Source organism: Pongo abelii, chromosome 3 (assembly GCF_028885655.2).
Source record: "Pongo abelii isolate AG06213 chromosome 3, NHGRI_mPonAbe1-v2.0_pri, whole genome shotgun sequence".
In the NCBI taxonomy this organism is placed as follows: Eukaryota; Metazoa; Chordata; class Mammalia; order Primates; family Hominidae; genus Pongo; species Pongo abelii.
In genome coordinates this window covers 48,428,076-48,572,254 of record NC_071988.2, presented here as the reverse complement: position 1 = coordinate 48,572,254, position 144,179 = coordinate 48,428,076, and the positions used below count along the sequence as shown (strand labels likewise).

The 144,179-nt window shown below is 40.2% G+C and overlaps 1 protein-coding gene, 1 long non-coding RNA gene and 1 pseudogene across 2 annotated transcripts; 2 read left to right on the top strand and 1 right to left on the bottom strand.

The window, feature by feature from the left end:
• Positions 1 to 36,517: 36,517 nt before the first annotated feature.
• Positions 36,518 to 122,815, bottom strand: CWH43 (cell wall biogenesis 43 C-terminal homolog). Its single transcript, XM_024246325.2, has 15 exons — positions 122,629 to 122,815; positions 119,738 to 119,858; positions 119,223 to 119,377; positions 116,482 to 116,683; positions 112,752 to 112,840; positions 107,328 to 107,585; positions 104,002 to 104,127; positions 92,492 to 92,571; positions 81,093 to 81,198; positions 78,861 to 78,996; positions 77,103 to 77,252; positions 71,635 to 71,779; positions 64,855 to 64,916; positions 57,059 to 57,214; positions 36,518 to 36,781 (listed from the first exon to the last, which is right to left on the bottom strand). Exons 1-15 carry the CDS (start codon positions 122,780 to 122,782, stop codon positions 36,703 to 36,705), a joined length of 2,019 nt encoding a protein of 672 aa, XP_024102093.2. The 5' UTR covers positions 122,783 to 122,815; the 3' UTR covers positions 36,518 to 36,702.
• Positions 92,651 to 93,892, top strand: LOC103890408 (triosephosphate isomerase-like; annotated as a pseudogene).
• On the top strand, positions 106,554 to 132,957 carry LOC129058967 (uncharacterized). Its single transcript, XR_008524486.1, has 6 exons — positions 106,554 to 110,353; positions 112,064 to 112,216; positions 112,737 to 113,066; positions 114,779 to 114,848; positions 119,030 to 119,180; positions 132,359 to 132,957. It is a non-coding gene; the product is annotated as an uncharacterized LOC129058967 (long non-coding RNA).
• The last annotated feature ends 11,222 nt before the right edge of the window (positions 132,958 to 144,179 follow it).

Genomic DNA, 144,179 nt, shown 5'->3' with positions numbered 1-144,179 from the left:
AGTCGAATGCACACATCACAAAGAAGTTTCTGAGAACGCCTCTGTCTGGTTTTTATGTGAAGATGTTCCCTTTTACACCATAGGCCTGAAATCATTCCAAATATCCACTTGCAGATCCTACAAAAGGAGTGTTTCAAAACTGCTCTATGAAAAGGAAGGTTCAACTCTGTGAGTTGAATACCGAATACCCACATCATAAAGAACTTTGTGAGAATGCTTCCGTCTAGTTTTTATGTGAAGATATTGCCATTTCCGACGAAGGCCTTAAAGAGCTCCACATATCCACTAACAGATCCTACAAAAGCAGTGTTTCAAAACTGCTCTATCAAAAAAAGGTTCAACTCCGTTTGTTGAAAGCACACATCACAAAGTAGTTTCTGAGAATGCTTCTGTCTAGTTTATATGTGAAGATATACTTGTTTCAAACTAAGGCCTCAAAGAGCTCCAAATATCCACTAGCAGATTCTTCAAAAGTTATGTTTCAAAACTGCTCTATCAAAAGAATGTTCAACTCTGTTAGTTGAATACACACATCACAAAAATGTTTCTGAGAATGCTTCTCTGTAGTTTTTATTAGAAAATATTTCCTTTTACACAACAGGCCTCAAATTGTTCCAAATATCCACTTGCAGATTCTACAAAAATAGTGTTTCAAATCTGCTCTATCAAAAGGAAGGTTCAACTCTGTGAGTTGTATTCAGAAATCACAAGGCAGTTTCTGAGAATGCTTCTGTCTAGTTTTTATGTGAAGACATACCCGTTTCCAATGAAGGCCTCAAAGAGCTCCAGATTTACCCTAGCAGATTCTAGAAAAAAAAGTTTCAAAACTACTCTATCAAAACAAAAGTTCAACGCTTTTAGTTGAATGCACACACCTCAAAGAAGTTTCTGAGAATGCTTCTGTCTAGTTTTCATGTGAAGATATTTCCTTTTACAACATACGCCTCAAATCATTCCAAACATCCACTTGCAGATATTACAAAAAGAGTGTTTCAAAGCTACTCTATCAAAAGAAAGGTTCAAATCCGTGAGTTGAATACACACATCATAAATAACTTTGTGAGAATGCTTCTGTCTAGTTTTTATGTGAAGATATTCCCGTTTCCAAAGAAGGCTTCAATGAGATTCACATATCCATTACCAGAATCTAGAAAAGGAGTGTTTCAAAACTGCCCTATTAAAAGGAAGGTTCAACTCTGTGAGTTGAGTGCACACATCACAAAGAAGTTTCTGAGAATACTTCTGTCTAGTTTTTATGTGAAGATGTTTTCTTTTACACCATAGGCCTCAAATCATTCAAAATATCCAATTGCCGATTATAGAAGAGAGTGTTTCAAAACTGCTCTAACTAAAGGAAGGTACAATTCTGTTAGTTGAAGGTACACATCTCAAAGAAGTTGCTGGAAATGCTTCTGTCTAGTTTTTATGTGAAGATATTACTTTTTCCAGTGAAGGTTCCAAAGCGAACAAAATGAACACTTACAGCTTCTACAAAAAGAGTGTTTCAGAACTGCTCTATCAAAAGAAAGGCTCAACTCTGTGAGTTGAATGAACACATCACAAAGCAGTTTCTAAGAATGTTTCTATCTACTTTTTATTTGAAGATATTCCGAATTCCAACGAAGGCCTCAAAGAGCTCCAAATATCCTCTAGCAGATTCTACAAAAGTAGTGTTTCAAAACTGCTGTATCAAAAGAAAGGTTCAACTCTGTTAGCTGAATGCACACATCACAAAGAAGTTTCAGAGAATGCTTCTTTCTAGTTTTTATGTGAAGATAGTTCCTTTTCCACCATATGCTTCAAATCGCTCAAAATATCCACTTGCAGATTCCACAAAAAGACTGTTTCAAAACTGCTCTATCAAAAGAAAGGTTCAATTCTGTGGGCCCAATGCACACATAACAAAGTAATTTCTAAGAATGCTTCTGTCTAGTTCCCATTTGCAACGAAGGCATCAAAGAGCTCCACAAATCCACTAGCACATTCTACAAAAGGAGGGTTTCAAAATTGCTTTATCAAAAGAAAGTTTCAAATCTGTTAGTTGAATACACACATCACAAACAAGTTTTTCAGAATGCTTCCGTCTAGTTTTTATGTGAAGATATTTCCTTTTACACCATAGGCCTCAGAATTGTTCCAATTATCCACTTGCAGATTCTACAAAAAGACTGTTTCAAAACTCCTCTATCAAAAGTACGGTTCAACTCTGTGAGTTGAATGCACACATCACAAGGCCGTTTCTGAGAAAGCTTCTGTCTAGTTTTTATGTGAAGATATACCCGTTTCCAACGAAGGCCTCCAAGAGCGCCAAATATGCCCTAGCAGATACTTCAAAAGGAGTGTTTCAAAACTGCTCTATCAAAAGGAAGGTTCAACACTCTGAGTTGAATGCACACATCACAGAGAACTTCCTGAGAATTCTTCTATCTAGTTTTGATGTGAAGATATTCCCTTTTACACCATAGGCCTCAAATCGTTTCAAATACCCACTTGCAGATTCTGCAAAAAAAGGATTTCAAAACTGCTTGTCAAAAGGAAGGTTCAAATCTGTGAGTTGAATACACACATCATAAAGAACTTTGTGAGAATGCTCCTGTCTATTTTTATGTGAAGACATTCCCGTTTGCAACGAAGGCCTTAAAGAGCTCCAAATATCCACTAGCAGATTCTACAAAAGGAGTGTTTCAAAACTGCTCTATCAAAAGAACGTTCAACTCTGTTAGTTGAATTCTCAAATCACAAAGAAGATTCTGAGAATGCTTCTGTCTAGTTTTTATGTGAAGATATTTCCTTTTCCATCATAACCCTCAAATCATTGCAAATATCCACTTGCAATTTTTACAAAAAGTGTTGCAAAACTGCTCTACCAAAAGGAAGGTTCAACTCTGTGAGCTGAATGCACGCACCGCAAAGAACTTTCTGAGAGTACTTCAGTCTAGCTTTTATGTGAAGCTATACCCGTTTCCAATGAAGGTTTCAAAGAGCTCCATATATCCATTAGCAGATTCTACAAAAGGAGTGTTTCAAAATTGCTCTATCAAAAGAAGGGTTCAAGTCTGTTAGTTGAATGCACACATCACAAAGTAGATTCTGAGAACGCTTCTGTCTAGTTTTTATGTGAGGATATTTCTTTTACACCATAGGTTTCAAATCGCTCCAAATATCCACTTGCAGATTCTACAGAGTGTTTGAAAACTTCTTTATCAAAAGGAAGGTTCAAATCTGTGAGCTGAATACACACATCATTACGACATTTGTGAGAATGCTTCTGTCTAGTTTTTATGTGAAGATATTTCGTTTTCGAACATAGGCCTCAAAGCTCTCTAAATGAACACTTGCAGATTCTACAAAAAGAGTGTTTCAAAACTGCTCTATTAAAGGAAAGGTTCAACTCTGTGAGTTGAAGGCACACATCAGAAGGCAGTTTCTGAGAATGCTTCTGTCTAGTTTTTGTGGGAAGATATTCCCATTTCCAAAGAAGGCCCCAAAAAGCTCCATATATATACTAGCAGATTCTACAAAAGGAATGTTTCAAAACTGGTCAATCAAACTAAAATTTCAACTCTGTTAGTTGAATGCACATATCACAAAGTAGTTTCTGATAATGCTTCTGTGTAATTTTTATGTGAAGATAGTTCCTTTTCCACCATAGGCCTCAAAACGCTCCAAATATCCACTTCCAGATTCCACAAAAAGACTGTTTCAAAACTGCTCTATAAAAAGAAAGTTGCAAGTCTGTGACTTCAATGCATACATAACAATGTACTTTCTAAGAATGCTTCTGTCTAGTTTTAATGTGAAGATATTCCCGTTTCCAACGAAGGCCTCAAAGAGCTCCAAATATCCACTAGCAGATTCTACAAAAGGAGTGTTTCAAAACTGCTCTATCAAAAGAAAGGGTCAACTGTCTTAGTTGAATGCACACATCACAAAGAAGTTTCTGAGAATGCTTCTGTCTAGCTTTTATGTGAAGATATTCCCTTTTACACCATAGGCCTCAAGTCTTTCCAAACATCCACACGCAGATCCACAAAAAGAGTGTTTCAAAACTGCTCTATCAAAAGGAAGGTTCAAACACATGAGTTGAATACACACATCATAAAAGACTTTCTGAGAATGCTTCTGTCTAGTATTCATGTGAAGATATTCCCGTTTCCAGTGAAGGCCTCAAAGGGATCCAAATATCCACTAGCAGGTTCTAGAAAAGGAATGTTTCAAAACTGCTCTATCAATGGAAAGGTTCAACTCTGTTAGTTGAATACACACCTCACAAAGAAGTTTCTAAGAATGCTTCTGTCTAGTTTTTATGTGAAGATAGTTCCTTTACCACCATAGGCCTCAAAGCACTCCAAATATCCACTTGCAGATTCCACAAAAATACTGTTTCAAAACTGCTCTATCCAAAGGAAGTTTCAACTCTGTGAGTTCAATTCACACATAACAAGGTAATTTCTGAGAAAGCTTCTGTCTAGTTTTTATGTGAAGATAGTTCCTTTTCCACCATAGGCCTCAAATTGTTGCAAATATCCACTTGCAGTTTCTACAAAAAGAGTGTTTCAAAACTTCTCTATCAAAAGGAAGGTTCAACCCTGTGAGCTGAATTCACACATAACAAAGAACGTTCTGAGAATGCTTCTGTCTAGTGTTTATGTGAAGATATTCCCGTTTCCATCAAAGGCCTCAAAGAGCTCCACATATCCACTAGCAGAGTCTACAAAAACGAGTGTTTCAAAACTGGTCTATCAAAAGAAAGGTTCAACTCTGTTAGTTGAATGCACACATCATAAAGAAGTTTCTGAGAATGTTTCTGTCTAGTTTTTATTTGAAGATATTTCCTTTTCCACCATAGGCCTCAAATCGTTGCAAATAACGACTTGCAGACTCTACAAAAAGAGTGTTTGAAAATTGCTCTATAAAAAGTAAAGTTCAACTAGATGAGTTGAATGCACACAGCACAAAGAAGTTTCTGAGTATGCTTCTATCTAGTTTTTATGTGAAGATATTTCCTTTTCCAATATAGGCCTCAAATCTTTGCAAATATCCACTTGCAGTCTTTACAAAAAGAGTTTTTCAAAACTGCTCTATCAAAAGAAAGGTTCAACTCTGAGAGGTGAGTGCACACATCACAAAGAACTTTGTGAGAATGCTTCTGTCTAGTTTTTATGTGAAGATATTCCCGTTTCCAAAGAAGGCGTCAAAGAGCTCCAAATATCCACTAGCAGATTCTACAAAAGGAGTGTTTCAAAACTGCTCTATCAGAAGAAAGGTTCAACTCTGATAGTTGAATGCTCACATCACAGAGAAGTTTCTGAGAATGCTTCTGTCTAGTTTTTATGTGAAGATATTTCCTTTTCCAGCATCAGCCTCAAAGAGCTCCAAATGAAAACCTACAGATTCCTAAAAAAGAGTGTTTCAAAACTGCTCTATCAAAAGAAATGTTCAACTGTTTGAGTTGAATGCATGCATCAAAAGGCAGTTTCTTAGAATGCTTCTGTCTACTTTTTATGAGAAGATGTTCCCGTTTCCAATGAAGGCCTCAAAGAGCTCCAAATATCCACTAGCAGATTCTACAAAAGGAGTTTTGCAAAACTGCTCTATTAAAAGAAAGGTTCATCTCTGTTAGTTGAATGCACACATCACAAAGAAGTTTCTGAGAATGCTTCTGCCTAGTTTTTATGTGAAGATAGTTCCTTCTCCATCATAGGATTCAAATCGCTCCAAAAATACACTTGCCGATTCCACAAAAAGACTGTTTCAAAACTGTTTTATCAAAAGAAAGGTTCAACTCTGTTAGTTGAATGCACACATCACAAAGAAGTTTCTCAGAATTCTTCTGACTAGATTTTATGTGAAGATGTATCCTTTTCCGCCGTAGGCACCAAGTCGCTCCAAATATCCACTTGCAGATTCCACAAAAAAACTGTGTCAAAACCGCTCTGTCCAAAGGAAGGTTCAACTCTGTGAGTTCAATGCACACATAACAAACAACTTTCTGAGAATGCTTCTGTCTAATTTTAATGTGTAGATATTCCCGTTTCTAATGAAGGACTCAAAGAGCTTCAAATATCCACTAGCAGTTTCTACAAAAGGAGTGTTTCAAAACTGCTCTATGAAAAGAAATGTTCAACTCTGTTAGTTGAATGCACACATCACAGAGAAGTTTCTGAGGCTGCTTCTGTCTCGTTTTTATGGGAAGATATTTCCTTTTCCTTCATATGCCTCAAAGCGCTACTAATCAACACATGCAGATTCTACAAAAAGAGTGTTTCAAAACTGTTCTATCAAAAGAAAGGTTCATCTTTGTGAGTTGAATGCACATATCGAAAAGAACTTTCTGAGAAAGTTTCTGTCTAGTTTTTATGTGAAGATATTCCCGTTTCCAATGAAGGCCTCAAAGAGCTCCAAATATCCACTAGCAGATTCTTAAAAAGGTGTGTTTCAAACCTGCTCTATCAAAATAAAGGTTCAACTCTATTAATTGAATGCACACATCACAAAGAAGTTTCTGAGAATGCCTCTGTCTGGTTGTTATGTGAAGACATTTACTTTTCCACAATAGGCCTCAAATCGCTCCAATTACCCATTTGCAGATTCCTCAAAAGACTGATTCAAAACTCCTCTATCAAAAGGAATTATCAAGTCTCTGATTTCAATGCACCCATAGCAAAGTACTTTCTGAGAATGCTTCTGTCTAGTTTTTTTGTGAAGATATTCCCGTTTACAATGAAGGCCTCAAAGAGTTCCAAATATCCAATAGCAGATTCTTCAACGGAGTGTTTCAAAACTGCTCTATCAAAAGAAAGGTTCAACTCTGTTAGTTAAATGCACACATCACAAAGAAGTTTCTGAGAATGCTTCTGTCTAGTTTTTATGTGAAGATATTTCCTTTTCCACCATAGACCTCAAATCTTTGCAAATATCCACTTACAGATTCTACAAAAAGAGTGTTTCAAAACTGCTCTATCAAAAGGAAGTTTCAAATCTGTGAGTTGAATACACACATCATAAAGAACCTTGTGAAAATGCTTCTGTCTAGTTTTTATGTTAAGATAATTTCTTTTCCAGTGGAGGCCTCAAAGCGCTCCAAATGAACACTTGCAAATTCTACAAAAGGAGTGTCTCAAAACTGCTCTATCAAAAGAAAGGTTCAACTCTGTTATTTGAATGCACACATCACAAAGAAGTTTCTGAGAATGCTTCTTTCTAGTTTTTATGTGAAGATATTTACTTTTCCACCATAGGCATCAAATCACTCCAAATATCCACTTCAAGATTCCACAAAGAGTCTGTTTCAAAACAGCTCTATCAAAAGGAAGTTTCAACTCTGTGAGTTCAATGCACACATTAAAAAGTACTTTCTAAGAATTCTTCTGTCTGGTTTTTATGTGAAGATATTCCCGTTTCCAACGAAGGCCTAAAAGCTCCAGATATCCATTAGCAGATTCTAAAAAAGGAATGTTTCAAAACTGCTTTTGAAACAGGAAGGTTCAAAACCTTCCTTTTGAAAAGGAAGGTTCAACTCCGCTAGTTGAATGCATACATCACAAAGAAGTTTCTGAGAATACTTCTGTCTAGTGTTTATGTGAAGATATTTCTTTGACACCATATTCCTCAAATCGTTCCAAATATCCACTTGCAGATTCCACAAAAAGAGACTTTCAAAACTTCTCTCTCAAAAGAATGGTTCAAATCTGTGAGTTAAATACACACATCATAAAGAATTTTCTGAGAATGCTTCTGTCTAGTATTCATGTGAAGATATTCCCGTTTCCAATGAAGGCCTCAAAGAGCACCACATATTCAACAGGAAATTCTACAAAAGGAGTGTTTCAAGACTGCTCTATCAAATGAAAGGTTCAACTCTGTTACTTGAATGCACACATCACAAAGAAGTTTCTGAGAATGCTTCTGTCTAATTTTTATGTGAAGATATTTCCTTATCCATTGTAGGCCTCAAAGCGGTCCAAATGAACACATGCAGATTCTACAAAAAGAGTGTTTTAAAAATGCTCTATTAAAAGAAAGATTCAAATCTGTGAGTTGAATTCACACATCACAAGGCACTTTCTGAGAATGCTTCTGTCTAGTTTTTATGGGAAGATATTCCCGTTTCCATCGAAGACTTCAAAGAGCCCCAAATATCCACTAGCATACTCTACAAATGGAGTGTTTCAAAACTGCTCTATCAAAAGAAAATTTCAACTCTGTTTGTTGAATGCACATATCACAGAGATGTTTCTGAGAATGCTTCTGTCTAGTTTTTATGTGAAGATATTCCAGTTTAAACATAGGCCTCAAAGAGCTCCAAATATCCACTAGCAGATTCTTCAACAGAGTGTTTCAAAACTGCTCTACCAAAAGAAAGGTTCAACTCTGTTAGTTTCATGGACACATCACAAAGAATTTTCTGTGAATGCTTCTGTCTAGTTTTTATGTGAAGATATTTCCTTTTCCACCATAGGCCTCAAAGCGCTGCAAATAAACAGTTGCAGATTCTACAAAAAGATTTTTTCAAAACTGCTAAAGCAAATGAAATGTTCAACCCTGTTAGTTGAATGCACACATCAAAAAGAAGTTCCTGAGAATGCTTCTGTTTTTTTTTTTTTTTTTTTCAAGATATTACCTTTTCTGTCATAGGAATCAATTCGCTCCAAAAATACACTTGCAGATACTTCAAACAGACTGTTTCGAAAGTGGTCTTTCAAAACGAAGGTTCAACTCCGCGAGTTGAATGCCGACATCAAGGAAATTTTCTGAGAATGCTTCTGTCTAGTTTTTATGTGAAGATACTTCCTTTTCCGCCATAGGCCTCAAAGCAATCCAAATGAACACTTGCAGATTCTACAAAAAAAGTGTTTGAAAACTGCTCTATCAAAAGAAACTTAAACTCTGTTTGTTGAATGTACACATCATAAGGAAGTTTCTGAGAATGCTTCTGTCTAGTTTTTATGTGAAGATATTTCCTTTTCCACCATAGGCCTAAAAGCACCCCAAATGTCGAACTGCAGATTCTACACAAAGAAAGTTACAAAATTGCCATATCAAAAGACAGGTGAAACTCTGTGAGTTGAAAGCACACAGCACAAAGAAGTTTCTGAGAATTCTTCTGCTAGTTTTTATGTGAAGATACTCCCGTTTCCAACGAAGTCCTCAAAGAGCTCCGAATATCTGCTAGCAGATCCTACTAAAGGAGTGTTTCAAAATTGCTCTATCAAAAAAAAGTTCAACTCTGTTAGCTGAATGCACACATCACAAAGTAGTTTCTGAGAATGCTACTGTCTAGTTTTTTTGTGAAGATATTTCCCTTTCTACCATAAGCTTCAAAGCACTCCAAATATACACTTGCAGATTCTACACAAAGAGTTTTTCAAAACTGCTGTATTAAAGGAAAGGTTCAACTCTGTTAGTTGAATGTAAACATCACAAAGAAATGTCTGAGCATTCTTCTGTCTAGTATTAATTAAGCATATTTCCTTTTCCTTCATAGGCCTCAAAGCGCTCCAAATATCCACTTGCAGATTCTACAAAAAGAGTGTTTCAAAAGTGCTCTGTCAAAGGAAATGTTCAACTCTGTGAGTTCAATGCACCTGTCACAAAGGAGTTTCAGAGAATGCTTCTGTCTAATTTTTCGGTGAACGTATTTCATTTTCCACCATAGGCCTCAAAGGGCTCCAAATATACACTGCAGATTCAACAAAAACAGTGTTTCAAAACTGCTCAATAAAAAGAATGGTTCAACACTGTGACTTGAATGCACACATCACAAAGAAGTTTCTGAGAATGCTTCTGTCTAGTTTATATGTGAAGATATTTTCTTTTCCACCATGGCCTTAAAGTGTTCCAAATATCCACTTGCATTATCTATAAAAAGATTGTTTCAAAATGACTCTATCAAAAGAAAGGTTCAACTATGTTAGTTAAATGGCACACATCACAAAGTTGTTTCTGAGAATGCTTCTGTCTATTTTTTATATGAAGACATTTCCTTTTCCACCATAGGCCTCAAAGCGCTCCAAATATCCACAGGCAGATTCTGCAAAAGGAGTGTTTCAAAACTGCTCAATCAAAATACGTTTCAACTCTATGACTTGAATGCACACCTAACAAAGTAGTTTCTGAGAATGGTTCTGTCTAGTTTTTATGTGAAGATATTTCCTTTTCCACCATAGGCCTCAAAGCACTCCAAATATCCACTTACAGATTCTACAAAAAGAGTGTTTGAAAACTGCTCTATCAAAAGAAAAGTTCAAATCTGTGAGTTCAATGCACACGTTACAAAGAAGATTCTGAGAATGCTTCTGTCTAGTTTTTATAAGAAGTTATTTCCTTTTCCACCGTAGGCCTCAAAGCGCTCCAAATATCCACTTGCAGATTCTACACAAAGAGTGTTTCAAAACTGTTCAATGAATAGAATGGTTCAACTCTGTGAGTTAAATGCACACATCTCAAAGAGGTTTCTGAGAATGCTTCAATCTAGTTTTTATGTGAAGATATTTCCTTTGCCCCCATAGGCCTCAAAGCGCTCCCAATATCCACTTGGAGATTCTACAAAAAGTTTGTTTCAAAACTGCTCTATCAAAAGAAAATTTCAACTCTGTTAGTTGAATGGACACATCACAAAGTAGTTTCTGAGAATGCTTCTGTCTAATTTTTATGTGAAGATATTTTGTTTTCCACCATATGCCTCAAAGAGCTCCAAATATCCCCTGGCAGATTCTATAAAAAGAGTGTTTCAAAACTACTCTGTCAAAGAAAATTTCAACAGTGTGAGGTGAATTCACACATCACAAAGAAGTTTCTGAGAATAATTCTGTCTAGTTTTTATGTGAAGATATTTCCTTTTCCACCATAGGCCTCCAAGTGCTCCAAATATCCACTTGCAGATTCTACAAAGGATTGTTTCAAAACTACTCTGTCAAAAGAAAGGTTCAACTCTGTGAGGTGAATTCACACATCACAAAGATGTTTCTGAGAATTCTTCTGTATAGTTTCTAAGTGAAGACATTTCCCTTTCCACTATAGGCTTCAAAGCACTCCAAATATACACTTACAAATTCGACAAATGGAGTTTTTCAAAACTGCTCAATCAAAAGAAAGTTTCAACTCTCTGAGTTGAATGCACACATGAGGAATAAGTTTCTCAGAATGCTTCTGTTTAGTTTTTATGTGCAGATACTACCTTTTCCACCCTACGCCTCAAAGTGCTCCAAATATCCACTTTCAGATTCTACAAAAAGAGTGTTTCAATTCTGCTCAATCAAAAGAAAATTTGAACTCTGTGAGTTGAATGCACTCATCACAATGAAATTTCTGAGAATGCTTCTGTCTAGTTTTTATGTGAAGATATTTCCTTTTCCACCATAGGCCTCAAAGCTCTCCAAATATCCACTTGCAGATCTTACAATTAGAGTGTTTCAAAACTGCTCTATCAAACGAAATATTCAACTCTGTGAATTGAATGCACACATCTCAAAGAAGTTTATAAGAATGCTTCTCTTTAGTTTTTAAAAAGAGTGTTTCAAAACTTTTCTATCAAAAGAAAGATTCAACTCCTTGATTTGAATGCACACATCACAAAAATGTTTCTGAGAATGCTTCTGTCTAGTTTTTATGTGAATATATTTCCTTTTCCACCGTAGGCCTCAGAGCCCTCCAAATATCCACTTGCAGATTCTACAAAAAGAGTGTTTCAAAACTGCTCAATGAAAAGAGAGTTTCAACTCTGTGAGTTGAATGCACACATCACAAAGAAGTTTCTGAGAATGCTTCAGTCTTGTTTTTATGTGAAGATATTTCCTTTTCCACCATAGGCCTCAGTGTGCTGCCAATATCCACTTGCAGATTCTACAAAAAGTGTGTTTCAAAACTGCTCTATCAAAAGAAAGGTTCAACTCTTTTAGTTGAATGGACACATCACAAGGATGTTTCTGAGAATGCTTCTGTCTAATTTTTACGTGAAGATATTTTGTTTTCCACCATATGCCTCAAAGGGCTCCAAATATCCACTGGCAGATCCTTTAAAAAGAGTGTTTCAAAACTACTCTGTCAAAAGAAAGTTTCAACTGTGTGAGGTGAATTTACACATCACAAAGAAGTTTCTGAGAATGCGTCTGTCTAGTTTTTATGTGAAGTTATTTCCTTTTCCACCTTAGGCCTCAAAGCGCTCCAAATATCCACTTACAGATTTGACAGAAGGAGTTTTTCAAAACTGTTCAATCAAAAGAAAGGTTCAACTCTGTGAGTATAATGGACACATCACAAAGAAGTTTATGAGAATGATTCTGTGGAGTTTTTATGTGTTGATATCCCCTTTATCACCACAGGCTTCAAAGTGCTCCAAATATCCACTTACAGACTCTACAAAAAGTGTGGTTCAAAACTGCTCTATCAAAAGAAAGGTTCAAACCTGTGAGTTGAATGCACATATCACAAGTAACTTTCGGAGAATCCTTCTGTCTAGTTTTCATTTGAAGATATTTCCTTTTCCAGCATAGGCCTCAAAGCAACTCAAATATCCTCTTGCAGATTCTACAAATATAGTGTTTCAAAACTGCTGTATAAAAAGAGTTTCAACTCTGTCAGTTGAATGCATACACCACAAAGAATTTTCTGAGAATGCTTCTGTCGAGTTTTTATGTAAAGATATTTCCTTTTCCACCATAGGCCTCAAAGCGCATCAGATATCCACTTGCAGATCCCACAAAAATAGTATTTCAAAACTGCTCTATCAAATGAAAGATTAAACTCTGGAGTTGAATGCACACAACACAAAGGAGTTTATGAGAATGCTTCTCTCTAGTTTTAAAGAAGAATGTTTCAAAACCATTCTATCAAAAGAAAGATTCAACTCCTTGAGTTGAGTGCACACATCACAAAAAAGTTTCTGTGAATGCTTCTGTCTAGTTTTTATGTGAAGATATTTCCTTTTCCAATATAGGCCCCAAAGGGCTCCAAATATACACTTGCAGATTTTACAAAAGGAGGGCTTCAAAACTGCTCAATGAAAAGAAAAATTCAAGTCTCTGAGTTGAATGCTCACGTCACGATGAAGTTTCTGAGAATGCTGCTGTCTAGTTTTTATATGAAGTTATTTCCTTTTCCACCCTAGGCCTCAAAGTGTTCCAAATATCTCTTTGCAGATCCTACAAAAAGATTGTTTCAAAACTGCTCTATCAAAACAAAGATTCAACTCTCTGAGTTGAATGCACAATCACAAAGATGTTTCTGAGAATGCTTCTGTCTAGTTTTTAAGTGAAGATATTTCCTTTTCCACCATAGGCCTTAAAGCACTCCAAATATCAACTTGCAGATTCTACAAAAAGAGTGTTTCAAAACTGCTCAATCAAAAGAACGGTTCAACTCTGTGAGTTCAATGCACTGTTCTCAAAGAAGTTTCTGAGAAGGCTTCTGTCTAGTTTTTATGTGAAGATATTTCCTTTTCCATCAAATGCCTCAAAGCTCTCCAAATATCCAGTGACAGATTGAACAAGAAGAGTGTTTCAAAACTGTTCAATCAAAATAAAATTTCAACACTGTGTCTCGAATACACATATCACAAAGAAGTTTCTGAGAATCCTTCTGTCTATTTTTTATGTGAAGATATTTCCTTTTCCATCATAGGTCTCAAAGCGTTCCAAATATCCACTTGCAGATTCTACAAAAAGTGTGTTTCAAAACTGTTCAATCCCAAGAAATGTTGAACTAAGAGGGTTAAATGCACACATCACAAATAAGTTTCTGTGAATGCTTCTGCCTTGTTTTTAATGTGAAGATATTTCCTTTTCCACCATAGGCCTAAAAGCGCTCCAAATATCCATTTTCAGATTCTTCAAAAAGAGTGTTTCAAAATTGCTCTATCAAAAGAAAGGTTCAATTCTGTGAATTGAATGCACATCTCACAAAGAAGTTTCTGAGAATGCTTTTGTCTCGTTTTTATGTGAAGATATTTCCTTTTGCACCATATGTCTGAAAGCCCTCCAAATATCCACTTGCAGATTCTACAAAAAGAGTTTTTCAAAACTGCTCTGTCAAAAGAAAGGTTCAATTCTGTGATTTGAACGAACACATCACAAATAATTTTCTGAGAATGCTTCTGTATAGTTTCTGTATGAGGATATTTCCTTTTCCACCATAGACCTTATAGGGCTACAAATATCTAATTTCTTTTTGTACGAAAGGATTGTTTCAAAACTGCTCTATCAAAACAAAGGTTCAACTCTGTGATTTGAATGCTCACATCACAAAGAACTTTCTGAGAATGTTTCTGTCCAGTTTTTATGTGAAGATATTTCCTTTTCCACCATAGGTCTCAAAGTGCTCGAAATATCCACTTGTAGATTCTACAAAAAGAGTGTATAAAATCTGCTCTATCAAAAGAAACTTTCAACTCTGTGAGTCATATGCACGCATCACAAAGAGGTTTCTGAAAACGCTTCAGTCTAATTTTTTTGTGAAGTTATTTCCTTTTCCAGCATAGGCTCCAAAGTGCTCCAAATATCCACTTGCGTATTCCACAATAAGAGTCTTTCTAATCTGCTCTATCAAAAGAAAGTTTCAACTCTGTGAGTTGAATGCACACATCACAAAGAAGTTTCTGAGAATGTTTCTGTCTAGTTTTTAGGAGAAGATATTTCCTTTTCCACCGTAGGCATCAAAGAACTCCAAATATCCGCTTTCAGATATTACAAAAAGAGTGTTTCCAAATGCTCTCCCAAAAGAAAAGTTCAACTCTGTGAGTTTAGTGCACACGGCACAAATAATTTTCTGAGAATGCTTCTGTCTAGTTGTTTTGTGAAGAAATTTCCTTTTCCACCATAGGCCTCAAAGCACTCCAGATATCCACTTGTAGATACTACAAAAATAGTGTTTCAAAACTGCTCTATCAAAGGAAAGGCTCAACTGTGTGAGTTAAATACACACATCACAAAGTAGTTTCTGAGAATGCTTCTGTCTAGTTTCTGTGTGAGGATACTTCCTATTCAACCACAGGCTTCAAAGCACTCGAAATATCCACTTTCAGATTCAAAAAAAAGAGTGTTTCAAAACTGCTGAATCAAAAGAATGGTTCAACTCTGTGAGATGAATGCACACATCACAAAGAATTTTCTCAGAATGCTTCTGTCTAGTTTTATATGAAGATATTTCCTTTCAGCTATAGGCCTCAAAGCACTCCAAATATGCATTTGCAGATACTACAAAAAGAGTGTTTCCATATTGCTTAATCAAAAGAGAGTTTCAACACAGTGAATTGAATGCACACCTCACAAAGTAGTTTCTGAGAATGCTTCAGTCTAATTTTTATGTGAAGATATTTCCTTTTCCAGGAGAGTCTGCAATCCCTCCAAATATGCACTTGAAGATTCTACAAACAGACTGTTTCAAAACAGCTCAATGAGAAGAAAGGTTCACCTCTGTGAGTGGAATGCACCCATCACAAACTAGTTTCTGAGAATGCTTCTGTCTAGTTTTTATGTGAAGATATTTCCTTTTCCACTAAAGACTGCAATCGCACCAAATATCCACTTGCAGATTCTACAAAAAGATTGTTTCAAAACTGCCCAATCAAAAGAAAGTTTCAACTCTGTGAGATGAATGCACATCACAAAGAAGTTTCTGAGAATGCTTCTGTCTATTTTTTATGTGAAGATATTTCCTTTTCAGCTATCAGCCTCAAATCGCTCCAAATATCCATTTGCAGATGCTACCAAAAGAGTGTTTCCAAACTGCTCAATCTACGGAAAAGTTCAACTCTTTGAGTTGAATGCACACATCACAAAACAGTTTCTGAGAATGCTTCCATCTAGTTTTTATTTGAAGATACTTCCTTTTTCACCATAGGCCTCAAAGCGTAACAAATATCCTCTTGCAGATTCTACACAAAGAGTGTTTCAGAACTGCTCAATCAAAAGAAATGTTCAAGTCTGTTAGATGAATGCAGACATCACAAAGTAGTTTCTCCGAGTGCTTATGTCTAGTTTTTATGTGAAGATATTTCCTTTTCAGCTGTAGGCCACGAAGTGCTCCAAATATCCATTTGCTGATACTACAAAAAGTGTGTTTCCAAACTCCTCCATCAAAAGAAAGGTTCAACTCTGTGAGCTGAATGCACACATCACAAAGAACTTTATGAGAATTCTTCTGTCTAATTTTTATGTGAAGATGTTTCCTTTTCCAACAAAGGCCTCAAAGCGTTCCAAATATCCATTTCAGCTTCTACAAAATAATTTTTCAAAACTGCTCAATCAAAAGAAATATTCAACTCTGTGAGATGAATGCACACATCTCAAAGTGGCTTCTCAGAATGCTTCTGTCTAGTTTTTATGTGAAGATATATCCTCTTCCACCATAGGCTTCAAAGCTCTCCAAATATCCTTTTCAGATTCTTCAGAAAGGGTGATTAAAAACTGCTCAATCAAATGAAGGGTTCAACTCTGTGAGATGAATGCACACATCCCAAAGAAGTTTCTCAGAATGCTTCTGTGTAGTTTTTATTAGAAGATATTTCCTTTCCCAACGTAGGCTACCAAGGCCTCAAATATCCACTTGCATACTCTACTATAAGACAGGTTCAAAACTACAAAATAATCAGCTCATATTATACTGACAGGATCAAATTCACACAAAACAATTTTAACTTTAAATGTGAATGGACTAAATGCTCCAATTAAAAGAAACAACCAGGCAAATTGTATAAAGGGTCAAGACCCATCAGTATGCTGGATTCAGGAAACCCATCTCAAGTTGAGAGACACACATAGGCTCAAAGTAAAAGAATGGAGGAAGATCTACCAAGCACATCAAAACAAAAAAAGGCAGGGGATGCAATCCTAGTCTCTGATAGAGCAGAATCTAAACCAACAAAGATCAAAAGCGACAAAGAAGGCCATTACATAATGGTAAAGGGATCAATTCAACAAGAAGAGCTAACTATCCTACATACACATGCTCCCAATACAGGAGCATCCAGATTCATAAAGCAAGTCCTGAGTGACCTACGAAGAGACTTAGACTCCCACACAACAATGGGAGACTTTAACACCCCACTATCAACATTAGACAGATCAATGAGACAGAAATTAATAAGGATACCCAGGAATTGAACTCAGCTCTACACCAAGTGGACCTAATAGACATCTACAGAACTCTCCACCCCAAATCAACAGAATATACATTTTTTTCAGCACCACACCACACCTATTCCAAAATTGACCACATAGTTGGAAGTAAAGCTCTCCTCAGCAAATGTAAAAGATCTGAAATTATAACAAACTGTCTCTCAGACCACAGTGCAAACAAACTAGTACTCAGGATTAAGAAGCTCACTCAAAACCGCTCAACTACATGGAAACTGAACAACCTGCGCCTGAATGACTAATGGGTATGTAATGAAATGAAGGCAGAAATAAAGATGTTCTTTGAAACCAGTGAGAACAAAGACACAACACACCAGATCCCTGGGACACATTCAAAGCAGTGTATAGAGGGAAATTTATAGCACTAAATGCCCATAAGAGAAAGCAGGAAAGATCCAAAATTGACACCCTAACATCACAATTAAAAGAACTAGAAAAACAAGAGCAAACACATTCAAAACTAGCAGAAGGCAAGAAATAACTAAAATCAGAGCAGAACTGAAGGAAATAGTGACACAAAAAAGGCTTCAAAAAATTAATGAATCCAGGAGCTGGTTTTATGAAAGGATCAACAAAATTGATAGACTGCTAGCAAGACTAATAAAGAAGAAAAGAGAGAAGAATCAAATAGCTGCAATAAAAAATGATAGAGGGGATATCACCACCCATCCCACAGAAATACAAACTAGCATCAGAGAATAATATAAACACCTCTATGGAAATAAACTAGAAAAACTAGAAGAAATAGATAAATTCCTCGACACATACACCCCCACAAGACTAAACCAGGAAGAAGTTGAATCTCTGAATAGACCAATAACAGGCTCTGAAATTGTGGCAATAATCAATATGTTACCAACCAAAAAGAGTCCAGGACCAGATGCATTCACAGCCGAATTCTACCAGAGGTAAAAGGGAGAACTAGTACCATTCCTTCTGAAACTATTTCAATCAATAGAAAAAGAGGGAATCCTCCCTGCCTCATTTTATGAGGGCAGCGTCATCCTGATACCAAAGATACCAAAGCCGGGCAGAGACACAACCAAAAAAGAGAATTTTAGACCAATATCCTTGATGAACATTGATGCAAAAATATTCAATAAAATACTGGCAAACCAAATCCAGCAGCACATCAAAAAGCTTATCCACCATGATCAAGTGGGCTTCAGGCCTGGGACGCAAGGCTGGTTCAGTATACACAAATCAATAAATGTAATCCAGCATATAAACAGAATCAAAGACAAAAACCACATGATTATGTCAACAGATGCAGAAAAGGCCTTTGACAAAATTCAACAACCCTTCATGCTAAAAACTTTCAATAAATTAGGTATCGATGGGATGTATCTCAAAATAATAAGAGATTTCCATGTGCTTCTGCATAGTTTTAAAGTGAAGATATTTCCTTTTCCACAATAGGCCTCAAAGCTCTCCAAATATCCACTTGCAGATTCTACAAAAAGAGTCTTTCCAAACTGCTCAATCAAAAGAAAAATTCAACTCTGTGATATGAATGCACACATCACAAAGAAGTTTCTTAGAATGCTTCTATGTGGTTTCTATGTGAAGATATTTCCTTTTCCTACATAGGCCTCAAAGCACTCCAAATATCCACTTGCAGATTCTACAAAAAGAGTGTTTCAAAACTGCTCTATTAAAAGGAAGGTTCAAGTCTGTGAGTTGAATGCACACATCACAAAGAAGTTTCTCAGAGTGCTTCTGTGTAGTTTTTATGTGAAGATATTTGCTATACCACAATAGGACAAAAAGCACGCCAAATGTCCACTTGCAGATTCTACAAAAAGAGAGATTCAAAACTGCTCAATCAAAAGATAGGTTCAACTTTGTGAATTGAATGCATACATCACAAAGAAGTTTCTCAGAATGCTTCTGTGTAATTTTTATGTAAAGATATTTCCTTTTCCACAATAGGCCTCAAAGCCCTCCAAATATCCAATTGCAGATTCTACAAAAAGAGTATTTCAAAACTGCTCAAAGAAAATTTCAACACTGTGTGATGAATACACTCATCGCAAAGAAGTTTACCATAATGCTTCTGTGTAGTTTGCATGTGAAGATATTTCCTTTTCCTCCATAGGCATCAAAAGGCTCCATATATCTACTTCCAGATTCTAGAAAAAGGGAGTTTCAAAATTGCAAAATCAGTAGATATGTTCAAATCAGTGAGTTGAATGCACACATCAGAAGCATGTTTCTCAGAATGCTTCTGTGTAGTTTTTATGTGAAGATATTTTCTTTTCCACAATAAGCCTCAAAGCCCTCCAAATATCCACTGGCAGATTCTACAAAAAGAGTGTTTCAAAACTGCTCAATCAAAAAAGTTTCAACCCTGTGTGATGAATAAACTCATCACAAAGAAGTTTCTCATAATGCTTCTGTGTAGTTTTTATGTGAAGATACTTCCTTTTCCACAATAGGCCTCAAAGCCCTCCAAATATCCACTTCCAGATTCTACAAACAGAGGGTTTTAAAACTTCTCAATGAAAAGAAAAGTTAAACTGAGATGAATACACACAACACAAAGAAGTTTCTCAGAATGCTTCTGTGCAATTTTTAGGTGAAGATGTTTCCTTTTCCACGATAGGCCTTAAAGCCCTCCAAATATCCACTTGCAGATTCTACAAAAAGAGTGTTTCAAAACTGCTCAATCAAAAGAAAGTTTCAGGAGGAGCCAAGATGGCCGAATAGGAACAGCGCCCGTCCACAGCTCCCAGCGCGAGCGACGCAGAAGACGGGTGATTTCTGCATTTCCATCTGAGGTACCATGTTCATCTCACTAGGGAGTGCCACACAGTGGGCGCAGGTCAGAGGGTGAGTGCACCGAGCGCCAGCCGAAGCAGGGGCAAGGCATTGCCTCACTCGGGAAGAGCAAGGGGTCAAGAAGTTCCCTTTCCAGGGGTGACAGACAGCACCTGGAAAATCGGGCCACTCCCACCTGAATACTGTGCTTTTCTGACGGGCTTAGGAAACGGTGCCCCAGAAGAGTATAGCCCGCACCTGGCTCAGAGGGTCCTACGCCCACGGAGTCTTGCTGATTGCTAGTACAGCAGTCTGAGATCAAACAGCAAGTCCACAGCGAGGCTGCGGGAGGGACGCCCGCCATTGCCCAGGCTCGCTTAGGTAAACAAAGCAGCCTGGAAACTTGAACTGGGTGGAGCCCACCACAGCTCAAGGAGGCCTGCCTGCCTCTGTAGGCTCCACCTCTGGGGGCAGGGCACAGACAAACAAAAAGACAGCAGTAACCTCTGCAGACTTAAATGTCCCTGTCTGACAGCTTTGAGGAGAGCAGTGGTTCTCCCAGGACGCAACTGGAGATCTGAGAACGGGCTGACTGCCTCCTCAAGTGGGTCCCTGATGCCTGACCCCCGAGTAGCCTAACTGGGAGGCACCCCCCAGCAGGGGCAGACTGACACCTCACACTCCAACAGACCTGCAGCTGAGGGTCCTGTCTGTTAGAAGGAAAACTAACAGAAAGGACATCCACACCAAAAACCTATCTGTACATCACCATCATCAAAGACCAAAAGTAGATAAAACCACAAAGATGGGGAAAAAACAGAGCAGAAAAACTGGAAACTCTAAAAAGCAGAGTACCTCTCCTCCTCCAAAGGAATGCAGTTCCTCACCAGCAACGGAACAAAGCTGGACGGAGAATGACTTTGATCAGCTGAGAGAAGAAGGCTTCAGACGATCAAATTACTCCGAGCTATCAGAGGATATTCAAACCAAAGGCAAAGAAGTAGAAAACTTTGAAAAAAATTTAGAAGAATGTATAACTAGAATAACCAATACACAGAAGTGCTTAAAGGAGCTGATGGAGCTGAAAATCAAGGCTCGAGAACTACGTTAAGAATGCAGAAGCCTCAGGAGCCGATGCGATCAAATGGAAGAAAGGGTATCAGCCCTGGAAGACGAAATGAATGAAATGAAGCGAGAAGGGAAGTTTAGAGAAAAAAAGAATAAAAAGAAACAAGCAAAGCCTCCAAGAAATGTGGGACTATGTGAAAAGACCAAATCTACGTCTGATTGGTGTACCTGAAAGTGACGGGGAGAATGGAAACAAGTTGGAAAACACTCTGCAGGATATTATCCAGGAGAACTTCCCCAATCTAGCAAGGCAGGCCAACATTCAGATTCAGGAAATACAGAGAACGCCACAAAGATACTCCTCGAGAAGAGCAACTCCAAGACACATAATTGTCGGATTCACCAAAGTTGAAATGAAGGAAAAAATGTTAAGGGCAGCCAGAGAGAAAGGTCGGGTTACCATCAAAGGGAAGCCCATCAGACTAACAGCGGATCTCTTGGCAGAAACCCTACAAGCCAGAAGAGAGTGGGGGCCAATATTCAACATTCTTAAAGAAAAGAATTTTCAACCCAGAATTTCATATCCCGCCAAACTAAGCTTCATAAGTGAAGGAGAAATAAAATACTTTACAGACAAGCAAATGCTGAGAGATTTTGTCACCACCAGGCCTGCCCTAAAAGAGCTCCTGAAGGAAGCACTAAACATGGAAACGCACAACCGGTATCAGCCACTGCAAAATCATACCGAAATGTAAAGACCATTGAGACTAGGAAGAGACTGCATCAACTAACGAGCAAAATAAACAGCTAACATCATAATGGCAGGATCAGATGCACACATAACAATATTAACTTTAAATGTAAATGGACTAAATGCTCCAATTAAAAGACACAGACTGGCAAATTGGATAAAGACTCAAGACCCATTAGTGTGCTGTATTCAGGAAACCCATCTCACATGCAGAGACACACATAGGCTCAAAATAAAAGGATGGAGGAAGATCTACCAAGCAAATGGAAAACAAAAAAAGGCAGGGGTTGCAATCCTAGTCTCTGATAAAGCAGACTTTAAACCAACAAAGATCAAAAGAGACAAAGAAGGCCATTACATAATGGTAAAGGGATTAATTCAACAAGAAGAGCTAACTATCCTAAATATATATGCACCCAATACAGGAGCACCCAGATTCATAAAGCAAGTCCTGAGTGACCTACAAAGAGACTTAGACTCCCACACATTAATAATGGGAGACTTTAATACCCCACTGTCAACATTAGACAGATCAATGAAACAGAAAGTCAAAAAGGATACCCAGGAATTGAACTCAGCTCTGCACCAAGCGGACCTAATAGACATCTACAGAACTCTCCACCCCAAATCAACAGAATATACATTTTTTTCAGCACACCACTCCTATTCCAAAATTGACCACATACTTGGAAGTAAAGCTCTCCTCAATAAATGTAAAAGAACAGAAATTATAACAAACTATCTCTCAGATCACAGTGCAATCAAGCTAGAACTCAGGATTAAGAATCTCACTCAAAACCACTCAACTATGTGGAAACAGAACAACCTGCTCCTGAATGACTACTGCGTACATAACGAAATGAAGGCAGAAATAAAGATGTTCTTTGAAACCAACGAGAACAAAGACACAACATACCAGAATCTCTGGGATGCATTCAAAGCCGTGTGTAGAGGGAAATTTATAGCACTAAATGCCCACAAGAGAAAGCAGGAAAGATCCAAAATTGACACTCTAACATCACAATTAAAAGAACTAGAAAAGCAAGAGCAAACACATTCAAAAGCTAGCAGAAGGCAAGAAATAACTAAAATCAGAGCAGAACTGAAGGAAATAGAGACACAAAAAACCCTTCAAAAAATAAATGAATCCAGGAGCTGGTTTTTTGAAAGGATCAACAAAATTGATAGACTGCTAGCAAGATTAATAAAGAAAAAAAGAGAGAAGAATCAAATAGATGCAATAAAAAATGATAAAGGGGATATCACCACCGATCCCACAGAAATACAAACTACCATCAGAGAATATTACAAACACCTCTACACAAATAAACTAGAAAATCTAGAAGAAATGGATAAATTCATCAACACATACACCCTCCCAAGACTAAAACAGGAAGAAGTTGAATCTCTGAATAGACCAATAACAGGAGCTGAAATTGTGGCAATAATCAATAGCTTACCAACAAAAAAAGTCCCGGACCAGATGGGTTCACAGCCGAATTCTACCAGAGGTACAAGGAGGAGCTGGTACCATTCCTTCTGAAACTATTCCAATCAATAGAAAAAGAGGGAATCCTCCCTAACTCATTTTATGAGGCCAGCATCATCCTGATACCAAAGCCTGGCAGAGACACAACAAAAAAAGAGAATTTTAGACCAATATCCTTGATGAACATTGATGCAAAAATCCTCAATAAAATACTGGCAAACAGAATCCAGAAGCACATCAAACAGCTTATCCACCATGATCAAGTGGGCTTCATCCCTGGGATGCAAGGCTAGTTCAATATACGCAAATCAATAAATGTAATCCAGCATATAAACAGAACCAAAGACAAAAACCACATGATTATCTCAATAGATGCAGAAAAGGCCTTTGACAAAATTCAACAACCCTTCATGCTAAAAACTCTCAATAAATTAGGTATTGATGGGACATATCTCAAAATAATAAGAGCTATCTATGACAAACCCACAGCCAATATCATACTGAATGGGCAAAAACTGGAAGCATTCCCTTTGAAAACTGGTACAAGACAGGGATGCCCTCTCTCACCACTTCTATTCAACATAGTGTTGGAAGTTCTGGCCAGGGCAATTAGGCAGGAGAGGAAATCAAGGGTATTCAATTAGGAAAAGAGGAAGTCAAATTGTCCCTGTTTGCAGATGACATGATAGTATATCTAGAAAACCCCATTGTCTCAGCCCAAAATCTCCTTAAGCTGATAAGCAACTTCAGCAAAGTCTCAGGATACAAAATCAATGTACAAAAATCACAACATTATTATACATCAATAACAGACACACAGAGAGCAAGATCATGAGTGAACTCCCATTCACAATTGCTTCAAAGAGAATAAAATACCAAGGAATCCAACTTACAAGGGATGTGAAGGACCTCTTCAAGGAGAACTACAAACCACTGCTCAAGGAAATAAAAGAGCATACAAACAAATGGAAGAACATTCCATGCTCATGGGTAGGAAGAATCAATATCATGAAAATGGCCTTCCTTCCCAAGGTAATTTAAAGATTCAATGCCATCCCCATCAAGCTACCAATGACTTTCTTCACAGAATTGGAAAAAACTACTTTCAAGTTCATATGGAATCAAAAAAGAGCCTGCATCACCAAGTCAATCCTAAGCCAAAAGAACAAAGCTGGAGGCATCACACTACCTGACTTCAAACTATACTACAAGGCTACAGTAACCAAAACAACATGGTACTGGTACCAAAACAGAGATATAGATCAATGGAACAGAACAGAGCCCTCAGAAATAATGCCACATATCTACAAATATCTGATCTTTGACAAACCTGAGAAAAACAAGAAATGGGGAAAGGATTCCCTATTTAACAAACGGTGCTGGGAAAACTGCCTAGCCATATGTAGAAAGCTGAAACTGGATCCCTTCTTTACACCTTATACAAAAATCAATTCAAGATGGATTAAAGACTTAAATGTTAGACCTAAAACCATAAAAACCCTAGAAGAAAACCTAGGCATTACCATTCAGGACATAGGCATGGGCAAGGACTTCATGTCTAAAACACCAAAAGCAATGGCAACAAAAGCCAAAATTGACAAATGGGATCTAATTAAACTAAAGAGCTCTGCACAGCAAAGGAAACTTCCATCAGAGTGAACAGGCAACCTACAAAATGGGAGAAAATTTTCGCAACCTACTCATCTGACAAAGGGCTAATATCCAGAATCTACAATGAACTCAAACAAAATTACAAGAAATAAACAAACAACCCCATCAAAAAGTGGGTGAAGGACATGAACAGACACTTCTCAAAGGAAGACATTTATGCAGCCAAAAAACACATGAAAAAATGCTCACCATCACTGGCCATCAGAGAAATGTAAATCAAAACCACAATGAGATACCATCTCACACCAGTTAGAATGGCAATCATTAAAAAGTCAGGAAACAACAGGTGCTGGAGAGAATGTGCAGAAATAGGAATACTTTTACACTGTTGGGGGGACTGTAAACCAGTTCATCCCTTGTGGAAGTCAGTGTGGCGATTCCTCAGGGATCTAGAACTAGAAATTCCATTCGACCCAGCCATCCCATTACTGGGTATATACCCAAAGGACTATAAATCATGCTGCTATAAAGACACATGCACACTTATGTTTATTGCGGCATTATTCACAATAGCAAAGACTTGGAACCAAGCCAAATGTCCAACAATGATAGACTGGATTAAGAAAATGTGGCACATATACACCATGGAATACTATGCAGCCATAAAAAATGATGAGTTCATGTCCTTTGTAGGGACATGGATGAAATTGGAAATCATCATTCTCAGTAAACTATTGCAAGAACAAAAAACCAAACACCGCATATTCTCACTCATAGGTGGGAATTGAAAAATGAGAACACATGGACACAGGAAGGGGAACATCACACTTCGGGGACTGTTGTGGGGTGGGGGAAGGGGGGAGGGATAGCATTGCGAGATATACCTAATACTGGATGACGAGTTAGTGGGTGCAGCGCACAAGCATGGCACATGTATACATATGTAACTTACCTGCACATTGCGCACATGTAGCATAAAACCTAAAGTATAATAATAATAATAATAATAATAAAATAATTTGAAAACTTAAAAAAAAAAAGAGAGAGAGACCACATCTCCACTGAAAAAAAAAAGAAAAAAAAAGAAGCCAGGCCTGGTGGTGCATGCCTGCAGTACCCGTTACTTGGGAAGCTGAGGTGGGCGGATCACTTGAGTTCGGGAACTCCAGGCTGCAGTTAGCCAAGATCGCACCACTGCACTGCAGCCTGGGCCGTGGGAATGAGACCCTGCTTCAAAAATAAATAAATAAATAAATAAATAAATAAATAAATAAATAACTAAATAAATAAAAAAGAAGTTGAAAACTTTGAAAAAAATTGAGAAGAATGTAAAACTAGAATAACCAATACAGAGAAGTGCTTAAAAGAGCTTATGGAGCTGAAAACCAAGGCTTGAGAACTACGTGAAGAATGCAGAAGCCTCAGGAGCCAATGCGATCAACTAGAAGAAAGGGTATCAGTGATGGAAGATGAAATGAATGAAATGAAGCGAGAAGTGAAGTTTAGAGAAAAAAAGAATAAAAAGAAACCAACAAAGCCTCCAAGAAACATGGGACTATGTGAAAAGACCAAATGTACGTCTGACTGGTGTACCTGAAAGTGATGGGGAGAATGGAACCAAGTTGGAAAACACTCTGCAGGATATTATCCAGGAGAACTTCCCCAATCTAGCAAGACAGGTCAACATTCAGATTCAGGAAATACAGAGAATGCCACAAAGATACTCCTCGAGAAGAGCAACTCCAAGACACATAATTGTCAGATTCACCAAAGTTGAAATGAAGGAAAAAATGTTAAGGGCAGCCAGAGAGAAAGGTCGGGTTACCATCAAAGGGAAGCCCATCAGACTAACAGCGGATCTCTCAGCAGAAACTCTACAATCCAGAAGAGAGTGGGGGCCAATATTCAACATGCTTAAAGAAAAGAATTTTCAACCCATAATTTCATATCCAGCCAAACTAAACTTCATAAGTGAAGGAAAAATAAAATACTTTACAGACAAGCAAATGCTGAGAGATTTTGTCACCACCAGGCCTGCCCTAAAACAGCTCCTGAAGGAAGCACTAAACATGGAAAGGAACAACCAGTACAAGCCACTGCAAAATCATGCCAAAATGTAAAGACCATCGAGACTAGGAAGAGACTGCATCAGCTAACGAGCAAAATAACCAGCTAACATCATAATGACAGGATCAAATTCACACATAACAATATTAACTTTAAATGGAAATGGACTAAATGCTCCAATTAAAAGACACAGACTGGCAAATTGGATAAAGACTCAACACCCATCAGTGTGCTGTATTCAGGAAACCCATCTCACATGCAGAGACACACATAAGCTCAAAATAAAAGGTTGGAGGAAGATGTACCAAGCAAATGGAAAGCAAAAAAAGGCAGGGGTTGCAATCCTAGTCTCAGAAATAACAGACTTTAAACCAACAAAGATCGAAAGAGACAAAGAAGGCCATTACATAATGGTGAAGGGATCAAATCAACAAGAAGAGCTAACTATCCTAAATATATATGCACCCAAAACAGGAGCACCCAGATTCATAAAGCAAGTCCTGAGTGACCTACAAAGAGACTTAGACTCCCACACATTAATAATGGGAGGCTTTAACACCCAACTGTCAACATTAGACAGATCAACGAGACAGAAAGTCGACAAGGATACCTAGGATTGAACTCAGCTCTGCACAAAGTGGACTTAATAGACATCTACAGAACTCTCCACCCCAAATCAACAGAATATACATTTTTTTCAGCACCACACCACACCTATTCCAAAATTGACCACATACTTGCAAGTAAAGCTCTCCTCAGCAAATGTAAAAGAACACAAATTATAACAAACTATCTCTCATATCACAGTGCAATCAAACTAGAACTCAGGATTAAGAAACTCACTCAAAACCGCTCAATTACATGGAGACTGAACAACCTGCTCCTGAATGACTACTGGGTACATAATGAAATGAAGGCAGAAATAAAGATGTTCTTTGAAACCAACAAGAACAAAGACACAACATACCAGAATCTCTGGGATGTATTCAAAGCACTGTGTAGAGGGAAATTTATAGCACTAAATGCCCACAAGAGAAAGCAGGAAAGATCCAAAATTGACACCCTAACATCACAATTAAAAGAACTAGAAAAGCAAGAGCAAACACCTTCAAAAGCTAGCAGAAGGCAAGAAATAACTAAAATCAGAGCAGAACTGAAGGAAATAGAGACACACAAAAACCCTTCAAAAAATTAATGAATCCAGGAGCTGGCTTTTTGAAAGGATCAACAAAATGGATACACTGCTAGCAACACTAATAAAGAAAAAAAGAGAGAAGAATCAAACAGATGCAATAAAAAATGACAAAGGGGATATCACCACTGATCCCACAGAAATACAAACTACCATCAGAGAATACTACAAACACCTCTACACAAATAAACTAGAAAATCTAGAAGAAATGGATAAATTCCTCAACACATACATGTTCCCAAGACTAAACCAGGAAGAAGTCGAATCTCTCAATAGACCAATAACAGGAGCTGAAATTGTGGCAATAATCAATAGCTTACCAACCAAAAAGAGTCCAGGACCAGATGGATTCACAGCCGAATTCTACCAGAGGTACAAGGAGGAACTGGTACCATTCCTTCTGAAACTATTCCAATCAATAGAAAAAGAGGGAATCCTGCCTAACTCATTTTATGAGGCCAGCATCATCCTGATACCAAAGCCTGGCAGAGACACAACAAAAAAAGAGAATTTTAGACCAATATCCTTGATGAACATTGATGCAAAAATCTTCAATAAAATACTGGCAAACCAAATCCAGCAGCACATCAAAAAGCTTATCCACCATGATCAAGTGGGCTTCATCCCTGTGATGCAAGGCTGCTTCAATATACACAAATCAATAAATGTAATTCAGCATATAAACAGAACCAAAGACAAAAACCAGATGATTATCTCAATAGATGCAGAAAAGGCCTTTGACAAAATTCAACAACCCTTCATGCTAAAAACTCTCAATAAATTAGGTATTGATGGGACGTATCTCAAAATAATGAAAGCTATCTATGACAAACCCACAGCCAATATCATACTGAATGGGCAAAAACTGGAAGCATTCCCTTTGAAAACTGGCACAAGACAGGGATGCCCTCTCTCACCACTTCTATTCAACATAGTGTTGGAAGTTCTGGTCAGGGCAATTAGGCAGGAGAAGGAAATAATGGGTATTCAATTAGGAAAAGATGAAGTCAAATTGTCCCTGTTTGCAGACGACATGATTGTATATCTAGAAAACCCCATCGTCTCAGCCCAAAATCTCCTTAAGCTGATAAGCAACTTCAGCAAAGTCTCAGGATACAAAATCAATGTACAAAAATCACAAGCATTCTTATACACCAATAACAGACAAACAGAGAGCCAAATGATGGGTGAACTCCCATTTACAATTGCTACAAAGACAATAAAATACCTAGGAATCCAACTTACAAGGGATGTGAAGGACCTCTTCAAGGAGAACTATAAACCACTGCTCAACAAAATAAAAGAGGACACAAACAAATGGAAGTAAATTCCATGATCATGGATAGGAAGAATCAATAACGTGAAAATGGCCATACTGCCCAAGGTAATTTATAGATTCAATGCCATCCCCATCAAGCTACCAATGACTTTCTTCACAGAATTGGAAAAAACTACTTTAAAGTTCATATGGAGCCAAAAAAGAGCCCGCATGGCCAAGTTAATCCTAAGCCAAAGGAACAAAGCTGGAGGCTTCATGCTACCTGACTTCAAACTATACTACAATGCTACAGTAACCAAAAGAGCATGGTACTGGGACCAAAACAGAGATATAGATCAGTGGAAGAGAACAGAGCCCTCAGAAATAACGCCACATATCTACAACTATCTGATCTTTGACAAACCTGAGAAAAACAAGCAATGGGGAAAGGATTCCCTATTTAATAAATGGTGCTGGGAAAACTGGCTAGCCATATGTAGAAAGTTGAAACTGGATCCCTTCCTTACACCTTATACAAAAATTAACTCAAGATGGATTAAAGACTTAAACGTTAGACCTAAAACCATAAAAACCCTAGAAGAAAACCTAGGCATTACCATTCGGGACATAGGCATAGGCAAGGTCTTCATGTCTAAAACATCAAAAGCAATGGCAACAAAAGCCAAAATTGACAAATGGGATCTAATTAAACTAAAGAGCTTCTGCACAGCAAAAGAAACTACCATCAGAGTGAAAAGGCAACCTACAAAATGGGAGAAAATTTTCGCAACCTACTCATCTGACAAAGGGCTAATATCCAGAATCTACAATGAACTCAAACAAATTTACAAGAAAAAAACAAACAACCCCATCAAATAGTGGGTGAAGGACATGAACAGACACTTCTCAAAAGAAGACATTTATGCAGCCAAAAAACACATGAAAAAATCCTCACCATCACTGACCATCAGAGAAATGCAAATCAAAACCACAATGAGATACCATCTTACACCAGTTAGAATGGCAATCATTAAAAAATCAGGAAACAACAGGTGCTGGAGAGGATGTGGAGAAATAGGAACATTTTTACACTGTTGATGGGACTGTAAACTATTTCAACACTTGTGGAAGTCAGTGTGGTGATTCCTCAGGGATCTAGAACTAGAAATTCCATTTGACCCAGCCATCCCATTACTGGGTATATACCCAAAGGACTATAAATCATGCTGCTATAAAGACACATGCACACGTATGTTTATTGCGGCATTATTCACAACAGCAAAGACTTGGAACCAAGCCAAATGTCCAACAATGTTAGACTGGATTAAGAAAATGTGGCACTTATACACCACGGAATACTATGCAGCCATAAAAAATGATGAGTTCATGTCCTTTGTAGGGACATGGATGAAACTGGAAATCATCATTCTCAGTAAACTATCGCAAGAACAAAAAACCAAACACCGCATATTCTCACTCATAGGTGGGAATTGAATAATGAGAACACATGGACACAGGAAGGGGAACATCACACTCTGGGGACTGTTGTGGGGTCGGGGGAGGGAGGAGGGATAGCACTGGGAGATATACCTAATGCTAGATTACGAGTTAGTGGGTGCAGCGCACCAGCATGGCACATGTATACATGTGTAACTAACCTGCACATTGTGCACATGTACCCTAAAACTTAAAGTATAATAATAATAAATAAATAAATAAATAAAAATGAAATAAAAATTTTAAAAAAGAAAAATAATGAATAGATGTTCCCCTTCCTGTGTCCGTGTGTTCTCATTGTTCAATTCCCACCTATGAGTGAGAACATGTGGTGTTTGGTTTTTTGTCCTTGCGATAGTTTGCCAAGAATGATGGTTTCTGTTGTGGGGTGGGGGGAGGGGTGAGGGATAGCTTTAGGAGATATACCTAATGCTCAATGACGAGTTAATGAGTGCAGCACACCAACATGGCACATATATACATATGTAACAAATCCTGCACGTTGTGCACATGTACCCTAAAACTTAAAGTATAATAATAATAAAAAATAATAATGAAAAGAGATTAAGTTTCATCAAATGCTTTTTAAATATATCATTACATATATTGTTGATATGGAGAATTACATTGATTTTCAAATGTTAAACCTACCTTCCATTCCTAGAATAAATTTAACTTGATCGTAATATAGTGCCTTTTCATATAGTGCTGGATTTGACTTGCTAATATTTTGTTTAGCAATTTTATGTCCATGTATATGATAGAGATTGGCCTATAATTTTCTTTTCATTTAATAATCTTTTCAGTTTTGATATTGTACTAGTCTGGGTTCTCCAGAGAAGCAGAATCGTGTGTGTGTGTGTGTGTGTGTGTGTGTGTGTAGATAGAGACAGAGGCAGAAAGACAGAAAAGACTACAAGAGAGAGCTGTATGATAAAGAACTGACTTGTGCATTTATGGAAGCTGAGAAATGCCATGATCTGCAGTCAGCAAGCTGGACCCTAAAGAGAACTGGCACTATAGTTCCAGTCTGATCTGAAGCTGTGAAAACCAGAAGAGCCAACGGTGTAAGTTCCAGCCAGAATCCAAATCTGAAGGCAGGAGAAGACTGAAGTTCCAGCTCAAAACCAGGCAGGCAGAAAGAGTGAATTCTCCCTTACCCTGCCTTTTTGTTCCATTCAGGCCTACAATGGATTGGATGAGGCCTCTCCACATTAGGGAAAGCAATCTGCTTTACTCAGTCTACCAATTCAAATGTTAATTTCATCCATAAACACCCACTCAGGCACACCCAGGATAATATATAACCAAATATCTGGGCACCTTGTGGTCCAGTCAAATTGACAATAAAATCAACCACCACAGTTACCAAAGTTATGGTGATTTCATGCAAGTTGGAAAGTATTCCTTTTTTTTATTCTTTGTAAAAAGTCTATAAGATTGGTGTTACTTCTTCTATACATAGTTGTTAAAATTCACCGGTAATCTATCTGGGTGTAGAGTTTTTGCTGTGGGAAGTTTTATCAATCAGGATTTAATCAGAGAAAGAGGACTAGAATATATATAAGGATTCATTACGGAGACTTGACTTTACAAATCTGTGGTTGCTGATTAAGTCACCTATAAGGCTATTGTCTTGAGAGTTAATATTAGAGTGTGAAATCTGCAAGGCAGGCCGTGGAGAAAGGAAGATGGATGTAAAGTTGGGGAGAGCAAGAACAAGCTGGAAGACACAGGAATGAGCTGGAGCACATGAGAGTAGACTGGAACTGATGTCAATTTTTCTTGCCTCTGACCTTGATGCATGGCTCAGAAGTTCTGTTTTATGTTTGGTTGTTTAATTATTAATTTTATTTCTTTAGTAAGTTTTCTATTTCTTCTTGTATCTGTTGTGGTAAACTTTATTTTTTGAGACATTAATTGGTATAAAATTGTTAATAATGTCCTCTTATTTTCTTTATAATGTTTGTAAGATCTATAGTTGTGTCTACTTTTTCATTCCTGATGTTGGCCAGTTTTGTCTTCTTTCTTTCCTTTTTCTTCTGATCAGTCCTACCAAAGAGTTCAATTTTATTAGTTTTTTCAAAATAGTCAATCTTTGGTTTTGTCACTTTTATCTGTTGTAGTTGTTTGTTTTCCATTTCATTAATTTCTGGTCTTATCCTTTTTTCCTGTATTCTACTCTCTTTTGGGTTTAATTTTCTTTTCCCTTTTCAGCTTCTCTTGATGGGTACCTATGTAACTGACTTTTAGGCTTTCTTCTTTTCCAGTTCAGGCATTTAAGTCTACATATTTTCCTCTAAACACAAAACTATATCAAATAACTTTTGATATGCCATATTTTCATGACTATTTAGTTCAAAATATTTTCTAACTTCCATTATGGTCTCTTTTTGACCCATGGATTACCTAGAAGTTTATTATTATATTTCCAATATTTGGGACTTTCCCATTATCTTTTTGTTATTTGTTTCTAGTTTACTCTTATCACCATCAGAAAATATAATCCTGTATGAAGTCAATATTTTGACATTTGTTGAGCCTTGCTTTTTGGCTTAGCATATGGTCTGTTTTGGTAAATGTTCTGCAGGCACTTGAAAATAATGAATAACTTGAAGTTCCTTGGAGCACTGTTCTACATATGTCAATTCGATTAATTGTGTTATTCAAGCTTTCTCCTTGTTTTATCATTTACTGAGAGAGGTGTATCGAAACCTCCCACTTAGATAAGCCTTGGACATAGAAGTTAAGATCCCAAGAGCCTGATGAGTAAGCAGGAGGCTAAAACATAAAGATAGTTAATCTGATTTGTATTAGAAATTAGTAGAAATTTGGGGGAGATATGAACAACTACAGAAGAAAATAGGATATTGCCAAACTACATGATGTGGAGAAAAGATGTGCAAAGCAAGGGAATATCTAATTACCTCATTTGAATATGTTTTGAGTTTCTACAGTGTAAACCCTTCTCTATCTTCCCAAACATTCAGTAAAAGATGCTACCCACTAAGACACATAGTAAGAGTTTTTTATTTGTTTCTTTTGAGGAAGTCAAGAAAACAACCAAACTCTCTGCTTGGCATAGAACAGAGGCAGCTCCTGCTGTCTGTGTGTGGATCTGTCTCCCCAGGCACTAACAGTGTGTTTTAAATGCATATCTGCTTGCATTTACCTTGCACAGTAACATGATTCCGGTGTCAGAAATGCAGTGAGACCATGTATAAATTGAAATATGACAGTAGAAGGAGATCAGTGAGAGAGATGCCTATAAGTATGTGAGTCTTGTCTCCTTCACTTCCCACAATTCACAGAAATCTTGGGAAGACACTGTCTTCTGGAAGGAGTGGAATGCGGGTTCTGGCTGTCTTACCTAGAGCTTAAAGGTAGAGAGACCCCAGTTGGCACATGGGTTATATAACCCTGCAGTATTGTTGTCAGGAGATAACATTGGTAAAGCATCTAGCTCAATAAAGGGTAAATAATCAGTAGTTGCTGTTCCATCTGTCTTTGTTTTTTCCCATCTCCCATACTTTTGTTTAGGGTAATGTCTTTTTCAGTTAAGTGATGCCTCCCACCACTGCCACAGGCCTAGTACAGTATAATGGACAAAACGGACACTGAATAAATATGTTTGTTGTTGCCAGATTCCCAAAGTTTTTCAAATATAAGTAAGTTTAAGGACTGTGTTACTTATGTATTGATACAAAACAAAGTACCCCATTACATAGTGGCTTAAAACAACAAACAGTTATTATCTGTCAAGATTTGGGACCAGTTAAGCTAGGCGCTTAGGGCTCAGGATCTCTCATAAAGTTGTAGCCAACATGGGGTTGAAGTTATCTGTAGTTTTTCTGGGGCTGGAGTTTCCAAATCTAAGGTGACTCACTCTCATGGCTATTGGCACAAGGCCTCAGTTCTTCACCACATTTCCAAGGGGTGGCTCATGACACAGCAGCTGGCTTCTCTCAGAAGCAGACAGTGAGATTAAGACAAAAGCCCCAGTATTGTTTATAACCCAGACTTGGAGTCACATACCATCTCTTTCACTTTATTCTCTTCATTAGAAGTAAGTCACTAAGTCTAGCCTATACTAAAAGAGAAGTGAGTGAGGTTCCACCTTTTGAAGAAACTGCAGGATCATTCATGGAATCATCTTTAAAACTACTATAGGAATTCAGTGTTTTGCATATGGCAATGTGTTCAGTATATGATATCGTTTGGAGTTTGGATGTGTCCCCAGTCAAATTTCATCTTGAATCGTAGCTCCCATAATCCCCATGTGTCATGAGAGGGACCTGGTGAGATGTAATTGAGTCATGGGGGAGGTCACCCCCATGCTGTTCTCATGATAGTGAGTGAGTTCTCATGAGATCTGATGGTTTCATAAGGGACTTTTCCCTTTTTGCTCAGCAATTCTCCTTCCTGCCACCATGTGAAGAAGGATGTGTTTGCTTCCCCTTCCACCAGGATTGTAAGTGCCCTGAGGCCTCCCCAGCCCTGTGGAACTGTGAGTCAATTAAACCTCTTTCCTTTATAAATGATCCAGTCTTGGGCAGTTCTTTATAGCAGCATGAGAACAGACTAGTATGATACAATTTTGTTAAACAGATCTAAGGAATCTCCTTAGATTGTGACATAATACTTTTGGAAACTTTCTTTCTGACAACTTTTATCCCTGCCCCCCAAAAGATAAAGCAGCATTCAGTGTCCTTTCCAGTTCTAAGACCTCATGTGCCTCCATGACCTACATTCAAATCATCTTCTGTGGAGATGGTGCTGTTGTGTTGAATTCGCCCCTTTGCTGCCTACTTGATGCTACAGAAGGAAAATCACTTCATGGGACCCCTCTGTGTGTTAAGGTATGCTTGCTGAGAGCCTGGTGGCCTGACTGATTGGAGGCATCAACACAGTGTGTCATGTACAGCCATGAAGTGATGTAAGCATGGGGAAAAAGACAGATGACCCCTCACAGTTCAGGGAAGGATGGTGATGGGCCGCTGCTGCTGCTGCTTATGTTAAGTCAGTAATAGTCACATGCACATTATTATTCTAGTAATTAGACTTAATTTGTTGAACATTTTCCCCAGCTTTGTCCCAAGAAGGGTTTAAAGTGCTTGATTTTCACAAGTAGTCCTTCTAGCTCATCCACAAATCAATGTCCATCTGGGTGCAGTGACTCACGCTTGTAATCCCAGCAGTTTGGGAGGCTGGTGGGAGGATTGCTTGAGCCCAGAAGTTTGAGACCAGTTTGGGAAACATAGTGATACCTCTTCCCTACAAAAAAATTAAACAATTAGCCAGGCATGGTAGCAAGCACCTATAGTCACAGATACTCCAAAGGCTGAGGTGGGAGGATCACCTGAGCCCAAGAGATCAAGGCTGCAGTGAGCAGTGATCGCACCACTGCACTTTAGCCTGGGCAACTGAGAGAGATCCTGCCTCAAAAAAGAAAAAAAATCCTATTTTTAAGCCTTAAAGATCAAGGTGGCAGTGAGCAGTGATTACACCACTGCACTTTGCCTTGGCAACTGAGAGAGACTTTGTCTCAAAAAAGAAAACAAACAAACAAAAAAAATTTCCTAATTCTAAGCCTTAAAAAGATAAGACATTTTTAATTATTTTAACTCCATAGTGAAACTTGCTTATATTACCCCAAATTCTATTTTTTATCAAAATATAGGGAAAACAATTTAGAGAAATGTTTTTATTAAGCAACATAGTTTATAAATGGAGGTAATTTCCCACTGCATAGATACCATGTTTTTTTAAGTTGAGGTTCTTCATGTGTATTTTCCCACTTTCATTAATCTCTTGTTTTTATCTTACACACTTTTTTACTTAGATTTGCCCAGCCAATAACTTCTTGTTTTAAATGTTTCATAAAAAGTATTTGGGAGTATTCATATGAAAATGATGGTTGTTTTCATAATTGTGTCCTTCTTTGTAGGATCCAAATCTAAAAAAATAAAAAATAAAAAAAGTCATTGGCATGTGAAAACCATTCAGAAAGGTATATTCTTATGTAAAATTTCAACCATAAAATAAAATAGCAAATGAATAAATAAAAAAGATTCATGCATATGGGAAAGGCAAACTAAAATTTTAACCCCCAAAGTCCTCTTTCCATGGTTGTGGATAATTCCAAAGGCGCAACTGTTTAAGAATTATTGGCTAACATTGCTGAAAAATAAGTCCAGATTTTCTCTCTTGTCTTGAGTTTGAATAACATTCTCTTACAGGCAAAGGGGTCACAAAATCTGAGATGTTATTCATGTTACATTTATGCATATAAAAATCTATTTTGGCAGAACTTCTAAATTTTCTACATGTGTTAATGTGTTGTAGATTAACTCTTTACTTTGCACATGAATAACTAATTAATTATACAGCTCTGGTTGATATGATAGAATACAAAAAACACTAGGAAGAAAGCTAAGACTTGCACATAAGAGGCCACTTCCTTCCTTTTCTTCATAAGCAACCATAATATCTAACCTCTATAATGTAAGAGACAGGAGATCTGCTTCCTTTGTCATCTTAAAAGAATAATAACCAGGAATATCAAATTTAACATAACCTTTGATTCTGCTATTTCACATCTAGAGCTAGATCCTAAGGAAGTAATCAAGGTTGTGCTCAAATAGATAAGAATTCCTTAGAAGACTTTTTATAATAATAAAATAATAAATATGCAAAAATAACAAAATCGATTAGCTAAATTTTGGTGCATCCATACAATGAAATATTATGCAATGATTAAAACATATTTTAAGAAGAATACTTTATTATGGAATGAAGTTCATAATATACTATTTGGATGAAAGAATCAGATTAGCAAATAAAACAAAAACACATATACACACAGATATACATACATACATATATGTGTCATACATTTACAAAAGTAGGATAATTGTTTGATGTATAGATATATACAAGAGTGATGTCAGCAAGATGGCAAAATATGACTTTCCAGTGCTTGTCCCTGTAGAAACATCCATTTGAACAACTATCCATGCACAAAAATATCTTCACAAGAGCTAAAGATTTCAGATGAGAGATTATAGCACTTGAATGTATTAGAGAAATAAGAAAAGGCTCATTGAGAAGGGTAAGAAGGACAACTTCGCATTACCTCTATCACTCCTCCCCCAAGACTAGGTAGCACAGTAAGTAGAGAGATAGATACTCTCCGCATAGGGTAAAATGAGTGAAGTAAGCACCCAACTTTGCCACAGACCCCAGCACCAGCTCCAGGCCAATGAACATTGGCATCAGGCTGGCACCCACAGACCAAGCTTCCAGGCCCACCTAAACACCAGGCCAGCCCCAACAACCCCAGGCCCTAAGCCGGCCCTAGCAAATTCAGGCTCCAGCCCCACCCAAGGCTCCAGACTGGCATCAGTGTCAGGCCACCCCTCTAAAGCCCCAGATTCCAGGCCAGAACACATGGACCCAGCCTTTAGGCTTACCCCAGCTTCAGGCCAGCCCTGTGGTCCCTGACTCCAGTGCCCATGGACCTGCCCTCCAGAGCAATACCCACAGACCCAGGCTCCAAGCCCAACCCAGTGCTAGGCTGGCCCCTATGCAACCAGCTCCAGGCCACCCCTCATAACCCCAAGCACCAGGACAGCATTGACAGTTCCAGGCTCCAGACTGGCCCTGTGAACCCAGGCTCTAACCCACCCCAGCTCCAGACCAGTCCCTGCAGCCCCAGGTAACAGAATCTAGGCCTGCTCCAGAAATTCCAGAGTACAGGCCCACCATAGGAGACCCCAGCACTGGGTTTAACATAGGAGGCCCAGGCTCCATGGGCCCAGGTTCCAGGTCTATCCCAATGGATCCAGGCACCAGGTTCATTCCAGCACCAGGGTGGCTCTTGCAGACTCAGGCTGAAGGCCTAACCCCACACATCTACCCCAGGAATCAGGTTGGCTCTCATGGGCCCAGACTTCAAGTCCAGTCCCTATTGACACAGGCTCTAGGCCCATCCCAATGGACCCCAGCACCAGGCTGGCCCCCATAGACCCAGGCACAAAGCCTATCCACCTGCTGATCCAGGCACCAAGCAAGTTGGCCCAAGAACTCTAGCATAAGTCCTCCCATGAGCCCAGCTGGATAGCCCACTGAGAATCTTTGGACCTGCCAACTGGTAAAGGCTTTCCCTGCCAAAGCCAATCTGTAAAGACTAGAAGAGATGCCCACTTTTTCAAATGTACGGATACCAGGGCATGTCCATAAAGATCACAAATAATCAAGGAAAGATGATACCACCAAAGGAACAAATAAAGCACAAGTAACTGTTGCTGATGAAAAACAGCCTAATGAAAAATTCAAAATAATCACCTTGAAGCTAAGTGAGCTACAAGAGAACACAGATAGACAACTAAACAAAATAAGAAAAAGAGTACATAAACAGAATGAAAAGTTCAATAAAGAGATAGAAATCATAAAAAAGAACCAAACAGAAATTCTAGAGCTAAGGAACATCATAACTAAACTGAAAAATTCAATAAAGAGATTGAACAGCAGACTCAATCAAGCAGAAGAATCAGAGAGCTCAAAGTCTGGTCATTCAAAATTACTCAACCAGAGTAATAGAAAAAAGAATGAAAAAGTGAAGATAGCCTACGGAAATTATAGGTCATCATTAAGTAAACCAATATACACCTTATTGGTGTTCCAGAAGAAGCAGAGAAAGAAGGAAAAAGGGAGAGAAAGCTTATTTAAAGAAAAGCAGCTGAACTTTCCAAATTTGGAGAGGAAGATTAACATGCAGATCCATGAAGCCCAAATAACTTCCAAATATATTAAATATAAAGAGATTGCTACCAAGACACATTATAATCAAATTTTTAAAAATCAAAGACAAAAAGAAAATTTTACAAGCCACAAGAGAAAAGCAAAGAGAAAAAACATTCAAGGGAACCCCTATAAGACTATCAGTGTGTTTCTCAGTAGAAACCTTGCAGGCCAAAAGAAATTGAGATGATGTATTCAAAGTGCTAAAAGAAAACAACTGCCTACCAAGAATACTATGTAGCAAGGCTGTCCTTCAGGGACAAGGAGAGGTAAGGACTTTCCCAAAGAGGCAAAAGCTGCAGGAGTTCATCATCATTAGATGCACTTTATGAGAAATGCTAATGGGAGTTTTTCAAGTTGAAATGAAAGGACATTAACAATGTGAACACGTATGAAAGTATAAAACTTATTGTAAAGATAATAATAGAGTCAAATTCAGAAAATATTAATACTTTAATGCTGATGCAGCATCATTTTTAACTCTAGTGTAAAAGTTAAAAGACAGAAGTATTAAAATAACTATAACTACAAAAATTTGTTAATGGATATATGATATATAAAATACGTGAATTGTGACATCAATAACATAAAATGTAGTGGGAGGAAAAGCTAAATCTCAGTTTTTATATGCAGCAAAGTTGTTTTCAGCTTAAAATAAATAGTTATGTTTTATGTAAGACTCATAGTATCTACAAATAAAAAACCTATAGTACATACACAGATGATAAAGAGAAAGCAATCAAAGCATACTATTACCAAAAAGCTCATCAAATCATAAGGGAAAAGAGGAAGAATAGAATGAAGGAACTGTAAAACAGTCAGAAAACAATTCTTTAAATGTCAATACTAAGTCCTTAACTATCAGTAATTACTTTAAATGTAAATGGATTAAATTCTCTAATCAAAAGACAGAGTGAAAAAAATAAGTTATAAGAAATTGCTGCCTATAAAAAAACTCACTTTAGCTTTAAGGATATACACAGACTGAAAGAGAAGGTTTGGAAAGATATTCCATGCAAATGATAACCAAAAGAGATGAGGGATGGCTCTACTTAGACAAAGTAGACTTTAAGTCAAAAACTGTCAGAAGAGACAAAGAAGGTCATTATACTAAAGGGCTCAATTCATCAATATAATATAATAATTATAAATATATGTGCACCCACCATCAGAGAACCTAAATAGATGAAGAAAATATTAACAGAACTGAAGGGAGAACTAGACAGCAATACAATAGTAGTAGGGGACTTCAATAACCCACTTCCAACAATGGATAAATCATTCAAATAGAAAATCAACAAGGAAACAGTAGACTTGAACAACGCTATAGACCAAATCGACCTAACATACATAGAGAGCATTTCACCCAACAGCAGCAGAGTATACATTCTTTTCAAGCGCAAATGAAGGGAAAATAAATCTTGGAGCCCCAAAATCACTAAGCTAGAGGGAAAAGTCAAGCTGGGAACGGCTTAGGGCAAACCTGCCTCCCATTCTATTTGAAGTCATCCCTCTGCTCACTGAGATAAATGCATATCTTACTGCCTCTTTCAGAGAGGCTAATCAGAAACTCAAAAGAATGCAACCATTTCTCTCTTACATATGAACTGAAAGCCTGCTCCCTGCTTCGAGATGTCCTGCCTTTGCTTCCAGTTGTCCTGCCTTCCCGGACTGAACCAGTGTTCATCTTACATATGTTGATTGATGTCTCATGTCTCCCTAAAATATGTAAAACCAAGCTGTACTCTGACCACCTTGGGCACAGGTCATCAGGACCTCCTGAGGCTGTGTCACAGGTGTGCATCCTTAACTTTGGCAAAATAAACTTCCTAAACTGACTGAGAACTGTCTCAGATTTTGGGGGTTCACACGTTCATGGAACATTCTCCAGGACAAATCTTATGTTAGGCAACAAAACAAGCCTTAACAAATTTAAGAATACTGAAATCATTTTGAGTAGCCTTTCCAACAAAAATAGTTAAATTATAAATTAATAAGAGGAAAATTGGAAAATTCACAAATATGTAGAAATTAAACAACACTTTCCTAAACAGACAACGGATCAAAGAAGAAATCAAAAGGAAAGATTTAAATTATGTTGAGACAAATAAAAATGGAAACACAATGTACCAAAACTTACGGGATGTAGCAAACACGGTTTTAAAAGGGAATTTTGTAGCAATAAACACCTACATTAAGAAAAAATAAAGACATCAAACAACCTAACTTTATACCTGTGGGAGTAGAAAAAGAACAAAGCCTGACGTCAACAAAAGGAAGGAAATAATAAATATTAGAGCAAAAATAATGAAATAGAGGATAGAAAAATTTTTTTTTTTTTATTTATTTTTTTAATTTTTTTTGGTATGATTTAATTTATTTACATTTTCCTTTATGGTTTACATTATTTGTATCTTGCACAAGAATTAAAATACACTTTCCCATAATGCCTTCTAAAATTATTTTTTGTTTGTCTTTAATCTTTTTTTTTTTTTTTTAATTTATGAAGAATTTATTGATGATTCTTGGGTGTTTCTGGGAGAGGGGGATATGGCAGGGTCATAGGATAATAGTGGAGAGAAGGTCAGGAGATAAACACATGAACAAAGGTCTCTGGTTTTCCTAGGCAGAGGTCCCTGCGGCCTTCTGCAGTGTTTGTGCCCCTGAGTACTTGAGATTAGGGAGTGGTGATGACTCTTAAAGAGCATGCTGCCTTCAAGCATCTGTTTAACAAAGCACATCTTGCACCGCCCTTAATCCATTTAACCCTGAGTTGACACAGCATATGTTTCAGAGAGCACGGGGCTGGGGGAAAGGCCATAGATCAACAGCATCCCAAGGCAGAAGAATTTCTCCTAGTCAGAACGAAATGGAGTCTCCTATGCCCACCTCTTTCTACACAGACACAGCAACAATCTGATCTCTCCTTCCTTTCCCCACACTTCCTCCTCTTCTCTTCAAGAAAACCGCCATCGTCCTCATGGCCCGCTCCCGATGGTCGCTGTCTCTTCGGAGCTGTTGGGTACACCTCCCAGACAGGGCAGCCGGGCAGAGGCGCTCCTCTCCTCCCAGACGGGGCGGCCGGCAGAGGCGCTCCTCACTTCCCCGACGGAGCCGCCCGGGCAGAGGCGCTCCTCGCTTCCCAGACAGGGCCGCCCGGGCAGAGACGCTCCTCACTTCCCAGACGGGGCCGCCCAGGCAGAGACGCTCCTAACTTCCCAGACGGGGCCGCCCGGGCAGAGGCGCTCCTCACTTCCTCCCAGACCGGGTGGCAGCCGGGCAGAGGCGCTCCTCACCTCCCAGACGGGGCGGCCGGGCAGAGGCGCTCCTCACTTCCTCCCAGACGGGGTGGCGGCCAGGCAGAGGCGCTCCTCACCTCCCAGACAGGGAGGCCGGGCAGAGGCGCTCCTCACTTCCCAGACGGGGTGGTGGCCAGGCAGAGGTGCTCCTCACTTCCCATATGGGGTGGCGGCCGGGCAGAGGGGCTCCTCACTTCCCAGATGGGGCAGCCGGGCAGAGGCGCTCCTCACTTCCTCCCAGACGGGGTGGCGGCCAGGCAGAGGCACTCCTCACCTCCCAGACGGGGCGGCCGAGCAGAGGTGCTCCTCATCTCCCAGATGGGGCAGCCGGGCATAGGTGCTCCTCACTTCCTCCCAGACGGGGTGGCAGCCGGGCAGAGGCACTCCTCACCTCCCAGACGGGGCGGCTGGGCAGAGGCGCTCCTCACTTCTCATACGGGGTGGCGGCCGGGCAGAGGCGCTCCTCACTTCCCAGATGGGGTGGCCGGGCAGAGGCGCTCCTCACTTCCCAGATGGGGTGGCCAGGCAGAGGCACTCCTCACCTCCCAGACGGGGCGGCCGGGCAGAGGCGCTCCTCACTTCCCATACGGGGTGGCAGCCGGGCAGAGGCGCTCCTCACTTCCCAGATGGGGCAGCCGGGCAGAGGCGCTCCTCACTTCCTCCCAGACGGGGTGGCGGCCAGGCAGAGGCGCTCCTCACTTCCCAGACGGGGCGGCCAGGCAGAGGTGCTCCTCACTTCCTCCCAGACGGGGTGGCGGCCAGGCAGAGGCGCTCCTCACTTCCCAGATGGGGCAGCCGGGCAGAGGCGCTCCTCACTTCCTCCCAGACGGGGTGGCGGCCAGGCAGAGGCGCTCCTCACCTCCCAGATGGGGCGGCCGGGCAGAGGCGCTCCTCACTTCCCAGACGGAGTGGCCAGGCAGAGGCACTCCTCACCTCCCAGAGTGGGCGGCCGGGCAGAGGCGCTCCTCACTTCCCAGAGTGGGCGGCCGGGCAGAGGCGCTCCTCACTTCCCATGGGGGTGGCAGCCGGGCAGAGGCGCTCCTCACTTCCCAGATGGGGCAGCTGGGCAGAGGTGCTCCTCACTTCCTCCCAGACGGGGTGGCCGCCAGGCAGAGGCGCTCCTCACCTCCCAGACGGGGCGGCCGGGCAGAGGCGCTCCTCACCTCCCAGACGGGGCGGCCGGGCAGAGGCACTCCTCACCTCCCAGACAGGGCGGCCGGGCAGAGGCGCTCCTCACTTCCCAGAGTGGGCGGCCGGGCAGAGGCACTCCTCACCTCCCAGACGGGGCGGCCGGGCAGAGGCACTCCTCACCTCCCAGAGTGGGCGGCCGGGCAGAGGCGCTCCTCACTTCCCAGAGTGGGCGGCCGGGCAGAGGCGCTCCTCACTTCCCAGAGTGGGCGGCCGGGCAGAGGCGCTCCTCACTTCCCAGATGGGGCAGCTGGGCAGAGGCGCTCCTCACTTCCCAGACGGGGTGGCCGGGCAGAGGCGCTCCTCACTTCCCAGAGTGGGCGGCCGGGCAGAGGCGCTCCTCACTTCCCATAGGGGGTGGCAGCCGGGCAGAGGCGCTCCTCACTTCCCAGATGGGGCAGCTGGGCAGAGGCGCTCCTCACTTCCCAGACAGGGCTGCCGGGCAGAGGCGCTCCTCACTTCCCATAGGGGGTGGCAGCCGGGCAGAGGCGCTCCTCACTTCCCAGATGGGGCAGCTGGGCAGAGGCGCTCCTCACTTCCTCCCAGACGGGGTGGCGGCCAGGCAGAGGTGCTCCTCACCTCCCAGACGGGGCGACCGGGCAGAGGCGCTCCTCACTTCCCATATGGGGTGGCAGCCGGGCAGAGGCGCTCCTCACTTCCCAGACGGGGTGGCGGCCAGGCAGAGGCGCTCCTCACTTCCCAGATGGGGCAACCGGGCAGAGGCGCTCCTCACTTCCTCCCAGACGGGGTGGCGGCCAGGCAGATGCGCTCCTCACCTCCCAGACGGGGCGGCCGGGCAGAGGTGCTCCTCATCTCCCAGACGGGGCAGCCGGGCAGAGGCACTCCTCACTTCCTCCCAGACGGGGTGGCAGCCGGGCAGAGGCGCTCCTCACCTCCCAGACGGGGTGGCAGCCGGGCAGAGGCGCTCCTCACATCCCAGACGATGGGCGGCCGGGCAGAGGCGCTCCTCACTTCCCAGATAGGGCGGCCGGGCAGAGGGGCTCCTCACATCCCAGACGATGGGCGGCCAGGCAGAGATGCTCCTCACTTCCTAGATGGGGTGGCGGCGGGGCAGAGGCTGTAATCTTAGCACTTTAAGAGGCCAAGGCAGGAGGCTGGTAGGTGGAGGTTGCAGCGAGCCGAGATCACACCACTGCACTCCAGCCTGAGCACCATTGAGCATTGAGCATTGAGCATTGAGTTAGACTCTGTCTGCAATCCCAGCACCTCGGGAGGCTGAGGCGGGCAGATCACTCCAGGCCAGGAGCTGGAGACCAGCCCGGTCAACACGGCGAAACCCCGTCTCCACCAAAAATACAAAAACCATTCAGGCGTGGCGGCACGCGGCTGCAATCCCAGGCACTCGGCAGGCCGAGGCAGGAGAGTCACAGGAGCCCGAGGCAGGGAGGTTGCAGCGAGCCGAGATCATGGCAGTACAGTCCAGCTTCGATAACAGCGGGAGACCGAAAAAAGGAGAGGGAGACCGAAGAAAGGGGAGAGGGAGACTGAAGAAAGGGGAGAGGGAGAGGGAGAGGGAGAGGGAGAGGGAGAGGGAGAGGGAGAGGGAGAGGGAGAGGGAGAGGGAGAGGGAGAGGGAGAGGGAGAGCGAGGATAGAAAAATTAAAAAAAAAATCTATGAAACTAAGAGTTGGTTTTTTGAAAAGATAAAACGGATAAACTGTTAGCTAGACTTACTAAGAAAAAAGAGAGAAAATCAAATTAATAAAATTATAAATCAGTGTGGAGATGTTACAACTGATACCACAGAAACACAAATAATCATAAGTGACTACCATGAGCAATAATATGCCAAAAAACTGGATAGCCTAAAAGAAAGAAATGGACCAGTTCATAGTAACAAACAATCTACCAAGACTGACTCATGAAGAAATTCAAAATCTGAACAGTTCAATAATGCATAAGGAAATGGAATCAGTAATCAAAAACCTCCTCAGAAGCAAAAAGCCCAGACCCAATTGCCTCACTGGTGAATTCTACAAAACATCTAAAGAAAAATTAGGTTGACCACAGTGGCTCATGCCTGTAATCCCAGCACCTTGGGAGGCCAAGGCAGGCGGATCACCTGAGGTCAGGAGTTCAAGACCAGCCTGGCCAACATGGCGAAACCCTATCTCTACCAAAAGTACAAACATTAGCTGGGTGTGGTGGCAGGAGCCTATAATCCCAGCTACTCAGGAGGCTGAGGCAGGAGAATTGCTTCACCTGGGAGGTGGAAGTTGCAGTAAGCTGAGATCGTGCCGTTGCATTCCAGCATGGGTGACAAGAGTGACACTCTATCTCAAAAAAAAATGAAAGAAAAATTAATGCCCATCCTTCTCAAACTCTTTCATAATTGAAGAGGAGGGAACACCTGCAAATTCATTATTAGCCTGATACAAAAGCCAAACATGGATGCTACAAGAAAAGAAAATGATAAGCCAATATCCCTAATGAACACACATGTAGAAAATCCTTAACAAAATACCAGCAAACAGAATTCAACAGTACCTTAAAAGGATCATACACCCTGATCAAGGGGGATTTATCCTTGGGATGCAAGGATAGTTAAATATATGCAAATCAATAAATATGATACAATGTATTAACAGGGTAAAAGACAAAAATCGTATGATCATCTCAATAGATGCAGAAAAAGCATCTGAGAGATTTTGTCACCACCAGGCCTGCCCTAAAAGAGCTCCTGAAGGAAGCGCTAAACATGGAAAGGCACAACCGGTACCAGCCGCTGCAAAATCACACCGAAATGTAAAGACCATTGAGACTAGGAAGAGACTGCATCAACTAACGAGCAAAATAACCAGCTAACATCATAATGACAGGATCAGATTCACACATAACAATATTAACTTTAAATGTAAATGGACTAAATGCTCCAATTAAAAGACACAGACTGGCAAATTGGATAAAGACTCAAGACCCATCAGTGTGCTGTATTCAGGAAACCCATCTCATGTGCAGAGACACACATAGGCTCAAAATAAAAGGATGGAGGAAGATCTACCAAGCAAATGGAAAACAAAAAAAGGCAGGGGTTGCAATCCTAGTCTCTGATAAAACAGACTTTAAACCAACAAAGATCAAAAGAGACAAAGAAGGCCATTACATAATGGTAAAGGGATTAATTCAACAAGAAGAGCTAACTATCCTAAATATATATGCACCCAATACAGGAGCACCCAGATTCATAAAGCAAGTCCTGAGTGACCTACAAAGAGACTTAGACTCCCACACATTAATAATGGGAGACTTTAACACCCCACTGTCAACATTAGACAGATCAACAAGACAGAAAGTCAACAAGCATACCCAGGAATTGAACTCAGCTCTGCACCAAGCAGACCTAATAGAAATCTACAGAACTCTCCACCCCAAATCAACAGAATATACATTTTTTTCAGCACCACACCACACCTATTCCAAAATTGACCATATACTTGGAAGTAAAGCTGTCCTCAATAAATGTAAAAGAACAGAAATTATAACAAACTATCTCTCAGATCACAGTGCAATCAAGCTAGAACTCAGGATTAAGAATCTCACTCAAAACCACTCAACTACATGGAAACTGAACAACCTGCTCCTGAATGACTACTGGGTACATAACGAAATGAAGGCAGAAATAAAGATGTTCTTTGAAACCAACGAGAACCAAGACACAACATACCAGAATCTCTGGGACGCATTCAAAGCAGTGTGTAGAGGGAAATTTATAACACTAAATGCCAACAAGAGAAAGCAGGAAAGATCCAAAATTGACACCCTAACATCACAATTAAAAGAACTAGAAAAGCAAGAGCAAACACATTCAAAAGCTAGCAGAAGGCAAGAAATAACTAAAATCAGAGCAGAACTGAAGGAAATAGAGGCACAAAAAACCCTTCAACAAATAAATGAATCCAGGAGCTGGTTTTTTGAAAGGATCAACAAAATTGATAGACCGCTAGCAAGATTAATAAAGAAAAAAAGAGAGAAGAATCAAATAGATGCAATAAAAAATGATAAAGGGGATATCACCACCGATCCCACAGAAATACAAACTACCATCAGAGAATATTACAAACACCTCTACACAAATAAACTAGAAAATCTAGAAGAAATGGATAAATTCCTCGACACATACACCCTCCCAAGACTAAACCAGGAAGAAGTTGAATCTCTGAATAGACCAATAACAGGAGCTGAAATTGTGGCAATAATCAATAGCTTACCAACCAAAAAAAGTCCAGGACCAGATGGGTTCACAGCCGAATTCTACCAGAGGTACAAGGAGGAGCTGGTACCATTCCTTCTGAAACTATTCCAATCAATAGAAAAAGAGGGAATCCTCCCTAACTCATTTTATGAGGCCAGCATCATCCTGATACCAAAGCCTAGCAGAGACACAACAAAAAAAGAGAATTTTAGACCAATATCCTTGATGAACATTGATGCAAAAATCCTCAATGAAATACTGGCAAACAGAATCCAGCAGCACATCAAAAAGCTTATCCACCATGATCAAGTGGGCTTCATCCCTGGGATGCAAGGCTGGTTCAATATACGCAAATCAATAAATGTAATCCAGCATATAAACAGAACCAAAGACAAAAACCACATGATTATCTCAATAGATGCAGAAAAGGCCTTTGACAAAATTCAACAACCCTTCATGCTAAAAACTCTCAATAAATTAGGTATTGATGGGACGTATCTCAAAATAATAAGAGCTATTTATGACAAACCCACAGCCAATATCATACTGAATGGGCAAAAACTGGAAGCATTCCCTTTGAAAACTGGCACAAGACAGGGATGCCCTCTCTCACCACTCCTATTCAACATACTGTTGGAAGTTCTGGCCAGGGCAATTAGGCAAGAGAAGGAAATCAAGGGTATTCAATTAGGAAAAGAGGAAGTCAAATTGTCCCTGTTTGCAGATGACATGATAGTATATCTAGAAAACCCCATTGTCTCAGCCCAAAATCTCCTTAAGCTGATAAGCAACTTCAGCAAAGTCTCAGGATACAAAATCAATGTACAAAAATCACAAGCATTCTTATACATCAATAACAGACAAACAGAGAGCCAAATCATGAGTGAACTCCCATTCACAATTGCTTCAAAGAGAATAAAATACCTAGGAATCCAACTTACAACGGATGTGAAGGACCTCTTCAAGGAGAACTACAAACCACTGCTCAAGGAAATAAAAGACGACACAAACAAATGGAAGAACATTCCATGCTCATGGGTAGGAAGAATCAATATCATGAAAATGGCCATCCTTCCCAAGGTAATTTACAGATTCAATGCCACCCCCATCAAGTTACCAATGACTTTCTTCACCGAATTGGAAAAAAACTACTTTAAAGTTCATATGGAACCAAAAAGAGCCCGCATCACCAAGTCAATCCTAAGCCAAAAGAACAAAGCTGGAGGAATCACACTACCTGACTTCAAACTATACTACAAGGCTATAGTAACCAAAACAGCATGGTACTGGTACCAAAACAGAGATATAGATCAATGGAACAGAACAGAGCCATCAGAAATAATGCCACATATCTACAACCATCTGATCTTTGACAAACCTGACAAAAACAAGAAATGGGGAAAGGACTCCCTATTTAATAAATGCTGCTGGGAAAACTGGCTAGCCATATGTAGAAAGCTGAAACTGGATCCCTTCCTTACACCTTATACAAAAATCAATTCAAGATGGATTAAAGACTTAAATGTTAGACCTAAAACCATAAAAACCCTAGAAGAAAACCTAGGCAATACCATTCAGGACATAGGCATGGGCAAGGACTTCATGTCTAAAACACCAAAAGCAATGGCAACAAAAGCCAAAATTGACAAATGGGATCTAATTAAACTAAAGAGTTTCTGCACAGTAAAGGAAACTACCATCAGAGTGAACAGGCAACCTACAAAATGGGAGAAAATTTTCGCAACCTACACATCTGACAAAGGGCTAATATCCAGAATCTACAATGAACTCCAACAAATTTACAAGAAAAAAACAAACAACCCCATCAAAAAGTGGGCGAAGGACATGAACAGACACTTCTCAAAAGAAGACATTTATGCAGCCAAAAAACACATGAAAAAATGCTCACCATCACTGGCCATCAGAGAAATGCAAATCAAAACCACAATGAGATACCATCTCACACCAGTTCGAATGGCAATCATTAAAAAGTCAGGAAACAACAGGTGCTGGAGAGGATGTGGAGAAATAGGAACACTTTTATGCTGTTGGTGGGACTGTAAACTAGTTCAACCCTTGTGGAAGTCAGTGTGGCGATTCCTCAGGGATCTAGAACTAGAAATTCCATTTGACCCAGCAATCCCATTACTGGGTATATACCCAAAGGACTATAAATCATGCTGCTATAAAGACACATGCACACGTATGTTTATTGTGGCATTATTCACAATAGCAAAGACTTGGAACCAACCCAAATGTCCAACAATGATAGACTGGATTAAGAAAATGTGGCACATATACACCATGGAATACTATGCAGCCATAAAAAATGATGAGTTCACGTCCTTTGTAGGGACATGGATGAAATTGGAAATCATCATTCTCAGTAAACTATCGCAAGAACAAAAAACCAAACACCGCAAATTCTCACTCATAGGTGGGAATTGAACAATGAGAACACATGGACACAGGAAGGGGAACATCACACTTCGGGGACTGTTGTGGGGTGGGGGGAGGGGGGAGGGATAGCACTGGGAGATATACCTAATGCTAGATGACGAGTTGGTGGGTGCAGCGCACCAGCATGGCACATGTATACATATGTAACTTACCTGCACGTTGCGCACATGTACCATAGAGCCTAAAGTATAATAATAAGAATAATAATAATAATAATAATAAATAAAATAAAACAAAATAAAATAAAATAAAATAAAAAAGAAAAAGCATCTGAAAAATTCAACATCTTTTCATGATAAAAACTCTCGTAAATTTGTTTGAGTTCATTGTAGATTCTGGATATTAGCCCTTTGTCAGATCAGTAGGTTGTGAAAATTTTCTCCCATTTTGTAGGTTGCCTGTTCCTCTGATGGTAGTTTCTTTTGCTGTGCAGAGGCTTTTTAGCTTAATTAGATCCCAGTTGTCAATTTCAGCTTTTGTTGCCATTGCTTTTGGTGTTTTAAACATGAAGTCCTTGCCCGTGCCTATGACTTGAATGGTATTGCCTAGGTTTTCTTCTAGGGTTTTTATGGTTTTAGGTCTAACGTTTAAGTCTTTAATCCATCTTGAATTAATTTTTGTATAAGGTGTAAGGAAGGGTTCCAGTTTCAGCTTTCTACATATGGCTAGCCAGTTTTCCCAGCACCATTTATAAAATAGAGAATCCTTTCCCCATTGCTTGTTTTTCTCAGGTTTGTCAAAGATCAGATAATTTTATATATGTGGCATTATTTCTGAGGGCTCTGTTCTCTTCCATTGATCTATATCTCTGTTTTGGTCCAAGTACCATGCTGTTTTGGTTACTGTAGCCTTGTAGTATAGTTTGAAGTCAGGTAGCATGAAGCCTCCAGCTTTGTTCTTTCGGCTTAGCATTGACTTGGCGATGTGGGCTCTTTTTGGTTCCATATGAACTTTAAAGTAGTTTTTTCCAATTCTGTGAAGGAAGTCATTGGTAGCTTGATGGGGATGGCATTGAATCTGTAAATTACCTTGGGCAGTATGGCCATTTTCACGATATTAATTCTTCCTACCCATGAGCAAGGACATGAACAGACACTTCTCAAAAGAAGACATTTATGCAGGCAAAAACAATGAAAAAATGCTCACCATCACTGGCCATCAGAGAAATGCAAATCAAAACCACAATGAGATACCATCTCACACCTGTTAGAATGGCAATCATTAAAAAGTCAGGAAACAACAGGTGCTGGAGAGGATGTGGAGAAACAGGAACACTTTTACACTGTTGGTGGGACTGTAAACTAGTTCAACCATTGTGGAAGTCAATGTGGTGACTCCTCAGTGATCTAGAACTAGAAATACCATTTGACCCAGCCATCCTATTACTGGGTATATACCCAAAGGACTATAAATCATGCTGCTATAAAGACACATGCACACGTATGTTTATTGCAGCACTGTTCACAATAGCAAAGACTTGGAACCAACCCAAATGTCCAACAATGATAGACTGGATTAAGAAAATATGGCACATATACACCATGGAATACTATGCAGCCATAAAAAATGATGAGCTCATGTCCTTTGTAGGGACATGGATGAATTTGGAAATCATCATTCTCAGTAAACTATCACAAGAACAAAAAACCAAACACCGCGTATTCTCACTCATAGGTGGGAACTGACCAATGAGAACACATGGACACAGGAAGGGGAACATCACACTCTGGGGACTGTTGTGGGGTGGGGGGAGTGGGGAGGGATAGCATTGGGAGATATACCTAATGCTAGATGACGAGTTAGTGGGTGCAGCGCACCAGCATGGCACATGTATACATATGTAACTAACCTGCACATTGTGCACATGTACCCTAAAACTTAAAGTATAATAATAATAATAATAAAACTCTCAACAAATTAGGCATAGCAGAAATAGACCTCATCATAACAAAGGCCATATATGACAACCCACAGCTAACATCATACTCAGTGATTAAAAGTTGAAAGCTTTTTCTCTGGGATCAGATCAAGACAAGGATGCCCACTCTCAGCACTTCTATTCAACACAGTACTGAAAGTCCTAGCTAGAGCAATTAAGCAAGTAAAAGAAATAAAATACATCTAAATTGGAAAGGAAAAAGTTAAATTGTCCCTATTTGCAGGTGACATGACTATATATATATATATATATATATATATATATATATATATATATATCCCTAAAAACTCCACTGAAAAAAACTGAAAAACTGTTAGAATTAATAAATTCAGTAAATTTGCCGGATACAAAAGCAGCATACAAAAATCAGTAGCATTTCTATGTACTACCAATGAACTATCTGAAAAAGAAATCAAGAAAACAATCCCATTTACAATAGCATCAAAAAATACTTAGGAATAAATTTAACCAAGGAAGTGAAACACCTGTACACTGAAAACCACAAAATAATGATGAAAGAAATTGAAGACCACAAATTAATGGAAACATATCTGGTGTTCATGAATTGGAATACTCAATATTGTTAAAATATTCATACTACCAAAAGCAATCTGCAGATTCAATGTAATCCTTATCAAAATTCCAACGACATTTTTCACAGGAATAGAAAAATCAACCCTAAAATTTGTATAAGACCACAAAACACCTCAAGTAGCCTAAGCAATCATGAGCAAAAAAGAATAAACCTGGAGGCATCACACTACCAGATTCCAAAATACACTACAAACCTGTAGTAATTAAAACAGCATGGTACTGGCATAAAAACAGATATATAGATCAATAGAACAGAATAGAGAGCCTAGAAATAAATCCACACATTTACAGTCAATTGATCTTTGACAAAGATACCCCAAACACACAATGGGGAAAGGACAACCTTTTCAATAAGCAGTGGTGGGAGAACTGGGTATCCACATGCAAAAGACTGAAATTGGACTCTTACCTCATACCATATACAAAAATCAACTCAAAATAGATTAAAGATTTTTGGGCTTGAAACTGTGAAACTACTAGAAGAAAACATCAAGAAAAATCTTCAACATTGGTCTGCGCAATGATTTTTTAAATATGATCCCTAAAGCACAGGAAACAATAGCAAAAATAGACAGATGGGATTCTATCGAACTAATAAGCTTCTATACAGCAAAGAAGACAACCAACAGACTGAAGAGACAACCTATGGGATGAGAGAATATATTTACAAACCATATATAGGTTGAGTATTCTTTATCCAAAATCACTGGGACCAGAAGTATTTCAGATTTTGGATTCATTTTTTGGAATATTTGCATTATACTTACTGTTTGAGCATCCCAAATCCAAAAGTACAAAATCTGAAATGCCCCAAGCATTTCCTTAGAGCACTGTATCAGTGCTCAAAAAGTTTTGAATTTTGGGGCATTTCGGATTTTGGATTTCTTTACTTGAGATGTTCCACCTATATATGATAAACGGCTAATATCCAAAATATACAGTGAACTCAAAAAACTTAATAGCAAGAAAGCAAACTGATTTTTTTTAATGAGCAAACGACATGAATAAATATTTCTCAAAAGAAGACATCCAAGTGGCCAGCTAGTACGTGAAGAAATGCTAATCACTAATCAAAGAAATACAAATTAAAAGTGCAATGAGACATCACCTCACACCTGTTAAAATGGCTAGTACCAAAAAGGCAAAAGACAGCAAATGCTGGCAGGAGATGTAAAGCAAAAGGAACCCTTGTTCACTGTTGTGGGAATGTAAATTAGTATAGCCATATTATGGAAAACATTACCAAAGTTCCTTTAAAAATTAAAAATAGAACTACCATATGATCCAGCAATCCCACTTCTTGGTATATATCCAAAAGAAAGAAATTAATGTTGAAGAAGTATCTGTACTCCCACATTCACTGCAGCATTTTTCACTATAGCCAAGAAATATAATTAACCTAAGTGTCCACTGACAGATGAATGGATAAAGAAAATGCAGCTATACACAAACATACATATGTATGGAATAGTGTTCAGCCTGAAAAGAGGAAATCTTGTCATTTGCAACAACATGGATGAACCTAGAGGACATCATGCTAAGTGAAGTAATCCAGGCACATAAAGGCAAATACTTCATGATCTCATTTATATGTAGAATCTGAAAAAAATGAACTTGTGGAAGCAAAGAGTAGAATGGTGGTTGCCAGGGGCTGGGGGAGATGAGGGTGGAGAAGATGTTGGTGAAATGATACAAAGTTTCAATTAGACAGGATGAAAAATTTCTGGAGATCTATTGTAAAGCATTGTGACTGTAGTTAATAATGTATTGTATATTTGAAAATTGCTGAGAGATTAGATCTTAAATATTCTCATCACAGTTTTAAAATTAAGGCATGCCTTCTACTTATGCCTTTACTATTTTCATAATTAAACTGAGTAGGAAAGCAAATCTAGCTCCCTTCACAGTTGGTTTGGATCAATCTGCAGTTGTGGTTAGCCAAAAATATTTTATTTGGATTTCTCTGCACTCCTGCTATATGAAGAATAACGACACAAGAAAATCCTTTTCTTCTCTGATTTTTTAGCTTCCATTTAAGAAACCATCTCAATCAGCAAAAGGAGGGAATCCTTCTATTTTACTTCTACCATTACTACTGCAAATACTAATGTTGCTATTGCAGCTACTGTTAAACAATGAGCATTCACTATGCACTATTCTAAGAACTTTTTGTGCCATTCATACCTCACATAGCCTTAGGAAATGGCCACTACTATTTTTCCCATTTTTAGATGAGGCACTTGAGGCTCAGAGAGGTTAAGCAACTGGCCCAGTTACCAAGCTGTTCACTGGCAAGGGTGAGGATTTGAACCAGACAGATGACCCCAAGACCCGCGGTTTCCTAGTCACATTACACTTACACAGGGCAAGATCAATACAGGAATTGCAACAAATCTAGACTTGGTGATAACTCTCCTCATATTCATCACCTACACTTTGGTACAATTTTTTCTTGTTGTAAGGAGGGACAAAGAAGAAAAAGAGAATGGAGAAATTTCTTTTTTCTCCCCTAAAAATGAGGAATGTTTATTAGCTGGTAAAAGTGGTAGAAATGCCAAATAATAATAATGTATACGATATGTTCTGTGTTTGGCTTTATGTAGAAGTTTCCTCTCATTATCCAGTCATGGGGGAGAAAAGAGCACATACTCCAACTCATGTTTTGCTGCAAATAGATTTCTCTTTTAAAAACAAAACAAGGCCAGGTGTGGTGGCTCACACCTGTAATCCCAGCCCTTTCAGAGGCAGAGGCAGGTGGATCACCTGAGGTCAGGCTTTCGAGACCAGCCTGACCAATATGGTGAAACCCTGTCTCTACTAAAAATACAAAAATTAGCCAGGTGTCAGGGCATGCACCTGTAGTCCCAGCTACTCAGGAGGCTGAGACAGGAGAATTGCTTTAACCCAGCAGGCAGAGGTTGCAGTGAGCTGAGATCACGCCACTGCACTCCAGCCTGGGTGACAGAGCAAGACTCCATCTCAAAAAAAAATTATATTTCACATGGTAATGAATTTTTCACATGTGATGTAAATGAATTATCCATGATCCATAGTCTCAATCCTAACTGCACATTAGAATAACCTGGAAATAATTTTTTAAACTCCACAGCCCAGATACCACCCCAGGAGGTCCTGATAAATTGGTCTGCGGTGGGGCCCAGGCAGTGGTATTTTTTAAAAGCCATCCAGGTGAATCCAATGTGCAGCCAGAGCTGAGAATACCAGCAATCCAACGATGCCAACAGGCTTTCTCCCCACTTATTAGTTCCATCACTGACTAGCCATGTGAGCCCGGTGAAGTTACTTCATGTTCTTAACCTTGAGCTTCCTCATCTACTAAACAGGGATAATAAGAGGACCAACCAATAAGGATTAATTGAGATAACACAAAAAGCACCTAGAATAGGGTCTGGGACATAGGAGCATTCAAATACTAGCTATCGTGGGGGTGACAGTGATGATGATGGTGATGATGTTCATGATGATGATGATGATGATGATGATGATGATGATGATGTGAACTTTTTTAACCTGAGGTTACAACATATTTCTTGATTCCAGAAAGCAAGCACCATAACTTCAACCCAAACCAGATTTTATCATCTTTGACACAGGCTCCCTTACCTGGAATAAACCTCTAGGACAAAATATAATTTCTAGCTCATTTTGAGGTAATATGTAGGTTCCATAGAGGGATGCAGTAGCTCATAACTGGAACTACAACATAAAGGAACTCACCTGGGATTAAAATGAATTTTCTCAGGAACTTCTCTGCGGTCTATGACCACTTTCTGGTTGTCTCTATAATTAGTGGGGTCATCAGGAATCCTAAATTTTGCCATCTGAATTTCTGAATCACTCAGTTCAGCATGGGAGATTCTTGCATAACCCAACCTGTAGCAGAAACAGAAATGGTTTGTAAAGGTTTTATTATTATATAGAACTCTAATGAGATCCAAGTGATACCACCTTTGTTATTAAGCCAGTTTCCCACTTCTAACTCTACTCTGTATATCACAACTAGAATTAACTTAAATTGTTAATCTAAATATTGGCAAAATATTGCTTTTATGATATAAATGAATAAATAATATGTACATAGATTTAATTAAGTAACTATTCTTAGCAAACTTACTTTACTTTTTTTATACTAATGAATATTCTAGCCATACAAATTGCCTCCCACACAATCATGTTTTGAGTTAATAACAGGAATTCTTCAGAATGACAGAGGTATTTGCCTAAATTCTTTCTTACCTTTAAAAATCCAAATGCTGGATGTATCTCAAAATAATAAGAGCTATCTATGACAAACCCACAGCCAATATCATACTGAATGGGCAAAAACTGGAAGCATTCCCTTTGAAAACTGGCACAAGACAGGGATGCCCTCTCTCACCACTCCTATTTAACATAGTGTTGGAAGTTCTGGCCAGGGCAATTAGGCAGGAGAAGGAAATCAAGGGTATTCAATTAGGAAAAGAGGAAGTCAAATTGTCCCGTTTGCAGACGACATGATTGTATATCTAGAAAACCCCATCGTCTCAGCCCAAAATCTCCTTAAGCTGATAAGCAACTTCAGCAAAGTCTCAGGATACAAAATCAATGCACAAAAATCACAAGCATTCTTATACACCAATAACAGACAAACAGAGAGCCAAATCATGAATGAATTCCCATTCACAATTGCTTCAAAGAGAATAAAATACTTAGGAATCCAACTTACAAGGGATGTGAAGGACCTCTTCAAGGAGACCTACAAACCACTGCTCAAGGAAATAAAAGAGGATACAAACAAATGGAAGAACATTCCATGCTCATGGGTAGGAAGAATCAATATCGTGAAAATGGCCATACTGCCCAAGGTAATTTATATATTCAATGCAATCCCCATTAAGCTACCAATGACTTTCTTCACAGAATTGGAAAAAACTACTTTAAAGTTCATATGAAAGCAAAAAAGAGCCCGCATCGTCAAGTCAATCCTAAGCCAAAAGAACAAAGCTGAAGGCATCACGCTACCTGACTTCAAACTATACTACAAGGCTAGAGTGACAAAAACAACATGGTACTGGGACCAAAACAGTGATATAGATCAATGGAACAGAACAGAGCCATCAGAAATAACGCCGCGTATCTACAACTATCTGATCTTTGACAAACCTGAGAAAAACAAGCAATGGGGAAAGGATTCCCTATTTAATAAATGGTGCTGGGAAAACTGGCTAGACTTATGTAGAAAGCTGAAACTGGATCCCTTCCTTACACCTTATACAAAAATTAATTCAAGATGGATTAAAGACTTAAACGTTAGACCTAAAACCATAAAAACCCTAGAAGAAAACCTAGGCAATACCATTCAGGACATAGGCATGGGCAAGGACTTCATGTCTAAAACATCAAAAGCAATGGCAACAAAAGCCAAAATTGACAAATGGGATCTCATTAAACTAAAGAGCTTCTGCACAGCAAAAGAAACTACCATCAGAGTGAACAGGCAACCTACAAAATGGGAGAAAATTTTCACAACTTACTCATCTGACAAAGGGCTAATATCCAGAATCTACAAAGAACTCAAACAAATTTACAAGAAAAAAACAAACAACCCCATCAAAAAGTGGGCAAAGGATATGAACAGACACTTCTCAAAAGAAGACATTTATGCAGCCAAAAGACACATGAAAAAATGCTCATCATCACTGACCATCAGAGAAATGCAAATCAAAACCACAATGAGATACCATCTCACACCAGTTAGAATGGCAATCATTAAAAAGTCAGGGAATAACAGGTGCTAGAGAGGATGTGGAGAAATAGGAACACTTTTACACTGTTGGTGGGACTGTAAACTAGTTCAACCATTGTGGAAGTCAGTGTGGCGATTCCTCAGGGATCTAGAACTAGAAATTCCATTTGACCCAGCCATCCCATTTCTGGGTATATACCCAAAGGACTATAAATCATGCTGCTATAAAGACACATGCACACGTATGTTTATTGCAGCACTGTTCACAATAGCAAAGACTTGGAACCAACCCAAATGTCCAACAATGATAGACTGGATTAAGAAAATGTGGCACATATGCACCATGGAATACTATGCAGCCATAAAAAATGATGAGTTCATGTCCTTTGTAGGGACATGGATGAAATTGGAAATCATAATTCTCAGTAAACTATTGCAAGGACAAAAAACCAAACACTGCATGTTCTCACTTATAGATGGGAATTGAACAATGAGAACACATGGACACAGGAAGGGGAACATCACACTCTGGGGAGTGTTGTGAGGTGGGGGGAGGGGGGAGGAATAACATTAGGAGATATACCTAATGCTAAATGATGAGTTAATGGGTGCAGCACACCACCATGGCACATGTATACATGTGTAACTAACCTGCACATTGTGCACATGTACCCTAAAACTTAAAGTATAATAATAATTTTAAAAAATAAATTAATAAAAAAAATAAAAATCCGAATGCCACATGCATATTTTCAGCCTACTTTCAAGTCTGAAATCAAAGATTTTATATATCTGAAAAAATTCCATATCCTGTTTTGGCTTAGAGCTTTCAATTTCTGGGGAAATTCAAAGCACTTTGTGGACATTATGCAAAGAGTTCTTATGTGAGCAGCTCACGTGGAAAACGGGGAACCATGAACAACAAAGAATTCATTTTATTTTATTACATTGTGCTCTTCCAGAAAAAAAGACTTAGGTCAGCTTCAGTCATTCATTTATTCAATGAAGCACATATGTATATATATGGAGTGCCTACTACATGCAGGCACTGTTCTCGGTGTTGGGGAATAAGTCGTGAATAAAATGAAGTCCTTGCCTTCATGGAACTTTCATTCTAGCAGGGAAGGATGCATTAAACACATATGTATGTTTACAATCAGTCAGGTAGTGATAGATAAGTAAGCACTGGGGCGAATGCAGTGTAAGGAGGACAGGCAGTGATGAGTAGGAGAGGTTGCTATATTATGGTGGATGGTCAGGGCATACCTCTGCAATAAAGTGACACTACAGCAAAAAATTCAATGAAGGGAGGGATCAAGCCATACAGACACTGGAGGAATGGTGTTTAGGGAAGGGGAACCACAAATGCAAAGGTCCTGAGGTGGAAATATGCTTGCTGTTTTGCAGGCCAACTCCACCATGACCGGAGTGAAGTGCATAAGAGGGAACATGCAAAGCCTTCCTCACAGGCCACTATGAAGACCTCAGTTTTTGTTGTTGTTGTTGTTGTTGTTGTTGTTGTTGCTGTTGCTGTTTTTTTTTTTTTTTTTTTTTGAGAGTGAGATGAGAATCCATCAGAGGGGTTTGAAGCAGAGGTCTATGACAGCTACCAGGTAGAGAATCACCTTCAGGGAAAGGGTCAAAGCAGGGAGACAAGTTATAAGGCCACTGCAATGACTTAGATAAAAGATGATGGGGGCTTGGACCTGAGCGGCAGGAGAAGAGAAGCACTTAAAACAAAGCCTGTGCCTGTAACTCCATGCAAAATAGAAACAGAAACCCAGAGCAGGACCAGCAGAAGCAGCAAGCCTGCCCACTGGGAAAGGTAAGCAGAGCTGTGACTGAACATCAGATGTGACTCTGAGCTGTCAGATAGCTTAATGCATTGTCTGGGCTCAAGTCCTAAATCTGTGCACTTCTGTGTAATTCTAGGTCACTGTCTTTAGTAAATCTAGATTATTTATTCCCAAATCTCTAAGATCAAAGTTCTAACCCATTTAACAGACACTGCCTTCAAAAATACACCAAAAGCCTTGAAACTGAAGAATCTGACGTCAAAATCTTCCATTAAAACACAGGATCTCCCATTGTTGTCCAATAAGTATTTATTAAGCACCTAATACCTACTACGTGTAGGGCATTGAATTTGGTGATTGAGATGAAAGCTTACAAAATTAGTTTTGTGGACAGAAACTGAAAAACCCTAGTTCCTAACTTCATTAATATGGGAATTTTTAAAATTACCTTCCTATTTTGTGTTCCCCCCAAAATTCATTTGTTGATGCTCTAATGCCCCATGTGGCCGTATTTGGAGACATGTCTTCTAAGGAAATAATTAAGGTTAAATGAGGTCATAAGTGCAGGGGGGGCGTGATCCTAAAGGATTAATGGCTTTATAAGAAGAGACACCAGAGAGCTCACTCTCTCTCTGCAGGCACAACCCAAGGAAAGGCCATGTGGGCACATGGCAAGAAGGCAGTTATCTGCAACCCAAGGGGACAGTCCTAACTAGACACCAACCCTGCTTGGCACCTTAATCTTGGTCTTAGAATCTACAGAACTGCAAGAAAATTAATTTCTGTTGTTTAGACCACCAAGTCTATGGTATTTTGTTATGTCACAGAGTATTAAATTCATACATAAATAAATATATATTTATATATATGATATCGTATTTTATATATACTTTATATATATACATATATGTGTGTGTGTATGTGTGTGTGTGTGTGTGTGTATATATATATATATATAGATAGATATATATAGATATAACCTCTGCCATCCCATTCTCCTAAGGAGAGGTAATAAAGGTTTCAGAGCCCAGCAATGAGCTATTATGGGCACCAGTTACTATAAATACCACTGTTCCTTGGTTCCCAACATTTTTTAAAACTTGAAATTAAACCTATTTCAGCCTATATGAAAAGTCGTTTTCTAGAATTTCTGATATCTCATTTAAACAATTGCTTTAACAAATATTTAAACAGAAACAGTGTTTTCAATCTTAGCTATAAAATACTTTACAAAACTCACCCTTCAGCACCTTCTCTCCTACCGTAACACTTTGGAAACACGAAATTATAGTCAAGCTATCTGTTCCACAGCTATTTGGGCATGTGATGCACCTTTTAGAGTTTCTGAGTTAGTGGTGTAACCGAAACAATCTTAGCATCTCAAGGGCCTCCTTGGCCCACCTCAGTAAGCATACGGCTCCATGGAGTTGTCCAAGAACCAGTAAAGGTCACTATTTTACTTAGTAATGTCCAAAGTGCTTGCTAAGGATCCACAGATCCTTACAAGATCTGTTCTCTTCCCTGCCTGCCCACACACTCTGTCCTTCCCTCCTTGGCCGCCCCTCACCCCACTCCACCCCAACCCTCTCCAGCCCCACTAGCCTCACTTTTCCTCAAACATATGCAGCACTCCTGCGTTGGGGCTTTTGCACTAGCTCAGCCCTCTAACAGGAGGTATCTTCTGCCAGGTGGCCAAATGGCTCCCTCTTTCCAATCTTGGCTGAAATGTAAGATGGTAGTAAGACCTACCCAGTTCCCTACTTACAATTGCACCCCACCTCCATATTCTGGAAGCTCCTTCCCCTGCTTAGTTTTTCCCACCACTCTCATCATCTTCTAAAATAGATCACCCTGCAATTATTTATCATGATTTTTGTCTGTCCTCCCTCCACCAGCATAGAGATCCTTCTCTGTTTTGTTTACAGCTTTATACCCATTGCCTGGCATCCATTCTGCTAGACCAATACTTGTTGAATGGCAAATGGAGTCTAGAGCAAGAGAAACTAACAATTTGCTTTCACTGGACTGTAACTCATAACCGAACAAGCCATATCCCCACTGGGAGAGGAGTTGAATCCATGATTCTGTATCATCCCAGAAAGCAACCATTTTCTCTCATAAATGTAGGCCACAGATCTTAGAAGATAAGGTTACTTAAAGAGTGATCCATTAACGTCGGCCCCTATCTTCAGGCAGGCAATGCCAAGATGCCTTTGGGTGATGAACTGCTCTATATAAAGAAAAGACTAAGGCTCAGGGAAGTCTGTCCTAGGAGCCCACACCAGGGCTCCCCACACCGTCCCCAGGATGGCAGTTAGAGGGCTCAGGTCAAATACCTCCAGACAGATTCTGTCCTAACAGGAGAACCCTTGAGTGTTTCAGGGAAGGTCTCCAGCATGTTCCCTCTGTGGAAGAACTTTGTATGTAGAGGAACCTGTGAACCAACCCACTGTGTAAATCATCTACCACTACCTGCCATACTCACATCACTTCTCTCACTCTACTCCAGCCACACTGGCCTCCTTGCCCTTACCCCGCAACATCCAGCATCCTCCTCTCAAACTTTCCCTGCCTCCCCTGCCTGAAGTGCTCTTCCTCAGGGTATGCACAGGTGGGGTGCCTCCTTCCACTTGAGGTGCTGCCAAGAAGTCACTCCATCATACCCCACCCACGCTTTATAACCTACCACAGCCACCCCCACACACCCTGCCTTCTCCCCTGGATTTATTATTTTTCTTTCACCATGTGTGTCTCCACCTGTCATAGCCTGTCATTTCTTATCTGCTTACTTTATGTCTCCTTCCACTGCAATGTAAGTTCTACAACAGTCAAGGATTTTGTTTTCTTCCTATTATATTTCCACTCCCAAGAACAACACCCAGTACATAAAGAGGATTTAGTAAATACTTGTTGGATAAATGAATGAATGAATGAATGAATGAATGAATGAATGGTTAGTCCCTCTTTTTCGATACTAAACTGTTCCTTGCTTTATTGATACAAATACTGCCTTCAAAACTGATTTATACAGTTATATATTTGAATTTTAAAATCTCAGCTGTATTATTTTGGGTCACATATGTATGTATACACAGTCATGCGTCACTTAACGACAAGAATGCATTCTAAGAAATGTGTCATAAAGCGATTTCATCATTGTGTGGACATCATAGAGCATACTTAGACAAGCCTGGATGGTATAGCCTACTACACACCTAAGCTATATGGTATGGCCTATTGCTCCTAGGCTACAAACCTGTACTGCATGTAACAGTACTGAATATTGTAGACAACTGTAACACCATGGTAAGTATTTGTGTATCTAAAAATAGAAAAGGTACAATAAAAGTATGATATTATAATCTTATCAACTACCATTGTAGATGTGGTCTGTTGTTGACCAAAAATATCATTAAGCAGCACATGACTGTATGTATCCAAATATGTATTATCCAAGTATATCATACACACACATACGCATGTATATGATATACTTGGGTAATATTTTTATGTGGAATGATATTTTTTAAATACAATTTACCTATAGATCTCACTACAGTATAGTAATGGCCCCATCAAATTAGTTAACTTACCCAGGATTATTGATTAGAAGCTGGCAAGGCTGGAACTCAAGCCCAGGACTTTCTCATCCAATGGTCCATGATGTTTCCACTAACCCATACATTCAAAAATGGTGCCATTCCTCCCATGTGTTGACAGCTACATATTCACCATGCCTAATAGCCTACACAGTACCCTCTTATATAATTAAGCTTAATTTGCTTAGCTATTTCTACTTTTGTAAATTATGAGACTATGCCTTGAAAAAGATGTTAAACTGTATAGTCAAATCAATGTTTATAAACATTGATTGCTTTTTATAAAAAGCAACAAAAATTAATTGCTTCCATAAAGTTGTTTTTCCTTCTCGGACAGACCCAAAAGATCACAGTAATAATAGATTAAAAACAAAATCAAATCCCTGTGCTCACCTGATCAGCCCTCGATACATAATGTATTCACACCATCTGTCATGATCAGTGCTGTCGATATCCTAATAAAGAGCAGAGAGGAGAATGTTTAAAGCATAAAAAGCAAAGCTCTATTCCACATTGCCAAAAAATGTGTGAGCTACATGATAAATATCTCTTTGTACATGCTGTTTTCTCTTCCTGGCTCCTACTGATCTTTTTTGGTCCAAATTATTTGCTCATTCTACATATATTTATTGAGCACCTACTGTGCGCCCATCTAGCTTCTGTACCACATGCTAAGAAAACAAAGAGGAAGGAGGTCTGGAGAGTGACTTATGTAAATCAATGATTACAAAATAGCCCCTGACTCCTGGCAGCTGTCCAAGTCTCTCATCCCCAGCAGCACTGACCACACTTTCGTTGGTCATCCTGTACAGTACTTTACACACACTAGTTATGCCATCATGCCACGTATCTGTTTCTATGTCTCCATCCTCCACACCTGCACAGAGGGACTCTTAATCACTTTTAGCCAACCTGTCACTTAGCATAAAACCTGGCGTTGAGCAGGTGCTCCATCTGTGTTTCTTAAATTGAATCATGGAAATAAGAACATTTGGGGAGCAATCATGAGTCTTTTTGATGTTGAGAGCTTGGGACCAGGGTTATTATTCATCAAAGAAAGAGAACAGAAACATATTCTTTTCTATCATGTGTTGGGAAAACTATAAATATGAGGTGTTTATTCTGAAGAAAGAAATCTCCATTTTCTTCTGTTTAAACATCTTATAAATAAAAAATAAACCTGACTTTTCACCACTTCTGAATCTTACTATTAACATTTAATTAAAAACACATTTTTAGATCACTAAAAGAATACATCACAATTTATTATATAATTCTTTATTTTTTTCTTAAGCTTAGTGGTAGACACATGGATGTCTATCAATTAATCTTTATTGTTGTTTATAGTACACACATGCATATACCTTTTGTATACATAAAAATTATAATAGATTTTTAAAATTAAATTTAAAATGTTGATGAAGGAAATAAAGAAGCACTGTTTCGGTTTGTCTTGGGAAAATAGAAAACTTTAGTATTGGGAATAATAAACTAAATAAATAAATAAATAATAAATAAATCTATCATTTTGTTTATCAGATTTTTTAAAGATGCTGTAAGACTTGCAAAAAAATTTAAAAAATAAAGATGCTATAAAGTTTGAAGACTGCAGTATTTAAACACTCATTTCTTTAAGAGAAAAATCTGTTCATCCAAGCATTAATGATTAAAACTCTTCTCCACATTAATAAACTTCCTCCTAGAGAAAGCAATATAAGAATCCACTACCAATTTTGACGCAGCTTTTGATCATGACAGTGGAAACCAAGAGAGGATTAGATGAAAATCAAATCAAATTCTCCTTCCTTAACACCATGTACATCCCTCACACACACTCACGTGCACATGCACACACACAATATAAGAATGCCCTATTAGGATGCAATTTTTACATAGACTTGCCAAATTTCATCTTGTCTAATATTCCTTTGTGCTTTATAGACCATGTACTTACATGTTTCTCTTATTTGATTTTCAACATACAGCCAGACACACATAATATATGTCATGTAAGTCTGAGGGCTTTGCAGATGTTATCTTCTATTTCATCCTCAAACAACCCTATGATTCCACAAATATCGCTCTCACCACTTTGCAGATGTGGAACTTGAGGCCCAGAAAGGCTAAGTAACTTGCCCAATGTCACACAGCTGGTAAATGCAGCATCATCTAGGCTAGTAAATAATGACAGACCATGAGAAGAGAGAGAGGTCCAGCACCAGGACCCAGACGCCTGTGTGGGGCTATCTTAGACCCTCCTGCTATAAGTAAGCCATCAGCTGACTGCACAGGAGAACCCAGGCAAGAACAGAAAACCACCCAGTCAACCCAAAGAATCATGAGAATATTCAATTATTACTGTTTTAAGCCACTACGTTTTGAGGTGGTTTGTTACACAGTGATAAATAACTGATACAGTCTCTGTGATTACACACTTTCCAGGTTTTCCTCTTCTGAACTCTCCTTACTCCCTTTCCTGAAATAATCTGTCTTCTCTTCCTTCACCTACACCCCCATGATAACCACATTCAGTGTGGCTTCATTGGGGCTTTATTTGGTCTTCCTTTTGCACTTCTCTAATTCTAGCACTCTAATTTGCACTTCTCTAATTACTAGCAATATCACCCACTTCCATAGCTTCAACGCTTCCCTACATGGTGGCCACTCCTTAATCTATAACTCTAGTTCTCACTGCCCTTCTGGATTCCAGATCTGTATATGCACCTGCCTATTGGACATCTCCATTAATGTCCCACAGATGCCTCAAACTCAGCCCAAAGCTGAACTCATCTTCCTTGTAAAACATTTCTTCCTTTCGTATTCTCTATAAAAATAAATGTCAGTATCATAATCCCTCTGACCACACCCAGAAATCAAGGATCCATCTGTGGCTCCAAGGCTAAGTTATACAAGGCAATACAGTCTTTTTCTTGTTCTCTTGGGATACTCACTATTGGAAATCAGCTGCAAGGCAGAGAGGAAGCCCAAGTAGCCCATGGTGAGGAACCCAGGTCCCCAGCCCAAAACACCAATTTGCCACCTGTGAATCATCTACTGAGTAGGTCCTCCAGTCCCTAGTTGAGCCTCCTAGCTGATACTGCATGGAGCAGACATGAGCTATCCCCATTGAGCCCTGTCTGAACTCCAGATTGATGAGCAAATAGATGACTGCTGTTGTTTTAACACTCTAATTTCTGCCTATCCAAAAAATACAGAGACTAACTCATCTTCCTAATATCTGCCTTGCCCTTCTTCCAAAATTATGGTATTTTAGCTGTGAATATGGCCATGAGGACTAAACATTGCACCTCTCAACTTTCTGTACAGCAAGGTATGGCCATTAGACTAAATTTCTGCCAGTGAAAGATAAGTAGAAGTGTTACAGATCAGTTTCTGGGACTTGCCTTTAGAAGAACTGGCATATGCTCTTGGCCCCGTCTTTATCCCTTCCTCTATCCTGCTAACTAGAACCTAAAGGCTGCTGGTTTGGGAATAGAGGCTTTGTCAAATGGAACCACAAGATAGAATACAGATTCCAAACACCACAGAGTGCCATTCCAGTGCTGATTCACCTGCCCACACTTTTACATAAAGAAATACATCTCCTTAAGCTGATGAGCAACTTCAGCAAAGTGTCAGGATACAAAATCAACGTGCAAAAATCACAAGCATCCTTATACACCAATAACAGACAAACAGAGAGCCAAATCATGAGTGAACTCCCATTCACAATTGCTTCAAAGAGAATAAAATACTTAGGAATCCAACTTACAAGGGATATGAAGGACCTCTTCAAGGAGAACTACAAACCACTGCTCAATGAAATAAAAGAGGATACGAACGAATGGAAGAACATTCCATGCTCATGGGTAGGAAGAATCAATATCGTGAAAATGGCCATACTGCCCAAGGTAATTTATAGATTCCATGTCATCCCCATCAGGCTACCAATGACTTCCTTCACAGAACTGGAAAAAACTATTTTAAAGTTCATATGGAACCAAAAAAGAGCCTGCATCACCAAGTCAATCCTAAGTCAAAAGAACAAAGCCAGAGGCATCACGCTACCTGACTTCAAACTATACTACAAGGCTACAGTAACCAAAACAGGATGGTACTGGTACCAAAACAGAGATATAGATCAATGGAAGAGAACAGAGCCCTCAGAAATAATGCCGCATATCTACAACTATCTGATCTTTAACAAACCTGACAAAAACAAGCAATGGGGAAAGGATTCCCTGTTTAATAAATGGTGCTGGGAAAACTGGCTAGCCATATGTAGAAAGCTGAAACTGGATCCCTTCCTTACACCTTATACAAAAATTAATTCAAGATGGATTAAAGACTTAAACGTTAGACCTAAAACCATAAAAACACTAGAAGAAAACCTAGGCAATACCATTCAGGACATAGGCATGGACAAGGACTTCATGTCTAAAACACCAAAAGCAATGGCAACAAAAGCCAAAATTGACAAATGGGATCTCATTAAACTAAAGAGCTTCTGCACAGCAAAAGAAACTACCATCAGAGTGAACAGGCAACCTACAAAATGGGAGAAAATTTTCGCAACCTACTCATCTGAGAAAGGGCTAATATCCAGAATCTATGATGAACTCAAACAAATTTACAAGAAAAAAACAACCACATCAAAAAGTGGGCAAAGGACATGAACAGACACTTCTCAAAAGAACTGTTTTGGGGTGGGGGGAGGGGGGAGGGATAGCATTGGGAGATATACCTAATGCTAGATGACGAGTTGGTGGGTGCAGCGCACCAGCATGGCACATGTATACATATGTAACTTACCTGCACATTGCACACATGTACCATAGAGCCTAAAGTATAATAATAATAATAATAGTAATAAAAAGAAAAAAAATTAAAAAAAAAATAATAAGACATTTATGCAGCCAAAAGACACATGAAAAAATGCTCATCGTCACTGGACATCAGAGAAATGCAAATCAAAACCACAATGAGATACCATCTCACACCAGTTAGAATGGCAATCATTAAAAAGTCAGGAAACAACAGGTGCTGGAGAGGATGTGGAGAAATAGGAACACTTTTACACTGTTGGTGGGACTGTAAACTAGTTCAACCATTGTGGAAGTCAGTGTGGCAATTCCTCAGGGATCTAAAACTAGAAATACCATTTGACCCAGCCATTACTGGGTATATGCCCAAAGGATTATAAATCATGCTGCTATAAAGACACATGCACACGTATGTTTATTGTGGCACTATTCACAATAGCAAAGACCTGGAACCAACCCAAATGTCCAACAATGATAGACTGGATTAAGAAAATGTGGCACATATACACCATGGAATACTATGCAACCATAAAAAATGATGAGTTCATGTCCTTTGTAGGGACATGGATGAAACTGGAAAACATCATTCTCAGCAAACTATCGCAAGAACAAAAAATCCAAACACCGCATGTTCTCACTCATTGGTGGGAATTGAACAATGAGGACACATGGACGCAGGAAGGGGAACATCACATTCCAGGGACTGTTGTGGGGTGCGGGGAGGGGGGAGGGATAGCATTAGGAGATATACGTAATGCTAAATGATGAGTTAATGGGTGCAGCATACCAACATGGCACATGTATACATATGTAACTAACCTGCACATTGTGCACATGTACCCTAAAACTTAAAGTATAATAATAATAAAATTTTAAAAAAACAAAAAAAAAAGAAATACACTCTCTGTTATTTTCTGTCACATGCAGAAAACTCTCATCATGCCATGCTATTTCACCTGTCTTCCAAACTCTGTAAATAATATTACACCCTAAGAAGAGTTAAAGTAGTAAAATCAACATAAGACGGATAAGCTTTTTTCTCTGCAGATATTATCTCAAGACATGAAGTTGAAAACAGAATGAAAGGGACCAAGACATCTGCATAGGGCATAACTAAACATAACAATCATATTTCTCATTCTAAATTAATTCATTTGGCATTATAGTATATATATATATATATATATATATATATATATATATATATATATATATATATCAGTCTCCTGAGAATTTGATTTGTGTGGCAGTTCCCCAGAACATGATTATATTCTGGTACACTGACAAATTCAAGTGTTTTAGACCTGAAAAGGTAGAGTAATTCAGTGTCATCTGCTGTGGCCCTGTTGGCTAATTAGCCATTCTCTCTGTGGGGCATTTCATTTTGTTTTACTCTCAATTCTTTTTTTAATTTTTATTTAGTTATTATTTATTTATTTATTTAATTTAATTTATTTATATATTTTTTTGAGACAGAGTCTCGCTCTGTCACCCAGGCTGGAGTGTAGTGGTGCGATCTCGGCTCACTGCAAGCTCCACCTCTCAGATTCCTGCCATTCTCCTGCCTCAGCCTCCCGAGTAGCTGGGACTACAGGCACCTGCCACCACGCCCGGCTAATTTTTTGTATTTTTAGTAGAGATGGGGTTTCACCATGTTAGCCAGGATGGTCTCGATCTCCTGACCTCGTGATCCACCCGCCTCAGCCTCCCAAAGTGCTATGATTACAGGCGTGAGCCACCGCACCCAGCCCCATAATTAACTTTCATAATGTGGCAGATTGTGTTTTCTAAACATGGCTACAACAAAATCTCACTTTCCATTTGTATTCTTATCATGTGGTTTTGATATTCCTCCCGTCAAGAATTTAATGTGATCAGACTTGTGATGACAGTGGAAATAACAGTATATGACTTACAAGGCTATACCATACAAAGCAAAAGAGACTTTTTCTGGTTCTCTTGGGATATTCACGACTGAAAGCCAGTACCATGTAGGGAGGAAGCCCAAGTAGCCCATGGTGAGGAACCAGGGTCCCAAGCCTAAAGCATAACTTGCGACATATAAATCATCTATGAAGTAGATCCTCCAGTCCTTGGTTGAGACACCTAGCTGACCCTGCATGGAACACAGATGAGCTACCCCTATTGAGCCCTGTCCACATTGCAGATTCATGAGCAAATAGAAGATCGCTGTTGTTTTAAGCTCACATGTTTTGTACTGATTTTCTAGGCAGCAGTAGATACTCAGACTGCACATTAAATTGTTAGGTGAGGTTGGTTTTTTTAAAAACATGAAAGAAAAAGAAGTGTTTTACTTAATAAATTAGAAATCCTATTAAGATTATGTTACCTTCACATTGCCATGTTCAGTGAGCTGTAGATAATCTCTGGAGCCAGGTGCTGAAGTGATATATCCCAGAAATATCACTTGATTAGAGCTACTTTTCAGTAGTTTTGAAACAGCAATAGCCTGCAGTTTCCTGTCGAGGTCATCTCTAAAAACGGTAAAAATATGATCCTTTATTGTATTTGTAAAACAAACTTTAAAAAGTCTTAGGTACCTAAGTTGCCAAAGACTATCTGCATATAGTGAAGAAGCCCAGAGTCATCCCTACTCGGGCAACTGTCTTAACATTATACAAATGAACAAGACCTAGATACAGCGCTTCAAATGAATAGGCTGACAGACATTTGGCTAAGAACATGACCTTTCTTCACAAATCATTTGGAGTCAAGTCAATTTAAAGATCTACTCTAAATACAGCATTTGTTCAACTTTTCATCAGAAGAAATGAAATCACTAATGTGATAACTCACCATCAGTATTACAGCTAAAGAATTAGTAGTTTAAAAAAGTAAAAAAAGCCAGGAATACTGGTAAGATGAAGAATCCTGACATTCACAGAGCCCATCAGGCTTATGTAACCTAAGCTCCTTCAACTGAACACTTTTTTTTTTTTTTTTTGAGACAGAGTCTCACACTGTCACCCGGACTGGAGTGCAATGGCACAATCTCAGCTCACTGGAACCTCCACCTCCTGGATTCATGCAATTCTCCTGCCTCAGCCTCCTGAGTAACTGGCATGACAGGTGCACACCACCATGCCCAACTTAATTTTTGTATTTTTAGTATAGACAGGGTTTTGCATGTTGGGCAGGCTGGTCTTGAACTCCTGGCCTCATGCAATCCACCCACCTTGTTTCCCAAAGTGCTGGGACTACAGGCATGAGCCACTGTGCCCAGCCCAACTGAACACTTTCTGAAAGCCTCCTTGGTTCTCCTGCTCAAACACCAGCTGAACATGGTGCTTTTATTATGCTAAGCACTGTAAACCTATTACTGAGATACTTAGGTGGGTACATCAAGCTTCTGGGGAGTTTAGAGTCAGTCTCTTTGGGGGAAAATAGGACATCATATTTTACGTGATCCAGCCAGGAAAACAGAAACACCCTAGATGTTTCAAACAAAGTGAATTTAATATAGGGAATTGGTTATCTAGGTGATGAGAAGCCAGATAGGAGTCAATGAGGCAATCAGAGATTAATAACAATAAGAAACCAGTACCACCTCTACAGCTACAGGGAAAACAAGAGGAGGTGATATTATCAGAGTCCAGAAGCCAGCACTGACTAGTGGGAGATGTAGCAATGGAGGAGGCTTCTCAGAGGAGCCGGGACCATACAAAGAAGAACTGGAGCCACAGAAGAGACTCAGCTCCTCCCAGAGACACCAGAGGAAGCAGAGAGAGAAGGAGAGAAATACACCCGCTTCTCTACTCCCTCCAACCTTGCACTAGTGCCTCCCGTTGGCTAAACCTACCCAGAAGCCAGAAGGCAAGGGACTGTGGGAAATGCAGTTCTCTGCAATGCATAGCTGAGAGTAAGAGCAAGGAATGGAGCCCAGAACAGATAGGCAGTAGTCAAACACAGGCATTTACATAGAAAGGTAGCTAATACATGAGTGTTAAGGAGGAAAACGACAAAGAAAAATAGAAGATCACCAAGCACTGAGAAGACCGGAGAAACCTTGTTGAGTTAGGATCTCAAGACAGGACTGAGTTGGATAAAAATGGCTGAGGGCTATTAAAAGATGTCTCAAGAAATAAAACAGTGAAAAGAACGGCCATTTGTTAAACCCCTTTGCTACTGAATTCTCACAACAGAAGGCAGGTGGTAGCTCTATTTTTAAATGAGGCTAATATGCCTACGGTTATTCTTCATCTCCCCAGCCCACATTCATCCTCTCTCTTTCTCTATGCCCTGGGAGGCTGACCCCTGCAGATTTCATCTCCTGGACTTCCTTCTTTGCTGGTTTCCAGTTAGGTTTGGCCAATCGGAGGCACCAATGGGAGAATAAAAGATGGGAGAAGAGCAACATTCAGGGATTCCTTCCCCAGTCCCTCTGGCAGTAGCTGCATTCTATGCCAGGTGGTCCCTTTTCCTGGTTCTGGGTCTCACTGGGCTCTGGGAACACTGTTTTCTCTGCCTGTTCCTCCAGCCTTAAGGCAGGTAATGATTCCCCACTGTTAACTAGTGTCTGAGTGCCTCAGCCTCTCTTATTTGTTCCATGGGTCCCTCCAGCATCTTGTTAAGTAGTTCTTTCATTAGGTCTGCAGGGAATTCTGTTCCTTCTGATACCTACAACAAGGATTCAAATCCAAGTCTAGAAAATTCCAAAGCTACTAACCACAGGCAGTGTTTTCAATCCAATATATTTTAGTAGCATCTAACTGGAAGTAATCTGTGAATTTGGTTTTACATTTTCTCAGGAGATAAATCTTACCTAGTGAGAGTAATAAAAGTAAAAAGTATATGTATAAGGAAAGAGGGCAAGACAGACAGAAAGAAAGAGAGCTCACATATGCTTTATGTTTTCTTATCTGTTAATATTTTGTCGGTCCAATAACCCTATAAAGTAAGCTGGAAAAGAGAATTTTATCCCATTTCCAGAGACACGAGAACTGGAACTTACCAAGGTTAACCGGCAACGGAACCAAATCTGGAACATAGGTTTGGTTCCATGTCACATAGTGTCAGACTATGGATTCTGTGTTCTCTCCTCTTTGTATATGATGCGTGTTATAGATTTCTTTAAATGGTGATTAGTGGCTCAGTTAATTACCTAAAATAATATCAATTTTCATTATGGTGTTTGCCTGAATGACTTCTAAAAAATGCTGCTATTTCCTATTTAGTGGTTGTAAAAGACATATTTGTGCAGTCAGTACTCTTTAAAATCTTGTTGAATCAGCTAATAACATGCACAAGCATTAGGAATTATTCATTCCTAATAGGATTTTCATATTTATGTGCCATAATCACTGGAAAACGAAATCTCTAAATATTTATTCACTGTAAGAATTTGTGTATCTAGTACTGTAGAAAACAAAGACAAATAAAACGTGTCATGATCACGTCACAAATTATTCAACGTGTTAACTTTCCTATGTCGCTTGTTGGGAGGCTACAGTGTCCCGGACAGTACTTCTGGGGAGTGGCTCAGAGCAGTGGTTCCTAAAGCAAGGACTGAGTCTAGCTGTGTGCTTGGGACATGTCAGATGCTTGATTCATGTTTGACAAATGAATTATTTTTTAAGCTGCCCAATATACCTTATATCCATAGTTGTCTGATTTGGTTTAGTAATGGCCAGTGTTAATTGAGCACTTACTACATTCATGTACTTTGCTCAGGTGATATGGGCACAAGAACCCCATGAAATAGGTAGGACTATTGCACGTGATTTACGGATGAGAAAACTAAAGCTCAAGGTAGTTAAGAAACTCAGCAAAGGATACACAGCTAGTTAATGAATTAGGATTCAAACCAGATTGTCTGATTCCAGGTTCTGGAATCCCATGCTCTTAATCATTAAACTACACTGCGTTCATTCCTGGAGTTATGTATCATCAATAAGTGTTCACTATTATTGTTACTGGTATTGTCGTCATTATTATTGAATCAAATGAGCAAGACAGCAAGTAAAGGATATGGTGTTATCCAGAGAGCTTTAAGTAGGTGGTTAACAGAAAGTGAGAAAAGGCAATCCTTCCCTCCTCTTTTCCAAGCACATTCCTAGGGCTCTCTTTTAGCTTTCTCTTCCTTTTCAAACCTATTCTTCACATTTTGGGATATATTGGAGAGAGTTAAAGGGGACAGGGGAAAAAGGCAAAGGAAAAAGGGGAAGGAGTTCAACTGTTTCTTAGGTTGAGAACTTGCAACCTTTAAACATGAAAGTACCTATTTTTTTTAAAGATAAACCCAATGTTAAGTACAACATAAGGTCATGGGAATGATTTGTGAATGCCTGTACTTGCTACACGAAAATCACTGGGAAAAAAAGAAAGCATTTCTTCAAACAGCTTTTTTAAGAGATATGAACCATCTGTATCATGCATCCTCCAAATACTCTTCTTATTTCTAAGGAGGTAAGCAAGAGTCTGGTTCATAAATGGTTCATATTAATTATATTTGGATGGTTTATTTATATTATTTATGATCTGACTTATTTAAGAAAATATTCAAATATGCTTTCACAGATTCACATAATAGTGTTAGAAACAGTGAGGTAACCAGGGAAATAAGAGTGGCAGACACAACAATTTGTTTAAATAAAACTTATAGTACAACAACGTTGTTTTCCTAAAGTATGTCTCTTTAAAGTTCTGTGGCCTCTGTGTCAACGCAGGCAAAGCTTGCATGTGAATGGCGTAGCACACAGCTCTTTATATTCATGTTTAAATTATTGTGGTTTAGTATGGTCAAGTATAAGTTACATACTTTTATGTTTGCTTTTGCAATATATTGCTGGGATTATTCGTGATTTATTCAGTACTGTCACTGGTTGTAAATGTTATTCTTTGGGGATAAAACTCACTCCCCACTCTTCATGTTGCGTGTAGAGGGACTTCCTTAGAAAACCATCACTGGCCTCTCTCCCCATTCTTTACTTTTTGGGAGGACTTTTCTAATTCAATAATCTTGAAATTAACTTCATGTGCTTGTCTCAAAGCCTTCTTTTCTATTCTCCTTGGAAGCTGCCAGTTTGCAGACAGGCTGTTTTCCGTCCTCTTCTTTCCATCAAGGGGAGCGCTTGCCAGGGCAAGCAGGGTAGGTCCACCATTTAGGGGGAGTCAGTTTCGTGTATATTTAGGCATGTATTCACAAGTCCATATGGGCACTTAAGCCAGGTTGTCCAAATAGGCTTATCAGTATTCAAAGTGATATTTTGATCTCCCTCTTCCAGATTCCTCTGCCTATCTGTTGTTTGTGAAAACATGAGGGAGAGAAGAGATGTCATTTAATAACCTCAAATCCCAACAGTACTTCCATTTGTAGCAGTAATCCTGTAGGAAAAGGAAATTTCTTTTTCTGTTGTCTGGTTTATTGTGTGGTTGCAAGCACTTGCAACCCTGGGTTTGGGACTGCCTATGCCCTGGCTGTGTGCTTGCTCCTGGTTGGATGGGTTGTCTGACCTCTCTCAGCCTAGTTTCTTTACCTGCAAAATGGGGCTCTAAGAGTGCTTACCTTACACAGAGTGAAGAGCAAACACAGTAATGCACTTTGGACAGCCCCTGCACAGGGAATTGACTGTACAGCTCAGTAAATGCAGACTAACACGGCCTGTCCCTACACCAGCACTAACGGCTGCCTGCATCTTAAATGCTTCTGTATGATTTTTAAAACCAGCAACACAGGGAGAAATACTTTGGGAGGTAAAAAAGAAGAAAATGAGAAAGGTGATTTCATAGAAATCAAAGTACATTGTTAATAACATTTCTTGGCATTTGTGTAATATTAGGTAAGCCAAAGAAACCCACTCGTGGTTCCCAAAGTGTGTCACGACAAAATCCACCAGCTTGCCCGAAATGTTAACGGTCAATGTGATGGCTGGTGCGATCTCGCCCTCTGGTGACGGAAGAAGGTGATGCTCAGATTTCACAATTGGGTATCTTGACAAAGCCATAATCCTGTATTGGAATGAAAAGAGACATGGGCATCATTGTCAGTCCCATTCTACCGTGCACTGGGACTAAGCAAATGCATTAAAAAGGGACGTGTCCCACTGCACACATCCCACCAAGGGACATTCAAAGCAATGTGGCAGAGACTTATATGGCAGTCCATTTGTCAGATTGTTTCATCTGATAGTTAGCATGTCTCACTGTGTCACTAAGGAAACACCATCAACTCTGTTTTAATAAGTGCTATGGACACATGAAAAGGGCAGCATTAGTAATACAAAAAACCCATTGTATTTGCAGTTACTCTGGCAACACATTTGCATAAACAATTCTAATATTAATCAACACATATGGGAAGGTACAATCTTGCCAGCTAGAACATGGAGTAACAACTTACAAATTAGAAATGAAAAACTGTCCTATAGGCATATGAAAAGGCATTCCACCTCACTCTAAGCCACAGAGCTCAGTCCTTAGCAGGCTTCTCTTCCCTAGCTAGATGCATTCTCTGTCACCTTCATGGAGTCTCTGAGACAGGTCTATCTCTATATGATGATAGCTGAAGGTACATCTCCAGCCTGGCCTGTCCTTCTCAGCCCTCCAGGCCATACCCAACTGCCTACTGGGCATGACTTGACTGCCTTGGGGTATCTCACACTTAGCACAAACATAAAGCTCTCCTGATGGTTCCCATTCCATTAAAGGGTATCATCTCTTAGCGGGTACTCAGGTCAAAAACCTAGACATCACCCTTGATTCTTCCTTCCCCTCCCCTGACATCTAAACTATTGTAAGTTCTGTTGGTTCTATTCTAAAATAGTTCCTGAGTTTGTCCTCTTCTCACCATCTCCACTGTTCCCATTGTCATCTCTCATCTGTGCTATTCCACCTATCATCTCTGCCTCCTGGCTCCCACTCTTGCCCCTGAGAATCTGTTCTTCCAGATCACTATCCTGTTTAAAATCCTCCAGTGGCTTCCAATCACAACTGGATAAAATGGAGCCCTCTATGATCAGGTACCCACCCTTGACTTCCTTTCTTACCAGTTGCTCTTTGGCCCCCCATGCTCCAGGCACACCAAGATGGATCCTGCCTCAGTCTTCACCCTGACTGTTCCCTCAGCTCTGCCCAAGGTTGGTCCTGGGTCCTGCTCACCATGTTATCTTCGCAGAGACCTTCCTGACCACCCTGCCTATAGTAGCATTTCCATGGCCACTGCCCACCCACTTATTCTCCCTCAGTGGTTTCTTTTCTACACAGCACTTATCATGATTGTGAAGTATCTTATTTATTTTTTTGTGTACACGTTGATTTTCTGTCTTACACTGGAAGGTAAGCTCCATGAGGACGGCATCCAGGCCAGACATGCTTGGTGCTGCAACCTCAGCTCCTAGATTGATTGGTTTATAATGCTGAAGAACTGGAAATATCCAGCCACAGAAAAACCATTTGAAAAATTACAGAATGTGCATATCTCCAGCACCTCCTCATCCCCCAGGAAGCATCACTGGGGCACATTCACCAAAGGTATGACAATATCAACTTGCCATTCCAAGCCTATGCAGCCTAGCCTTTCAGGACTATCTTCAGGATTAATTCCCAAGGTATACTCACCCCCAAGTGTGATACCTTGTGCTTGGACCAAAGTCTGTATAGAAACCCAACTTCTCCCCTAGCCACATGGTTAAGTCATTGTTCCCCATATAGGGCTTAGAAGCATCACTCTCCAAAATTGTTATGAAATCTGCACCTGTTCAGAAAAAAAAAAAAAGTAGCATACAGTGATGAATCACAGCAAGGCAAAAAACAATTAGCAACACTTTATTCTTGACCCTTAACCTTTTTTTTTCTTTACTGATAAACCCAAAAACAAAGTAATTTTTAGTGAGTCACTAGAGGGAAGTGGCTCAAATCTGAGCTCTAAAGGAGTTTTTCCACATTTAGAATGCAATTAAAACATGAAACACCTCCAGGAACTACCGAGAAGGTAAAAATTTTCAAATGTGCTCAACATCATTCCCAAAATTTCAAACAATATTAATGCATTTCTCAAATATCCAATTTATGTTCAGAAACAAGAGAATGGTGCACCATAGCATTTTATTACAGGACAGACAGCTCCATAGTACTGACCCAGAACTAAGTTGACTGGCTTTATTAGATCTTGGCCAGGTGTGCCTTGGAAGCCTGTAATCAGACTAAAAAAAGGCTAAGGGGCAAAAAAATGTCTTAGTGATATTACATCCATATAGACACTCAGATATGTCTCAGGAGGCACGCTTATCATTAAGAATAACCGGAAGAGGTTAATCCTTTACTTATCCTGCTCCATACACCCGTAGTTGGTCTAAGAACCAAAAACACTCACATTTCAAAGATGCTTCACACAAAAATGAGCACCCCGGAGCATTGAAACAAATCAAATTGGCCCTAGGCCTGTTGAAAGCAATTTGCTTCACAAATCAACCTCCCTCTGACCCATGAAGGGGGCCAGCCCCTCCACACCTGTGGGTATTTCTCGTCAGGTGGGATGAGAGACTGAGAAAAGAAATAAGACACAGAGACAAAGTATAGAGAAAGAACAGTGGGCCCAGGGGACCGGTGCTCAGCATACGGAGGACCCGCACCGGCCCCAGTCACTGAATTCCCTCAGTATTTATTGATTACTATTTTTACTATCTCAGCAAGGGGAATGCAGCAGGAGAACAAGGTGATAGTGGGGAGAAGGACAGCAGGAAAACATGTGAGCAAAGGAATCTGTGTTACAAATAAGTTCAAGGGAAGGTGCTGTGCCCAGATGTGTAAGTAGGCCAGATTTATGCTTCTCTCCACCCAAACATCTCAGTGTAGCGAAGAGTAACAGAGCAGCATTGCTGCCAGCATATCTCGCCTCCAGCCACAGGGCAGTTTTCTCCTATCTCAGAATAGAACAAATGTATAATCGGGTTTTACACTGAGACATTCCATTCCCAGGGACATGCAGGAGATGGAGGCCTTCCTCTTATCTCAACTGCAAGAAGCCTTCCTCTTTTACTAATCCTCCTCAGCACAGACCCTTTACGGGTGCCGGCCTGGGGGACAGTCAGGTCTGTCCCTTCTCATGAGGCCATATCTCAGGCTGTCTCAGTGGGGGGAAACCTTGGACAATACCCAGGCTTTCTTGGGCAGAGGCCCCTGTGGCTTTCCGCAGTGCATTGTGCCCCTGGTTAATCGAGAATGGAGAATGGCGATGACTTTTACCAAGCATAATGCCTGTAAACATATTGTTAACAAGGCACATCCTGCACAGCCCTAGATCCCTTAAACCTTGATTCCACAGAGCACATGTTTCTGTGAGCACAGAGTTGGGGCTAAAGTTACAGATTAACAGCATGTCAAGGCAAAACAATTTTCTTAGTACAGATCAAAATGGAATTTCTTATGTCTTCCTTTTCTACATAGACACAGTAACAGTCTGATCTCTCTTTCTTTTCCCTACAACCCATTCTGCCTTTTGATCCAAGTCTTCTGGTCCCCAACAGTGGGTCCCTAGGTGACAGAAGCTACTAGCAGGGGCATCCCTAAGAACTACAACACAACATGAATCCCCTGAAGATACTGAGTATGAGTAGTTGCTCAGAATCAACTGAATTAATTGCTCTCAAACAAAGACAGGAGTGGTTACAGAAGCTCGGTCCCCCTGCAGCTGCCTGCCAAAGTGAAGCATTTTTGAGGTGAGTTTATGACCATCTGCTGGTCATAAATTTAATTTAATACCTGTATTAAGCTATGGCTTATGACTCTGCTGAAAATAAAAGTAACAATAATAGTTTCTCAAAACCTGGAACTAATTCCAGGAAGACTTACCTGTTTCATTGAGCAGGTGAGCTGATCTTTCTAGACTAGACCACCCTTCATTGTTATATCCAAACCTGAAAGGCCAGATGGCAGCAGAGACCTCTTTAGTTGGTGCCTGAGGGATTGTTTTAATGGTAGTTTAGGATGACTGTGAACAATGGCAGTTTCAGTGACCCACTTTTCTCCACTCCTCCCCACCAAAATTCTTATTTCAGCAAAGAAAATTCCTTAGACATTTTCCCACATTTAATCCATGAAAATAAGGAGATATTTGCTATATGGCATTCTCAAATTAGTCTTCTGTGAACTTCTAGCTTAAGTTTGGAAGTTAGGAGGGATGTTTGAAAAGTGAGTTTTGTAATAATCACTGCTTATAATAGTAAAAAGTTAGAAACAGCCTGGCTGTCCATCAACAGGAAAATGAATAAACAAATGGTGCTATGTGGAATGGAACACTACACAGCCCTAATAAATGAATTAGGGCTACATAGGTCCACAAGGAGGAATCTCAGAAAGATGATTTTAAATTTTAAAAAAAAGTATGTTGCAAAATACATACATCAGATGTCATATAGAAAAAAATGTTGTCTAGGGATCTGTCATATATGGTAACAATAGAAAGGAATTCATGAAATTGCTAAAAAAAATCATAATACTCAGGATAGTGTTTACTCTTGCATGGGAAATGAATCACACAGAGGGATATAGAGGGGCCTTCAACATATTGAAGAAGTGGTCAGCCTATTTTAACCTAGTTATGAATGATGTAACACCCTTGCTGTACTGGAAAGGTCAAGGCCCAGGAGCACAGCCCCCTTTACGAGGTCCTCTCTTAGGTCATGAGCGAGTCAGATAATGCACTGCCCAACCCTAAGTATCCATCTCAAATGATTACCTACTAGGGTAGTGGGGGACTCAGGGAGGGAGGTGGCAATGGTTAATGGGTCAAAAAAAAATCAGAAGAATAAGACCTACTATTTGATAGTACAATAAGGTGACTATAGTCAATAATAACTTAATTGTATATTTTAAAATAAAGAATGTAATGGAATTGTTTGTAACCCAAAGGATAAATGCTTGAGGGGAGGGATATCCCATTCTCCAAAATGTGCTTATTTCACATTGCATGCCTTTATCAAAACATCCTATGCGCCCTAAAAATATATACACCTACTATGTACTGACAAAAAAAAAATTTTAAAATAATTTTTAAAATGGTAAAAACAGAAAAAAATCTAATGACTACCTAGTAAAGAAAGGAGAACCATCAACAGAGATTTCAAGAGGCATATTATATTTATCATGCTATCCTTTTTCTCACAGCTATTCATCTGTAATTAATTCTAGATGTCATCACTCCAAAACATGTTATTCCTTCATTCTTCTCAGGAAATGCCACCTCCCTTCATCCGGTTGCTCAAACCAAAAACATAGAAGTCTCCTTGATTCCTTCCTTCTCCTCACCCAACAACATCTACCCTCTCAGCCAATCCTATCAGTTCTACTTTCAAAATATATTCTAAGTCTATCCATTTATCTCCAACTCTACTTCCATTACACGAGCAAAGATCACCATCATCTCTCTATGAGACAGCGGAAGAAGCCTCAGAACTTATCTCCTTGCTTCCATTCTCATCCCCCTATAATCCATTTTTCACAGAGCAGCCAAATTGACATATATCATTTTTCTTCACTCTCCTGCTTGAGGCACTACAGTGGCTTCCATTGCAAGTTAAATAAAATCAGCATGAGAATGTAAATTAGTACAATCACAATGGAAAACAGTTTAGAGATTCCTTAAAGAACTAAAAGGAGAACTACCATTTGATCCAGCAATCCCACTACTGGGGATCTACCCAAAAGGAAAGAAGTCATTATGTTAAAAAGACACTTGGACACACGTTTACAGCAGCACAATTCACAATTGCAAAGATATGGAACCAACTTAAGTGCCCATCGACCAATGACTGGATAAAGAAAATGTAGTATATATGTACACCATGGAATACTACTCAGCCATGAAAAGGAACAAAATAATGTCGTTTGCAGCAACTTGGATGGGGCTGAATGCCGTTATTCTAAGTGAAGTAACTCGGGAATGGAAAACCAAATATCGTATGTTCTTACTTATAAGTGGGAGCTAAGCTATGAGGATGCAAAGGCATGAGTTGTACAATGAACTTTGGGGACTTGGAGGGATGAGTGGGAGGGGGTAAAGGATAAAAGACTACATCTTGGGGATGGCAGGAAAATGGCAAATAGGAGGCAAAACTAACTTGCAGCTCCCACTTCAACAGAGAGAGCAGCACATGGAGACCCACATCGTGAACTTTTGCTCCAAGAACTACCACAGGAACATGCCAAGAAAGCCAAGGGAATCCACAGACCCTTTGAAGGAAGTGGATTGTTGCTGCAGGGTCCATGGGACAGCCAAGGAACTATGAGTCAGCTTGCTTTCTCAGCTGGGAGGCTTGTAGCCTGGGGCAAGTTCCTAGCCCTGCTCACTGGCTGCCTGGGCATAAACTTAGTGCTGTTGTGGGGGCACAGTTGGAGTAAGACCAGCCTTTCGTGCTGTGGGTTGCATGAGAGCTGGGTGAGGCCTGTGGGCTGCTGGCTTTCTCCCACTTCCCTGGCAACCTGTGTGAGACAGCAGAGGCTGCGATAATTCTCCTGGAAACATAACTCCATTGGCCTAGGATCCACACACCCATCTCCCACAGCAGCTACAGCCAGCCCAGCCCAACGAGAGCCTGAGCTCAGACACACCTAACTCTGCCCCCACCTGATGGTCTTTCTCTACTGGCCCTGGTAGCTGAAGAAAAAGGACATAATTTTGTGGGAGTTCCATGGCCCCACCCACCACTTGATCCTGCCTGTACTACCACAGCTGATGTGCTCTTGAAAGTGCCACACCCTGGCTGGAGGCCAACAAAACCAGCACACTTAACAAAAATACAACCAAGGACCCTCACAGAGTACGCTTCACTCCTCTGCTACCTCTACTGGAGCAAGTGCTGGTATCCATGGTCAAGAGATTTGAAGATGGATCATATCATAGGACTCTTTGCAGATACTCCCAAGTACCAGCCCAGAGCCCAGTAGCTCTGCTGGGTAGCTAGGTCCAGAAGAGAAATAATCACTGCAGTTCAGCTCTCAGAAAGTCCCATCCCTGGGGAAAAGGGGAGAGCACCACATCAAGGGAGCATCCTGTGGGACAAAAGAATCTGAAGAGCAGCGCTTGAGTCCCAGATCTTCCCTCTGACATAGTCTACACAAATGAGAAGGAACCAGAAACACAATTCTATTAATACGGCAAAACAAGGACCTTTAACACCTCCAAAAGATCACACTAGCTCACCAGCAATGGATCCAAACCAAGATGAAATCACTGAATTGCCAGAAAAAGAATTCAGAAGGTTGACTATTAGGCCAATCAAGGAGGCACCAGCAAAGGTAAAGTCAGACTTAAAGAAATCAAAAAAAAAATGATACAGGATATGAACGGAAAAATCTCCAATGAAATAGGTAGGATAAATAAAAAACAATCACAACTTCTAGAAATGGACACTCTTAGAGAAGTGCAAAATGCACTGGAAAATCTCAGCAATAGAATTGAACAAATAGAAGAAAGAACTTCAAATGTTGAAGACAAGGCTTTCGAATTAACCCAATCTGACAAAGTCAAAGGAAAAAAAATTTAAAAGATAAACAAAGCCTCCAAGAAGTTCAGGATTATGTTAAATGACCAAACCTATGAATAATTAGTGTTCCCAAGGAAGAAGAAAAATCTAAAAGTTTGGAAACAGATTTGAGGGAATAATTGAGGAGAACTTCCCTAGCCTTGCTAGAGATCTAGACACCCAAATACAAGAAGCTCAAAAAGCACTTGGGAAATACATTGCAAAAAGATCACTACCTAGGCACATAGTCATCAGATTATCTAAAATCAAGACAAAAAAAAGAATCTTAAGAGGTATGAGGCAAAAACATCAGGTAACCTATAAAGAAAAACCTATCAGATTAATAGCAGATTTCTCAGCAAAAACCCTACAAGCTAGAATAGATTAGGGTCCTATCTTTAGCCTCCTTAAACCAAAAAATTTTCAGCCAAGAATTTTGTAGCCAGCAAGACTAAGCTTTCATAAATGAAGGAAAGATACAGTCTTTTACAGACAAACAAATGCTAATAGAATTTGCCACTACCAAGCCAGCACTACAAGAACTGCTAAAAGGAGCTCTAAATCTTGAAACAAATCCTCGAAATACACCAAAATGGAATCTCCATAAAGCATAAATCTCACAGAACCTAAAAAAACAACAACAAAATGAAAGAAAACCCAAGGTATTCAGGCAACAAATAGCACAATGAATAGAACAGTACCTCACGTCTCAATACTAACGTTAAATGTAAATGCCCTAAATGCTCCATTTGAAAGACATAGAATGCAGAACTGGTAAGAATTTACCAACCAAGTACCTGCTGTCTTCAAAAGACTCATCTGACACCTAAGGACTCACATAAACTTAAGGTAAAGGGGTGGAAAAGATATTCCATGCAAATGGACACCAAAAGTGAGCAGGAGTTGCTATTTTTATATCAGACAAAACAAACTTTAAAACAACAGCAGTTTAAAAAGACAAAGAAGGACATTATAAAATGATAAAAGGACTAGTCCAATAGGAAAATATCACAACCCTAAATATATGTGCACCTAACACTGGAACTCCCAAATTTATAAAACAATTACTATTAGACCTAAAAAATGAGATAGATAGCAGCACAGTAACAGTGGGGACTTCAGTACTGCACTGACAGCACTAGAGAGGTCATCAAGACAGAAAGTCAACAAAGAAACACTTAAACAATACCATAGAATAAATGGACTTAACAGATATTTACAGAACATTCTACCCAACAACTGTAGAATATACATTCTATTCATCAGCACATGCAACATTCTCCAAGATAGACCATATGATAGGCCATAAAACAAGTCTCAACAAATTTAAGAAAAAGAAATTATAGCAATTACTATCTCTCAGACCACAATGGAATAAAATTAGAAATCAACCAGGTGCAGTGGCTCATGCCTGTAATCCCAGCACTTTTGGAGGCCAAGGCTGGTGGATCATCTGAGGTCAGGAGTTCAAGACCAGCTGGACCAACATGGGGCAAAACCCCATCTCTACCAAAAATACAAAATTTAGCTGGACATGGTGGTGCATGCCTGTAATCCCAGCTACTTGGGAAGGTGAGGCAGGAGAATCACTTGAACCTGGGAGGTGGAGGTTGCAGTGAGCTGAGATTGTGCCATTGCACTCCAGCCTGGGTGACAAGAGAGAAACTCCATCTCAAAAAATAAAAATAAAAATTGGAAATCAACTTCAAAAGGAACCTTCAAAACCATGCAAATATATAGAAATTAAATAACCTTCTCTTGAATGATCATTGTGTCCACAATGACATCAAGATGGAAATTTTAAAATTCTTTGAACTGAATGATAGTAGTGACACAACCTATCAAAACCTCTGGGATACAGCAAAGGCAGTACTAAGAAGAAAGTTCATAGCATTAAATGCCTATATCAAAAAGTTTGAAACAACATAAATAGAGAACCTAAAGTCACACCTCAAGGAACTAGAGAAACAAGAACAAACCAAACCCAAACCCAGCAGAAGAAAAGAAATAACAAAATCAGAGCAGAATTAAATGAGATTGAAACAAACAAACAAAAATACAAAAGATAAATGAAACAAAAAGCTGGCTCTTCGAAAAGATATATAAAATTGATAGACTATTAGTGAGATAACCCAAGTAAAGAATCAGTTCAATTAGAAACAAAACAAATGATACTACAATGGATACCACAGAAATACAAAAGATCATTCAATGCTACCATGAACACCTCTATATACATAAACTAGAAAACTAGAGGAGACTGGTAAATTTCTGGAAATATACAGCCCTCCTAGATTAAACCAGGAAGAAATAGAAACTCTGAACAAATCAATGAAAAGTAGCAAGATTGAAATGGCAATTTAAAATTGCTAACAAAAAAAGTCCAGGAACAGACAGATTCACAGCTGAATTCTATCAGACATTCAAAGAAGAATTGGTACCGATCCTACTGACACTATTCCAAAAGATAGAGAAAGAGGGGATCCTTTCTAAATCATTCTATGAAGCCAGTATCACCCTAATACCAAAACTAGCAAAGGACATAACAAAAAAGAAAACTACAAACCAATATCTCTGATGAATATAGATGCAAAAATCCTCAACATAATACTAGCAAACTGAATCCACCAGCATATCAAAAAAGATAATCCACCATGATCAAGTGGGTTGCATATCAGGGATGCAGGGATGGTTTAACATCAGTAAGTCAATAAATGTGATACACCACATAAACAGAATTTAAAACAAAAATCACATGATCATCTCAATAGACACAGAAAAAGCAGTTGACAAAATCCAGCGTCCCTTTATGATTAAAACCCTTAGCAAAATCGGCATAGAAAGGTCACACCTTAAGGTAATAAAAGCCATTTATTATAAACCCACAGCCAACATTATACTGAATAAGGAAAAGTTGAAGTCATTTCCTTGAGACCTGGAACAAGACAAGGATGCCCATTTTCACCATTATATTCAACATAGTACTGAAAGTTCTAGCCAGCACACTGAACAAGAGAAAGAAACAAAGGGTATCAAATTGATAAAGAGGAAGTCAAATTGTCGCTGTTTGCAGATGACATAATGGTATACCTGGAAAACCCCAAAGACTCCACCAAAAAGCTCCTAGAACTGGTAAATTAATTCAGCGAAGTTTCAAGATACAAAATTAGTGTACACAAATTAATAGCCCTGCTATACACCAACTGTGATCAGTGATAATCAAATCAAGAATTCAGCCCTTTTAACAACAGCTGAAAAAATAAATAAAATAAAATATTTAGGAATATACTTAACCAAGGAGATGAAAGACCTCTACAAGGAAAATTACAAAACACTGCTGAAAGAAATCATAGATGACACAAACAAACGTGAACACATCCATGCTCATGGATGGGTAGAATCAATATTGTGAAAATAACCCTACTGCCAAAAGCAATCCACAAATTCAATGCAATTCCCATTAAAATACCACCATCACTCTTCACAGAACTGGAAAAAAAAATCCTAAAATTCATATGGAACAAAAAAAGAGTCTGCATAACCAAAGCAAGACTAAGTAAAAATAATAAATCAAAGGCATTACATACCCCAACTTCAAAATATACTATAAAGCCCTAGTCATGAAAACAGCATGGTACTGGTATAAAAACAGGCATATAGACCAATGGAACAGAGTACAGAACCCAGAAATAAAGCCAAATGATTACAGTCAACTGATCTTTGACATAGCAAACAAAAACATAAAGTGGAAAAGGACATTCTATTCAACAAATAGTGTTAGGATAATTGACAAGCCACATGTAGAAGAATAAAACTGGATCCTCATCTCTCACCTTATACAAAAATCAACTCAAGATGGATCAAAGACTTAGATCTAACACCTGAAACCATAAAAATTCTAGAATACGACACTGGAAAAACTCTTTTAAAATTGGCTTAGGCAAAGACTTCATGACCAAGAACCCAAAAACAAATGCAACAAAAACAAAGATAAATAGATGGAGCTTAATTAAACTAAAAACTTCCGCACAGCAAAAGAAATAATCAGCAGACTAAACAGACAGCTCACAAAGTAGGGGGAAATCTTTGCTATCTGTACATCTGACAAAGGACTAATATCCAGAAGCTACAAGGAACTCAAATCAGCAAGAAAAAAAATCCCATCAAAAGGTGGGCTAAGGACATGAATAGACAATTCTCAAAAGAAGATACACAAATGGCCAAAAATCATATGGAAAAATGCTCAACATCACTAATGATCAGGGAAATGCCTGATCCAAACCACAATGTGATACCACCTTACTCATGCAAGAATGGCCATAATCAAAAAATCAAAAACTAATAAATGTTGGCATGGATGTAGTAAAAAGGAACACTTTTACACTGTCTGTGGGAAGGTAAACTAGTACAACCACTATGGAAAACAGTGTGGAGATTCCTTAAAGAACTAAAAATAGATCTACAATTTGATCCAGCAATCACACTCCTGGGTATCTACCCAGAGGAAAAGAAGTCATAATATGAAAAAGACACTTACACATACATGTTTACAGCAGCACAATTTGACATTTCAAAAATATAGTACCAGCCCAAATGCCCATCAATCAACAAGTGGATAAAGAAAATATGATTTTTTATATACATATGTGTGTGTGTGTGTGTGTGTGTGTGTGTGTGTGTGTGTGTGTGTAATGGAATACTATTCAGCCATAAAAATGAATAAAATAATGGCATTTGCAACAACCTGGATGGAATTGGAGACCATTACCCTAAGTGAAGCGACTCGGGAATGGAAAACCAAACATTATATAGTCTTGCACATAAGTGAGAGCTAAGCTATGAGGATGCAAAGGTGCAAGAATGATACAATGAACTTTGGAGACTCAGGGGAAAGGGTGGGAGGGAGTGAGGAATAAAAGACTACAAACTGGGTACAGTTAAACTGCTCAGGTGATGAGTGCACCAAAATCTCAGAAATCACCACTAAATAACATATTCAAGTAACCAAACACCACCCGTTCCCCAAAAACCTATTGAAAAAAACGTGATCACAAAAAAAGACTACATATTGGGTACAGTGTACACTGCTTGGGTGACGGGTGCACTAAAATATCAGAAAACACCTCTGAAGAACTTATCCACATAACCAAAAGCCACCTGCCCAAAAACTATTGACAATGGCTAGGTGCAGTGGCTCACGCCTGTAATCCCAGCACTTTGGGAGTTCAAGGCGGGCAGATAACTTGAGGTCAGGAGTTTGAGACCAGCCTACCCATCATGGTGAAATCCCGTCTCTGCTAAAAATACAAAAATTAGCTGGGCATGGTGGTGTGCGCCTGTAATCCCAGCTGCTCCGGAGGCTGAGGCAAGAGAATCACTTGAACCCAGAAGGAAGAGGTTGCAGGGAACCGAGATCATGCCACTGCACCCCAGCCTGGGTGACAGAGTGAGACTCCATCTAAAACATTTAAAAAAAAAAAAACTATTGACATTAAAAATAATACTAATAATAAAATGAAAATAAATAAAAAATAAAAGCAGTACTTCTCACTGTGTTCTACAAGGCCCTGGTATGGCCCTCCCCAGCCTCTCCACATCATCTTCTACTACTCTTCACCGAGCTTCAGCCATGCCAGTCACCCTGATGTCCCTCAAACACACCAGGTGTGGTTCTCCCTCAGTCCTTTATATGTGTTCCTTCTGCCGACATCCCAGGCCTCACTTTTTTCTCAATTTGCAAATTTCATCTCAAATGTCACCTCCTCAGACAGCTTTCTCTAATCCCCCATACCCAGTTACCCTCCATTCTACAATCCTGTTTCCTTCATGGCAGCTTTATCTAAAATGAGACCATTTCTTTATTTGTTCTCTAAATACTATCATTCTCCCCTACTAGAATGCAAACTCTGGCAGGGCAGGTTCTTGTCCAACTTGTTTATATCTGTATCAGTGGCACCAGGTAATAAAGAAACATTCAGTAATCATTAGCCAAATGAATGAATGAGCAAATGACCAAAAGAACAGGTATTAAATCCAATTCAAATAACTCCTTCCAAAAAGAATTCCTGGATGACATTAGGTATCCTTTTCTGATGGACATTATGTTGCAATAATAATGACCGACAGTTAAAGGAGCATGTAATGATGGTCTACTATTATCTACTTATTAAGAAATAGTTACTTAGTTCTGAATACCTGGCAAGCACTCTGTAAGTTACTGGAAGTACAAAGACCAAGAAGAGAAACATGGTCTATGTTCTCAGTGTAGCTTTTTATTCAAAATGAAAAATGTTCCTGCTAGTACAGATTGCTAAAATTCAAAGTCAACCCTCAACAATTTATATTTTAACCAAAACTGTAACTCTGACTGCATTATGAAACACACTAGATTTTTTATCAGATCAGATAGAAAGCACAACATTCAATTACTTATTCTTATTTCTGCCCACTGTTCTAAAAGAGAAAAGGATATTAAAACATTTAAAACTGCAGATAGCAAGAGAGGAAAGAAAGAGACAAGAAAAGTTTTACTACCTGTCAAGGCATAAGCTACCCATAATGTGCAAAATCAAGAATTATCTGTAAGAGTTTTCCTAAAGAATCTCACATTGCTGTATTCAGCAATATCTACCAAGAAGTACAGAAAATCCAATATAAAATAGTTTCTTATTTTACAGTGACATGGTTTGAATCTGTGTCCCTACCAAATCTCATGTTGAATTGTAACCTCTAGTGTTGGAGTTGGGGCCTGGAGGTGACCAGATCATGGAGGTGGAATTCTTATGAATGGTTTAGCACCATACCCTCGGTACTGTTCTCTAATAAATAAATAGATAAATGATAAAACACCCCCTTTGGTGTTGTTGTAATAGTGAACAAGTGAGTTCTCATGAGATCTGGTTGTTTTAAAGTGAGTAGCACCTGCCAGGTGTGGTGGCTTATGCTTGTAATCCCAGCACTTTGGGAGGCAGGCAGATCACAAGGTCAGGAAATCAAGACCATCCTGGCCAACATGGTGAAACCCGTCTCTACTAAAATACAAAAAAAAAAAAAAAATTAGCTGGGCGTAGTGGCACACCACCTATAGTCCCAGCTACTCAGGAGGCTGAGGCAGGGGAATTGCTTGAACCCGGTAGGCAGAGGTTGCAGTGAGCCGAGATGGCACCACTGCACTCCAGCCGGGCGGCAGAGTGAGACTCCATCAAATTAAAAAAAAAAAAAAATGTGTAGCACCTACTCCCTCTCTCTCTTGTTCCTCCTCCACCACATAAGATAACTAGCTCCCTGTTTGCCTTTCACTATGATTGCAAGTTTCCTGAGGCCTCCCCAGAAGTAGAGCAGATACCTCCATGCTTCCTGTACAGCCTGTAGAACCGTGGGATAACTAAAATTCTTCTTTATAAATTACCCACTCAAGTATTTCTTTATGGCAGTGCAAGAACAAACTAATACACATAGTTTAGATATGTTAAATCATGAATGGCAGAAATAACTCCATAAAACAAAATCATCAACAATTTGCCTCTAGTGTATGGGCCTATCCTACTCCAAGAACCCAACTTCATAAAATAATCCCACTATCTTATCAGTCTGGCACATAAGGGTTAAGGAGATAGGGTCCAGGGCTCTGAAGTCATCAGATCCAGGTTCAATCAGAATGGTAAACTACAAATATATGCACATATATATACCATATAAAATTCTATTTCAAGGTTTTTAATTACTTACCACTTTGCCCAGTTTTCTCTCATAGGCTTTATGCCGTAGTCCTAATCCCAACAATCCCACACCAACAAGCAGCCACAGAACTAAACAGAAAAAAGAAATAATTGTTTTTTTTTTTTTAAGTAAATAAAATAAAATAAATTTGCTGACACTGACCTTCAGCACCTCGGCTCCAGAGCCATGGCGCCCTCCAGGAGGTTCTTCATGGGGGAACTGGAAGATGAATGGGTGGAAGAAGAGTCTTGGGGAGCTCATTGACACTGAATGCGACCAAGGTGCCAGCCGACACCGAGGTGGTTTGCTCTCCCCCCACCGCCTATATCGACTTCAGCCAGCAGAAGCTAGATCCCAAGATTGCTGTGCCTGGGCAGAACTGCTACAAAGTGACTAATGGGGACTTTACTGAGGAGATCAGCCCTGGCATAATCAAAGACTGCGGAGCTACGTGAGTGGTCCTGGGGCACTCAGAGAGAAGGCATGTCTTTGGGGAGTCAGACGAACTGATTGAGCAGAAAGTGGCCCATGCTCTGGCAGAGGGACTTGGAGTAATTGCCTGCATTGGGAAGAAGCTAGATGCAAGGGAAGCTGTCATCACTGAGAAGGTTGTTTTCAAGCAGACAAAGGTCATCACAGATAAGGTGAAGGGACTAAGCAGCCCAGAAGCCCAGTAACTGCCCCTCCCCTGCACATGCTTCTGATGGTGTCATCTGCCCTCTTTTGTGGCCTCGTCCAAACTGTACGTTCCTTTACTGTTTATATCTTCACCCTGTAATGGTTGAGACCAGGCCAATCCCTTCTCCACTTACTATAATGGTTGGAACTAAACATCACCAAGGTGGCTTCTCCTTGGCTGAGAGGTGGAAGGGGTGGAATTTGCTCCTGGGTCCCCTAGGCCCTAGTGAGGGCAGGAGATAAACCATCCTCTCCCTTCTAACACTGTGAGGCCAAGATCCTCCCATCAGAAGCCAGGAATGCTGCCCTCTTCCATGGTGCCCACTTCTGTGTGTGCTCTGTATGTGAACCACTCACATGGGAGGGAATAAACACATGGCACTAGGGAAAAAAAAAAAACTAAATTTATTTTAAAATAACAACGTTTATAAAATTATTGAATTTATTGGCCAATGATTTTGTGCAAAGGGGAAATGTGTAGTTCTTGGGTTAATTTTCATGTGTGACATGTGTACATCGACCACTCTTTAAACCCAGATTTCAGGAATTTTCCCTAAAAATGTTCCAAGGACCATGAGCTTAAAGTAAAAATAAGTCATAAAACACACAAGAAAACAAGTTCCCATGAGCAGGAAACAAAGAAAAAAACACCCTGCAGAATCAAGCCCACAAAGAGACAGATGTTGGAACTCCCTGAATCAGAATATAAAACAAGTATGCTTATTATATTTACAAAAATAAAAGAGGGTATTCAAAAGTATGACTAGCGAACATGAGACTAAAATAAATAATCAGAAAATTTTGAAAAGAAATCAAATAGAGTTCTAGAAATAAAAAGATAATTATAATAATTGAAATTAGAAACTCAAAGACAATCAAATTAGACAAAGCTGTATAGAGAATTAGTTCAAGGGGCAGCCCAAAACATAGAGGTAGAAAATATGAAAGAGGTTAACAGCAATGGAAAACAAAATAAGAAAATCCAACACATATCTAATTGCAGTCAAAAAGAAAGAGAAAGAATGGGAAAGAAGCAATATTTGCAGAAATAATGTTGAGAATTTTCCAGAAATAATAAAAGACATGACTCTTCAGATTCATAAAGCCTGAAGACTACCAAGCAAGATGGAGGAAAAAATCTGCATCCAGATATATCACAGTGAAACTACAGAGCACCAAAACAAAGAAAAATCTTAAGAGCTGCCAAAGAGAAAAGACAGATTATTTTCAAAGGAAAAACAATTACACTGACAGCTGACTTCTCAACAGCAGAAGACAGGAGAATAATATCTTCAATGTGCTGAGAGAAAAACAACCAACTACTAAAAGAATAGATATTGAAAGTATAATTTCCAAACTAGAAAGAGGAGTGGGGAGGAGGGGCATAAGGAAAAAAAACCCTAATCAATGAAAAAAAATCAAAAAGAAAAAGGAAAAAACATACCTAGAAAAAGTGAAAAATGAAAAAGAAAAGTAAGATGATCAAATTAAATAAATATACATTCAGAAATCATGGTAAAAATAGATTAAACCCTTAAAAGACAAAAATTGACATTCTGGAAAATGCAAAACAATGAAAACAGTAAAACATTAGTGGTTGCCAGGGGTTTGGAGGAGGAATAGATGATTAGGTGGGGCACAGGAGGTGTTTAGGGCAGAGAAAGTATTCTGTATGATACTGCACTGAGGGATCCATGTAATTATACATTTGTCAAAACCCCTAAACTGTACAAAACTAAAAGTGAACCCTAATGTAAACTATGGCCTTTGGGTGACAATGATGTATCAATGTAGGTTCATTTATTATGTATGGACATTATTATGTATGAATATTATTATGTATGAACATTATTATGTATGAACAAATGTATCATTCTGGTGAGTAATTTTGATAGTGGGGGGTGCTATCTAGTTTATTTATGCAAATAAACTAGAAAATCTAGAAGACATTGATAAATTCCTGTACACATACACCCTCCCAAGACTAAACTAGGAAGAAGTTGAATCTCTGAATAGACCAATAACAGGCTCTAAAATTGAGGCAATAATTAATAGCCTACCAACCAAAAAAAAGCCCAGGACCAGAAGGATTCACAGCCGAATTCTACCATAGGTACAAAGAGGAGCTGGTAACATTCCTTCTAAAATTATTCCAATCAATAGAAAGAGGGAATCCTCCCTAACTCATTTTATGAGACCAGCATCATCCTGATACCAAGGCTTGGCAGACACACAACAAAAAAAGAGAATTTTAAACCAATATCCCTGATGTACATTACTGCAAAATTCCTCAATAAAATACTGGCAAACTGAATCAAGCAGCACATCAAAAAGCTTATCCACCAAGATCAATTTAGCTTCATCCCTGGGATGCAAGGTGGGTTCAATATATGCAAACCAATAAACATAATCCATCACATAAACAGAACCAAAGACAAAAACCACATGATTATCTCAACAGATGCAGAAAAGGCCTTTGACAAAATTCAACAGTGCTTCATGCTAAAAACCCTCAGTAAACTAGGTATTAATAGAACATATCTCAAAATAATAAGAGCTCTTTATGACAAACCTACAGTCAATATCACACTGAATGGGCAAAAACTGGAAACATTCCCTTTGAAAACCAGCACAAGACAAGTATGCCCTCTCTCACCACTCCTATTCAACATAGTGTTGGAAGTTCTGGCCAGGGCAATCAGGCAAGAGAAAGAATAAAGGGTATTCAATTAGGAAAAGAGGAAGTCAAATTGTCCCTCTTTGCAGATGACATGATTGTATATTTAGAAAACTCCATCATTTCAGCCCAAAATCTCCTTAAGCTGATAAGCAACTTCAGCAAAGTCTCAGGATACAAAATCAGTGTGCAAAAATCCCAAGCATTCCTATACACCAATAACAGACAAACAGAGAGCCAAATCATGAGTGAACTTCCATTCACAATTGCTACAAAGAGAATAAAATACCTAGGAATCCAACTTAAAAGAGATGTGAAGGACCTCTTCAAGGAGAACTACAAACCACTGCTCAATGAAATAAAACAGGACACAAACAAATGGAAGAATATTCCATGCTCATGGATAGGAAGAATCAATATCATGAAAATCGCCATACTGCTCAAGGTTATTTATAGATTCAATGCCATCCCCTCAAGCTACCAATGACTTTCTTCACAGAATTGGAAAAAACTACTTTAAAGTTCATATAGAACCAAAAAAGAGCGCACATAGCCAAGACAATCCTAAGCAAAAAGAACAAAGCTGGAGGCATCAGGCTACCTGACTTCAAACCACACTACAAGGCTACAGTAACCAAAACAGCATGGTACTCATACCAAAACAGATATATAGGCCAATGGAACAGAACAGAGGCCTCAGAAATAACACCTCACATCTGCAACCATCTGATCTTTGACAAACCTGACAAAAACAAGAAATGAGGAAAGGGTTCCCTATTTAATAAATGGTGCTGGGAAAACTGGCTAGCCATAAGTAGAAAGCTGAAACTGGATTTCTTCCTTGCACCTTGTACAAAAATTAATTCAGGATGGATTAAAGACTTAAATATTAGACCTAAAACCATAAAAGCGCTAGGACATAGGCATAGACAAAGACTTCATGACTAAAACACCAAAGCAACAAAAGCCAAAATTGACAAATGGGATCTAATTAAACTAAAGAGCTTCAGCACAGCAAAAGAAACCACCATCAGAATGAAAAGGCAACCTACAGAATGGCACAAAATTTTTGCAATCTATCCATCTGACAAAGGGCTAATATCCAGAATCTACAAAGAACTTAAACAAATTTACAAGAAAAAAACAACCCCATCAAAAAGTGGGCAAAGGATATGAACAGACACTTCTCCAAAGAAGACATTTATGCAGCCAACAGACACATGAAAAAATGCTCATCATCACTGGGCATCAGAGAAATGCAAATCAAAACCACAGTGAGATACCATCTCACACCAGTTAGAAAGGCAATCATTAAAAACTCAGGAAACAACAGATGCTGGAGAGGATATGGAGAAATAGGAATGCTTTTATACTGTTGGTGGGAGTGTAAATAAGTTCAACCATTGTGGAAGACAGTGTGGTGATTCCTCAAGGATCTAGAACTAGAAATACCATTTGACCCAGCCATCCCATTACTGGGTATATACCCAAAGGATTACAAATCATGCTACTATAAAGACACATGCACACATATGTTTATTGCGGCACTATTCACAATAGCAAAGACTTGGAACAAACCCAAATGTCCATCAGTGATAGAGTGGATTAAGAAAATGTGGTGGGAGGAGGAGCCAAATGGCCGAATAGAAACAGCTCCAGTCTACAGCTCCCAGCGTGAGCGACGCAGAAGACGGGTGATTTCTGCATTTCCATCTGAGGTACCGTGTTCATCTCACTAGGGAGTGCCAGACAGTGGGCGCAGGTCAGTGGGTGAGCGCACCATGTGCCAGCCGAAGCAGGGGCCAGGCATTGCTTCACTCGGGAAGCGCAAGGGGTCAGGGAGTTCCCTTTCCAGGGGTGACAGAAGGCACCTGGAAAATCGGGCCACTCCCACCCGAATACTGTGCTTTTCCAACGGGCTTAGGAAACGGTGCCCCAGGAGATTATAGCCCACACCTGGCTCAGAGGGTCCTATGCCCACGGAGTCTTGTTGATTGCTAGCACAGCAGTCTGAGATCAAACAGCAAGTCGGCAGCGAGGCTGGGGGAGGGGCGCCTGCCATTGCCCAGGCTCGCTTAGGTAAACACAGCAGCCGGGAAGCTTGAACTGGGTGGAGCCCACCACAGCTCAAGGAGGCCTGCCTGCCTCTATAGGCTCCACCTCTGGGGGCAGGGCACAGACAAACAGAAAGACAGCAGTAATCTCTGCAGACTTAAATGTCCCTGTCTGACAGCTTTGAGGAGAGCAGTGGTTCTCCCAGCACGCAGCTGGAGATCTGAGAACAGGCAGACTGCCTCCTCAAGTGGGTCCCTGACCCCTGACCCCCAAGCAGCCTAACTGGGTGGCAACCCCCAGCAGGGGCAGACTGACACCTCACACGGCCGGCCAGGTACTCCAACAGACCTGCAGCTGAGGGTCCTGTCTGTTAGAAGGAAAACTAACAGAAAGGACATCCACACCAAAAACCCATCTGTACATCACCATCATCAAAGACAAAAAGTAGATAAAACCACAAAGATGGGGAAAAAACAGAGCAGAAAAACTGGAAACTCTAAAAAGCAGAGTACCTCTCCTCCTCCAAAGGAACACAGTTCCTCACCAGCAACGGAGCAAAGCTGGACGGAGAATGACTTTGACGAGCTGAGAGAAGAAGGCTTCAGACGATCAAATTACTCCGAGCTACGGGAGGATATTCAAACCAAAGGCAAAGAAGTTGAAAACTTTGAAAAAAATTTAGAAGAATGTATAACTAGAATAACCAATACAGAGAAGTGCTTAAAGGAGCTGATGGAGCTGAAAACCAAGGCTCGAGAACTACGTGAAGAATGCAGAAGCCTCAGGAGCCGATGCGATCAAATGGAAGAAAGGGTATCAGCCCTGGAAGATGAAATGAATGAAATGAAGTGAGAAGGGAAGTTTAGAGAAAAAAGAATAAAAAGAAACCAGCAAAGCCTCCAAGAAATGTGGGACTATGTGAAAAGACCAAATCAACGTCTGATTGGTGTACCTGAAAGTGACGGGGAGAATGGAAACAAGTTGGAAAACACTCTGCAGGATATTATCCAGGAGAACTTCCCCAATCTAGCAAGGCAGGCCAACATTCAGATTCAGGAAATACAGAGAACGCCACAAAGATACTCCTCGAGAAGAGCAACTCCAAGACACATCATTGTCAGATTCACCAAAGTTGAAATGAAGGAAAAAATGTTAAGGGCAGCCAGAGAGAAAGGTCGGGTTACCATCAAAGGGAAGCCCATCAGACTAACAGCGGATCTCTCGGCAGAAACCCTACAAGCCAGAGGAGAGTGGGGGCCAATATTCGACATTCTTAAAAAAAACAATTTTCAACCCAGAATTTCATATCCAGCCAAACTGAGCTTCATAAGTGAAGGAGAAATAAAATACTTTACAGACAAGCAAATGCTGAGAGATTTTGTCACCACCAGGCCTGCCCTAAAAGAGCTCCTGAAGGAAGCGCTAAACATGGAAAGGTACAACCGGTACCAGCCGCTGCAAAATCATGCCAAAATGTAAAGACCATCGAGACTAGGAAAAGACTGCATCAACTAACGAGCCAAATAACCAGCTAACATCATAATGACAGGATCCAATTCACACATAACAATATTAACTTTAAATGTAAATGGACTAAATGCTCCAATTAAAAGGCACAGACTGGAAAATTGGATAAAGAGTCAAGACCCATCAGTGTGCTGTATTCAGGAAACCCATCTCACGTGCAGAGACACACATAGGCTCAAAATAAAAGGATGGAGGAAGATCTACCAAGCAAATGGAAGACAAAAAAAGGCAGGGGTTGCAATCCTAGTCTCTGATAAAACAGACTTTAAACCAACAAAGATCAAAAGAGACAAAGAAGGCCATTACATAATGGTAAAGGGATTAATTCAACAAGAAGAGCTAACTATCCTAAATATATATGCACCCAATACAGGAGCACCCAGATTCATAAAGCAAGTCCTGAGTGACCTACAAAGAGACTTAGACTCCCACACATTAATAATGGGAGACTTTAACACCCCACTGTCAACATTAGACAGATCAACCAGACAGAAAGTCAACAAGGATACCCAGGAATTGAACTCAGCTCTGCACCAAGCGGACCTAATAGACATCTACAGAACTCTCCACCCCAAATCAACAGAATATACATTTTTTTCAGCACCACACCACACCTATTCCAAAATTGACCATATACTTGGAAGTAAAGCTCTCCTCAATAAATGTAAAAGAACAGAAATTATAATAAACTATCTCTCAGATCACAGTGCAATCAAGCTAGAACTCAGGATTAAGAATCTCACTCAAAACTACTCAACTATATGGAAACTGAACAACCTGCTCCTGACTGACTACTGGGTACATAACGAAAGGAAGGCAAAAATAAAGATGTTCTTTGAAACCAATGAGAACCAAGACACAACATACCAGAATCTCTGGGATGCATTCAAAGCAGTGTGTAGAGGGAAATTTATAGCACTAAATGCCCACAAGAGAAAGCAGGAAAGATCCAAAATTGACACCCTAACATCACAATTAAAAGAACTAGAAAAGCAAGAGCAAACACATTCAAAAGCTAGCAGAAGGCAAGAAATAACTAAAATCAGAGCAGAACTGAAGGAAATAGAGACACAAAAAACCCTTCAAAAAATAAATGAATCCAGGAGCTGGTTTTTTGAAAGGATCAACAAAATTGATAGACCGCTAGCAAGATTAATAAAGAAAAAAAGAGAGAAGAATCAAACAGATGCAATAAAAAATGATAAAGGGGATATCACCACCGATCCCACAGAAATACAAACTACCATCAGAGAATACTAAACACCTCTACGCAAATAAACTAGAAAATCTAGAAGAAATGGATAAATTCCTCAACACATACACCCTCCCAAGACTAAACCAGGAAGAAGTTGAATCTCTGAATAGACCAATAACAGCAGCTGAAATTGTGACAATAATCAATAGCTTACCAACCAAAAAAAGTCCAGGACCAGATGGGTTCACAGCCGAATTCTACCAGAGGTACAAGGAGGAGCTGGTACCATTCCTTCTGAAACTATTCCAATCAATAGAAAAAGAGGGAATCCTCCCTAACTCATTTTATGAGGCCAGCATCATCCTGATACCAAAGCCTGGCAGAGACACAACAAAAAAAGAGAATTTTAGACCAATATCCTTGATGAACATTGACGCAAAAATCCTCAATAAAATACTGGCAAACAGAATCCAGCAGCACATCAAAAAGCTTATCCACCATGATCAAGTGGGCTTCATCCCTGGGATGCAAGGCTGGTTCAATATATGCAAATCAATAAATGTAATCCAGCATATAAACAGAACCAAAGACAAAAACCACATGATTATCTCAATAGATGCAGAAAAGGCCTTTGACAAAATTCAACAACCCTTCATGCTAAAAACTCTCAATAAATTAGGTATTGATGGGACGTATCTCAAAATAATAAGAGCTATCTATGACAAACCCACAGCCAATATCACACTGAATGGGCAAAAACTGGAAGCATTCCCTTTGAAAACTGGCACAAGACAGGGATGCCCTCTCTCACCACTTCTATTCAACATAGTGTTGGAAGTTCTGGCCAGGGCAATTAGGCAGGAGAAGGAAATAGAGGGTATTCAATTAGGAAAAGAGGAAGTCAAATTGTCCCTGTTTGCAGATGACATGATTGTATATCTAGAAAACCCCATTGTCTCAGCCCAAACTCTCCTTAAGCTGATAGGCAACTTCAGCAAAGTCTCAGGATACAAAATCAATGTGCAAAAATCACAAGCATTCTTATACACCAATAACAGACAAACAGAGAGCCAAATCATGAGTGAACTCCCATTCACAATTGCTTCAAAGAGAATAAAATACCTAGGAATCCAACTTACAAGGGATGTGAAGGACCTCTTCAAGGAGAACTACAAACCACTGCTCAAGGAAATAAAAGAGCATACAAACAAATGGAAGAACATTCCATGCTCATGGGTAGGAAGAATCAATATCATGAAAATGGCCATCCTTCCCAAGGTAATTTACAGATTTAATGCCATCCCCATCAAGCTACCAATGACTTTCTTCACAGAATTGGAAAAAACTACTTTCAAGTTCATATGGAATCAAAGAAGAGCCCGTATCGCCAAGTCAATCCTAAGCCAAAAGAACAAAGCTGGAGGCATCACACTACCTGACTTCAAACTATACTACAAGGCTACAGTAACCAAAACAGCATGGTACTGATACCAAAGCAAAGATATAGATCAATGGAACAGAACAGAGCCATCAGAAATAATGCCACATATCTACAACTATCTGATCTTTGATAAACCTGAGAAAAACAAGAAATGGGGAAAGGATTCCCTATTTAATAAATGGTGCTGGGAAAACTGGCTAGCCATATGTAGGAAGCTGAAACTGGATCCCTGCCTTACACCTTATACAAAAATCAATTCAAGATGGATTAAAGACTTAAATGTTAGACCTAAAACCATAAAAACCCTAGAAGAAAACCTAGGCATTACCATTCAGGACATAGGCATGGGCAAGGACTTCATGTCTAAAACACCAAAAGCAATGGCAACAAAAGCCAAAATTGACAAATGGGATCTAATTAAACTAAAGAGCTTCTGCACAGCAAAAGAAACTACCATCAGAGTGAACAGGCAACCTACAAAATGGGAGAAAATTTTTGCAACCTACTCATCTGACAAAGGGCTAATATCCAGAATCTACAATGAACTCCAACAAATTTACAAGAAAAAAACAAACAACCCCATCAAAAAGTGGGCAAAGGACGTGAACAGACACTTCTCAAAAGAAGACATTTATGCAGCCAAAAGACACATGAACAAATGCTCACCATCACTGACCATCAGAGAAATGCAAATCAAAACCACAATGAGATACCATCTTACACCAGTTAGAATGGCAATCATTAAAAAGTCAGGAAACAACAGGTGCTGGAGAGGATGTGGAGAAATAGGAACACTTTTACACTGTTGGTGGGACTGTAAACTAGTTCAACCCTTGTGGAAGTCAGTGTGGCGATTCCTCAGGGATCTAGAACTAGAAATTCCATTTGACCCAGCCATCCCATTACTGGGTATATACCCAAAGGACTATAAATCATGCTGCTATAAAGACACATGCACACGTATGTTTATTGCAGCATTATTCACAATAGCAAAGACTTGGAACCAACCCAAATGTCCAACAATGATAGACTGGATTAAGAAAATGTGGCACATATACACCATGGAATACTATGCAGCCATAAAAAATGATGAGTTCATGTCCTTTGTAGGGACATGGATGAAATTGGAAATCATCATTCTCAGTAAACTATCACAAGAACAAAAAACCAAACACCGCATATTCTCACTCATAGGTGGGAATTGAACAATGAGAAGGGGAACATCACACTGTGGGGACTGTTGTGGGGTGGGTGGAGTGGGGAGGGATAGCATTGGGAGATATACCTAATGCTAGATGACGAGTTAGTGGGTGCAGCGCACCAGCATGGCACATGTATACATATGTAACTTACCTGCACATTGCGCACATGTACCATAAAACCTAAAGTATAATATTAATAATAATAATTAAAAAAAAGAAAATGTGGCACATATACACCATGGAATACTATGCAGCCATAAAAAATGAGTTCATGTCCTTTGCAGGGGCATGAATGAAATTGGAAATCATCATTCTCAGTAAACTATCGCAAGGACAACAAACCAAACACCACATGTTCTCACTCATAGGTGGGAATTGAACAATGAGAACACACGGACACAGGGTGGGGAACATCACACACCGGGGCCTCCTGTGGGGTGGGGGGAGGGGGGAGGGATAGCATTAGGAGAAATACCTAATGTAAATGACGAGTTGATGGGTCCAGCAAACCAACATGGCACATGTATACCTATGTAACAAACCTGCACATTGTGCACATGTACCCTAGAACTTAAAGTATAATTTTTTTAAAAAACTAGAGAAGATAGCTGTTAACAACATGGCAAAATGTTGAGAATTGCTGAAACTGGATGAAGGATACATGAGGGATCATTATACTCTTTAATTTCATACGTTTAGAATTTTATATAATTACTTTTTTTAAGAATGTAAAACTATACTTACAAAGTTTCATGTATTTTTCACTCTTTCTGAAAAGCACTTTAGAACTGTTTTTTGTTTGAAGAAGCAAGTCAAAGTTTTTCTTAGGACCAAATAGCATATTCAGCCCAATAATTAACATCATTGTCCCTTTTATAAGAGAAAGAAAGAATATGTTATAGTCTGATCCAAAAACCCTTCCAATGTTGTATTACAGCAGCTGAGAGTTCTTTTAAAGGAACATACCCTGGAAATTCATGTACTGATTTAATTTATCTCAGAACCTAAACAATTACTCTAGTAGTGCTTTTGATAACTGGAAAATATCAGGTAGGGTTCTAGGAATCATGCTTTAAATGACAGGACCCCAGCCTTTTCCCGATGCATATTTCTTTGAATTTCTTGAGTATTTCCTAGTTGTTAGGTTGCTGAATGTGTTCTTGACTGACTGTTGATTGGGCAGGGGACAGTGAAGCCTTCTGAGCTCCCATAGGGATGCAATAAGAGCCCTTCTGTGCACCAGGTTGAGGATCACGATGGAGCATCTGTAGGCTCTTAATATGGCAGTGCTTGTAATAATTCTGCCCCAGGATGTGAGTTTTCTGGGCACAGAGGCCTCACAGAGGATGCATGCTGGAACTCACAGTGTGCCAACAGGCCAGCCAATAAAGTGGAGCTAAATTGGGATGCGCAACAAACTAGCTTACACTTAAAGTTTACTTACTTTACCTAAAACCATACACACTAAGAATGGAAACAGAGATATGCTGCCATATGGAAATTAAGAAATTAAGGCATTTAAGAAATGTCAAGTAAAAGTCAGAAGCCAAGCAAAAACAGCGGTGTCCAATTTTCCAGGAAATAGCAGAAGGAATCCAGAAAATATAACTAAATTCTGATACAATAAATATTATTTTCAACTCAGTTGTATTAAAAGCCACTCTGAATATTACCAACATTTCTCGGCTTTTGTGGCCTCATCGAATAACATCACTCTTATTTTTCTTTAAAGTTCTTAGTTGTATGAAGCTGTAGTTATGCACTGTTTCTACAATCCCATAAGTAATGAGAAGAAACTAAAAAAAAAACTCATCGTTCATAAAATTCTAAAAAAACAAACTTATGCATGGAATAGCTCTTACTTTCATTTGTTTTCTTCTCATGGCAGATCCCTAAGCAAGCTGGTATAAGAAAAAAAGCAGGGCATTGGAAAAGAAAACAAAGCAGGAGAGAGTACACACACCTGGAAGAAATCAGAAGAAATACAAAGTTTGGAAAGCCAAGGTTACCACGGAGAAAATGCAGCAATGTGTTTCTCTCATTAGATGAAAGCTTGAGTATTTACCAGAAATACCAAATTCTCCAAGTTAAGTCAAAAATATTTCATGTAATTTTAAAATATGTCTTTCAAACCAGCCTCTCCTGACAGATGTCTAGCTCATGGGGTAGAAAAGCATATGGCAAAATGTGCAGAGTAGTTGGATGTCTGTCAGGGCACCAGGGGAACTGTAACAGATCCCAGGTAGATGTAATCCCAGCACCTTGGGAGGCCGAAGCAGGAGAATTGCCTAAGCCCAGGAGTTCGACACCAGCCTGGGCAACAAAGTGAGACCCCGTCTCTACAAAAAACAACATAATCAGCCAGGCATTGTGGTGTGTGCCTGGAGACCCAGCTACTTGGGAGGTTGAGGGGGGAGCTCAAGGATACAGGGAGCTATGATTGCACCACTGCACTCCAGCTGGAGCAACAGAACAAGACCCTATCTCAAAAAAAAAAAAAAAAAAAAAAACAGAACCCAAATAGAAGCCTTCACTTCTCCTGAGTAGCACTCACACAACTGTAATTTCTTAAGTATTTGTCTTGTTTTATATATGGTGTTTCCCCCATTCAACTAAAGCTCCAGGTAGGCAAGGACAGTGGGTGTTTTTAATATTTCAGCAGCTTGGAATGGTAGATAAAGTAGACCAGAAGAGTGAGAGGGCGGGAAAGGGGGCAATGATGAGAAATTGATTAATGGATACAATGTAACCTGTCGGGGTGATGGATACTCTAAATGCCCTGACTTAACCACTATGCAACCTATGCATGTAACAAAATTGCACTTGTACCCCACAAATTTATACAGATAAAAAGGTGAAAACATAATCTTCAGTATCTGGCACTGTTCCTGGAACATAAGGTACATGATCATTATTTTTTTCAAAATGTAGACAACCAGTGAAATCGTGTTAATATTTTTAATAAATAAGTGAACAAACGAACAAGTAGATCCCTTATTAACATGTTTTTTCTCCTCATCTTTCAAATATTTTGTGGAAGTATTTGACATGTTACTTAAGCTAAAATTATGTAAACTAATATGATTCACAACATTCGATTTATGTATGCCTGGTATACACCAATAATTGTATTATTGCCAGAAGCCAATTTTTAAAATATTAAAATTGAACTAAGTTTATGAAATTATAATTTTGGTATGTGAATCAATTTTTAAAATATTAAACTGAGCTAAGTTTATTAAATTATAATTTTGGTATGCAAATTCATAACCACTAAAATGGTAAATATATTTGTTCTATGACTTGGAGATTTACCATTTACACTAAGATATATGAATTTTTTGTTACAAATATGATAAATAAAAATAATAGAGTCTAGGTGTGGTGGCTCACACCTGTAATCCTAGCACTTTGGGAAGCCAAGGCAGGAGGATCACTTGAAGCCAGGAGTTCAAGACCAGCCTGTGCAACATAGCAAGACCCCTGTCTCTACAAAAATGTTTTTAAATTAGTGGAGTGTGGTGGCCCACACCTAGTAGACCCAACTACTTGGGAGGCAGAGGTAGAAGGATCGCTTGAGCCCAGGAGCTCAAGGCTGCAGTGAGCTATGATCACACCACTGCCAGAGTAAGACGTCATCTCAAAAAACATTCATAAATAAAATCCAGAGGAACCCCAAAAAATCACAATCCCCATGTATATTTACGAGCCAACCACTGAAGTGTCAGCATGAGTATCATGATCATACCTTTTCCTAACACATCGTATAACACAAGTGTTACATTGTTTACGCTTTAGTATGGACTGAATCTTTTCACAACTAATTAATGTAAAAGATCTTTGTAGTAATAAGTATTACCGAAATGCGCTGGTAAATTAATACATTTGATTTTAATTTATAATTTAGACATCCCTCCAGGTTTTGTGTTTTAATCAAGAGAGTCTATTTTACTAAGAAAGCTAGATCATCCTGTTTATTTCCACCAGTTACATAAAGCGCTAAATCCTGGTCAGTCCATAAGGATATTTTTGAGCAATTATTTTAATCCAGACCTTTCAAATGTACTCACCCAAAAGCACATCTGATCTTTCTCTAGCGTAGACACCTCCTGGGACAAACTTAAAAGCTGTGCACCAGGCACAAAAAAATATTTCTAGAAGATAAAATATCATGGCAATGGTCATGGTTTTCCCAGGGTTTGTCCCTGAGTTAATAAGGTGTCCAAGTGTTTGAGGCCACATGGATGCAGTAAAGACGGCAAAGACACAGCCAGACACAGCAGCTGCCCATGTGTGCAGGTAAAGGAGCCCCGCAGCTGAAGCTGTTCCTGTTTGTGAGAGAGAGAAACGAATCAGACAGGAAAGCAGTCGAGCTTAGAGAATGACAAATGTATAGCCTTTAGGACCAGAACAGACCTTAGGGGTATACTGATCCAATCTCCAGACAGATGAGAAAACTAAGGTCTGACAAGGTTAATGTGATTTACCTGATGTCACACAGCCAGTTATTGTCTCAACTGGAGGTAGAATGTGGATCTAGTAAATCTCAGTTCAGTGCTATTTCTTCAGAAAGGGCAGGAGGAGGGAAAAGGGTATTTTTAGGTAATTGCTGTTAAGATCCTAACAGCAATAAAAACTAAAATTATCTGCAATACCAAAAATATGTCCATTACATTTAACCAATCAGATGCAGGACATTAGAAAACCGGTAGACAGTGGTTTCTAGAACACTTCTGTTAAGGGGCTTCTAAGGAACTTCTGTCCATCTAAATGCGACCACCTGTCCTACAAGAGGTACATTGACTTTTCCAACCACACAGCCCCAAGAGAAGACATAGCATTTGTAGGCTCACTGCTTTAGCAATTCTGCAATCAGTTCATTCATTACCCAACAGCCTGCTAGGTGTCAGGAGCTATGCATTCTGCCTGATCCACAGCAGGCACTCTGTAAATGTTAGTTTATTGAGCCAATGCTGAGATCATATAACCTTTCCCCCAATTCTTGTGAAATCAGCTTTGAAATAGCACTGCAGGGTCCACTCCATCTTGGGACCATCAATATAACCCCTTTCCATAGAAAATATGGCATATTTGAAACATTCCAATCCATGTTGTATAACTGGGACCCACCCTTCAAGGGTAGCTACAGCAGGCTCTTCACTACTTCGGCCGAGAATTCCAGAAAGGAGTGGGAAGCAGAAAGTGGCCCCAGTCAGCATCTTAATGCCCCATGGCTCAATAAGCTCATCACAGGGCAATGCCACCTGCCTGACTGCCTATTTCTCCCCACTTCAAAAAGAACATCTCTCAGATGAGCATGAGAACTAGATTCCAAGGTCCTCTACAACCCATGGAGTTTAACTCCACAGGGAGATCTTCAAATACCTAGATTCTCAATGGAATTTTTTCATTTTAAAATAAAACAACTGTAATGCCTACTTGCTTTAGAAATTTTAAAAATACAGAACTGAAAAGAAGCAATTAAGGATTGTCTAAGGTGGAGATAACCACAGCCAATATTTCTGTGTATTTCTAAGTCATCTTCTGTGTATATACAGAAGTATTTTTACATAAATGGAATTGTACCACATACGAAAGACTATATGCTGCTTTTTATGAAACATTATATCAGGAACATTTACCAGTGTAAATAATTTTTTTCTAAAGCATTTTAATGTACATATAATACTTCACTGGATAAATACACCACAATATAAGTAAGCACTTTCCTATTGCTGGCCATTTGTGAAGGTTCCTGTGTCAAGCTTTTAAAACAACTGTGTGATGAACATCTTTTTTTGTCAATGATCCCTTACCACATTACCCATTATTTCCTTAAAACAGATTCCTAGCAACACAACTCTTATGTTAAGGGGCATAAGTATTTTAAAGTCATGACTTGTGACCAGTTGCTTTCCTGAAAGCAGCTTTCAGGAAACCTTATACCCAACTTTCAGGAAACCTAATACTTGTCTTTGCTTCCTGCAGAAAACTTGCCAAGTCTTGACACCTCTTAAATCCTGCCAAAATTTCATCTTTAATTTGGTAAAAATCTTTACCAAATATATGTAATAATACCAAAAATCTTTACCAAATTAAGGTCGAAAATGCTATGACATTTTAAATTGCACTTATTTGACTGTTAGTGAGGTTGAATTTTTCTTACTTAAGGCTTACAATGACTGTTTTTAAAAGAATGATCCCGAATTTGATATTCTAATCTAAAGACGTTAGAATAATATTGTTCTCCTTACTACAGAGAATTATCTAGAGGGAATGAAAACATCTCTCGAATTTATCTTGACTGTTATCATTTTTATTTCTATTTTTAAATAGGCTCTATATTTTAAATCCACCAAAATGGTACTGTTTAAATAGGTTACAAATTCAAAATTACAATTCACATGCTACAAAAGGGAGTTTCTGACCCATAACCCATTTGTTCCCCTTAGTGAAGGCAACCAATCCAGTGTAAGCACTTACCTTTGCATCCTTCCAGAGATACTCTACACGTACAAAGAAATACATATGTGCATGCATTTCCCTTCCTTTTTGTACACCAATGATAGTATATGATACGCCCTCTTAGTCACTTTACCTTTTTCATTTAACTGTATTCCTTAACTGCTTTTGTTTGAGCCCTTCCAATAATCTCCCCCAAATCTGTGCAACATCAAAGACATCAAGCAGAAGTAATAGTAACTATTTCAATAACAATTATAATAACTGACATGTAAGTTTTCAATAAATCAAGTTTTCCATATAGTAAAATTATCTGGACACTATAGTACAATGGGGTCCTGTCAATGTGTTTACTATATCTAGCCTTTTTTAAAAATAGAACTCTGGCTTTACTAATTTAACTGCTATCAACATTTAAAGCACCTGTATCTTTGCTTGTATGAAATTGTTCAGTCACTGCCATAATTAATTTCATATTGAGTCTCCAGTTGGGATTGTCAACGTAAACTGTACAATGGGAAAACAGGATTCCTTTGGCCACGGCTTGCATTACTGTGTTGTTTCCACAGATGAATCACAGTGAAAAGTGGGCACCACCTCCAGATAATTAAGCTTGAGCTCCAACTTATTGCAGGTGAGTAAGTGATCAGAAAGGAAGATGAAGCTGGTGAATTATGGCCCTGCTTTCTTCTACTGCAAGCAGCCTTCTAGAAGCCTTAAATCTGCTTTTCTTAGAGTCTTTAAAGCTACTATTTAATACTCCAGAGAGACAGCAAAACTAGATTAGGTTTGACTCTCAAGGATATGACCTTATTTGTTTGGGGAAATAAGCATAAGACGGTAGGTTCACAGCTTTTCTGTTCTTTAACTAACAGTCTATTTCTCTGTGTTCTTCAGGTTAAAATGAAGCTGTTAACTACCTGCCCAATAAGCACTTTGCTTATACTATATGAGAAAAGGCATGATATAAATGCTGAACAAACACTCAATGCATTTCTTTTTCCTTTTCCAAGTTATATGCAGATTAAGAAGCTACTGTATATGCTTAATGCAAACTCAGCACTGACAAAATTTCCTGGCCCTTTTCCTGAGGAATCTCACAAATAAACTCTCTGACAAGAAGAAAGATTACTCTTAGGTACACACAAACCTCCACAGGCTCCAAATACAATGCCTATCAAAAAATACACAAGCAAGTATAAACAGCTCAACAAGACTGCAACAGTGTGCTCACATAGCTCCAGGAGGAAGAGGACCTGGCCAACCTCATCGATTTAGCCATGTATCTGGATTACACATACATTTCCATGCAAATGTGATGGCACTTACGGTGTACAGAAATTCACTTGCTATGTTGTCATCCTAAATCTTCTATTACTGATACAGTCTCTCAAACCCACACACAGCATCTAGAGTACCACTCTGAATCACCAACTTAATTAACATGTATTAACAACATCTCATCTCTCCTCACATAAACCAAATATAGTATTTGCTATATAATAAAGTGGTTTTTCTTTTTTTACTTAGAGTCAGAAAACCTGACTATAATCATTAAATACTGCCTTTTAAGGGAAAGGAGGAGGACTGGCATAACTCTGTTATAGGAAAATAAGTTCAATGCTCCCTCCTCTTCACAAAGACTAGGGGAGAGGGAAGAGGGCAGCCCAAAACATGATTGTCTTCACTGATACTTCTGGGGTCCTAAAGGGTGTAACTGGGAAGAGATGGGCCAGGTCTTTGAGTAAGCAGACATGGACCCTACAGCTGGGTGGAAGGCTGGGAGCTCTACTGTTACATGTAAAGGAGAAAGGGAAATGGAGCTTCATCATGGACTTCTAAACGGCATTTTTGAAACACAGAAAAGCAAGGAATCTTGAAGAGTGAAAGAGGTCTGGCAACTAGCAACATGGCAATGCACAGCCCTCATCTCCTCAGTAAAATCTGCTACTGATGAGAATTACTTAATGGGTTCATTGTATCCATCAGGTGAGGGATAGCCTAAGAACTCTGACTTGACCACTACCCAATCTATGCACCTATACACTGCTGGTGAGAGTGTAAATTAGTCTAACAATTGCGGAAATCAGTGTGGCAATTCCTCAAAACAGAATTACCATTTGACCTAGCAATCCCATTACTGGGTATGTACCCAAAGGAATATAAATTGTTCTACCATAAAGACACATGCACACGTATGTTCACTGCAGCGCTATTCACAGTAGCAAAGACATGGAATCAACCTAAATGCCCATCAATGGTAAACTGGATAAAGAAAATGTGGTAATATACACCATGGAATACTATGCAGCCATAAAAAAGAATGAGATCATATCCTTTGCAGGAACGTGGATGGAGCTGGAGGCCATTATCTTTAACAAACTAATGCAGGAAGAGAAAACCAAATGCTGCATGTTATCATTAAATGGGAGCTGAATGATGAGAACACATGGACACAAAGAGGAGAACAACAGACCCTGGGGTCTACCAGAATCAGGTAGGAGGAGAGAGAGGATCAGGAGGAATAACGGGTACCAGGCTTATTACCTGGGTAACAAAATAATCTGTACAACAAACCCCCATTGCACAAGTTTACTTATGTAACAAACCTGCACACGTACCCCTGAACTTAAAAGTTATCAATCAATCAATCTCACTTGTAACCCATAAGTTTATACAAATAAAATAATATACTTTAATTAAAAATCAATAATTTATATAAATCTGCTACTTAACACATGTGCCTTGTTTATGTATTTTTGAGAGTAGGTAGTATTACAGCAGTGTGGTCCAGGAAAGCAGCACAGCCACAGGAGGAGGGGAGGCGGAGGTAGGAGGAAGCAGGAACTCAGAGCAGGTAGTCACCGGTGACCTTGGTGACATCTGCATTATAGTCGCTGTTTGCAACAGGCCATTTGGCCACAGTACATATTTGTATGGTTGTATCTACTTTCAGTTGAGTTGCGCATGCTTGCAAATAAACTGGATAACCAAGCTCAGTCATGTTCTATCTGCAGGTAAATTCCACATACCTGTAACCCACCAGATCAAACCAGTACCACGAAACCACGAACAAGCTGGAAGCATCAATCCACTTGCCAAGCACAGCAGTACTGCACCTCTGTGAAAAAGGACATGCTCTAAGTCATGTGACATTAGTAATATTTCATCATCCCGAATATAAAACAGAAATATACCTCCCACCTCTGGGTACATATAAGAGATAATGTGTGTGAAACAACCAGTGAGATCATGAGAGCCCACTGGGAGCCAATATTATACACATTCAGAACAGAGAAGGAATAAAACCTCTGCCATGAGATCAATGATATCTGCCAACTTATCATGTAAGCACAGTAACCAAGCTTTCTCAGACTATTAAAGTACAGTCCATGTTGGTCAGTAACATTTTAAATGATTCTGCCAAGAACAAAAAGCAAAGGTCATTGGAATGGTTTCTATTTAGTTTGCTTTTTTTTTTCTTTCTTTCCTCTACCTCAATACTGCTCTTGCCTAGAGTCTCTGCCTTCCCAAGACCAGTGTCAGTTTGATAAATAACTGATAGCTGTGTGTCTTTTAAAACAACCACAAACTATTTTATTCTTTTGCTATTTTGGCAAAAAGTTGCAAGAGGAGGAAAAAAGAAATTTAACTAAACTTTAGAAGGAAAACCAGAAACAATAATAGCTAAAACATAGGGCTCATTTAAGTAGCTGTCACATAAATTAAGCTCAAAACCATAGCATGCACTACATACTAGGCACTATTTTAAGATTTTCCCCTGTAATTATTATTCATTTAATTCTCATGTGCCTGTAAGATAAATGCTAATATTATCCCCATTTTGCAGAGGAGAATACTGGGGGAAAGGACATGTAAGTAACCTGCTTGAGGTCATACACAGTAGCCCACATAGGACTAAGAATCTAAAATTGTCCTCAGGCTCTGGGATGAGGCTGTTAGCCACATTACTGCCTGCTCCTACCTGTGTAAGAATGACCCTGGGGCTACAGAAGACCAAATATGAGAAGAGGCCATGAAGGGCAGTGTGGATCTTTTTCTACTCCCAAATCAACAACAAATATTTTTGAGTGCCCACCATGTGCCAGGCTCCGTTCTAGGTGTTTGGGATGCATCAATGAACAACAATCCCTTTCTCCCATAGAGCTCACATTCCAGTGGGGGAGACATAAAATAAACACCATTAATACATAATGCAGATAGGGCCAGGCACAGTGACTCATGACAGTAATACCAGCACTTTGGGAGTCAGAGGTGGGAGGATTGTTTGAGGTCAGGAGTTTGAGACCAGCCTGGAAAAAATAGTGAGACCTTGCCTCTACAAAAAAAAAAAAAAAAAAAATGTTTTAAGTTAGCCAGGTGTAGTGTCAGGTGCCTGTAGTCCCAGCTATTCATGATGATGGCCTAATGCAACATTTCTCAAGCTGGTTCTGAGAAACACGCCTATTCTGTCAGATATTAATAGACGTTCTAAAGAAGAATTCCATGGTCAAATAACTTTGGGAAACCTCCAAAAGTCTCTAATATGCTGATGTGCATTGTGCAGCACAAAGAAAGGGAGATTGAAATGCACTATTTCCTCAACCTATTTGATGTAGGAGCATTTTCTTTTTCTCAGAGTAACCATTAACATCTCAAGAAACCAGCATCTCACAGAACACACTTTGGGAAATGCTGGTCTCGTGAGTTGCATTTCCGTCTTCAATGTCTCATTCTAACATACAGGATTAGGAAATATCTGAAAAGCAAAAGCTCATTTTATATATGTGAGAAAGTTTCCCCCTGAAGTTTAGTTACATTCTTCTTGTGAGAAAAGCAAGGCCAGGGATGTAACATGATTGGCCCAGAGTTGAATGGTGAGTTTCTCCTGGCTACCAGGACTCACCATTTACCATTAAAGTTCTTCCGTTACTCTGCCACAAAACTTATGCTTGTTTTCACAGGTAACTTTGGAAACTAAGCTTTAACACATAGGAATAAACTTCTTCCTTCCTCTCTGGCCTTTTGTTCCTTTCTTTCTTCTCTGCCTTCCTCCCAGATATGGAAGAAGATACAGACTCTAAATGAAATAATATTTTCAAACGTCCTTGTTCAGGACCTGACACAGAGTAAGTAATCAATATTCATTCCTTTTCCCATTCCCTGCCCTCAAGGGACTTAGTGTCTAGACAGGAAGAAAAACATTTTTTAAAATCTGTAATACAGAATATAAAGTTTCTAACAGATACATATATGTGTGTGTGTGTGTACACATATATAACACATATATAAAAATTGATTGACTCAAAGTATTATAGTATGTGGCATAAAGGAGGATCCCCTGTGATAATAACAGAATAATTCACAGAGAAAATATCTGTGCTGGGTTTTGAAGGGAGTAGGGCTTGCCAGGACATCAAGGCAGAAAAGCAAGCCCAGGCAGAGGGGGGACAGGAACAGTCTGGCACTTCCAGAGAAGCGCAAGTGGGTTCGACTCAGGTGAAGCAGGAGGATAAGATCAGAAAGCATTTGGAAAGGTAAGTAGCGGGGCCAGATCCTGCCTCATATGGGAGAATTGGGGGCAGTATTTTCCCCGGGTATTGGGGGGGGGAACTGCTGAGAGGTTATAAGTAAAGGAGTGGTAGAATCAGATTTCAGATTTGCATTTTACAGAGATCATTCTGGAACCATGTGGAGAAGATTCTGCTAAAGAGAGACAATTAGGAGACAACAGTAATAGCCTGAGTGAAAAAATGGTGAGGACTCCACTAAGGCAGATGAACTTAGGGATAGAGAGGAAGGGGTTAATCTAAGAGAAGTCATAGAACTGAGTTGGAGAAAATGAGGAAGATGGAGAATTCTGGGCGAACTCTTGGTTTCAGGTTTGGATGATGAGGTGGACAGACAAAGTGGACCTGGGCATGGGGGAAGAAGAACATACGTGGAGGACTGGGAAATACTGAGTTCAGATTTGGACAAGCTGAGGTTGACAAGCCTGTGGGATATGCCCAGATCCCTGCTGGGGAAAGATCCAGTAGGCAGCTGCATGCCTTCAATTGTAAGAATTCATCACTACAAGAGAGAAAAGATATCGGAGGCAGATCTTTTAAGAATTCCTCCAATTTTTTTGCAAGAAGAGATGGAGCCAGTTACAAGAGAAAAGACGTGTCAGGAAGAGCAGAGAGAGGGTTAAAAAGGACCAAACACAAGGACCAACACTTGACTCCAGACTACTAACTCCCTGTGTGTCCCTGTCCCACAGCTGGAACAAGAAAGTACCAGAAGATGCAGGGATCTCCTGGGGCTGCCCTCCTTTGCTGAGAATAGAAATCTGTGCCTCAGGCAGCCAACCTAGTCTCCTCAGGGGAGTGTGGTCTTGTCCTACTAAACGCCCATAACCATAACCAGAGGGTCTGGAGGAAATGGCCAGGGAATGCTGCTCCTCTCCCATCACTGAGAATGCTCTTCTGTGCAGGCATTTCTCGGGATGCCTATGCTGGAGCTCTGGGAACCTCTTACTTAGCTGTGCACAACCATTGGGCCTCCCACATCTACTTTTCAGCAATCCTTCTGCACAGAGGAAAAGACCCTTCCAGTGCCCTTCTCTCCAGAGCACACAATAATTTCATGCCACATTCTGATATCTAGGGAGAGTGGGTGTGAAATATCTGGCTAGCACAGACCTAGCTGTCTGACAAAGGAGACATTGCTTCCTCCAGGCATAACTGCCAATTTTGTGATTGCTTCCAAACTCAAACTCACCCAAATGGGTTAGGATCTGGCCCTGGATGTGGATGCCCACTCACTGCCCATCTGGAAACAAGAGAGACTTCTCCAAAAACCCAGTGGGTGAGGAACACAAGGCTACCAAAAGTAGCCCCTGCCAGCAGCCAGTTGGGTCTAGAGGCCATCCCCGTGGCTACCTCACCAGTCTTCTTTTCTTCAGGTTTACTGCAGTCACCATCTAGAATTAAAAAAATACATATATGGAAAAAGTTTAGTTATATGGAAATTTGCGCTCTATATTTAGCAGACTTTTAGCAAGGAAGAAATGGTATTTGGCTTCAAGAAGCTTACTTCGGAAGAGGAGATGAGACATGCAACTACAATAAGAAGCTAAACGTGCTGACAGCTATTTAGTGGGAGAGATAATTCCATGCAGGCCAGATAAGGAATGGTTTAAGGGAGAAAAGTCATTTTGGAATTCAACAGGTGAAAATGCAGAAAATTATTTGCTTCATGTGAAGTTAACACATTGCAGAAAAAGTGTTTGTGTTTGGGAACAAATGTTGTACAAATTGAGCGGAACATTTCCAGTACACAAGCTGCTTCCTCCCAAAGAACAGGGCTCTCATCTAACCCTCTGTGGATGCAGAGTAATATTAGTGCATTGACTGGGCAGCCACTGTGCACCAACCCCTCTTCCAAGCCCTGTATATTAACTTTATATTAACCCATTTAACTTTCACAACTTTTATGAGGTAGGCTCTACTATTAATCCTATTTTACAAATTAGAAAACAGGGCCAGATGCAGTGGCTCGAGCCTGTAATCCCAGCACTTTGGGAGGCCAAGGCAGGTGGATCACCTGAGGTCAGGAGTTTGAGACCAGCCTGGCTAACATGGTGAAACCCTGTCTCTACTAAAAATACAAAAAAATAAAAAAAAAGTTAGCCAGGTATGGTGGCAGATGCCTGTAATCCCAGCTACTCGGGAGGCTGGGTCAGGAGAATCGCTTGAACCTGGGAGGCAGGGGTTGCAGTGCGCCGAGATCGCGACACTGCACTCCAGCCCGGGCAACAAGAGTGAAACTCCATCTCAAAAACAAGAAAACAGACCCAGAGAGATCAGGTAGCCTTTCCAAGTTCACACAGCTAGTAAAGATAACCTAGGAACCTGGGATTGGAGCTTAGGCAGTGTAGCTCTTTGGTACTGTTTAACCAAGAGGTCCAATTCGTCACAGCAATGACTTCACACACAAAACTGTAACAACTGGAGAAGATACCAGCAGGAGGACTTCTTCGTAGAAACAGAGAAAGCCTATTGGGCAGATGCTTTGTGACCCCATCCAGCCCTCTACAGGACAGAAGGAAGGTCTTAGGGTCTGACTGTATGGCTGGCAGTCTAATTTCCCAAGAAAGCTTCTCTGACATTAACAGGATCAGAGTGAGGAGGGGCAGAGCCGACAGCTATGGGGATGGGATGGAATGGGAGAGGGTGGTGGTGACAGAAGGGAGGCCAGGGGTCTGGGGGCTCAGCAGAGAGTTTTGAGGAAAAAGAGCCATCTAAACTGAATTTGCAGAGTAAAATGCAGTGTATTACAGTGGGTGACTCCACCCCCACCCAGGACCCAACAAATCTTCAAAGGAAACTACAAAAAAATACTTGGTATGCTCAGATAGGCTGAGAAGGTGCAGGGTGAACAGTCAGTTTTACAAAGGAAGGCACAGAGCAGAAATGGAGGAAGGGACTGCCAGCCAGGAACTGGGTCACATACATTTAAAACAGAGGCCAGATAGAAGAAAAGTCAGGAAATGTAAACAGTACCCTGAAGTTCAGATCTTTATCAGGCTGTACTGGCAAAATGGGCTGCCCAAGCCTCTGCCTCTAGATATGAATGTAAAACATATGTTAGGGGACCAGACCGAGTTCTAAGTCTTCTACTATTAACATCACACAGCCAATTTACTGACATAATTTCCCTCTATTCTCATTTCATGCCAAACTAGGGCCACAGGGGGAATTATAAAAGCACTTTGTGGTGAGCCAATACCCTCTAAACTTCCATTAATCTGTGAGATTTCACCTTGTAGTTACAGAAGAACAGTGACTCACTGAGAGTTACACAAAAAGCTAGGAGCAAGTTAACTAGAATCCACTAATACTTCTCCCTTCTTTTTAGAAGAGTCTCGGGTTAGTTTATAAAACAAACTCTAAGCTGGGCATGTTTCTGTCTCGGAGAAAGCTGGCCCCTGGGAGAGACAGGTGATTGGAAAGTCGGTATGCATATGCAAGGTTTCCTTTCTTTTCAAGTCTTAGATTTGGAGCTTCAGACCTCTGGGAAAAAAAAAACCCAGGGAGTTCCAGTGACAGCTATAGGTGACAGAAACTTTCCTTAGTGTTACAGATGTACTGGGGTCAGTGTGGATGTGGAGGATGGAGAATCCCATCCTAGAGAGCCCTGACCAGGGGAAAGGAGGAGGAAGACAGAGCTGAATGCCAGCTGGGATATGAGGCCTGGTTCTCGTCTCCCACTGCCACAGTGCTACAAACCAGTAATGGTATTTTATTTTCACCCTCTGTCTGTACAGGCAAGGAAAATGTGCCTCCTGCTTAGCAAATAGCCCACTGGCTGCACCAATTATTATTTCAGAGGAAGAAAAAGCTGAAATATAGATATAATGCAGAAAGACTACTTTTATAGATTTTCTTTCCAAGATGTGCAACATTCACATAGGAAAGGTAAGCTCTGCAAAAGAGAAAATTCCTAAGTTACTGTATTACCTGTGCCAATACGATCAAGTGTGGCTATGGCACTTAATGTCAGTATCACTTTGTTGGACATCTGATAACTCCAGATTGGGTTTAGTGAAGTATACCATATGCGTAGAACAACAAGAACAATCTGTCCTAAAATGAATCCCCAAATTCTGAGGTACCTGTAAGTGCAAAAATATTTTTAAACACTTTTTATGTGGACTCAATGTACTATGTCCATCATGAATTTCAGTTTCATAGAATAAGTAGCTGAAATAGTCTTATTGGTAATTTGCAATAATGAATGTGATTTAGCCTCTATATAGCAACTTCAGCAACTTGCTATAATTCTTTAATTTTCAAAACCTTATTGAGATTGATGGCAAGTGTTCTTGTCCTTGTTTTGGGAAAAGGAAAAAAAGGAGACTTTGACAAGGCCATATGGAAGGTAAAAACTATAACCTGGAACTCCTGGCCCCAGGTTTCCCTTTGGTAACTGGTTATACTTGTTTGTCTATAAGTACATGAAACATTAACCATACCTTTGCAAATGACTTCCTGACCACCAAGTCACAGCTTGCACTATCAGTGAGGAAGACACCCCAAGTGCAAGAACCATCAGTCGAAGTTTGGCATTTGGAGCCTGGAAGGAGGCTATGCTGCCTACAAACAAAATAGGGAGAGCTAAGCATTTCTGGCAAGCATGGATTGGAACTCCGTGATCTGCATTTGATGCATGTTATCTGATACCATCTTTATACTCAGGAAGACAGAGTTGATGTATAATTTTATATATGTATTTAAAATTTTTATTGAAATACAATTCGCATATCATAAAAGTCACCACATTAAAATATACAATTCAATGGTTTTTAGTATACTCATAAAGTTGTGCAACAATCACCACTATCTAATTCCAGAACAATTTCATCACCCCGAAAAGAAACCCCATCCCCATTAGCAGGTCACTTCTCATTCCCTTCTCTCCACATCCCCTAGCCTCCGGCAACCACTAATCTATTTTCTGTCTCTACAAATTTTTCCTATTCTGGGCACTTAATATTAAATTGTACAATATGTGGCCTTTTGTGACTGCCTTCTTTCCCTTAGCATAACGTTTTCAGGGAGCATCCAGGTTGTAACGTGTATCAGTGTTTCATTATTTCTCATAGCTATATAATATTCCATTGCGTGTACATACCACATTTTGTTTATCTGTGTATCAGTTGATGGGTATTTAGGTTGTTTGCATTTTGTGGCTCTCATGAATAATGCTGCTATGAACATTTGTGTACAAGTTTATGTGTGAACAGATGTTTCCATTTTTCTTGGGTACATACCAAGGAATAGAGTTGTTAGATCATATGATAACTGCTTCTATCACGCTTTGCCAAAGCAGCTGTGCCATTTTATATTTCTTATATTTCTACCAGTAATGTGTGAAGGTTCCAATTTCCCCACATCCTTGTCAACACTTATTATTGTCTGTCTTTTTTGATTATAGCCTTTTTGGTGGGTCAAAAATAATCTAAATTGATAGGAGTATGAACTGGTTTCATAGTTAATTACACAGTAATTAACCTAAAATATCTGAGGTGCCAGAAGTGAGATGGCATGTAACGCTCAGATCCTCTCTGTATTTATATAAGAATATCTCAGGACTCTAAAAACAAAGTTGTTTCATTTCCTTAAGAAGTATTTGAAGGGAGTTTTAAGACAAATTGTGGCTTACTTCAGCCTCTGTTAGCAACAACAAAGCTCAATGGTCACCTGGAACAGCATTTAGCAGAGATTGGCCACTTCCTCCTCAACTCTGAGTAATATTCCCTACCTATTCCATATTTCCAAATATAATTCTACTTCTGCTCAAGGGGATGGGTTTTCATGTAGGAAGAAAGTGAAAAGGGAAAAGGAAGCATCGAAATAAAATACAGTATCTACCCCAAACTTATTTTATATCACATCCCTTACCATCACCAGAAGTTACTGGGCCAAAAACGGACTTAAGTAATGGAAACTGTCCTAGTAACTACTCAGTCTGTGGATCTATAGGTAAGGCCCACATAGGCAGCATCAAAGGTGACAAGAAAGTACCACCTATGAGATCACTCCCATAAAATCAACCTGAACTGTGATAAGGAAATGAATCTTGCAAGACTCGGAGCTACGGTGGTTCATGTAAGGATACTGTAAGCCAATGCCAGTTGAAATCAATTAATATATACTCAGTTAAGGGTAGGAAACTTCATTTGTTATTTTTGGAGCTGAAAATTTCAAGACCATTTGACATGTTTTTCAATTCCTATGGACACCAACTTTGTAAAGGGCACACTTTTCAGGAGTTTTTACCACTATCCTTCTGAGCCTGAGTTGTTTTAAAAACAAGAGTTCTAGGCCATGAGCAGTGGCTCACACCTATAATCTCAGCACTGTGGGAGGCCAGGGAGAATGGCTTGAGCTCAGGAATTCAAGACCAGCCTGAGCAACATAGCAAGACTTCATCTTTACTGACACAAAACAAAACAAGAGCTCTATACCTTTGTGGGGATCCACAGAACTCACTGCTCTGTGTTGTGCGATGGCAATGTCCTAGTGAAATGTCACTATGCAACACATGACTGTGAGTATATCTGTAGGATATATTCCTAGAAGTGGAATTTCTGGTGAAATATGCATATTTGTCATTTTTGATAATACTGCTAAATTGTTCTCCATAGAGGTTGTGCCAATGGACACTCGCACCAGCAGTGTATGAGTGCCTGTTTCCCCACCCTGACTGCACAGTGCAGTCAGACTGTTATTTGCCAATCTACTTGTCAAACTATAGATAAACATATCTGTATGTGTATAATTTATGATCTATACATTTGATTCCATTTTTAAGAACTAATTGTATTTCCAGTGAACTGATCAGATCCTGTGCCCCCTTTTCTATTGAGTTGTTGGTCTCTTTTTATTATTGGTTTGTAGGAACTCTATATATAAGAGAAATTAGCCCTTTGGCTAAAAGAGTTGCAAATATTTTTCCTAGTTGCTTGTTTGACTGCTTACTGTGGGGTTTTTCATCATAATTTTCACATTTCTTGTGAATTATTATTTAACAAACTTTTTTAAATGGCTCCTGAGTGTTATGTCACAGTTGGAAAGAAAAACACAATATACTCAAGAGCTGCTCAATTCTTTAAGGTGTCTTTCCCCTACTCATTGCAGTGATTTTTAGGTCTTTCTAGTCTGGCAAAAGCATTGGAAATGTAAAACACATTGACTCTCAGTCTAGTCTTCCAATTACTAAAGCTCTTCTAAGGTAGTGGTAAGGGAAAGAGAAATCTTTGACTTTTTAAATTCAAATATTTAGTATTCAAAGAACAGTCTACATAATCTCACTTGATTTTTAACTTAAAAAAAAATTTAAAGAAACTCTTTTAAATCTTACCAATAGTGATTATCCTCAGCAGGGTTAGCATCCACTTCTTGTTAACCAATTTCCAGAAAGGAGTAATTGTTAGGAATATTGGAGAAAGAAATGCTATACTAAAACCTTCAAGCCCAGTGAGTTCTAGTGTTTGCAAAGGAAAGTAATAGATCATCGGTCCCAGGTCATGGTAGAGAGACCAAGAAACATATCCTAAAAAAAAAAAAAAAAAAAGTTAAAGAGAGAATGTGTAACTTCAGCATTGTTTCTAACAACAGTCCTGTCCCTCCACTCCAACCGCTTGGGCTGGTCATTCTTCTTCATGACTCTGGCCTGACCTGGGTTCCAGTTGTCTCCACTGACATGAAACAAAACAAGAGCTCTACACCTGTGTAGGGATCTGCAGAACTCACTGCACTGACTGTGTTGTGCTTAAGAGACTGATGGACAGAAAAGCAGTGGCAATTTCCTAGTGAAATGTCACTATGTAACGCATGACACTGAGTATATCTGTAGGATATATACCCAGAAGTGAAATTTCTGGTGAAATGTACATATTCTCCCACTCCTCGCATCAGGTCCCAGTAGAGGGTGGCTTCCTGCTGCCGTGAGTCTCTCCACATCCCTTGCTTGTTCCTTTCCCTTGCCCATATGGCTGTAGACAGTCTGTTTATTAAGTCCTATTCATTTGGACCATCTGAGTTGAATTTAGCATCCCGTCAGGACCCTCACTGACAAAATTTTCTTACCTAAGTTGTCCCCTGTATAATGAAAAATATTGTGAGAGTCCAAAAGGGCAGCAAGCAGCAGGACTCCCTCCTCCAACCCCAGACTACACCCAAAAGCACTTGAGTGAGGCAACAGTCATTCCCTTGAGTAGACCATTTTCAGTCCAATCCTTATGAGGCAGTGCAGGGTAGTGGAATACCCAGATCTGAAGTAAGTTGTACCTCTGCCAACAACTGCTGTATAATCTTGAGCAATAATGATAATTAACGCTATGGGCACTTGCCATGCACTAGGGTCTGTGCTAAGTATTAACATGTACCATCTGTCTCATTCCTTACACAGCCCCGTATGCTATGAGGTGGGTACTATTTCCGCTCCCCTCTTGTAAATGCAAAAACTAAGCAAGAACAAAACAACAAACAAAACACTGAGACTCAGAAAGTTAAGTGAGTACCTAAGGTTACACAAGTAGCAAATGTCAGTTGCCCTAACTCTAAGCAGCCTGGCTCCAAAGGTAGCCGGTCTAACTACTAGGCGTGGGAACTTTCTACCAACTGACTTTCCAACCTCCCCTTCTTAATCAGCAAAATAGGACTTTCAACCCCTTCACAGTGTTGTTGGGAGGATTAAGTGAGATCAAGTGCACTGAGTACCTAGCACCTGAGGTACTTATTGAATGCTAGGCACTGTACATCTCCCAACTTATAGATACAGGCTGAGCCAGAAAATAATAGACTGAAGCACTCCCGAGAATTACCACCTCCCAGAAAACCAAGTTCTCAGCAAGGCGCCCCACCCAGACCAGAGGGATCTTTGTTTTGTAACGAACCGGGGATTCTAGCAATATCCCAAATGTTTGGGAACTTTGATTTTATTACTCACACAGCTCCGACAGAATTACACCAATAAAATTGTCCTCGGGATTTTGTAAAGCTGGTGAGAGATCACATGAGACTCGAGTCTGATGCTTTTCGCCAAATGCCCAAGTGTGCAGCCGACACCAAGGCCACTTGTCCTGGGCCCAGCCCACGGCAGCAGCTGCCGCCCGGTGTTCACCTACAGCTCCTGGGGAAAACGGGTGCCCCTTTCCCTCTGAATTTTAAAGTTCAGCACTGAACTGTATTAAGTTAAACTTAAAGGCCACTGGTGGGGGGCTCTGGGGACAGTACCGGCCGCGCGGGGTCGAGGCCGACACGAGGGGAATTCGCGCTCCTTGGACACAATCCCCGGGCTGCTGGGAACTCGGGCGACGGCGTCTCCCGCGGGCGCCTCGCAGACTCAGCTTGAGGACTTCAATCTAGGTCTTTTCCTTTATTCCCTTCAGTAGGAAAAGTTCCCGGGGGACGATAAGCATCTCCACTCTGGGCACGGAGCGCCCTTTTCCTCCTATCTGAACTCAGCCAACCTGGCCTAGCGCCACGGCTCTGGACAGGGCCCGGGGAGCTGGCACCAGCGAACGCGCGGCGAGGGGCTTCGGCTTACCCAGCAGCGACTCCAAGAGGATTTCTCTCCACAGCGAGGGCATCGCCGCGGCGAGGGGCAGCGCTTTCCAGGAAAGCCGTGCGGGCCGGGCCCGCTGCCCTAGCCCTGCGCCCCCAGATTCCCGCCGCCGCGTCCTCCCGGGCCTGCGTCCGCGCCCCTCATCCCCGCGTCCCCTTGCCAAGTGAGCCCCAACCAGCTGGCCCACTTGCCGAACCGAGGCGGGGTGGGGCCGGTCCGCCCGCCCCTTCCCGACCACACCCAGCCTCGCCTGCCAGAGCCTGGCCAGGCCGGGCGCCACCTGTGCGCGTTGCGCCACCTCGGGCGCCTCTGGTCCCCGCCTTTGCCTCCTTGGCGCGAGCCCCAGCGGCACCCTTGGCTGGCGCAGGGGACATGCGTCTCGGCTCTGACTCTGCTATCGGGCCAGAACCCGAAGCAACCCCGGGGATGCAGCGCTGCCAGAGCCCAGGAGGGAGCGAATAAGTGCAACTCCGGACCAGTGGTGCCCTTGTTTAGACTAGGCCCACGGGGTGCGCTGCGAGGAGAAGGCAGAGAGGAAGGACCGCTGGAGACCCAGATGGGGACCCTGGAGGAGCAGGTCCTGTGCACCGGCTCCAGCGCCCTGGAAGCCTTAGGGGACCACGGGGCGCGAACCCGACGGTGGCGATCTTCAGGCCAGGGCGATGCATCGGAAGCGTGCCGGCAGGGCAAGGGCCACTGCTGGGCCACTCTCAACTTTGATAGTGAAAATGCAATTTGTTAATTGCCTCCTCGCAAAGGGGCCCAAAATTCCAGCGATTGCAAGATATTCTCAGGGGAGAGAAAGTAACTGATGCGAGTGGAAACCCGGCCCTCCCCTAGTTTATGAATAATGATATTTGAGAGTGTTATCCCTAAAAAGAAGGTGGGAGACGTTCTGAGTAATGTGGAGAGTGAACTAGGCCAGCTGTTTCTCGTTCAAATGTATCACACTCCTGGATGTCTTGAACTTGTTTAAGAACCCCTGGAAGCAATTTATTTTAATGCACTTTAATTTCTTAAGAAGAGCTTATTATTTATCAGTTCCAGAAAGTTTGCTCTGAAATTAAACAATGATGGCATGCCCAAAAAGTATTAGAATCACATTAGCTGCAATCATTGCTATTAAGTCCATAGGAGTACTGAGCAAAGAGTTGTTTCTGTTTTATTGTGTTTGAGACGGAGTCCTGCTCTGTCGCCCAGGCTGGAGTGCGGTGGCATAATCTCGGCTCACTGCAACCTCCGCCTCCTGGGTTCAAGCGATTCTCCTGCCTCAGCCTCTCGCGCAGCTGGGACTACAGGCACGTCCCACCACACCCAGGTAATTTTTGTATTTTTACTAAAGACGGGGTTTCACCGTATTGGCCAGGCTGGTTTCAAACTCCTGACCTCATGATCCACCCTCCTCGGCCATCCAAAGTGCTGGGATTACCAGCGTGAGCCACCGCGCCTGACCAAGTAAACAGTTCTCAATCGATTAATTACTAGCTCTCTCAATCTCAAGGGTAGATACATAGATTAATGGAATAGAAGTGAGAGACTGGAGATAAAAACCCCCTTTTAGGGTCAAATGAGTTTCACAAACTTGCCAAGACAATTCCACAGGGAAGAGTCTTTTCAAAAAAATGATTCTATGACTACTATCTGTATGCAAAAGAATAAAGTTGGATCCATATTTCACACCATATACAAATATGAACTTGAAATGGATCAAAGACCTAAATGTAAGAGATAAAACTGCAAAACTCTTGGAAGAAAACATCAAAGTAAATCTTCATGATCTTGAATTAGGCAATGGATTCCTATTATATATAAAACGCCAAAGCACAAGCAACCAAAGAAATAATAGATAACTTGGACTTCATTAAAATTAAAAGCTTTTTGCTTCAAAAGACTCCATCAAGAAAGTAAAAAGACAATATACACAATGAAGTTCTGGGATACAAGTGCAGAACGTGCAGGTTTGTTACATAGGTATACACATGCCATGGTGGTTTGCTGCACCCATCAACCTGTCATCTACATGAGGTATTTCTCTTAATGCTATCCCTCCCCTGGCCCCCAACTCCCCCACGACAGGCCCGGGTGTGTGATGTTCCCCTCCTTGTGGCCGTGTGTTCTCATTGTTCAACTCCCACTTATGAGTGAGAACATGAGGTGTTTGGTTTTCTGTTCTTGAGTTAGTTTGCTGAGAATGATAGTTTCCAGCTTCATTCATGTCCCTGAAAACGACATGAACTCATTCTTTTTCATGGCTGCATAGTATTCTATGGTGTATATGTGCCACATTTTCTTTAACCAGTCTATCATTGATGGGCATTTGGGTTGTTCCAAGTCTTTGCTATTGTTAATAGTGCTGCAACAAACATACGTGTGCATGTGTCTTTATAGCAGAATGATTTATAATCCTTTGGGTATATACCCAGTAATGGGATTGCTGGGTCAAATGGTATTTCTGGTTCTAGATCCTTGTGAAACTGCCCCACTGTCTTCCACAATGGTTGAACTAATTTACACTCCCATCAACAGTGTAAAAGCATTCCTATTTCTCCACATCCTCTCCAGCATTTGTTGTTTCCTGACTTTTTAATGATCACCATTCTAACTGCTGTGAGATGGTATCTCATTGTGGTTTTGATTTGAATTGGGAGAGAATACTTTTAAATCACATCTGTTCCACCACATTTACTTTGATTTCTATTTGCAGTAGGGCATTATTGGCGTTCTCCCTTGATCTATTGAAAATGTCTCCCAGTGTTCAGAAGTCCCTGGATAATTTTGTTTAAAAAAATGTAATTTTAGAAATGTTAGAATTTATGGTGGCATTGATTGCTTTTTTAATGAGAAAACAAAGAGAAGAATCAGATCATCTCTTCTTACCCTTCTATTATATCTCTGACTTCTTGGGATCCTGCACATATCTGAAGGTCTCTTAGAAAACATTCTAGCTATTAGGTACCACTTTCCTCAGTATACAATTTTACACATTTGCCAGACATCTCAAGTCACACTGGAACATAGTCTCGAATGCATGATTCTTCTATTATCAGGTTGGAAAATTTGTAGCACATGGGAAGCCCCACAGTGCTGTCTCACCCAGCACATTGCAGATATACACAGCCACAGCTCTCTTCCCTGCTTCCCTCAGAGTTGACCTCAAAATCTTCTCAGAAATAATGACTGGATAAACAAAATATTGTATGCCCATTCGATGGATTATTATTCAGCCATAAAAAGGAGCAAAGTACTGATCTATGCTATAACATGTAGAATGTATGTTATATGTTATCTTGAATACATTATGCTAAGTGAAAGAAGCCAAACTCCAAAGGTTGCCTGTTGTATCACTCCATCTATGTGAAATGTCTCGAATAGGTAAACCCATAGAGGCAGAAAGAGCATTGGCAGTCACCAAGGGGTCAGAGGAAGGAGGAATGAAAAGTGACTGCTTAAGGGGTTTCTTTTGGGGAGTGATGAGATGTGCTGGAATTAGATTGTGGTGATAGATGCATTATTCTGGGAATATGCCAAAGCCATTCCATCGTACACTTTAAAAGGGTGGCCCGGACGTGGTGGCTCATGCCTGTAATCCCAGCATTTGGGGAGGTCGAGGCAGGAGGATCATTTGAGGTCAGGAGTTCCAGACCAGCCTGACCAACATAGTAAAACCCCATCTCCACTAAAATACAAAAAAAAATTAGCCCGGCATGGTGGCTGGCACGTGTAATCTCAGCTACTCGGAAGGCTGAGGCAGAAGAATCGCTTGAACCCAGGAGACGGAGGCTGCAGTCATCCGAGATCGTGCCACTGCACTCCAGCCTGATTGACAGAACGAGACTCCCTCTCAAAAATAAATAAATAAACAAAAATAAAAATAAAAGTGTGAATTTTATGGGATGTCAATTTTTAAAGGAAGAAACAATTGTTCATAGCAGCATTATTAATAATAGTCAAAAAATGGAAACAACCTGAATGTGCATCAACTGGTTGATGAATAAACAAAATGTGGAATATCCATGGAGTCGAATATGATTCAGCAATGAAAGGAATGAAGTACTGCTATATACGCTGACATGGATGAACCTTGAAAACATTGTGCTAAGTGAAAGAAACTACCTATTGTATGATTCTATTTGTATGAAATGTTCGAAACAGACAAATTGATAGTGATGGATGGTAGATAAGTGGTTGCTTAGGGCTGTGGGGACATGTGGGATAGGAAAGGTGAATAATGAGTACAGAGTTTCTTTTAGAGGGAGATGAAAATATTCTAAAATTAGATCATGACAATGGTCGCACAATGGTTGCACAACTCTGTCAATACATGAAAAACTTTGTGTTGCACATGTTAAATGGTGTTTGAATTATATCTCAATATGGCTATTTTTTAAATGCAATTCATTCCAGTTAAATAGTATTCAAATGCTTTGGTTGGGATTTCAGTCATTTAGTGTCAAGTATTCCCCAACATGTGAAGGACTTCAGTGACTACAGACATCAGACACTGCATTTTCCTTCTTTGTTGCCCATATGTTTATTTTGCATGCATGTATAGAAAGCGTCTAGCTCAGTGCTGTGTGTGCCTAGCAGGTGCCTTGTAAAGTGTGTTCCTTTACAAAGCTGAGTGCTAGGAAAAACTTTACTTCTACTAAGGATACAATGTGCCTTCTCCACCCAGAGCTCAATTTTTGGTTTTAGTGTTGTTGGTTTTATTTATTGCCTCATTAACCATTTGATCACAGCTAACCATAAGGAAGTCTGGAAAATGCTGTCTAGCTGTGGTCCCAGAAAGAGAAAGAAATCAAGTTTTAGTGAGCAGCTATCTATCTCCGCTACAAAAACTGCTTTATATATAGGATTGTTTTGAAATTTATTTATTTATTTATTTTGAGATGGACTTTTGCTCTTGTTGCCCAGGCTGGAGTGCAGTGGCTCCCTCCGCCTCCTGGGTTCAAGTGATTCTCCTGCCTCAGCCTTCCGAGTAGCTGAGTAGCACCCGCCACCACACCCAGCTAATTTTTGTATTTTTACTAGAGATGAGGTTTCACCATGTTGGTCAGGCTGGTCTCAAACTCCTGACTTCAGGTGATCCACCTGCCTCAGCCTCCTGAAGTGCTGCGATTATAGGCGTGAGCCACCACACCAGACAAAGTTTTAAGGCACTCAGCACGGCACCTTTGGTATTCACAGTATTCAGGAAATAGTACTTGTATTATTACAAGTATGCCCCCACCCCTAATGTTTTGCCTTGTGACAAGTACATGGTAAGTCTTCAGAACACAACTGGTAATTATATCAACAGCATCTCCATCCTGCACTCACTTTAATTGCCTTTTCTAGCTTTCCACAACTCATTCTGGCTTTTTTCCAACTGCAGAGATAAGAATGGCACTGAGTATGCCAGGAAAAATTTCGTCAGAGGACCCCCCACCCTTCTACAAAGGAATCAAGATGTTTCTGCTGTGTTTGCAATCATTGTTCAGATTTGACAGTTTGTCCCTCAGTGGCACATTATGGGAAAGTTTGTCATGATTTCTAGCACTTTCCTATGTAATTTTTAAGTATAGTTTGAATTATTGTTCCTATAACAGGTTAAATATGAAGCTGCTTTTTAATTTCATTCCTAAATATCATAAGTCAAATAGGATACTCATAAAGTCGAATAGAATATTCATATGAACTTCTTGCTCTCCATTAAGTTTCACTGCTGTTTAACTACTAATGTTATATATTAGTAGGCTGGAGTGCAGTGGCATGATCTTGGCTCACTGAAACCTCCGTCTCCCAGGTTCAAGCAATTCTTGTGCCTCAGCCTCCCAAGTAGCTGGGATTACAGGCACATGCCACCATCCCCAGCTAATTTTTGTATTTTTAGTAGGGATGGGGTTTCACCATGTTGGCCAGGCTGATCTCGAACTCTTTACCTCAAGTGATCTGCCTGCCTTGGCCTCCTAAACTGCTGGGATTACAGGCATGAGCCACCATGCCCAGTCTGATATTACATAATTATTACTCAGAACATGCAGGATATGAGTTATCATATGACTGATGAGATAATAGCATCATTCAGTTTGACTTGTCTTGTGAGTACATCCATTATACGTAAGTTTACTGCTGCCATGTCAATTTTCATATTTACAGTCTGCCTGGTTTTAATTTAATTTTGAAGGCCACTGTCTTTTCATTGTTGTTGGAATCTCTTCTTGGACTTCAAGTTACCATTTGCATACTTATTTTTTTTTCTTTTTTTTTTTGAGATGGAGTCTCGCTCTGTCACCAGGCTGGAGTGCAATGGCATGATCTCAGCTCACCATTTGCATATTTATTTTACATGGAAATGAATGAAGTCCATTATGACACTGCCCACACCTTTTTCTTTCTTCCCTATTTCTTGGAGTGTGAACACATCAAGTTTACTCAGAGCATGTTGAGACTACTTTTCTTTTCATCAGAAGACAAAACACAATGCAAAGAAATGATAAATATTTGAGGTGACAGGTATACTAATGACCTTGATTTGATCATTATGCATTGTATACATGTATGGAAATATCACTCTTTATCCCATAAATATGTACAGTTATTACATGTCAGCTAAAAATAAAAGGGAAAAAATTGTTTAAAAAAATACAAGAATCGGCCAGGCATGGTGGCTCACGCCTGTAATCCCAGCATTTTGGGAGGCTGAGGCAGGCAGATCACTTGAAGTCAGTAGTTTGAGACCAGCCTGGGCAACATGGTGAAACCCCATCTCTACTAAAAATATAAAACTTAGCCAGGCATGGTGGTACACGCCTGTAGTCCCAGCTACTCAGCAGGCTGAGGGACGAGAATCACTTGCACCCAGGAGGTGGAGGGTGCAGTGAGCCTAAATCACACCACTGCACTCTAGCCTAGGTGACAGAGCGAGACCCTGTCTCAAAAGGAAAAAAAAAAAAAAAAAAAGAATCTCTACTAGTAGATAATCCCTTTTATCATATAATAAAGACCTTCTGCTCACCTAGAGAAAAATAGAAATCCTCTTCTTTTTGTTCTTTTTGAGACAAGGTCTCACTCTGTCACCCAGACTAGGGTGTGGTGGCATGGATCACAGCTCAGTGCAGCCTGGAACTCCTGGGCTCAAGCGATCTGCCCCCCGTCAGACTCCCAAGTAGCTGAGACTACAGACATGCATCACCACACTTGACTAATTTTTTAAAATTTTTGTAGAGACAGAGTCTCACTATGTCTCGAACTCCCGAGCTCAAGCAGTCCTCCTGCCTTGGTCTCTTAAAGTGCTGGGATTGCAGGCATGAGCCTCCATAGCTGGCTTCCTTTTCTTTAAAGAGGTAAAATAAGGAGAACCCCCTTAATACCACTTCAGGCCCTCAATTATGCTCATTAATTTTAAAAACACCTCTGCCACTTTAGGAAGAGCTAAGTTCATATTAATTTAATTTTGAAGTCCACTGTCTTTTCATTGTTGTTGGAATCTCTTTTTGGACCTCAAGTTACCATTTGCATACTTATTTTTCTTTTTTTTAAGACGAAGTCTCGCTCTGTCACCAGGTTGGAGTACAGTGGCACTTCATCTCCACTGAAGCTAAGTTCAGTGACAAAGGTCTATTTCTCCCTTGTATCATGTCTATCGTGGGATGGCTGCAACTGCACTCCATCATGATCCAGGACTCTGGCTGAAGGGGCAGGCTCCACTTGCAGGTCTCATAGAAGACCACATCTCTTCCTCTCACACTCAGCAAACACAGCGGCCAAGACAACCTCAATGGGGCAGCATCTACACAAAAGAGGCAGGAAGTGTTTTGAACAATAATGCAATCTATTGCAGCCCTCTTTTTTAATAAGAATGTATATCTCTGTTCTTTTCATGTTAATTTGTAATTGATTAGTAGTTATTTAATGATCATCTTTGTTTTGGAGGTTTTTTGAGTTAAAAAACTATGTTCTACTGAATAAAAATCTCATGTTCGACTGAAGAATGTATTACAAAGCACACAGATTTCCATTTATAAATATCTGATCAGATACATATGAGGCTATGTATTCAGAAATTATTCATTGTGACTATATCTAGTTCATTGCTTTTGCTAGTTTCTTTTCTTTTCCTTTTTCTTTTCTTTTTCTTTTTTTGAGACAGTCTCCCTCTGTTTCCCAGGCTGGAGTACAGTGGTGTGATCTCAGCTCAATACAGCCTTGACCTCCAGGGCTCAAGCAATAATGATCATCTTTTGTTACCTGCTTTTTTTTTTTGTCTAATACATTAAGAATATTTTTTCATGTCAATAAATATTCTTCTGCAATGTGACTTTAAAAACAATTTGTTTTTAGAGACAGGGTCTCACTCTGGGGCCTTGGCTGGAGTGCAGTGGCATGATCATAGCTCACTGCAGCCTCGAACTCCTGGACTCAAGCAATCCAAGTAGGCATGCACCACCATGCCTGGCTAACTTTTTAAATTTCTGTAGAGACAGGGTCTCACTATGTTGCTCAGGCTGATCTCAATTCCTAGGTTCAAGCAATCCTCCTACCTTGGCTTCCCAAAGTGTTGGGATTACAGGCATGAGACACTGTACCCGTCTGCAACGTGACTTATAAATATTAATAGTAATATTATTTCATAACATGATTACATAATTTACTTAACCATTCCCATTTTGAGGGCTATTTAGGTTGTTTTGTTTGTGGGAATAGTCAAACAAACAGACTACCCACCTAGAAAACATGAACACTTTTTTTTTTTTTTGCCACGTAGTTTATTTTAAATAGAGAGTTTACATTGTCTCCAACAAAAAGTAATGAAATTCTCTAAGGAGCTGATGGTTCTTGGTTCTATTTTAGCTAGAATCTCCAGGGCACTGGGTTTTGCTTAAGATCAGCAGACTCAGACCCCAGGTGTTGTCCGAGTTTACTCACCCAGTGCTGTCTGAGTTTACACTACTTATGCCTGTAATCTCAGCACTTTGGGAGGCTGAGGTGGGTGGGTCACTTGAAGCCAAGAGTTTAAAGACCAGCCTAGCCAACATGGTGAAACCCCCATCTCTACTAAACATACAAAAATTAATCAGGAGTGGTGACTCGTGCCTATAATCCCAGCTACGCGGGAGGCTGAGGCAGGAGAATCGCTTGAACCCAGGAGGCAGAGGTTGCTGTGAGCCAAAAATATGCTACTGCACTCCAGCCTGGGTGATAAAATGAGACTCTGTCTCCAAAAAAAAAAAAAAAGCCGAATGTGGTGGCTCATGCCTGTAATCCCAGCACTTTGGGAGGCCAAGGTGGGCAGATCACAAGGTCAGGAGCTCGAGATCAGCCTGGCCAACACGGTGAAACCCCATCTCTACTAAAAATACAAAAATTAGCCAGGTGTGGTGGCGGGTGCCTGTCATCCCAGCTACTCAGGAGGCTGAGGCAGGAGAATCGCTTGAACTCAGGAGGTGAAGGTTGCAGTGAGCCAAGATTGCGCCATTGCACACCAGCCTGGCGACAGAGCAAGACTCCATTTAAAAAAAAAAAAAAATCAGCAGACTTCCACTCTGACTCTGAAGAAATGAAAGCGTGCACTTTGTCTGCCTCTCTCCACTGAGACAGGTGGGTTTCTTTCCTTGAATGGAAAGAAAGTGGAAGCCCCCTATGGCAGAGGAGGTTAACTATCAACCAAACATCATGCTTATCCTCCATCATCTATAGAGTAGTTCCTGGAGAGGAACTGCCAGCCAGGGGCTGCATTTCTCGGCTCCCCTGGCATCTCCAGGGTCTTGTGTGATTAGTTCTCACCAACTGAATGTGGCCAGAGTCACTGAATTGTGTCACTTCCAGAGAAGAAGATTTAAAAGTGGTTTTTTTCACCCCTCTTTCCTTTTCTGCTTGTGATAATAAGGCCCTGGGGAAAGGATGAGCCACAAGAGGAAGGGAGCCCTTGCTGGGAACGCTGACTTTGAGCAGTTATGTGTGATTGTCTTAGACCACTGAAATGATGGGGTTTACTTATTACAGAACTAACATTGCCCAAACTATGACACTCCCAGCCTACTTTTTCCTCTGAGAGGGTTAAGAGGGTATAAAAATTAAAGGGAATCCCATTGGGCATTCATCCTATGCCCCTCTAGGCACAGGAAAGAGAGAAAGAAAATCAAGTTACAAAATGGGAGTTTAATGTTTCAACTGATTTCTCCTCTAGGAATTGTTATGCTGCCTGAGATGATTATTTGTTAGGTAAACACCATCCAGGACAATCAGTACAGGCAAGGATCCAGTCTTCCCCACCCCCAGAATGCTCTGTTGGATTTTTAAACAGAGATCGCATGTGAAATCACCACGTTCTTTGAACTAGAAAAATGGGGAGGATGACACAACTATGAAGAGTGGGACCTCGGAGATAAACCAACCTGTGTTTGAATCCCAGCTTTACCACTGACTAGCTTGCTCAAGGCTAAACTTCCAGGAACAATGGCCAAAAACCATGCTGCATAACTGATCTGAAAAGATCTCCACTGGCTGCACTGAACACCAGATTCCACAGTTGTCCCACTGCCATGTTGGTGCTAAGAATTCAACTACCCCAAAACTGTTCCAGCCACCAGCACCAAAGCCACCACTGCCCCCCAACCTTGCCTTTTCAGCTACTGTTTCTGCCATCACTTCCAAAGAGGGTGGGTCAATATTGGTCTTTTAGGAAGCAGACTCCAAGGCTGGAATTAGAAGTGGAAGAGATTAAGAGGGAAATGCCCATGAAAGACAAAGAGGGAGGGAGCAAGAGTAGGAAGGGAGAACCTTCAGCTGTGATATGGATCTGGCACCTTAGAAAGGAGCAGGGGAAGGAGAGGACTGGGTAAGAAGAGACTCAGATGGTAGTGACCTCTGCAAACATCTCTGCCAGGCAGCAAGGGAGCCTATTAGAGTAGCTGGCACTGGCGAGGAATGGCCCAGCTCCAGTATCCTCTCTGTGCCCATTCATTGACTGGAGCTGCCTAGACAGAACAGAGACTCATAGAATGAATACTGTAGCAGATGCCAAAGGCTGTCAGTTAATTACACTCCTCACAGCAGGTTATCTTGAAAGCATAGCTGAGTGGCACAACTCCATGCTGCCAGAGGAATGCTTGGCATCAATAGATCCTGAGTTGAAGTCTAACTGATGGAGATTAGACCATGTGTCCTTGCTGCAAGAAAGCCTGGAGAAACAAGTGACTGGCATTTTCAGCACCAAAGGAGAAAAGGTCAAAACGAATGAGTGTCCACCATAGCATGTAAATCACTGAGCCCCATACCTGGCATACAACAGACAACTGGATGAATGGAAGCTGCCATCCTCACTAACCACACTGAGAGAGTGATGGAAGGAGAATAGGTTGTTGCATCAATCTCTCCTGGGTTCACATCTGAACTCCAGCCTTGCAGTGAAATCAGACAAGCTACTTAACCTTTCCCAGCCTCAGTTTCCTCATCTGGAAAGTCTCCTTTGCAGAGTTGTGAGGATTTGAGTCATGCATCAAATGATTGACCCAGAGTAGGCTCTGAGAAGATAACACTACTAAAGTTGCTTGGTGGTGAGCAGAGTATGGAGCACCAAGATTAGAGTGAAAACTCTGTGGGGGTGAGTACTGCACTGCACCACACTCATCTTTGATGGTTTGTTTTTTGGGGGTTTTTTTTTTTTTTTTGGTTTTTCTTTTTTTTTTGAGACCAAGTCCCATTCTGTCACCCAGGCTGCTGGAGTGCAGTGGCACAATCTCAGCTCACTGCAACATCCACCTCCCGGGTTCAAGTGATTCTCCTGCCTCAGCCTCCTGAGTAGCTGGGACTACCGGTGCCTGCCACCATGCCTGGCTAATCTTTTTGTATTTTTTTTAGTAGACATGGGGTTTCACCATGTTGGTCAGGTGATTCTCAAACTCCTGACCTCAGGTGATCCATCTGCCTCAGCCTCCCAGAGTGCCGGGTTTACAGGTGTGAGCCACTGTGCCTGGCTTCATCTTTGATGTTCGGATAATCAGTAGCGGAGCATGGCATATACCAGGTGCTCAGCAGATATTTGGTGGGTGCAAATGAATGAATGAGTGAACGAATGAACATTGTTTCTTATTGATAGATAACAAAGACAAAGCTGCATAAATCATTTTAGGCTGGGATTTTTGTTCTGCAGACTGGTTCTTCCTAATAATATTCTCCCTTTCCCTCTATTTCTTTTTCTTGCATTCTATCCAATCACTTCAAGGAGCTTGAAGACTATATAGTCAAAAAGTTTATTTTATTTCATTATTATTTTTATCACAGTGAAATTTTTAATTTTATCAAAACAGTTCTAAGATTCACACAGTAACGACAAAACTTCTTTCTCCTGGCCCTACCTGTCCAATCCCTAATTCCTATTCTTCAGGGGCAAACATCTTCATAGCTATTTTTTCAGTGTTCACTTCCATATTGCTTTTTCTTGATTTTTAAATATTTTGACATCATTGTTTTTATTGTAGAAGATGAAGGGTTAAATCTCTTACAGTGCTTCTCCCCTAGAAACACATGCACACATATACATAACATGCACGCATACCCCACACACACACACACACCTTCTCCCATTCAATATAGTTGTTTCAACTATTTCTCAAATTTTGATTAAATCAATAATGTGTTATCATATTAAGACTGCATCACTGCTAATCATGCAGAATGCTGTAATTATATTTATTTCTCATCTAATTATTGTGTTCTCTTTATAATTGATTTTTTGTTAATTTGTTTGTTTGTTTGTTTACTTAACTGTGACAATCACAAACTCATTCCCAAACTATCCTCCAGTCCTGTAAAACCTCAGGACCATCAAGCCCATGAGGTATTCTATCAGCTCCCTTTTTCCCTGAAGTTATCGCTCCTGGTGTTCTCTGCTCTTCTGCTCCAATCTGGGCAATCTGCTTTCCAAGCTTGCTGCAGGGCTGTTGTCTTGAACTTCCCTTCAGCCTCATTGGAGACATTGCTTTATCTCTCTCCTATACTCGACTCCCTCTTTATAGGATCCTATGTCTTCCTCTTGACTGGTTTACTCCAGCAGCTTCCTGAGAAAGAGTGCATGGGAAGTAAGTTTTTTTTTGAGGCCTTTCATGGCTGCAAATGTCATAATTCTACCCCATGCATGTTAGCACAATCCATTGAGATTGAAAAATTATTAGAATAGGAAACACCATATTGCAATTATTCATCCCCAGGTTTAGCCAAGTGTGAGAGGAATTCCAAAATAACAGTGACTTGAACGAAATTGAGATTTTATCTCTGTCACATAAAGGTTGCCATAAGTAATCCAGGGCTGGTGTGCTTGCTCCACAGGCATCAAGAGCCTGGGCTCTTTCTATCCGGGTACTCACCATCCTCAACAGCCATCCTTCGTTTCATGGTTCAGGACAGCTGCTTCAGCTTCAGGCTTCACATTCTCAGTCTAACTTACAAGAATAAGAAAAAGGAAGGAGAAGGACAGGGGACCACCCTTTCAGGACATTCCCTAAAAGTTGCATACCTGACTTCTACTTCCAACCCATTGACCAGAATGCACTCATCTGACTACATGAACAGTCCATCCTTATTTTACCCTTGTGTTTAACCTTAATTTCATGACACCTCCCACAGATTTTATTGTACCTATGTGTCTGCATCATTACTATTATTAGATTTTAAGCATATGGTGTGACATAAACACGCCTCTTAATTTTTATTATATCTTCACTTAGTAACCCAGATGTTGGGTGCCACTAACCATTACTTCTGTTTTGTAGGCTGTATTAAGTTTGAAGCACGATATTACCATACTCCCCCAGAAGAAAGTTCACTCCACAAATCATCAATAATTTTTGAAGGTTGGCCTGATTGTCTTCCTGGGGAACTTTGTCCATATTGGTAATTTATTTATTTATTTATTTATTTATTTATTTAGAGACTGGCTTTCCCTTTGTCACTGAGGCTGGATTACAGTGGCACAATCTATAGCCCACTGCAGCCTTGAACTCCTGGGCTCAGGCTCAAGTGATCCTCCCACCTCAGCCTCCCAAGTAGCTAGAACTACAGGTATGCACCACCACATCCAATTAATTTCTTAAAATTTTGTGTAGAGATGGGGTTTGTATTAGTCTGTTTTCACACTGCTATAAAGATGCTACCTGAGACTGGGTGATTTCTAAAGAAAGGAGGTTTAATTGACTCACAGTTCCATTCTGCATGGCTGGGAGTCCTCAGGAAACTTACAATCATGATGGAAGGTGAAGGAGAAGCAAGGCACCTCTTACATGGCGGCAGGAGGAGCAGGGGGAAGCGCCACACTTTTAAACCATCAGATCTCATGAGAACCCACTCACTATCATGAAAACAACATGGGGGAACCACCCACACGATCCAATCACCTCCCACCAGGTTCCTCCCTTGACACATGGGGATTACCATTCAAGATGAGATTTGAGCGGGGCCACAGAGCCAAACCATATCAGGGCCTTGCTATGTTGCCCAAGCAGTGGTGTAATCATACCTCACTGTAACCTTGAATTCCTGGGCTCAAGTGACCCTCCCACCTCAGCCTCCCAAAGTGTGGGGATTACAGGCATAAGTCTCCACACCTGGCCAATATTGGCAGCTTTAGGCTTCAGAACTATTTTTATCTTTTTTGGTGAGGAGGTCATGTACTGTAAAGCAGGGGAGATGTTTTGTGTTTCCCACCTTGCAGAGTAAGGTGGCTTGCATCAGGAGAAAATGAATTCTACATTAATAAAAGGGCAAAGAAGAAAGAAGTTCCTTGGATTAGATTGATTTAGTTATTCCAAAATGTATACATATATCAAAATATCGGCCTGGCGTGGTGGCTCACACTGTCATCCCAGCACTTTGGGAGGCCAAGGCGGGCAGATCACTTGCGGTCAGGAGTTCAAGACCAGCCTGGCCAACATGGGGAAATCTCATCTCTACTAAAAATACAAAAATTATCTGGGCATGGTGGCACGCACCTGTAATCCCAGCTACTCAGAAAGCTGAGGCAGGAGAATTGCTTGAACCCAGGAGGTGGAGGTTGCAGTGAGCTGAGATCATACTGCTGCACTTCAGCCTGGAAAACAAAGCGAGACTCCGTCTCAAAAAAAAAAAGAAGAGAAAAAACTATCACGTGTGCACCACCAAAACTATACACAAATTTTACTTGTCAATTAAAAATAAAGGACCAGGCATGGTGGCTTAATCCTGTAATCTCAGTACTTTGAAGACCAAGGCAGGTGGATCACCTGATCCCAGGAATTCAAGACCAGCCATCTCTACCAAAAATGCAACAAATTAGCCAGGAGTAATGGTATGCACCTGTGGTCCCAGCTACTCAGAAGGCTGAGGTGGGAGGATTGCTTGAGCCTGGGAGGCTGAGGTTACAGTGAGTTGAGACTGCACCACTGCACTCCAACCTGAGTGAGAGAGTGACACCCCATCTCAAAAAAAACAAAAATAAAAAATAAAGGAAAAGCAGGGAGGAAGAAGACTTTCAGCAGCATTTGAGCCCCTCATTCTGTTTTACGATCCAGCTGCATCTGTGCCCTTTCCATGGTTTGGTTGTTCAATAGTTCCATGGATCCTATTAGTCAATGTATGAGTCAGGGTTCTCCAGACCAATAGAACCAATAGGATGTGTCTGTGAGTATGTGAATGTCTGTGTGGTGGGGGAGGGGGGTGGAGAGAGAGATTTATTATATGAAATTGGCTCATATGATTATGGAAGCTGAGAAGCCCCAAGATCTGCAGCTGCTAAGCTGGAGACCCAGAAGAGCCAATGATGTAGTTCCAGTCCAAGAGCCAGGAGGCTCAAGACCCAAGACGACCAGATGTTTTGGTTTGAGTCAGAAGACAGAAAAAGACTGACTGCCAGCTCAAAGTGGTCAGGCAGGAAGAGTTCTTTTTTTTATCTGGGGGAGGGCCAGCCTTTTTGTTCTATTCAGGCCTTCAACTGGTTGGAAGAGGGCTACTCACATTTGGGAGGGCAATCTGCTTTACTCAGTCTACTGATTCAGATGTTAGTCTCACCCAAAATCACTCTCACACACAAACCCAGAAATAATATGTAACCAAATATCTGGGCACCCCAAGGCCCAGTTGACATATAAAATTAACCATTACAGTCAGAAAATTCCCCCTTTTGTCCAAGACTGTTTAGTCTGGGTTTTAGTCACTTGAAAACAAAGTAATCCTTGCAGCTGGGTGTGGTAGCTCAAACCTGTAATCCCAGCACTTTGGGAGGCCTAGGCTGGAGTACTGCCTGAGCCCAGGAGTTCAGGACCAGACTGGGTAACATAGTGAGACCTTATCTCTAAAAAAAAATAAATTAAAATAATAATAATAATCCTGACATTCATATTCAAAGTCGCTTATTGTATTTGCAACAGAGCTTTCTCATTGTGCACATGGCTAGTTTCCCATGCATGTGTGTGTTGCAGGGGGTGATGAGGGCAGAGGATGGGAGGGTAAGGGAGGTTAGAGAGTGATGGCAAAAGGGTGTGGAGTTTCTTTGGAGGATGATGAAAATGTTCCAAAAGTGATGATGAATATACAACTCTGTGGATATATGAAAAGCCATTTGTCCTGCAGCAGATATAACATGGGCTCCTAAAAAAGGAGCAGTGATGGCAATTAATATCCCCACAGAGGACCAGACAAGCCATGTTCCTGTAGCAGCCGAGCCAGAAGTGCCAACCAAATTTATCCCTGTGGCCAGGGCCAAGAGGGTTTCTCAATGAGATTAAAGGGCATCAATCACTTTGGTGCCCCCAAAGTAAAAAGGTCTGCCTGAACAAACATTTTCAATGTAGTAAAAATAAAATAAAAAAGTTTTAAGAAACATTGAGTTCATATCCTGACGTGAACATTTTCTTTCACTTAGACTTATCATCAAGAGTACCATCCTACCAGATTCTTTTTAAGGTTTACTTAGAAGGCATGTCTAGGAAATCAAAAATCTACATTTAAAAAAAATGTATGGATCATTCAGCAGTTTCTTGGATATATACATTTTTATTTAGTCATCCTCTGAACATTAACTGTGAGCCCTCTGTGGGTGAGGGGCTGTCATCATCCCTGAGTGCATAGAGATGAGCAAGACATAGGCCCAGCCAGGAGGAGCTCATGGCCCAGAAGTGGAGTCAGCTCAGGTGATCACAGTCCAGCAGGATAAGAGCTGCCTTTGGAAGGGGTTGGGGGCATGATCTGAGGATCTGAGGATCTGAGGGCATGGAGGAGAGAGTCGCCTGGGGGCCCCAGAAGCAGAGCTGCGATGGTCTAGTTATGAATGGCGTATTGTGGTGCTCATTTACCTCCCGAGCCTCCATTTTCCCACCCGCAAAGTGAAGCCAATTAAAGAACCATTGCATCAGTGCACTAACTGGTCTGACTTGAAAGAAACCACAGATCAAATGCAACTTACATCATGCTGTGAGTTAGCTCCCTTGGAAAACTGTGACTCAATGTATAAATTTCTAGAAGGAGTTACCTAAATACAAGAATTCCATTAGTATCAAATTTCTCATTCATTTCTTCATTCAATAAACATTTCTTGAGCATCTACTACCCATGCTTCTGAAACTGAAATACGCGACAGGGGTAGGTGGCAGTGTATCAGATGGTAAAGGCTCAGCAATTCAACATTGCAGATCTTCTTGGAGCATTAACTTTACTCAGGGTAAGCAATTTATAACATTTTTATGTTAAACAAGCATGGATATACTACAGAGAAGAATGCAAAATGCATATGATGTTTTAGGATAAAGCATTTTGAGTTCATAGTAGACTTCTCTGATATGTGTCTTCCAGAATTTGGGGGGAAACTTGTGCATTCTCTGTTGCTATTAATTAAATATCAGTTGTTAAGTATCTTAAAAGATGCAAAACATACATCCCTCCAAAAGTGTATAATCTGAGCTGAAACAGGATATCTAAAACTATAAATCAAATAGATACCCATATGTGTCTTTTGAGAAGTAAGAGATTGCTTCTGTGTCTGTGAAGTCATTTTATATCAGATGCCTGACATGACAGAACTATGAAAAATCAATTCAGGGTCCCCACCAGAGAGAATCTGGAGAAGAAAATGAAATTCATCTGGTTGCTCATTAAAGAAACAGATTCGAGAATAGCAGAAGAAGGGTCCCTGTAAAGTAAAAGCTCACATTCACTCAGGCAATCAAGGCAGATGGCTTGGACGGATGGAGAGGATCACAAATGGCAGGCATTGGGAGAAGCCCATTCCAGCTGAACAGAGTGACACTGAGAAAAGGAACAAAGTAAAGCAAAGAAAAGTTGTATTTGGGGTTCAAGGATTAATCAGTTGGTCTAAATCAGAAGTTTGACCAAGCATGCCAGCACAGCCTAATGAAGGGACCTTGAAACCAAGGACAAAGAATGTGAAATGCACCTGGCATTTAGCACATGCTCAAATGGAGTTTGCTGAATTAAATGAGCAGGACCAGGCTGATGAGATAATGCACTCCACTGAGCCCTGGCAGGTTACAACCAGTTAGCACCAGAGTCTGCCTTGAAGTGTTTCCAGTCTGCTTGCTCCTCCCTTTCCCTCACCTCCCTGTCTAGTCTCTCCCATTCCAACACACATACAGGAAAAAAAAAAAATGTTGCAATACCACTCTCAACATTAGCTTCAATATACGTAGTTAAGTCCACAAGCAGTCCTGTGTGATGGCTCATCCAGAGGGCGGAGTAACTTGTGCTGGGTGAATAAAGGGGTAGAGAGTTGTGACTGCCCAGTTTTGGGTGTGCGCTATCCTTGCAAGTTTGTCATTTTGGGGTCTTCACAGTTGCCAGATTGTCCATTCACCTTGCGAAGGAACTATGTCTTGACTAATTTAGTTTCCTGTGGCTAGCACATAGTGTGGAGGTTTGAGAGAGTCAATATACATAACAGCTTTCTTCCCCACTCAATCTCTGAACCAACTGAAAGGTATAAAGGAATCAAGCAGATAAAGATGTAAAAATCAGCAGCTTGACTGCTCATAAAAGCTGAAAGGGAACATGTGGCTTAGGTATGCAACAACAATGGGTGTCCTGATAACTGAACCCAAGAATTAGGCAGACTCACCCACACAGCCACAGGCAGCCCTGGAAAAACCACAGGTCTCACCCACAGGGGCAGAGCCTGTATTTCATAACCGACTGCAGAACACAGTATGTGCTCTGGGGCAGGCCAATCCCAAAAACAGAAAGCGGGGGGAAAGGCCTGAATGAAGCAGGCCAGCAACTTTTTCCCAAACCACCAGTACCTCCTGAGGGAGACTTAAGCCAGTTGGTAATGATAGGCCAGAAGTGTTACCCTAGTAAGTGTCCTTAGGGTCTAAGGGTTTCCC

Coding starts and splice junctions, on each gene's coding strand:
- CWH43 (XM_024246325.2), bottom strand. CDS start 122,782: ATGATCTATTACTTTCCTTTGCAAACACTAGAACTCACTGGGCTTGAA. Junction 116,684..119,222: donor ACTTGATCGTATTGGCACAG/GTAATACAGTAA, acceptor TTTTAATTCTAG/ATGGTGACTGCAGTAAACCT. Junction 36,782..57,058: donor AAAATTCATTTTAATCCCAG/GTGAGTTCCTTT, acceptor TTATTTTTTTAG/ATTTGGATCCTACAAAGAAG.